Genomic DNA, 108067 nt, shown 5'->3' on the forward strand with positions numbered 1-108067 from the left:
GCAATAGTACTTATTTCAGTGGTATTGCATAAAAACGTTTGTTAAGTACAAAAATAAATTGCTTGTAACAAAATCATGGTTTCATGGCATTTGTATATAAAGCCCGTCAGACTTCATTTGGTAAAAATCTTTACAAGATTTTCTGAAAGCAACACAAAAGTTCAAACATGACCCAGCAAAGGGAGAACATGGAGAAACCTTTTTTTTTTTTTTTTTTTCCTTTTTTTGTTCAAACAAAAGGCCACAATGTTTTAAAGTAAACAAAGAAAATGACAGAGGAAGAAAAGCAACTTTGGGTTGAAGAATACTGCATTGAGAAAATAAGTATCAAAAATGAGAACGCTTTCCTCGAACTGTAAATCTACAGACGTATCAACGACAGAATATAAGTTGTGTTTGAAATCCTGAAATCAGCTCTCGGCTCAATACCATGTAAGTCCATCTCTAGATTGTACAATGCTCTCCTGCTTGAAATTAAAACACCTTGTACATTAAAGAAAAGTTGGAAAGAGGAGCTGAGGTGGTGCTTTTTAAGGAGGCCTGGGGAACAAATGGCAGCTTTCAGTGGTCCGAACAACTCTCTAGAATGGAAAAATAATATAAGCCATTTGAATCCCCAGATCTGGAAAAATACAAGAACACAAGTTTGGCTCATTGCAGACAGGCAATGTGGATCAATGGATCAAAACCTTAACTAAGTCAGTTCCACCAATGTGTGAAGATTAGTTTGAAACTAATTTTGAAGTATCTGAATTGGAAAAACTTGACTTGCGGGTTCAGGTTCCAGAAATATATAATCAGATTTTAATCCTAATGCAAGCAGACACTATGTGATTCAACTAATATTTTATATTCTATTTTTTTCTCCTGGTGATAGGAATAGCATAATGGCAAGGTCTCATGGTTGTAATATATAAATGCATTTCTAACAGGAGGGAGGAGCTTGTTCAGGAAGGTTAAGTGGAAAAAGTATTTATCTGATGCGTATTTGTGGGTACATGTGTGGGTGCAGATATGCAAGTAGATATTAACTCCTATATAAGGACAAGTGTATATAGAGGTAGATATACTCTTTTTGGAGGTGAATGGAAATGTGCCTGAAATCTGAGTTATGGCCCATTCTTCTACTCCATCTTCATAGATATGCATACGTATAAAATGAATGTAAAAATAAATACCTCAGTTGTTTCTTTATTCTTTGATGTGGTCTTTTCCAAAAAAGGAGGTTTATGTTGAGCTCAATTTGGGTTTGACTTATTCAAATACTTATTTTAACTTATTATATTGTAAAAGCCCACAGCTTCAGCATTAAGGCTTTTATCAGTCATGTGTTTTCTAATCAGGTCTTACAAATATTTCCTTTTTTAAATGAATGGGAGAGCACTGCCCCAGAAAAAAACCCATCACTACAGTTAGCATTTATTTAATCAATGGTCTGACACTATGAAAATACATTAATTCACTTTCTTGCTGAGACCAACACCACTCTAATGTGTAGGAAACAGGGAAACAGCTGCCTGGTTCTGTTTACACCAAAGACACCAAAAATCTGCCTTTTCTTAATATTTAAATTATAATAATATTTTAAAATGACAGTCACTGCTCATGATTATTTTAGTAAATTAGCGCCCAAACCTGCAGCTTTCCATCACTTAATGGAGCTGTATTAGCTTTATCTGGCTATAGTTTGTTTAGCTGTTTGTTGAGGTGCAGAAAGCTAATTTCAGCAATAAAGTTTTAAGACCCAACATCAGACTGACTAGTTAGTAGATAGCTGGTGGTGCATTCAGCTGCTAAAGAGCCAGATGTTTACCTCCTTAACTGCAGAATACTGTAAATGAGTGACAAGGGTCACTTGTTGCTAATTTTATTTTCAAATAAAATATAAGTGTTGCTATAACTTATTTTTGCTGCCCCCAAGTGGTCCAAAAATAAATGAATAAATACAATGAAATTTAAGAAATACACAAAATAAAATTAGTTATTGCATGTTTTAGATGGTGCCTTTTAGCTGTTTCCCCCGTTTGCATGTTTATGTATTTTAACACACTAACATAAGAGTGGTTGGGATCCCTTCATTTAATTGACTTTCAGTGTAAAAATTGTTGCGCTGTTCTTTTAACTGTGTTTTTGTTGCTGTTTTTTTTGGGACTGTTCACCATAATTGACATATTCCTCAAGTTTGCTTCATTTATTTACTGTACGATCATCATCACCTCGTATCTATTGTGGCAGGAAAGGACAAAAACTAGTTAGCCCTGATACTTCTACGTTTAAACATTAGGTTAAGTGCATCAAAAATGGTTAAAATGTCAAAGGTGTTACAATCATCCCTAAAATGAGCAGTACCATCTGATAGCTTTGTGTGTGTGTGTATATGTGTGAACTGACAATCATCTGAAAAAGAAGGGGAGGGGCTTACGGCATGGTAAAATTCCTCGTGACATATCATTTGGTGAGAAAGAAGATGCAGTATAAAACACGGCTCAGCCTCTTTTTGGGACAATGAATCACAGAAAGTTTTCACATGATTTTTCCACATCTTCATTGTACATTAAATCACAATACTCTTGCAAACAGATAGAAAAAAGGAAATGAGAGTTTGTTTTTTCTCTGTCTGTACAGGTATCCGTTTTAGAGTTGGGTCATGAGGAGTGTTTGCAGATTTTAAGGCAGAGACACCAGCTGTCGAGTTATCCGTGCTTTGACGCGTTATGTGCGCAGCGAGGGGGAACATAGAGGATACAGTGGAGAGAGGGAGGGAGAGAGAGCCAGTGCTTGCAGGTGTTGGTCCCTGCTCGGCTTGGAGCTGGAGGCGGACGCTGGGTCAAGGCACTGGATGAGAACGGCCCCCCCGTCCCTGGGGTCCTGAAGTGGCCCTGAGGGACTCGTTGTGCTGCCTGACTGTCTCTACGGCCGAAACGCTTTCACCTGCTGCTCTGGCTCCGACTTTTCTGAAAAAGCAAGGCACCACAGCATAACGGATAATCAGCATTTTTTACAATAAAATGTGACATATGATCCAGAGATGAACAAGGCCGACCTATCATATCTTCCTGGTCATAAATGTAGAGCATGCTGTATGATGGACTGATGAAAGGGACACTCTCTGTTGAAATCAATGACATGATTACATGTCTTGGTCACTGATTTTGCCCCATTGTCCGTCATGCCGTCTTTGTGAAGCCGCTGAAAAAGCCACACTGAATCAGAGCATATTGTGGGGATGCTGGTGAAGAAAAAAATAAGACAAAAATAAAATAAAAAAAGGCCCTAACAGGAAAAAAAAGGCCTTTCACTGATATGAAAAGGAACCGACTTCTTGTTGGTTGATAAAACAGCCTTATCCTCCTGTGCCGTGTGTGGTTCCATTTGGCTGCGTTACATCTAATGGAGCTTTTCAGTTCCTTAGTCCCTTTCTAGCAGATGCATTCACTTTTACATCCATTCAGCGGCCGATCTCTTCTTTCAGGACAAAGCGCAGAATGTGTGACGTTCGCTAAAGGTGAAAAACAGTGTGTCCCCTCGTCTCTGTCTCACTGTCCATCTCCAGCAGTATCTCTTTCATTCACACACACTCACACACATGCAAGGAAAGGTACAAGGCTGTTAAACAGTGTTTGTGTTCGGGGAGTATGGACCGATAGTGTACAACTTCACTTTACTTTTGCTTAACCTGATGACTGGAGAGTGTGAAGGAGGAGGTGGGTAGAGTTTCACAGCAGTATACTACGCACCCTCCACATCTGGGATCATTACAATAAAAAGTTGTTTTTTTCATTTAAATAATAATAATAATTGAAAATGTGAAGTGTTTATGTTTTTGGTCATGGCTGAAAATAAATATGGGGGCACAATCCCCTCCTCAGTCCTCTTATTTAACTGTAATACTCAATGAAAGACATATAATGGACATGTAATAAACTATTATTATTTCATAAAAACTGAATTACAGACTCACAACAGCTCATTGCAAAGCATATTTAGATTACTACATTTCATTATTTTCTGTTCACACATATTTTTCTGTTTGTGTTTATTTAATTTATTTCTCTGAAGGGAGCCTGTTACCTTTCATTGGAGGCGCTGGAAGCTTTCTCCGTTGGTGCCGTGATGAATCCAGAGTCTCAGGCTGTAAACAGAAATTTTTGTGTTATTTACTTCACTTTTTAGACACTAAAAATTCAAAAATCATTATTACATATGCTGCTTCATGCTCTTATTTCCTTGAGTGTGAAGGGTCTTTTGTGTGAAAAAGAAACTTGAAGGGCGGTGGGATACCTTGACCTTTGGCTTGCACTTGGAGAAACGATTGCAGACAACCACGTTCAACCCAGCTGTTTTCAGAGCTGATATTCTGGCTTCAATGTTTGATATCTTAAGTGAAGAAAAAGTGTAAATTGAACAAAAATGACCCAATACAGATCTAATCTTGGCTTCCATATCATGTGTGTGTGCTCCTTCTGTAGTACCTGTAGTTCAGACTGCTGGACCTGAGCCGCTGCTGTGGCCACCTGGTCTTCCAGGAAAGACAGCTCTGTGTCAGTGGTACCACTGCTGATGCTGCGGGCACACTGCTCTAGGTCGCCCAGCGCCCCCTCTAGGCCGTACACTGCACCAGCAGCCAGGTACACCTGCAGGAAGAAGAGACACCTAGACTTTTAGTTCCCATTAAGATTGATTCGCCACATCCTTTCACTGCCCAGTGGGAATCCATGGATTAAAATGTTGAACTCACATTCTCCTCCATCTTGGTCAGCCTCTGGTCCAGCCTGCGGGTCTCTGAGCTGCTGGAGATGGGAGAAGCGCTCATGGACTCGGTCGGGGTGTAGCTCTCACCTCCGGCTTCGCCTATCAGCTCCTCTGTCGCATTCAAAACCTTCAGCACCTCTGTAGTGATGCTGCAGAGGGAGGCTGCCGAGTACTTCTGCTTCATTTACAGAACACACACACACGCACACACACAGAGTAGAAATGTCAGTTCTCTATGCGGTAACTCCTGAAGAGACCCCTGTACTGTAGGCTACATAACATCTGTAAACACCACATTAATGACAAAACAAGGGTTTGATGTAGATATAAAACCATAATGAGGAAGGGGGATGCAACAAAATGCAATTATGCCATCATAATGTTGGGGCATTATTAAATCATTAGGGTAGGATTAGGAAGAAACATCTCAAACTGAGGAGCAGCAAACAAACTTAAAGTACCTCTACCACTCAAAACTCAACCCTGTGTACTCAAGCTGCAAAGTGTAAAATAACACTGTGCGGGTGACACACACATATCATTGTCACACCTTCTCTGTTGTTTATTCAGTTGTTTTGTGAACACACACATCTGCACATGCTTGACCTGGAAGACAAATCAGAAGGTGCTGGAAGTGAAGAAAAGAGAGGGAAGCAAAGGAGATTCAAGGTGGAGGAATTATGGACATTTTGTTTTTTGGGCTTTGAACAGTTATAAGCTGCAGTGGACAGAATATGTGTCTGTACTTTTCTGCCCATTTGAAAGGGAGATTGATCTCAAACAATAGAAATAGGAATTATGGTGTTCAATCAATTCAATTCTGAGATGAAAACCTAATGTATGTTCATTACAGGCAACGGCCAAAAACATTAGAACATAGCCTACTGATAAAAATAATCTGTTTTGACCTTTTGTTTAAAAAACAGAGTCAGTCCAAAAGTTGTTAAATGTCACAGTCTCAATTAATTAATTTGGGAAAATGCCTTTGACAGACAAATTTAAAAAAAAAAACATGTTAGTCATTGTGTTTAATGTTGGTCAGTGTTATGATCAGCTGGATCGTCTTGCTAATCTAAATCCAAGATAGTTTCCACATTCAGGGCTGTTTGTACCAAAGTATAACTCAGTGGTTGACATGTCTTGTAAAGAAAGTTGCTGTTTTTTTCTTAATAGATGAAAACTATGATCAAGAGAAGGAAAATGCAGTAAAGAGACACAGATCGAATTAAATAATGAATGTCTCAGTGGCTGAAGCTTTAATCAGTGAGAATCAGAGGTGTATTGATCCCTCTCAGACACGGTCTGTTTAAGATGGTGACTGGAGAGACACGTAGAGATGAGTAACAGATGAGGGGCATTGCTTTGGTGAGGACACAAGACACAGAATTAGGTGAGAGATGAGAGGCTGCGGACAAACCCTCTGATGTTTCCATCAGTCAGTGATCATGTGATGTATCGGGTTGGTTGATGGATAAATGGATGTTTGGTTGCTACCGATGTTAAAAGACAACTAGACAATTCTAGTATTACTCTAAAGCAGAAATATCTTTCAAGTATAAAAACATGAGGAAATAAGTATGACAACCGACAGTAGGGACAAACTTAGAAACTTTAAATGGGGAGCACAGACAGAGACAGAGATGTAAGGAAGGAGGGCACACATGGAAAATAACAAGTTTTAAAAAAGTGTTCAGTGAAAACTGACAACACAGCCTACACTAAATGAATGTTTGTATTAGGATTTTGCATCTTTGTCATTATTTACAACCACATTGCTTTGCTTTTCCCTCTGAAAGTCAGTGGAGCAGTTTCTTCACATCATTGGTATTAATCAGAATTCTGTATTTGAGCTATGAGACAGTGATGCCACACCTCTGTGGAGTTGTAGGCAGAAAGTAGCCTAGTGAACATCCAAAGGACTCACAATTATGACATTAAAATAAATGGATAAATGTAGTGCAATATACGGAGTGGTTTTAGACACTGCTATTGAATAAACATATCGGTTGTTTTAACAGGGATTAGTTTCCAACAGTTCTGCTTTTATTTAAACTGATTAGTGTTGTGTGTAACAAAAGGAGCTTTTATTCTGAAATGTTTTAACAACCTTTTTCAGGCTCATTTAGACTGAGTAGCAATTTAAAGAGTCCAGTTCAGTTGGACTTTATTATTTAATTTGTGTGGCTACAATGCAAACCAGTGAGATGCCTGCTGTCCTGTGATGTACAGCTGCTAATAGCTAAGCTGCTGAGATGTAGGAGCTTTAGTCGGCCTCCAGGTCTGCTGCCTCTGGAGCCCGGTGGTAAGATAGTCTTGTTTCGACAGAGATTTGTTCTGTTTCGTCTCCCTCTCTAGCCCGGGAGAACTCGCTGACCTTCTCTTCCTGACAGGCAATATGCTGCTCAGCATCCTGTGGTCCGTCCAACACCTCATTTACACGTTCACAGTCCTTCACAGCCTGATAGATTTAGACTAAAGGTCATTGTTGTCTTTTGTCTGTTCATTTCTCTTTGCTGTACAGCACAAGAAGTGTTAGCATGGCTGCAGACTCACACCCATATCTACGCAAATGATGAGCAAATCTCAGCTCGCCTAAATGTATGAATCAGAATCAGTGTATATGATGAAAAAAAAGCTTCATTCTCATCAATCAGCCGTCCTGGCAAATTTCAAAAAACAGCAGAAATAGCTCCCACTCAATGTGTCATACACATTGTAAAAGAAAACCATTATGCACAGGAGCTCTTAATGACTCTGACTAATGACCAGTGTCGACCCACACACACAAATATAATAACACAGGTGGTGAGCTCACATATGTGTGTGTGTGTATTTTTTATGTCTCTTAGCTTTAGTCTGTGTGGGTGGAGGCTTAAAGTCATGAATGGAGAGGATTTACTATATCAACACTGCAACACTGCTTGTAAACCAGGGGATCAGAGATTTTACACCATGTACCTGATGAAGTGAGGGCATTGTCTGAGATTTTATTTTGGATCTGCATCACAGCTACGCTCCAATTCCACAATACACTCTAGCAACATGTCCTACTGTAGCCTACATGCCACTTGAAAAAGGAAATAGCGCAATGTGTGTGCACAAACAGACACAGATCGAGCTGCAACTGTTGAACACCACAGCAAATTCACACTCACACAGAAACAAAAGCAGAAGCCTCATTATTTCCTTATTTCATTTGTCCATACATCAGCAGCACACAGGTTAGTATGAATAGTAACATATTTTTCTACACATCTGTGACGCTTATGTGATATTACTAGATGCTATTTGTGACAGCGCACTAGAATTTGTGCATTCTGACATCTTGAAGGTTTTATTAATAGGGAAATTAGATTTGCAGTTCTTCTCTGTACCTTCCTGTGTGATTCATGCAAAGCTGTGACTCTAGAAAATAGACCCTGCCATTTCACTTTAAGGAGCTGAACTTTACGTTTCGTGGTGTGATGTCACACCATCTACACTATTTGCATAAAGAAACACAAAAATGTAACACCACCACACAACGTGACACATACACAACCACTGCACAACCACTGAAGTGAAGTGAGAAGTTAATACAATACAGTGCATGATGGGATGAGGGATGTCTTATCTGAGGATGTGGGAGATACTGTGCATGCATACATGCTGAATGTGTGTGTGTGTGTGTGTGTGTGTGTGTGTGTGTGTGTGTGTGTGTGTGTGTGTGTGTGTGTGTGTGTGTGTGTGTGTGTGTGTGTGTGTGTGTGTGTACACTATGTGTGTACAGAGGTGTGGTGGGAATTTCATTTAAGTTTAAGTTACTCTCAGATAGTGTAGCCAGGGGAAAACCCACAGTAATCCAATGTGGGCCCCACACAGGAACCACATGTCCTTCGCCCATTGGGGCCCCCATGTTGACCCCATGTTGACCCCACATGGGCCCCAAATGGGTATGTTTGCTTGGTTGTACTTAAGCATCCTGCACATTACAGCGCAGGATGCTTTTGCTCTCTAGTCGATATCTCACCTGCTGTAAGAGAGAGGAGAGCAACTGAAGCCTCTGCTGTTGCTCCGAGTCGCTCTGTCCCTCCTGACCCACACACACACACACACGCATATATCCACACAGAGACACGCAGGCCAGCAAAAAAAAGAAGAGAAGCACAGAGAGGGAAACACAGATGAGGACAGCAGTGATTGTCACACAAATATATGGAGAAAGTGAGAAGACCAAGAGAGTGAAATAAGACAGAAAGAGACGATCAGAAGGCACACGGACAGATAGACAGTACAGATCTAGCAGAGCAGACACAAGACAAGCACAGGACACCGATCAAATGTGTATTATACTTTCTTTAAATCTCTTTACCTGGTTATCTGACAGCACCCCCTCCTGGGATGAAGGTGTAACAGCAGGTGAGCTTGTGCTTGAGCCAGTCCTCCTTCCTCCTGCTCCTTTCTGCGCTGCTTCCTTCTCCACATCTCTTTTATGCTGCCTCTTACTTTGTCTGTTTGGCTCTCTTTTGTCTCCTCTCGTTTGTTCCTGCTCATTGATTTTCTCTTCCAAACTTTCCACGGCTTTCTCTAACCTCCTCTCCCGCGCTCTTCCTTCCTCTCTCACGGAGGCGCTCTTCATTAGTCTCTCACTTCTTTTCATCTCTTGTCCGTTCACTTGCTCCACCGTTTCACTTGCTTTCTCTCTCAATCTGTCACTTGCTCTCTGCCTTTCTCTTTCCGTGTCTTTCAGCCTCGTCTTCTCTCTCTGTCTGTCACTTTCTTTATCTGTCTGTTTGTCCACGGGCCACATAGTGCACTCCTCTTCAGATGAGCTGCAGTCTTTGCTGTTGGCACGGTTGACCAGCTGGCTCAGTCTGGATCGTAGCTCCTCTTCCAGAGGGTCCGCGGGCCCTGAGCTGCTGGCCGTGTGCTGGGACTCTGGAGCTAGAAGGTGGGACTGGGGGGGGCTAAGGAACGCCGAATTCAGGGCCGCCGTGTCCAAGTCTTCTGGCTCTGGTGTCATGGCATCTAATTTGAAAGCGTCTGGTGCAGCTGTGGCCACGGTCATAGACTCTGGTACTGGCTGTTCCTCGCTTAAACCTCTCTTCAGCAGGGCGTTGAGCAGAAAACCACTGTTCTCCTTGAATTGAAAGAGATACAGAAGAATACAGATAAAGAAAACAAAACAACAGTAAAATATCTACAAGAGAATACACTTAAAAAGGCTAACAAAAAACCCCAAAACTAAAGACTTGAGATTTGTTGAAGAGATTATGACTGATTAAGCCTGCAAACGTAATTTGCTGCCTCCCACTGGTAAAACAATATTTAACCATCACTAATTTTTTCTTCTCTGGCAAAGTTTAAAGTCAAACATTCTTTATAATGATCTATACTTGTGATCGTTTACCTGCACTATGGGGTAGATTGTAGACTGTGTGTGGCTCTGGGCTGCAGGCCGGCTCTGCTCTGTTGACGACTCTCTCTTGCTTTTCCTGCGTCGCCGTGACCTCCTGACGGGGTCGCTCTGCCTCTCCTCGGCCTCGCTGCTGTCTCCCATCACCTAGGGAACAGCGGTGGAAAGAAGTGAGAACATTTTCTCAACTATTGTACTTAAGCAAACATATGAACTTGTCATAGTGATGTTACAATACTTATCGCTCCGCAACATTTCATATAGAAATATTTTACCCTTTGTTGACGTTTACTAATGATGTTGTATTTGCATTTGAATAACCGTCATGGACTCAAAGATGATCTCAGTTATTTCATAAAAAGAGCAAAGATTAGAAAAAACCATATGTATCATGAACGCAAAGTTGCACAGCTTTGCTTTTTCTTCTCTCTTGCTTCATTAATCATCTCACGGTCACTCAGGTTTATCTTGTGCACCAAACTCCATATAAAGTAGCTAAAACCATCTTTTCACGGCTAACTAAATCTGTTACTTATGCATTAAGATCTAATAATGTCACACACAATAATCCACTGCATCACCTACAGGGGCAATTTTTAAGCAGTATGCGTATAGTATTTACTATTCACAAAAAGAGGTTGTGCTTCAACAAAAGGGTAATTTAAATCAGAGTGCTGAAACAAAGACTTAATATGAATCAAAAAGTTTGCAAAAAACTTGCAATGACAGCACATCTTAATTAATAAATGTGAGGACAAAATACCCACATTTCACATGATTTATTCTGCCTCACATCATGCAAAAACACTCTCTGATGAAGGCTGCATAGCCAAAACGTATCAGCGTGTTTTTGCATGATGTGAACCAGAATAAATCATGTGAAATGTGAGTATTTCGTCCTCACATTTATTAATTAAGATGTGCAACCAGTGCAAGTTTTTTGCAAACTTTTTGAGTGATTTACTATTATTTGTCTAGACTGAAGAAAAAATAGGATGTGGATTCTTCTTGCACTGTTGACTGTTAAAGCCTTCGTTCACATTAGACTTTGTCAGATAGAAAGAAATCACCTTGGGGTTAAAGTTTACATCCAGTGCCTCTGAATGGAGCGGGTACGGGGAGCAGTTCTGGTGTAGGTGTTGGTGGTACAGGGGCTGGTGCTGGGGAGGATGCAGGTGCGTTTCCAGAGGTCCTTTCTTCCTCAACAGGTTATGGGGTGTTTTGCGAGGACATGCGGACAACACCGACGAAGCCTCTGAGTCCGAGTTAAGAGTCTCTGTGTTGGTGTACTGGCCAGAGGATGGCGAGGTAATGGGCAGGTGCTGGGTGTACGTCCACTCCGGGTCGTGCTGCGAGTCCGTGTAGTAAGTCTCATCGGACAGTTTGCGCCGGAACTGTCTCAACGCCGCGCCCCAGCCGCCGTCGTTGTCCTCGTCCGAGTCGGATCCCATCTCGTCGTAGGCCGAGACGACGCCCGACTCCTTTTCCAACACGCTGAACACCAGGCTCTTCCTCTTGGTTAGCAGACTGGGCCGAGACAGCTGAGAACTGTGCAGGGCGATCCAGTTACCGTCTGGACTCTGGAGCACTGAAGACGCACCTGGATGCACATGAGCAGACAGGAGTGTTACAGCGCGTTTCCACCCGGATCTCTAACAAGAGCCTTTAGGGATGCAAACGTTTGAGGAACAGGCTGAGTTGGTTATATTTTCAAGGGCTAATGACAGTTCAATACATTACAGAGAGATGGTAGATATGATCCAACCACAAAGGGATAAATGAATCAAAATGTTGCATCAATCTTTATTCCAGGTCTGAACATACAGTATCTCACATGACATAAATAATGAATGCATCTGTTTCTGCACATCTGTAATGGTTTATCTTATATGTGATGTCTTATAGATATTGAAAGTGAATACAGAATATTATTCTCCCATGTCTGAGTCTATTATGAGGCATTATAAGTGACTTTTTGAGGAATGAGTTCACCTAGAAGGGGAAATCAAAAGAAAATCTGTTTGGCCTTGGTGATATTTACTGGAGTTGTCCAGGCGATCGACGCTCTTCCAGCTGGGTAGCGACGCGGCCTTGGCCTCCCTCTTCAGAGAAGCGTACTCCTGCAAACTGCCACCTGCTCCGGCGCCCTCCTCTTCTGGACCTTTGTCTGGGGAGTCGTCACTGGTGAGGGAGAATGCCGATCGAGAGCGCTGCAACACACAAATCAGATCAAACTGTTGGAGTGAAAGGTACATTTACATTTATTCATTTGGCAGGAGATTGTATTCAGTATGTCAAAGTATAGATGTATCACAGTTGTTGTAGATAATTGGTATGCACTGCAAAAACTCAAAATCTTTCCAAGAATATTTGTCTTATTTCTTGTCAAAATGTCTTGTTTCTAGTCAAAACTATTCTCTTTTCATTTAAAATGAGACTCGTCACTTAAAAAATAACTTGTTTCAAACAAATTTTTACTTGAAATAAGTAGAAAAATCTGCCAGTGAAAGCAGGTTTTTTGTGCTTGTAATAAGAAAGAAAAACTTGCCCCACTATCAGATTTTTCTACTTATTTCAAGTGAAAATATGCTTGAAAGAAGTAAAAAGTGTCTAAAAACAAACTGCTTTTTATGTGATGAGTCTTATTTTAAGTATAATGAGATTGTTTTGATTAGAAATAAGACAAATATTCTTGGTAAGATTTTGAGTTTTTGCAGTGTGGATGTAAAGGAAAACACTTGAACTGTGACTGTGAGTTGATATTTTCATCAGCAGGTGGCGCTAGTAAACAACTAAACAACAAGCAAGACAGGGGACGCTCAACAACTCTCTCCTTGTGCGTGTGTGTGTGTGTAACTGTGTATGTGAGACAGAGCCTGTGGCATTATCATCAGGATGCTGCACTGAAAATGAGAATTGAAATATGGAGGATTAAGACATCATGAAGATGCATAGACTCATACAAACACTGAAGGTGAGCAGTCAGTGTATATGAAGAAAGGATGATAAAAAACCAACATTACAGTATGCTTCATTATGATTAAAATAAGGTACAGTGCAGATTTGAGCGTGCATGCTTTGCGTCTCATCAAGTGTGTTTGTAGAGCGCTGATAAACAGAGCCCGTCCCATGGCGGGCCGAGCGGTGGAAGAGAGGATCCCTCCGAATTTCACAGGACTTTGATCTTCGCTGAATGAAACAGCAGGAAACAGAACGGAGAGGCCCGGGGAGCGCAGCTTTGATGCCTCTCTCACACGGGACGATGACAAATCTCTACGAGTCCCTGCTGACTAGTAGTGTGAACCACTGTCAGGTGTGTGTGTGTGTGTGTGTGTACTGCTAATTCAAGTATACACTGTACTATGTATCTCTCATCATGAACTGTCTCTATCATGAACTGTATCTTGTGACGTATCATCGTATGAGAACTGTCTTCTTTGCTTTTTTGAGGTATGAAATTCTAGGTCCAAATCACATTTGTAACACTTTTCATGCTTTGCTTTGCCAAATTAAAAGGAAAATAAACTGTAACATTCTTCAAAACAGTGGAAAATGCTCTATTAGCCATACACCTTTGGGTCTACTCTGCTGCCTCGCAGTGTGTTATTACTCCTCACAGAGACACAATTTCTCTGCCAAGTGCAAACAATGGTCCACATTCGTTTAAATGCTTTTTAATGTGCATCTGGCTCTAATAGAAACTCACTCACTTTAGAGAATATCCTAATCCAGGAACTATTATATCTTTTCACAAAGGAATAATTAGAAGTGAAATGGACTCATGACCACAGGTTTTTCACTGTGGTGAAAATCCGACTAAATACGCTGCTCAGTGGGACCACATCAACGCAGCGGCTGGTGCTACCGAGGAGTGAAAGTCATTTTCTGCCAACCCCCGGCATTCCTGTGTTTTTTTTAAACCTGGCAAACACACTAAGACAATGACTGGTCCACCCAGAGGAAGACATACCAAAAACACAGACAGAGAACATTATACTGAAGTATATGTACTGTGAAATGAAGTGAGGAATGTACAGCAGCTGCTTGTACACTAGGAAAAACAAACCACCCTTCTTTTAAACACATGCCGCGCAATCGAAGCGCAAATCCTTCTGGTCAACACCCACTAACGGCAGTTTTTGGTTCGACCTCACATCGCATTGGTTTCCATTTGTTTTGTGTCAGCTGAGTTTGTACAGTTTGAGTGACAGTATGGACTGACCCAGAGGGAGTTGGGGGTCTTGGGGAGGTCCTGTGGTCCTTGTGAAGAAGTGTGAGGTTGAGATGGAGAGGGCAGTTCACTGGGCTGAATCAGGGACTGAGGCTGAGGCCAGACAAAGTCATACTCTGTCTGCATCTCTGAACGCTTCCTCCTCTGGATGATCTGAGGAGAAAAGACAGGAAGGAGAAGGTGGAATAAGATGAAGAAGTGAGAGAGATGTGCTGTATGAGAGCATATAGTATAGTGAGCTTTATTTAAATAATAAATTCTAACTGTAAAATAAAAATACAATTCCCTAACAGTATTTTAAATTTATTCATGAATAATTTGTTATAATGAAACTCTAAAACCATTAATTCAGTTTTCATTTGAATTTTCATGTGATATTATGCGGCAACAACGCTCAAGATAAAAATACAGTTTTCATTTCAAAGACTTAATGTCCAGCAAAAGTTAATTAAAATGCAAACGCAATCAAACAACGGCAAACTGCAACTTTGTCTCCACTTATGCAGGGGATGCAAATGAGGCGATATGATTAAAATTAAAACAGTTGAATTTGAATGTACTTGTATGCAGATTCCCACAGACTAAAATATCATTTTCAAAGACTGTCTGCCCTCCTCTCAAATAACGTGCTGTAATCTCAATTTCAAAAGCACTTTCAAAAGAGCTTAAGCTGTCTGTGTTCGTGAGCCACGTCTCCTCTAAAAAGGTAACATCAATGCAAATGCTTTTGTTAAACATCACAGCGGTCCACTGATCTGTCAGTCAGACAGTCAACGTGAAAGGATTGGACCTAGCTCCACTTTCCTGTGAGCGTTTACGTCTGAATAATGAGGTTAATGAGACTCTGTGCTTTCATACAAAAGTGGGAAAGTAAACATTCAGAAATAAAACTCTTCTTACTCAACCTACTTTTTGTACAATGGTTGTTGCAAGTTCCTCTATGAGCTCTTCTTTGTGGTCCCGTAGATACCGAGCCTCATTCTGCTTCTCCTACACACACACACACACACACACACACACACACACACACACACACACACACACACACACGCACACACAAATATATTCAGTTCAAAGCGACTGTGAATTACCAAGAGAGGGTCTGTGCAGACGTCTTAGCCAAAAACCATGACTGCATCCCGCTGATACTGACACCGACAGAGAGCAGAAGTAAGAGGCTATGGCAGAGGCAGTGGGGATAGAAAAAAAGAGGAATGAAACGCTAAGAGGAAATAAAGCAAAGAAAGAAAAGAAAAGAGAGAGAAATGGAGAGAGAGAGAGAAGAGAGAGAGAGAGAGAAGATGAACAGAGGGATTCTCACCAAGCTGTCACCGAACTCCTCAGCTTTAGCGATGGCCTCTTCTATAGCCTCTTCAGCGACACGCAGGGCGACTGTGAGAGTCTCTGCCATACTGTGACCTAATATCACACACACACACACATAAATATCTGTGTAACATAGACCTCCTTTAATTACATAACACACACAAGCTGTGTCTTTTACCCACATTGAACCATGGAGAAGAAAGATGGGTTCCTACACACTGTCAATGAATAGTAGATGAATTCAACATTAAACTTTGCACAGACATTCAGAGCTCCCTGAGGGCGAATCCTAATGACTTAACAAATTCATAATGATCTGACTCTAATGCCATCATGAATTTGACTTTTTTTTTTTTTTTTTAAAGGAAATGACTCATGGGCTGCTGTGTATGTATTGCCATGAGCCTTGGTACAGATATACATGTTTCCATCAGGATGAATGGTGAATGATTTGTTTTTGGCCTGCTAATTCAGCCCACTCTCCAACATGGTCGCCAATTGTTGCAGCAGCAGCAGCAGCAGCAGAGAAAAACAACTCTTGAAGGCAATTAAGGTACTTGAGGCAGCAAAACGAAGCAATTAATGATGCTAAGAACATCACAGCCCAAAACAACACAAGAAAAACTTTGAAAATATACCTAGAGCCGAGCTGTTTACGTGGAGCGGCTCAAATGACTCATTACAGCCTCAAAGAAGTGCTCACTAATGACAGGAAGTAACCTGAGTCCAGGTTAGAGGAGAGTGGTGGAGGAGGGAGCCAACAGCAGCGGTGTGGTGAGTATGATGCCTGATGAAAGTCTATAAGCGTTTCCAATAAAACTGAAGGCCGATGTGCAGGTACATGAACCTTTTTCATTTTCTTTATGCATCTGTTCAGCAGCTGTGCATTACAGCGCTTCATTTGACCTGCACTTAAATCAAAATGCAAATTTCACAGAAGTTTTACACCATCGGCTGAAAATATGGCCCATTTAGACAAAGCACACAAAGCACTCGCACATAGTGTTTGTTTGTGGGCTTCTCAAGAGCTGCCATTATCTAAATGGCAGATCTTGATCACTGCATAAACAGGTAATTACTACCTAATAAATGAAAGTAGCTTTATCACGAGATTGTGGCTGTTTAAATATTTAGTTGCATACTGAGGTGTGAGTGTGTAAATGTGTTTGTGTAAATAGCACAAGCATGTGTGTCCAGAAGTGTTGTGTGTGGTGTGTGTAGGAGGCTACAATTTTGCATATGTGTGCATTTGTGAGAAATCCTGTCGGTGGTTTTATGTACTCTGTGGATTTATGCTTGTGCATTTAGGTGTGAATTTTAATGTGTGTGCAGTTTAACGCTGAAAATACGACTATGTTGGCGTGTTAGCAATTAATGTCAGTGTTGTGTTGCACCGATTAGATTCTCCCCCACACTCATGCCCCCCAGAATAGTCTCTATTTGTTAAGGCAACAATTAATGAACAATAAAGATAAGAGCTCTGGCTTTTACGAAAATGGCGAAGAAAAAAAAATCAGTATAGCAAAACAAAGGGCAAGACAGAGCTGTAAAGTGGAAAAGATGATATCCGCTATACTATAATTGCATTATTTGTATATTGTAGCTGAAATAACCAATCTAATGCTGCACCATCATCACTGGATGTCTCACCTTCACTCTGTTTGTAGAAGGCGGAGTCACTGCCGCAGACGCTGCCATCGTTGTCGTTACCAGTGCTTCCTTCGTGAACACTGCTTTCTGAAAGATGAAGAGAAACGACACACTCAAACTGACGCCTGTCACAGAGTTGCAAATATTCTCCTCATATCACACCATATAATAACAAAGCTGCAAACATTTCTCTGCTGCACTGTTGCCACATTAAAAGTAGGTTACACCGCACACAATGCCACTAAACCCTCTTTTTGTACTGGTGTCGACTGTATTCCCAGCTCCATTTTGTCATCTTGTCAAGTGTATTATTTTGTTTCTTGTATCTGGTGCTGTTCCCTTTTGTACATACAAAGAAAATAAAAATAAAAAACACAAAGTGACACTTGAAAGGAAAATCTTTCGCTATTCATCATCATCTGAACATCTGATAATTCCCTTTTCAAACAAATCTCATGCAGGCACTTTAAACAGGGATATTCTCAGCAAGTAGAAGCATCACCATGTTGTGTATTTTTTTGTGTGTTTTATCCATAGCTCATTTAGGCCAAGTCTCTTGTGAGTTCCTGCTATATTTGTGCGAGTATCTCTTTCAAACAAAACCCCACAATCTAAACTCTACAGTAACAGCAAAGGGACATTCATGGGAACCAAAATAGGAAGTTAGTGATTATAATTTTTTAGACATGTCTACTTTAAGAGAAGTGGGCGGAGAGAGTAAACAGTGAAAGCCCAGAGAAGGTGTAGTGGTTACAACATCCCTGCCTTCAAAACCACAGATTCCCTTGGTGGCCCATTAACTCCTGTTAGATATCTCTCCTGCGGTTCTCTGTGAATCGCGGCCTTCTCATCACTCCGCCTGTAGAAATGAGGGGAGTGTATTTGGACAGACAGCTCAGGAGAGGAGACCGTTGGACCACAAAGGTAGAGAAAGGAAGTAAGTCCACAGGGTGACCATGCTCAAGAGACACTTACACTTACATCCCCTCCTCTAGTCACAGCCCAATACTCATTGTTAAAACACAGATCCTCCACACACACACACACACACAACACAAGAGCACCTTGGCTTTAGTTCCACCTCTGCTCCTCAGTTTAGCTCATTTCCATCCACTAACCAGAGCCAAAGCAAAAACCAAACCCAGACCCAGGACTCGTTCCAGCGCTTCAGCCTCCGCTGCTGACAAAACACAAACACAACCAAACCGTGTGACTTGACTTCCATCCCTTGGCCCGCCTCTTTGCCTCCACCATTAATCTACTCTTGCAAAGCGTCCCTGTTTCCTCCAGGACAGGCTGCAGTATAGTCACCGTCTGAAATGAGGAAGAGAAGCTTGAAAGCTCCCGGTGGTTTTGGTTTGGTTGTGTGAGTCAGACTTCAAGCTGCCGCAGTCACTCACTGATCTCCGCCATAGGTAACTGTGACACAGCCAAGAACACGGCCACCGCTATTACGCAGCCATCGCTCTTCCACACACACCGCACTGTTTCTGCTGGATGGAGACTTGGTATTTCTCCTGAGTGTAAACACATATTTTCTTTGTGCAAATAAAAGCAATACTTTTAAAGCTTTTTTTTTTTCAGAGAAGGTTTAATAGGTTCAACCCATAAAAATACAAAGCCAAGAAAACAAATACATCAAAACCGAAGACGCTGACAGCTTCTTCTGTTTTCCCATGACAGCGGCAGGGATACAGTCAGCTGTCAGATACTGTGTTACAGCCTCGCTGAAAGATGAGCTGCTGTTTGTCAGAGCTCTGTGACATTTCCTTGTGGAACCTGTGCACCAGCAATCACAGACTCTTACATTACTCTGCCTTGACATGCAGCGACATGCTGTAACTCAACCAGAAAAAACAACGACGATCTTCGCCACAACTAACTGCAACAGGGCCACAGCTGCCTTTACAGTAGCAGCACCTCGCTTCGCACAGCATGAAGGTGTGTGTGTGGAGTGTGTGTGTCTCCATTTAGAGGCCCAGTCCTCCCAGTCGCAGCATGGTGTAACAAGTCCCCAAACCATTACACGCTCCACCTGTGCTTCACTCCCAGGATTGTCTCATTCTGAGTGAAGCAGCGTTCAACAGAGCTGTACTGTTCTCGCTTGGTTAGAGGTGAATAATAGTTTCTGGCAGTGTGGAAGGGGACAATAGGTGGGGAAATTACCTGCAGCAGCTCAGGACAATGTCGACAGAGAAAAGGACCGCTGTCAGAGAAAGTGAGCCGCCTCGCAACAATCACACACAGATGCAGGTATGGCAATGCCCACACACTGCACACTGGGACCGTGATATACAAATATAGTAGTATATAGAGTATAAAACTCTCCTTACATACCGATGTCAACATGTGTCACAATAGAGACTGTATATATAACAGGACCATCTGTGAGAGATATAAAAGAACAAGCCATCAGTGTCCCCTGTCAGTCATATGGATACTGCCTGCAGCATGTGTATGTTTATCCTTGACAAGCAAGGAAATTTATCACTCCATCCATCCATCCATTCATCCATCCATCCATCCATCCATCGGATAGGGCGAAGCTGGTCACACCCTAGTTTGTTAGTCCCCTTGTCAGTTTTACACTTTCTTTTCACTGAACCTCAACAGCAGGGCTGACTGACTGACTGACTGACTGACTGACTGACTGACTGAGTGATGGTATTTCCACCTCTACGCAAATACGGCAAATACGATACTGTCATTAAATGAATCACTATTAACAACATATGCAGTGGAAAAAACTAAATATAAGAAACAGAGAGAGAGAAGTCATCTGTAAGGCTTTCAACTAACCGCTATATCAAAAAAGAGCGAGTCAGACATGAAGACCTGCCCCGATAAAATGTCTGTTACAACTTAGAGTGGAAACAAATAACTATTGTGAGCTGTGTGAGAGACATGTGGGTTTTTCTCAAGTAGCTCACATCAACCAGTGTTTGTCATTAATACCAGTGGCTGGGTTTTGGGTCTGGCCGGTGGCCCTTCATTGCTTGGCGTTATGTGTGTCTTTCTCTCTCTCTTGAATTTTCCAGTCTCCCTCTCTCACCTCGACTGTAATAATGCAAAAGCTTGAAAAATTAAAAGGTGAGTGATTGTCAGTCTCATTGTTTTGGTTTGTTGTTCTTTCCATCCATTCCTGCTGTTCATCCATGAGTCACATATGACAAGGCAGCTACGATTCAATGACTAGTGAGACAGACAGAATGATGCATTTGTCGTTAGCTGGTCCCGAATGGCTCCGCTGTCATTACAGAGGTGATGGGAAGTGTGTGTGTGAGTGTGTGTGTGTGAGTGTGAGTGTGTGTGTGTGTCTGTTAGAGTACATTCGTCCTCTCATACAACTTCCACATTTTCTAACCGTGACCATCGTCTCACCTTTGTTCCACACCACTTGCCGTTCTGCCACTCAGGGGAATGAAGGATGATATCGCTCGATATCACCATAGTAACCCAGAGAGAACGACAGAGATGGCCTGCATCTATGAGGTTGCCTGAGTGAAAGTGTGTGTGTGTGTGTCTGGGGGAGTGGGAGAACTACATAACCTTTTTGTTAAAATGTTTGTAGTGGGACGACTCTTCCTTGTCATTATCACAACAACAACGTCACTTTCCAGATGTTTTGATCGTGACTGATGTTTCACTGAGACATTTTTTTCAAACTTAGTATAAAGTAACACTAATCAATGTCCTCCTGAATCGCTGCATATGTGTTAAGGTCATTTTGTGCTGTATAGTGAAGTATAGTGTGAGTTCCTTTGCTCACGCATGACCTAAATTCTGCAGTATATGGGTTTCCCCGGGTGGCGGTACTCTCTTACTATGTTGTTTGATAGACAGATGGTCCATCCAATCATCTCCCAAGTATTTTTTGGAAAGCATAACAGTTTCCAACAAAGCCTTCCCAGATGGTTCTCTACAACAAACCATCTGGAGTGTAAGGTTATCTTTGTCCTCTCGAAGCTCTAACATCTCACACCACTCCAAAGCTCCACTAGATAAATGAAAGCATAGCTGAACTGAATAGTTTGAAGGGACCATTTAATGTAATAGAAAGTTCAAAAAGAAACTTTTTCTTTTTCTTTGCAATAAGGGGAATGAAGCTGAGTGTAATAAAGAAGATGTCATAGAGAGAGAGAGAGAGAGAGAGAGAGAGAGAGAGAGAGAGAGAGAGAATGTTTGGAGAGGCAGAGGAAACAAAAGAAAGAGTGAAAGCGTATAAATAAATGAGTCAGTAAAGCTCTGGCTCCTGAAGTGCCAGCAGCAGCAGCAGCAGCAGCAGCAGCAGCAGCAGCAGCAGCAGCAGCAGCAGCAGCAGCAGCAGCAGCAGCAGCAGGAGGAGGAGGAGGAGGATGGAGGATGGAGAGTCCAGACGGCTTCCTTTCAATTACAATGAAGCATCTGGCAGCACATGCAGCCTCATAAACAACATCCTCAGAACAACGGCTGAACCGACAGGATGTCTGTTTACATCTCAACCTGCTAGGAAATAGTGGAAAGTAAAAACAAACGTGCACCTGATTCATTTGTCTCTGATGTTCTGATTAATTTTTTTCTCGCCTTTTGTGGAGACGATGCCAATTTAATTTAACATGCCATAAAAATAAACCAAGGACGATGTAAATAGACAAAACAGCAATCCTTCAAAATTATGAATATATGACCCAAATTACTGACCATGCACAAGGTGTGTGTAGGATTCAGAAATGTAAGTTTGTGAGTGTGTGTGTAGAAATTAATTAGTCCCACAGCAAACATTGGCCTTTAAAGTTCAAACAATGGAGGTGGAATGTGAAATGAAGCAGCACAATCTCTCCAATAATTAGCAATAGGTTTTAGTGTTTCATTTTACATTTCCAGGCCACTGTACCTGACTTAAAAAGGAGCCTTTTGCTTGGGTTGATCCTTCTCGTGCATGATGAACATGGGCAAGAACAATGCTGCAAGAAACCGACCAAGAAAATGTCCTGTAGCAGTAGAAAAATGCTCACAATGCAGTCAGACTGGATGAAAATGCCGACCACATACAAACCACTGCATGAAAACCACGTTGGCTGGTGGAAACTACACCATTTATTTTGTTTCCACCAGTAAGAAATGAGTGCAGGATGTAACTTTACAGTGCAAATAAATGAATTAATGTCCAGTAGAGCAAAGATCACATTATTTACTGTTAAATTAATCCCTATGTGTCGTTTGTATAGAATCTCCTAATGCTCTGAATGCCCAAAATGCCTATTTTGCTTACATCTCCTTGTACTAGTGTGCATTGGTGCCATGCACACAAATGGAGTTAGTTGCATTCTTGACACCAATGTGGTCTGAACCCTGTGGTTGTTTGCTTTTTGACAGCGGCGGCTCCGGGCCTCTGTTTAACATTCTGCCCTCCGATCCCTCCAGACAGAGCACTGTACTCTGAGTCACCAAGCCTTCAGCTTAAAGGACTCAGACGACAGAAATGATCACAAAAGTGACAATACAGCCAGAGAGTGTCTGAAATACTTGTGCCACAGTACAGTAGGTTTATCTTTCAATGTGCTATCGAAAAAGCTCTAAGTGAGAACAAATCTCTTTGAGACCAAGTGCAATGGGTTTTCATGTTTCTGTTGCGTCCGCTTTGCTTTTTTGGCAGAAGAGAGCAGCAGCAGAACCAAGGTCACTGTTTGCATTGTCCTGACACCAACTCACTACATTAGTCACATCTAACCTTCTGCACCGTAGTTTAGCGTTGAAGGCTGAGACAGCTTTTGGCTAAGCAGCCACATATTGGACAGAAATGGATCACACCAGAACAACAGACAATACTCACTTCACTAGGCAAATGCAATTCCACTTTTTCTTGTTATAGTCATCGGTTTGCTTTGCCCAGCGGCTCTTAAAAAAAAAAAAAAAAAAAAAGTCCCTACAGCTAGAAAAATGTAAATGAATTGGAGATTCATTATCTGACCTTGGCTGCTCTGCGTGTGCAGCATAGTAGAGAAGCCGGATTTTGGGAACACACCTACGGTAGGCAGTCAGTGGAGGGCTAACCTTAAATAATGAATAATGAGCCCACTCATACAGAGGCAGCTTCTCAGTTTGTTTGTTTGTTTCCTTTGTCTCCTGTGTTTCATCCTGTATCCCAATTATCACCAAGATCCACTCAAGTGATAAATGAGCCGCCAACAATCTCACAACTAACTTTTGAGCCAAAATTACTTGTTCATTCTGGGGTATAATTATCAATTCCCAATACTGTGAAGGATTGAATGTATTTCTATCCATCCATCAGCTATAATGCTTATCCATGCAGTGTTGCAGGACGGCTGACATTGGGCGAAGGCAGGTTACACCCTGGACTGATCACCAAATTCACAACCTATCACATCTATCACAACCTTACACATACACTTACATTCAACATTCACACCTATGCAGATTATCCACATGTACTGTGGGAGAACATGCAAGCTCCACACAGAAAGGCCCTAGGGGTTCCAGTCCAGGGCCAAGTTCTTTCTTGATGTGCAGCATCAGTGCTAAACACTGCACCACTGTGCCACCCCCACATGTGTTTATTTCTAGCAATTTGCCTTACCGACTAATTTTCTACCATCCTCTAATTTAGTGCAGCTCTACATGTGTGGTTGTACAGACACAGAAACACAAGCATCAACACAAGATAAACCCACAGAGCACAAACACAAACACACACGGAGCACATACCATTAAAAAGAGAGAATTTAAGTCTTTTTGTTGCATCGGAGACACAGACAAAAAATACTGTTTCTTACCAGGTTATAAAGTGCACCTTTGCAATGCAGTCTTTCAGTATAGGGGTATTAATTCCAGTCTTTCAGTATAGTGCGGACACACACATTCACAAAGACGTGGACCCTCCCTTCATCACTTTACTGAAAAGGCTGCAGCAGCCAAAGAAAGCTTCAAAACACACTTCAGTTGTGTGCCGTGCTGCTTCTGCTCTCTCAATTTTCTTGCCAGAGAGTGGAATATTTGAAGGTCATGATATGTTTGAACATTTCCAGAGTCACCGTTATCTCGCTGTGTTAGGTAGGAATTCGCCTCCCACAGACATTTGGAGGGATGTGACAGCAATCACAAAGGCCAGGAAAAAAGTGGGACAACAGTAATCCCCCGTTTGAAATGAATAAGATTTAAGTGTCAAAAAAATCCATAATTCCTGCGTTTGATACTTAATAACAAACTCATCACATTGCATTTCATGGCAAATTCTATGATGCAATGTCATTAAACCAGAGTAGATAGGCAGCTCTAAAGTGATGTCTAAAAAATGATACCTTGATAGAAATTCTGAATGAATATAAGTCTCTATAAATATATAAGTATTAGCTCCTGCACCAATACCCAGTTATCAAGGGGAAATAAACATAATACCCTTAAGGTAGATTTTCTAGAGAGAGACACACAGCCACAGCAAAGCACACGAGTGTAGTGCAGCAGATTAAAAAAAAAAGAACAGTGCATCAGTCATATTTGCATTTTTGGCTCATTGACGCAGGTTCTCAAATAAACTATATACACATTTGACAGTTTTGGAAGGAGACATATTTCTGAGAGTTAAACGAGACGATTGACTCTACTCCTGTGTCTCTATTGTAAATATTAAGCTATAGCAGCATGGCTGGTTGGCTTAGTTTACTGTAGCAAAACAGCTAGCAACTAGCATATCAAAAGATCACTTATGAACTAATTTGCTATGAGTGAACATTTCTAAAGTCTTGATGTCACCATGTAACTCACAATTAGACGTGTTTTTTGTTTACATTTTGGTTTTTGTTGGGATTAAACAAACAGCGTGTAGCGTTTAGCCGTTTGAATCTTTGTGCTAAGCTTAGGGGTGGCCTGTGGCATAGCTGGTGACACAGGTGGTTGCCTAGGGGAGCACTGCAAGAGAGGTTTATTTTCCTGTCTTTTTTTCAGCTGAAGTTCAGAAGCATCTGGGAAGTTATTTTCTGGTGCAGCTGAATATGCTAGTAACATAGGCCTATATTATTAATTATTGACAATATCATCAACAAAAACAGAATTTGAATCAATCCGGTACAAAAATAGACACACTGCAACCCCTAAACTGTCAGTCATGAGTTGACAACATGAGGACCACTGCCTGCTATTATGCTGCAATGCCTGTAACCAATGCATAGTCCCTACAGTACATGATATTATGCACCACCCAAGACTTAAATCTTTGAGCTGCACAATGAATGAAAAAAGGATGAAATCATCAGATGCACAAGGCAGGAAATACTACAACTAGAGGTAGGGCTAAACTAACTGAACAATACGCTCATTAGAGGGAGTCAAAAGTTTCTGATGAGCAAATGGTCGTGAAGGTGACAATCCGACAGCTTTGACAAAACATGCACATATGGATGAAAGAGAGCAGACAGGAGACATATAAATGAGGCCTAGGAGGCAAAAATGCAAATAATTCTCAACAAATGTCAAACTCACTCTTTAACTGTCATGTATTTTGTCATAACAACCTTACATGATTGAACCTGTTTAGAAAGTGGAACTGATAATATTTGATATTTCGTAAATGAACTTACTTTGATTTAAAGATGTGACGCACTCCATTAGCTCGTTTTACTTGAAAGAACATTTTTCCCCCCTCTGATCTTTTATCAAGACTCTGCATGGTGGCTCGTGTTTTCTGTCACATCTAATAACTTATGTTTCTTGACACGTAGCCTCTTGTGCACCACAGGCTAAGAGCGTTTAATGCCACAGTGTTTAGGAGAGACTAATGCATGAGTAAGTACAACTGCAGCACATATTTCGCTTGTTTCATTTCACGCCTTCAAAGGCATTAAATGCTGATTTAACACCCTCGGATCAGTCCAGTATCTGCAGATCATCTTGATGAGGCAGTTGGATCATTCCTTGAAAAAATGTGAGATTTAGCAATTAAAGGAAAAAAGAAAAAAACGATTTTCTTAAAGGCTTCATTTTGTCTTCTCTGATATGTTAACTGTTTCACTTCATGCATGTTGAATGTGAAAAACATAACTCTCCAGGGGCCACATCCATCACTCTCACTCTTTCCTGCACACACACACGCACACATACACACAGACGATGGTATGGTATTTGTTGCGGGTCACATGAAGGCATTACTCCTCTCTCCACTGGACACGTTGGACATGATGGAAGTACAAATTGCTCGCTCCATGTTCTCTTCCTGTTGGTTTGAAGGTCACACATTCTCTCTGGGGACATGATAGATGTAAAACAGTCACATCTCTCTCACCGACCGTCATGTCAGCTGCCATTTCACACTCGTACAGAGTTGATTTCACAAGCATTGGCTCCTTGGTGATAAAAAAACATTCTTAGCACATATATAAAGGCAGCCAATATTCCACATAGAGATACGAGCTGATTTATGAGGATGTTTTATGTGACTGTGGCTGTTTCTCTATATGCACGACGACAGGGGACCCATATTAAAGCAGATATCAGTGGAATGTTTTTGTTAATATAAGTCCTAAATAGTCCTATTTTCCGTCAGCAATCACTTACATGAAGTATTTCAGCCTAAACACGAGTCTCTCCGTCACTCTGCTCTGCTGTAACCCGGGGAGAAAATTTTCCTTGTGGGATACAAGTGTTATCCAATGAGGAGAGAGAACGGCATGAAGGGCTGTGTGTGCAGCCAAGGGATGCGCGTGAATGTGGTGACGTAGCACGAGGACCAATTGATGCCTGACAAGGGCGGGGGCTGCTAACTCATGGTGCGTTCAAAGAAACTCGTACTTTGTGTTTTTCCTTCCTGTGAAGTCATACCAGTTCGATCTGGTACGAGTTCACGGGTCGGAAGTTACGAGTGGCCGTTATAGGGAACTTTCACAGACAACAGGATGGTAAAAACACGAGCTACGGGTTACCTGGAACGCTACCAAGTCGTAGTTGTGACTTGAAGCTGTAACTTACGGTTTCAAAAGCCTGCCTTGAACGCAGCATTAGCCGAAACGGCCGTGAAGCTGATATCTGCTTTAACACTCAGGGAGTTTCCTGGCTACAAGCTCTTTTCTTGGTGCAAACTAGACCAGGCCAGTTGGTGTAACACCAGTTTGTTAATGTGCAACATCTTATCTAATTGAATTTCTTTTCCAATCTAATGCTGATTTACTTGCTGAACAGAAATCTCATTATTTTCTGTTCAAATGAAAGCACAGAAGTCTTGATATACATCATGGTAATCTGTTGCCATTATATACTTGTCAAGACACTTGACATATCCCATTATTTGCTACAAAAGAGGTTTTAGATGGCATTTTCTCTCAGATGAATTATAACCCAGTCATATTTTGACAGCTGTAGATTTGGTTTCTTTTTGACATTTTTATAATCCCTCTTAATTCCATCTCATATATGACATGACAAGGCTGGATAACGGATGTAAAAGACAAGATATTTTCATGTAAACAAAACTGCTTTGCCAATAAATCTGAGGTTTTCACTGACAAATCAACAATACCTGATGCTTTAAAGGAGACATATTATGCCCCTTTTCCACTACTGGTACCAGGTAGGGGTGGGGTTATGCAAATTCAAAAGCTAGTTACATCACTGGAAGACAACTGAGGGAACAGCTCATAAAACCACATGGATTTCAATCTCAGGAGCCTGCAAATTACAGATTTTTTTTTGTCAATTCTTGCATTTTGGGGGTCCGGAAGGCAAGATAAACACCCAAATATAAGCTTCATAAAGTGCTATTTCCATAATATGTCCCCTTTAATATCCAGATACACACAAGCAACAGACAGAGCTCCCATGCACCACAGTGTATCCATAATCATATGGAAAGTCAGCTATAGCCAGTCAGTAGGAGCAGTGATGTGAGTATTTGAGAATTGGAACCGGTCTAATCTGTTGGACTCATGTGAGCCGGGAGACCAGAAGCCGAGTCATATAATCCTTTGTCCTCCTCCCCGGATGATGTAAGAGAGGAGAGAGGAGAGAGGGGAGAGGAGAGGAGAGGAGAGGAGAGGAGAGGAGAGGAGAGGAGAGGAGAGGAGAGGAGAGGAGAGGAGAGGAGAGGAGAGGAGAGGAGAGGAGATATAATAAATAGTAGAGCTAGTAGAAGTGGAGAGGGAAGTGGGAAGGAGAGGGGGAGTACGATAGGATGAGGGGGGAGGAGACTGGAGAGGAGATCAGAAAAGTGAAGGTTTAGGAGGAGAATCATTTTGTCCACTTGTGCACCACGGCAGGCACTACAGCCACAAGACAAATCATGATTGTCCTGGGAAAGCCTTGTACCTACAGGGGGAATTCCATCATGAAAACAAAGAAGATGAGCTGTAAAATGTCAACAATTCCTGTCCATGTGAAATTCATCCACTACTTTGGGCCTAGTTTAGCTCTTACTGTACACTGCAGACTGCTCTTAGTCCTTACACTTCAGCTCACAAAACCATCATTTTCAAGCACTTTGTCTTGAACTGTTTTGTGTGTTTTATCTTGTCTTACTGCAACATAATTTCCTCTTGTGGGACAATAAAGATCTGATGTGAACTGACATTATTTGGCGACATGTTTTTGTTTTTTCTGTAAACTAATGTTTTAAGAGCCCATTAGCTATTTTTAGCTCTCCGTGATCGCCCTGTCAACTTTTACGATGGCAACATGTCCACAAGAAGGAAAATGTAATAATATGGCAGTAAAAACAGACAGGCTAGTTTTATAGTTGTATTCCTTTACCTGCATTATAATGATTAAAACGTTTTAACTTTGTCCAAAACAACCTTCACTGCAGTTTTGGTCACAGTGTGTTTCTGAATGCTCGGTCATCTTGATCCTATCCAGTTCCTGACCTGATTTATCCCCTCTGTGCTCTCTTCACTCATTTAATCCCATGTACCAGGGTTTGAAATAATGCTTTGTAGTCAGCCACAGTGGCAGACCGATCTGTTTCAGCCGGGTCACAACAATGTTATCTGGAGGCGGGATGAAAGCTGCACTGCTGCCGTCCTGCACAGGAACAATTCACTGAGGACGCAAAGTGGCCTGAGCCACTGCAGGGATTAACTGGCAGAATGAAACCACAGGCCAGCTGCCCCTTAGCCTGTCAGCATCACCACTGCACTGACACACACACTCACACACATGCACCAACACACACAATTTCAACCACGCCCACATCTGCACCAGCAACACAAAATTTAACTGCAGCCGTTGAATAAAGTTAAATAAATCCAATTGCCATTAAATAAATGAAATCTAAATGTCAGGAAAATACAAAAACACAGATTTTAAGTTCAATCACTCACCATAAATGTTACCCTAGAGATGTGTGTTGTGTGTGTGTCAGTGGGAAATTCTTTGTCTCCACATGCCAGTGAGAAAGTAATTAACTGAATCAATCATTGAGGGAGAAACAAGGTGTAAAACAAAGTGACCGTTCATTTAACAAAGCAAACTAATGAGCAATCAAGAGAGCTTGTCTTTGGTTTTGTTCGACAAAAACCCTCCATCTCAAAAAAAGGGGCATTTTGTTGTTGTTGTTTTTTTCAACTCTAGGAAGAGTAACACAACATCTCCTGCCAAATCAGCCAAATAGCTTTAATCACAACATGACAAAACATTACACAGAGACAGAAGGCTGCTCTGCAATCAAAGACGATGCTGAGGAGAATAATTAAAAGATAAAAATAAACAGCTAAAGAATGGCATGCAACACAGAGGCCATAAACAAACAAATAAATAAATAAATAAATAAATAATCAGGACGATAAAGTTACCTGGGAGATCAGAGAGCGCTCCTCTCTCGATAATGTGCTTCCTGTACAGAGTCTTCAAAACCTTGGCACTGCCGAACCTCTTGAAGCGACTTTTCACATTGTTATAATACCATTCAAGGGACTGCGTCCTCAAAATCCTGCAGGCAAACGACAAGAAAGGGAGACAGGAGAGAGGGAAGAAAGAAAAAATGACGGTAAGTCAAAGAGAAGCAGATGGGAAAGGAACAGGAATCAGATTTTTATTAAAATTACAGCAGGATTATAACGTAGACTCCAAGCCAAGAGTTTAATTAAAATCTGCTTTAATTTGCTGTTTAAAAAAAAAAAGAAATCAATTATCAAATGTAAATAATCAGACTTTATGTTCTGTACAATCCAAGCTGTGTAATTTGTTTATTACTGCAGCGAGTGCGTCAGTTCTTTAATATGGCGTCACATCATTTTCCAGGCTTTTCCTCACTCCTTGGTTTACAGTTTACAGGCCCGTCGGTGCTCGAATGCCAACCAGTCAGACCTCAGCATGGATGGACCAGATGATTACATAAACAGAAATTCATAACAGAGAGGGTTATGAAAAGCCCTGAGAGAAGTGCTCCCTTTGCACCAGCGCTGTGCCGGATTGCATGAAACTCTGCCAACTTGGTGTTTAATCTTGCGGTCAATCCCGCCGCTTTTTCGATACCACCGCAACAGACAACAGTGCGCAGAAACACACACAACCGCACAAAGACAGATTTACTGTTTAAGGGAATCACACAAAAACAGACTGTATTTATTTAAACACTATTTATGATTGTTTTCCATTTTATCTGCACATCTTTGCTTTCCCCCTTTTTTTCTTGTTTGGAAAGATGCTTTTCGGATCACCTACCCTCGCCTTTTCACTACTCAGACAGGGACATTTCTATAACTGCAGAGAATTTATCGTTTTGATATTTATATACTGTACTGTACTGTGGTGCAGAAGCAGTTTTGTGTTTTCTTTGTATCAACATTTTGTGGCTAAGAATAGCTTTGATGTATCTGAAAGCCGGTAGCCAGTAGCACCCACTGTGCATTAATCATTTATTAATTAGCCTCTGACAACAAGTTTATTTCTGTATTAATTAATGGAATCAGTGCATGGACTTTGTTACTGTAAGTGAATTTCTTGGTGAATCACTAACTAACATCTGCACAGTTGTTACTTCTCAGGTTTTTGATTATAACTCCTGATGAAGATGCTGAAACATGGACGAACATAATAAAGGTGAATATGTTGCCATTGGCCACATTTTTCATTATCTTTGACTGAAGCATTGACAGTAACCTCTGTATTTAAAGGATATATTTAACTGATCATATTGAGAAGAATTTGGCTCATATTCATTTGTTCATCAACACATCAACATGGACAGGTCTGTTTATTTTGAGTTCTCATCCTAAAGTTCAAAACAAATATATAATTTTTTATCTACTCTTCATATGAAAAAATGTGTCATCAACTCCATGCCTCTGATTGTGTAGCAGCAGGGAGGAACTGAGTGAGTGTGTACATGTTGATGCCTCTGCTCAGTGAAGAGACAGGCCATTGAAGGAGAGGGTGAAAATAGCCATGCTAATAAAGGGATCCTAAGTGTCCCTGAGGCGGCATGGGCTGCCACATCCCTCCTTCCACACCCGCCTCCCCCTTTCTCTGTGGATTTATTATCCTCTGCCTCTATCTGCTGGGCCGCTCAATGGGCTTCACCTCCTTAATTTCATGCCACGGGTGAATCTAGTCACTCTAATGGTGGATGCTGAGCCCCAGTGAAGAGGCCTGGCTCTTTTCATCTCCCTCTGGGCCCAAGAAAGAAGGCATGGAAATGAATCTGGAAGAGCAATGCAGCTTTGAGGAGGCATCATACAAGCAGGAAATACAAATAGGATTCATTTGAGCTCTGAAATGAGCCCGAGCAACCTTTGGACTAAAAGAAGAAATTGTGACTGCAGCAAAAGAAATGTTATTGTCTGTGTGGAATCATAATTGACTTTCAAATTAAACTGAGGCTGGGACCATGCATGCTGCTCCAGCAGTGGGGTGAAATTAGATTTAATGATGCTGTAAAAAAAATAACAACATTTAACATGCTGTGTATGTATGCAAACCCACTACTACATGTTTTAGGATCTGCAGGGGAGATGAAAGTAGAGAAACTACCTGCTGTCCAACTGGACTCCTGCTTTGTGATTGGACGGTGAAAATTTCTTCTCACAGTGTGGGAACTTTGAATGCTTTGAGTTTTGAACTTTGACTTTTACAAGAATTTTTCTCTTTTGTATCTGTGTACATGCATTTGCAAAAGTATTTCTATCACAGAGTCTTTGTGAAAACTAACTCCTGATATCATTTATTCGCAGATTTTATTCACACCATCTCTTTTTTTCTCAACAACAAAAATCTTTTTATAAATACACTTTTCACACAAATTCAAATTTCTCATGCTTATTTATTAAACAGGCTTACCAAGGCTGTTTACCAATTACAAACTAAGGAATCATTCTTTAACATAATTTTATGAGCTCAAAATCTTATTCACCCTAATTTGACCCCATGCAAACATGATGAGAAACCCAAGGCTTTGGTTTCTCCGCCTAGTTGCAACTGCTCAGCCACAGTCATTGGAAAATAGAAAAGTCTCGCAGTGGACGATGACCGTTTGGGGGTTTTGCAAAAGGTCAATTGTGGTAAATTAACAAATAAGTTCAGAGTATCTACACTGTTCATCACATATACATTGTAATGCAGTTTTGATGAGTGTGCACTGTGCATACATGTTTGGCTTCATCAGAAGCTCATCAAAGGTGCAGCACTCTCATTCCACTCTGCCCATCAATCAAAATTAGCACAGAAACAGATGATGAATACAGATTCAAGCGTAGGCATCTGTTTCCTTTTATGCCAACCACACAAACTTGTTGAAATTAGCCGAGCTTTCCCTTTCAGAAATAAAGAGAGAGAGTCTGAGAGAGAGAGATTTAGGACAGTGGGAGAGGCATCTCGATGAATGAAGCATGACATTGCTTCCCCAGAGTGATCTGATCTAAAAAAGAGAGGAAGAGGGGAGGAGAGTGGAGTGGATAAGCAGAGGCTTTCAAGCAAGAGCTGCACTGCTGCGTGAGCTTCTGCAAATACGCATTTCATAATGAGGTTGGGAGATTCCCTGATGCTTGGCTGCTGCATGAATAAGTAAAAGGGATTCCTGCGGATGGTCTCCTGACACTAGTTCTACTCTTCCTCCTTCATCTCCTCCCTTACCTTAGGTCAGCTCTGCGTGCAGGCCGAGGGAACAGCCTTTCCCTTCTTACCCTCTCCTCTCCTCTCCTCTTCTCTACAGACCTTTTGCCCTCTATACTTCAGAAAACCAATTTGCACATCTAAATGAGGCCTAAATAAAATATATAGAAGCACATGTTGAAGGAGTGCAATAAAAAGAAAAAAATCTGACTTTGCTGAGTTTCCACCTCCCCTGGCAAAGGGAACTATTACCATAATTGACTTTCTGAGCCTTCTAATGAATTGGTGCAGCTTCTGTTGAAGCTGCTGTAGAGACGGGACAGAAGAGCAAAGGGAGAAGAATGAAGGGTGGGGGCTGACTATAACAGAACATCAAATAGGCCCTATTCTCTTCTGAAGACTTGCGGAGTGACTGGTCTTGTTATTAGAAGAAAATAAGAAAAGAAAATTAGATTGTTCTCAACTCCGGGGTTAGATCAAAGCGCCTGATGTCTGGGAAGTTAAAACCCTCGAGTTGTGAGGTCTTAATGAGTGAAAATCTGGAGGACTGAGATCTAGCACTTGCTTTCTTTAAATGAACTCCAGCATGGTGTACGACAGATGAAACTTTTCTGCACACACCATAGAAATAAAGTTTTATGAAGGAAACGGAAAGCTAAGAAAACATTAGGTGATACCAGCTGAAACCTGCAGAAGTTTCAATGATTATTTCTGTATCTTTTTAATTATATAAGAAGAGTACAAGTATAAAAAGAAACTAGCAAAAAAATGATCTAGCTTTGTGGCATTTAAAAACCAGAAATTTATGCATGAGTTCGGTGAATAACTTATTGATCACAGCCAGCGAGGGTTTACAAACAGCAGACAGATCAAAACAAGCCTATATGCAGATGATGTGTTATTGTTCCTTCAAGACCATTAATAATACCTAATTTTCCTCGATCAAACTACTGACTTAACCTGTCAGTATCTACTATACCCTCAGTTATACCCTCTGCAAAGTTGATATAGCTACTATTGCAGCGCTAATTATTGTGTCCATAAGCAAAACAAATACACAATAATCATATTTTTCTCTTAAAATTTACAATACCTCATTAATTACTAGCAAACACAAACAGGGTGCAAAGGAATGGTGTTGAATCACACTTGGTGTTACTCACTAAAAGAAACTTTCCTCTATCACTATTCCACACCCCCGATCTGTTTCACAAATATGCTTTCAGCTAAAAAACAGGCCGGTTGAAAAGTGGGGAGATATTAATATTGATTAATTGCCGTTAAGACGGTTCTGAGAAAATCTAACTCCAAACAAGAATTAACGGCCTTTCATCCACATATCTTGCCGCTTCTGTGGTTATTTATTTGTACATGTCAGAACAGATTTGTGCAAGGGGGAGAAGTGGGACAACAATGATTTATTATCTACACATGCTCTCTTTTGAGAAAATAAAACATAGACTTAGAAAATGTACACTTTTACAGAAACAGATGTGTGTATAAGTACAGCATATCTTTACCAGCATGACAATTTGATGTTTACTTCGTAATGTGAGTTTTTTGCACAAACAACATTTGTATTTATTTAACTTTAAAGTATTGTTGTGTAGGTTGTCATGTGAAAGTATCTGCATGGTTTATACATTTTATATCAGATATTCTCTTGATGCCATCTGTGAGGCTACACCACCGCAGCACTAAATAAATAAAGTGTATTCGATGAAAGCAGAATGGGCCAAATGACAAAAAAACAAGGTCATGGTTCAACTGTTGAAAATCCTGAGATGTTTAGAAAACCAGGGCACTGCACCTGACCTTTCACCATGTTTTTTTAAACAGTGTCCAGTTTTAAGAGGCAGAAATACATTTCTCTAACAGCAGTGGTCTTGTATATAACCTTTTCAGAAAGCAGATGGAATATTGATCACCTGCCTGAGCCTCTGTGATGGACATTTAGGGAGGCAGAGGAACAGGAATATAAAAGAACTGTATAATGAGGTGGGGATACCTTCTTCTCTGTCTCTTCTATTATTTTATCACAGCCTTTCTTGAATTGTCTGTGAACTGTCCTATTTTGTATATGTCCTATTATATATAAATATATATGCTTGCATTCCTCATGCACTCACCTGCCCTCAGTATAAATAAATACACACCTCAGCTGAATGTAAATTACAGGTAAAATGGCCAGGCTGCAAAATGACGCATTGCATGCTGTTCATTTAGAGGATCAATTAATTTTAAATGAGACCTCTGCGAGAGTATTACCACCCAAGCTGGATCTATAGAAACCAGTGTTGGCAGGCTCTCCCATGCACAGAAGCCGGGGTCATTAAATGAACGGAGCTCTATGGCTCGACAGACATTTGCATGCAGCACGTGCTCCACAGCAGTTGAAATCAGCACAGTTTTTGATTGTGTTTCTGGCATACTGCAAACATTTAACCCCAGAGAGCGACTGCAGGTTCACCATAAGGTATTCTGCTACATCCACTTCCCTAACCTACGTCTCAAAAAAAAAGTCTAAATTTAGGAGCAGCACAGCTCTAGGCAGCGGTCAGGCAATTTACGCTACCTTCTCTCCCTCATACTCTCCCTTTCTCTCTAGACCTAAAGCTGTCATCTTTAGACCATCCCTCTCTCTCTCTCCCTATCTCTTTCTCTGTTTCTCTCTTCCTCTTTATCACCCTGCTCTCTCTTCAAACCTTCATTCTTTCAGGGCGTTACAGATGAATGTGTCGGCAGCCAGGAGAGCCTGTGGCACAGTATGGAAGACTGGAAATGAGTTATATCGGGACAAAGTGCTCTCAGACAGAGCATGGATGGAGGAACCAAAGTGAATTAGAAACTGCTCACATGGTGTCTGGTTTCCTAAAGTAGTGGCTGTGCGAGTTTGACTGTCAAACCTACAGTATAGCACCTGCACACAAACAATACACATTCTATGATGTATGAGATAATCAATGAAAAACAGTATCAGACCATGATCCATAGTTTTTAAAGCAAACATAAGTAAATAATCAATTTCTTCCCATTACAAACATATTATATTCTCTCAGTGAACGAGGCAGAAAGTTTAGTGAACAGGTTCTGATTACAATCATGTTAGATAAAACTTTCACAATGGTCTTTTTCCTTTTTTTTTTAAAGGTTATTATGACACTTGATATGCTGGTATCCTGGCACAGCAATAGATCTATGTATCATGAGTATAAAGACTGCACCTTTATCATTATATTCTATTATCGTCTTACTCCGGAGCAGCTCCTGAGGATTCTCACCTCTGTTCGTTTTGTGAAGCATTTTATCCCATCATTGTGAGGAGCAAACTCTTCAAAAGCGAGATAAGTAGTATACGAGAAAGCGACTCAGCGCAAAGAGTGAACATCCTGTACAGAAAGCTTCCCACCAGTCTGTGATGACTCACCATACTGGATTTTAAATATTCAAGGCCCCCTTTTCCACTGTGTGATTGTGGGACTTTCAAGACCAAATTTGACAATCAAGAGAGATATGGTAAAATCCAGCTGCCCCTCTGTATATCTCAAGCAAACCAGTGTTACTGTATTTCTTCTGCATAATACACAACTGTTCACTAAGGTCCATGTGATGTAACATTCATCATTGGCGGGTGTACGCGAGCCTCTGGTGTGGATGTCAGCATTATGTCCGTGTGGACAGTCCATTTGAGACAATTAGGTTAGTTCTCCTGTAACAGCTGGCCAGATGTCACATTGCTTCTTGTTGTTCAGCTGTGCATGTGGGTCATTTTAGGATACAGGTCTGTTGAAAATCATGTGAGATGTAGGTCACATTGAGATACTCCATGGAGACCAAACATTCTGCTAATGAAATCATGACGCCACACAGGCAGGTTTTTCATAGACTGTAGTGCATCATATTTACATAGATATAGATATAGATATAGTATTTTCAGCACGGATGTATGGAACATATGGAAAAGTGAGATAATCTGCGCTAAGCCTCCTGCTTCTGCACAGCCAGAGCACCACATGGGATTTTAAGGGGAGCATGTGGAGAGGCAGAGCTCTGCAGCAGCCCAGCAATGTGGGAAATCTAGTGGCAGAATAGACTGCGGCTATGCTTTCCACCACTCAACTCATTCTCCATGTGGCTATTCTGTGTGGATATTGGATAATGAAAAAACTGCAAGCACCCTGCAGCCTTTATCTGAGCAATTATGTGGAACCAAAATCACGAAGAGACAATATGATGCGAGGCCAAAAGAGGCAGAAGATTGTAAATATAATTAATTTGTCAGAAGCCTTATGAAAGAAGCTTGTGATGGTAATTCAATCTCAATAAGGGAGCGTCATTGGCTTTTTTTTTTTTCTTTTTAAGGTCACAGTTGCGGTGGGAACCCTTGTTCTATCCTCTTAATGTCATCAAGCACCTCCACCGGGAAATGAAAACCCAGTGAAATAACAGGATTTTAGATATTACAAAACGAGTGCAGGAAAAACTCTCTTTTTTTTTGTGATTATTACATTTTTTCTATTGCACCTCATACAGGGTAGAAGTACTCTTTATGTGGTTTTTGATAGTGCTTTGTGATCAGGGAGACAAAATGCGCACCAGAATCACATGTCCTTCAGAAATCTTCTAACCTCAGCTGAATGGTAATGTTGGCTGAATGTTTGCAAGATACTATATACAATCTAAAAGCATTCAGATATAGAAGGAGCCACTTTGTAAAGGTCACTGCCCTGACTGAAACCTTGGACATCATACAAAGGTCACTGAGAAAAAGGACAAACAGGACAAGGAGGCAAGAAGCAAGTGACACTGCTGGAGCACAATGCACCGAAGTGTCAGTCTTAACAGCCAGTTAGGGAGCAGAGGGAACACCAGACCACATCTACTGCTGTCACCTGGTAGAGACTGAGGAGAAGAGCAATGGAGGGGAAAGAGAGGACAGAGGAGGACAGGGGGAAGCAACAAGAGGGGTGGGGGTGGGGGGGCACAATGAGCACTTTCATGTGGGGCATTTGTTCCTTGAGATCTATTTTTAGAAGTTTCTTTTCAAAGCACATCCCCAGTCTACAGTATATAATCCATGGGAATCTATCTTCTGTGGAAAAGTGGGGGAAGCAGTGAGACCACGTTTGGCCGCAGTTGCTCTTTTCAGATCTCTCTCAGTCTGTGTGTGTGTGTTGGTAAGCCAGAAAGCTGTGTAAGAGTGTTTTTTTTTTTTCAAAAGAAGGACATGGATAGTGTTTCACAGAGTAGCTCATGGCGAGTGTCTGTCTGAAGCTATGACCTATACTGTGACCTCAGGAAGGTTGAGTAGGAATTGAAATGTAAAAGTTCGACTCACTTTCTCTTTGTGTGATGGGAGAGTGTCTGTGAAGTACTTTCTGCCCGGGGTGAAGTAAAAACACACTCCAGATTAAAAAGGCTCCGGGTTGCATTTGTCCTGCGGAGAGAGCTCACGTCCTTGACTTTTAATACGTCTCTCATTAATGCACCACAGTGTCATTTATAACACGAGCAGAGCTTTAGTGTCGCGCCCACAAAAAAGGGCCACGTCCCGGTGATGATAAATCTTTAACACCGAGTATTTGTAATGTTTAAAGTGCAGATTGTTTCCTGTCAAAGACTAAAACACTGCAATGTGTTGCGTCTGAACGGCAAACATACATCTACAAATCTGACGACACGTCTGTCTTGATTTATGAGGGAGACCTCTGTTTTCTCTGATAAAGATAAAGACATTTTAATGGCCTGCGACAAACCAGTGCCAATTACATTTAAGTGAGTGCTTTCCCTGTGACCACGCAAGTAGCATTCTGCGTTCTCTTGAGTGCGTTTCATTGGAGGAAAGGCAGCCAAAAACCAGCCCAATAAAGTTAGCCATTTCATTGCACTCCCACCAATTTAGGAAACCATTGAATGGCCTGCTTCCTAAAAGAGCCTCTGGCTGCCCTCCCATCAAGTTAGTCACACAACACCAACCAAGACACAAAGATCACCGCTGGAACAGCAGGCTATACTCTTACAACTCCTGTGTGTCCGTGCTGTTTGCCAACATATCAGTCTCACTGCCTGTCTGCTGTCAAACTAAATCCCTCTCTCCTCTTTCGACCTTCCTCTAAATTGGTGCCTATAAATACACATGCATAGAAACACGTTCAATGTATAGATTTTTAAATAACAGGCAACACCATTTTCTCCCACTCTCATGCAAATTCAAATTATAAATATTAAGATTGGACAGAGAGGAAGTGAAGCGTGGAATTTGTGGGGATTGAAAGACTGCTCTTATGTTGGCAGCAGCAGCAGCAGCAGCAGCAAAAAAAAAACAAGCTCTCAGGATCAGGGCTGAAGTTTGTGCAGCGATTTTTTTTGGCAAAGTGGCCTTGGACGGAAATGCAGATTGTGTTACACCGTCTGGCCCACAGAGGCTTTTTACATAACATATTCATTACAAGAGAAGCCACAAAAACATACACATGGGTAAAAGGCACAGAGAGTCTTATCAGAGTCTGATAATTGTATAAAACTTCTGTGTAATACAAGCTTCTAGAGAAGATAACTAATAGACAAAAGCCAAGAATGTTGAAACCTCAACTGTTACATGTTGACTTAACAGATCCATGCAACAGGCTATAATCACTCACATCAAATGAGCCTCGGCACACAAAAAGGAACAGAGGGAAAGGACCGAGGCTTTGTGGCAAGATCTAGAGTTATCAATGATAAAGGGGAGTGATGACTGATTAGATGGCTGGCAGATGTTTTAATTAGTTTAGTCACACCGCTATCAGTTGTTTTCAGTCTATTTGCTAATCACACGATGTGGCAAAATCCAATTGTAATCGTAGCAGCTTCCCTCGACTCTATGACCTAATGCAGCACATAACAGTGTGCACACATTAATCAACCGTTTACAGCACCAGAATGGGCTACGGTTTGTGCATTTCCTCAAAAATGCACAACATTAACAGCAACACGCAACAGCAGGCATGCTGGCAACAAGAGACTCGGGCTGCTCAGCAACGTGGCCTCACACAATGACAGAGCTGGTGGTTCAATGGTTTGAGTTCAGATCTGATTGGCTGGTTGGACACCTCTCTGGCAGGTCTTTTTGGTTCAGGTCTATCATTGAAAAGCAGGACCCCCAGTGTTAGTTGTTTGACCTGAGGAACATAATTGGATGTGTTCTCAGGTGAATAGAATAGAATACCTTTATTGTCACTATACAATGAGATTAAGAGCAGCTCCTTCAGTGCAAACGTTTAGGTATGGAATAAAAAACAAAATACGAAAGGTAGATTCCTATAATAGATAAATAAATCTATGTATCATAAGATAAAATAAGTTATATATACGCTAAGGTGCTGGTTTCCCTGGCATGGAGTGAAAAGACATCCATCTTTCATTAAAGCTTATGCAACTGAGTAATTATCAAATTTGCTTCCTGTTTCTCTGCTAGATCCAGATGATGAGCAGCTTAAAGCTCACCGTATTATTCAATTTACTCATGTGCACGATTGGCTAAAAGAAAACAGTGTTGTGTCGATGCATATGAGGGGTAATTATTCTTGTGTTGTGCTATTGCTCTGTTCTGTAAATTGCTCTGCAGGAAGCACAAACTGCAGCATCACTCTCATGCACTGTTTACAATTTCTGATCATTCTGCTCAATATTTACCTCCATCCGACACCTGATATCGCACCAGTTTCATGTGATTTCATTGGACTGACAGGACATGTGACCACACCTTGAGCTCTATTCTCTCTCTCTCACACACACACACACACACACGCACACACACACACACTCCAGGACAGAGCAAACGACACTCTGCCTGGCTCAGTCTGGCAGACAGGGCGTGGGAGACGGATGACGATGAATCATTGATGCTCAGTGCACAGATCACAAACAATAACACAAATGCATACACACACACACATATACACACCAGATGCATGCACACACATACACACACACACATTTATCTCCTCTCTCTTACTCATCCCTCTTTTCCCATTTACAGCGTGGTGTTTTTCTCTGCGCCACCACTGATTTTGTGGTGACAGAGACAGATGGAGGGATTGAGGGGGCTCACCAAGAGAAGAGGAGAAATCTCCTTCTGCCTTTTTACTCCGAGTTGAAAATACCATTAATAGCTGCTGCTGGCCTTTGTGTTTCTGGATTGGACTTTCCATCCCTCTTTGTACTTTCCCCACCTCCACATCCTCCCTTTTCACTCAAGTCTCTCTGTCTTTGTTTACCCTCATAGCTCATAAAATTTTGAAGACAGCTTTTCAGTTTGCAGCAAATCCTGACAAAATAAATCAAATAGTGCTAATGAATGTGTCTTATTACAGCTTTATTAGTGTATAAATGTACGGCAGGGTGTTGGTATTTGATGTAAATGATGCCGGTGTGGTCCTGCAGTTGTGTTACATGTAATCAGACTGGAGATCACATGAGAGAGACTGCATTGGAGAGAGAGAGAGGTGATGGTGTGAAGTAGGTGTGAGGATAACAGATTGCATGTGGAGATGGATGCCATATAAACCAAATGCGGCACCATCCATCAACCCGTGTCTCCTGTGACAGTCCGCTTTACCATACCCGACTCAGACTCCTCCCCGGGTGCTGCTGCTGTGATCCCTACACTAGTCAACGTGGACAAAAGTTGGCCATGAACCTATTTCACCATGAGGTCTGGGCTGTAATTTTTATGTGCAGTAAATTTTATCTATGCTTTTAATTACCCATGCAAGTCTCATTAGGATAAAACATCCCTCAAACTGTATCAGAGGAGCCCGAAGCAAAAACATCTCAGAGCAGAAACTCTCAGCTATAAACACTCTATATAAATATAGAAACTCTGGATGATAACAGCTGAGAACAAAGACCACATAGGGAAAAGCACAGTACTGTATGTGTTCACTGATTAAGCTCATTTGGATGACCAGTGAATAACACTCTGCTGTTTCAGCTCTGCATTGCTGCTGTTCTTACTCCAGCTCGGCTTTGATCATTCATAAGAACCTTTGCCCTCTCTCTTTCATGTCAGTGTGTGCATACACAGGCGTGCATGGTACTCCCGGCTAGGGCAGGGGGACCTCTGCATTATTCATAGCAATGCCGTCACACTGAGTAATTGAAGCCATGACAGGGGAGGAGGCAGGGGTGCATAGACACTTCTCTTTCCCTTTCCCTCTCTCTCTCTCTCCCTCTCCCTCTCGGTAGAAATTGTTTTGATCATTATCAATGACCTCTGAGAGAGATCAGTGCAGACATCAAGGTGATACTCTCCATCTGAGGGGCCAAGTCAATACTGAGAGAGATTGGGGAAGTGAGTGTACAGAGAGACATGTACAGTAACTGCACTTGCAGGCTGGTGGTGATGCTTGTTACTGGAAAATGAAGAGCCTTTACAGACGTGGAGAACATAACATCGCTTCACTTCTACACTAACGTTTTGGCTTTTTGTCATTAAGACACATAAGTTTTGTTAGTTTAAGACCAAAGAGACTCAACACCGTTGCACATTTTGTCAGTGTGTATCCAAGAAGCAGCGTTTCAACAGCTGAGCAGTAATGATGGGTTATCCTGTTGCTGAGTGGCTGGGACACATATCATTTAGCTGGAGCAGCCCCACTTTGGCTCCTGCTGGGGACCTCCGTTGCGTGTCATCCCACTCTGTCTTCCCTCATTTCCCCTTGGTATCGTTACTACCTCTGCCTCTTCCTACACTGTAATATGTATCAGTTATTCATATCAATAACATCTGGTTTGCCTGTCCACCTGCTGGCTTAAATCAACATCCCTTGCCTTTTCTTTTAGTTTTTTAGTATGTTTTATTTGAACTTGTATTATAAGTATTTTAAACTATTTATTGCACTCTCTGCACTTTCTTTCTTTCTTTCTCTTTTCCTGGATATGTTTGCCTTCGTGACTGTTATAGTGTATGTATTGTGTATGTATGTATTGCATGTACAAGCAAGCAGCTGTTATGACGCCACTTGCCCACGACAAATTCCCCTTGTGGGACAAATAAAGTTCATTTGATTTGATTTGATCACATGATCACATCATTGAAAAATTTTAAAACTTGTTTTGCTGTCAAAACCTTAATCAAAAGACAAATAATAAATACAAGAGCTGCCTGCTGCTGTTTCTCACCAAACTTCTTACAAATCTATTTATTTTCCTTATTTTGGTGCGGAAGCATTGAAGATGTGAAATTTGGGATTCTCATTTAATCCTATTTACATTCTACTTAAACTGATCATTTTTGTAGGCTGCTGGTCAGATGAGGTTTTCCTTTTACCCCACACTGCTCACATGAGGAGAAATTTTTATTAATCTGCCAGGGATAAATTTCCTTAAAAACTCGAACTGGACTCACTCCCATTGTGTCGCGGTTTCAGTTTTCTTTGAGCCTCAGTGATGACATTTAAGTCACGTGCTGTCACTAAAGGGGTTATTGCATTTAACCTCTCCCTGTGCACATTTAACCATGTAATTCTGACTTTGCTCGATTCAGATTTGAGCCAAGTTAAATGAGTCACTGAGATCTCGTAAGATTGCCACTGTGACTTTTAAGTAAAGGAGAATTATCTGCTTATTCAGACGTGACATTGACATAATAAAACTTACATCACATTAAAAAAATGCAGTCTATACCTGAAGATACAGAGCTGTGCGCATCTTAAAGTCATATTTAGCTCTAAGCACTGTACAGAAGATTTATATGGAAGTATTTTCTGTGCATTTTTATAAAGTATTGCATTGCATGTGTCAACTTAAAGATGTGGCAACATAAAATCATTCAACTACAGACTGGAAAATTGAAGTTTCCAGCTTGATTTATGTTTATTTATGCATCACAGCTCTGGTTTCTTGCCTGGGTGCTGTGGTTGTGACTTCTGCACCTCTTACTAGATAAAGAAAACATCAGCTAAACGCATAAAGTGAGAATATAAATGTTGGAAAGCTGGCAGTCAGGATGCACGTAAAGTAGTGACACCGCACAGGGAGAAATGTAAATAACACCGAGCGCCACGGAGTGAATGTTTAAAGGAGGAAACTGCTGTTCTCTTTGTGATAGAGAGCAACTTAACAGATGTGAACGTGGTCAGTGGTGAGACAAAGTAATGAACACATCTTAGAAACCAGTGTCTTTCATGCCATCACATAAGGGATGCAGCAGGGCTAGGATGGAGGGGGGTGTTTTGATGTGTGTGTGTGTGTAAAGTGTGTGTTTTGCAGCATGTGGAGGTGGTGAGGAAAAGGATTAGCAAGCATGACAAGCTTACCCAAAGACGTGTTTAGCCTACACTCTGCCTCATTCCTTCTATCCCTTTCTTGTTTGTCCCCTTGCGTCTTTGTCTGTCTTTGTGCTTGTTTGATTCCATCTTTTTACTCAGATCCCTGCGTCCGCTTGTGTTTGAATATGCTTTTTTTTTACAGCTGCGAGTTTGTCCTACATTTTGTGTTACATCTCTGTGTGTCTGAGTGTGTTTGCAGACAGCAGAGATCTGTGTTTATCCGCCCGCAGGTATTCGAGGTGCTGACACCAGGTGGAAGCCATTACGTCGGTGCATGTCCACTGCAGGTAGCCACGGCAATCTGATATTTACCGGGAGTGCATCAACACAACACTGAGAAGGAGGAGGCAGGCAAGTCCAGAGGATGTCAAACTTACTCACTCACTCACTCTGGCTGGGAATAGCATTTGCAGAAACCAATTTAGCCGAGATGTGTATGTTTCAGAAAGTGTTGAAGTAAACAGAAACAGAGTGTGTGGAGATGTGCGTCCTGCGGCTGTTTGGTGGCGTGAAAAATGAACCCCCGCTGAAGACAAGGGGAGAAGATTCAACGCCTCAGAAAGAGGGAGGCAGAGATACAGAACGAGAGAGCGAGGCGGGCAGAGTGAGGGAGAAAGAGGGGCAGAGAAAATATAGAGGGACCTTTATTCAAAATGCATGAATCCACAAGTCAGCCAGTCGCAACAGAAGCTGCAGGGCTTCCACAGCTCACCTCTGGGTGAATGGCATTTACACATATTGATTAAGTGCAGCACTAACCTAAGGTTAAAACTGAAGGCCACATTTCGTTATCAGTAAATGATTCATTCGGGACCAGCATGCATTTTTAATCATTTAATTTATAAAATGTCAAAATTAGGGCGAAATACCACTTGCAAGACTGAAAGGTGAAGCACTATGCCATTTTTCCCCTTGCACAATACACACAATAAAGATATTCACTTAATAATATATTACATACCATGTAACTGACAAACAGATTTAGTACCATATAAATGTCATGTTTAGGAGACAGGCTTGGTTTATGTCATCAGAGCATCAGAAGAGACACCACTGAATAAGACCAGACAGCTACACACATCTGTACATGTCCATGCACACACTCTCCTGCCTTTGGATCCTAATATTCTGTTTTATGCTTATCTTTACTGTAAATACTAACCACAAGACCAGAAACACTTACAGTGGTGCATATGTTTGTGTATCTGTGCATTTGTACACACACAGTGCCTTAGTTGGTGTTTGCATGTGTGTGTGCCAACTGGATGTGCATACATGTGTGTCTATTTGCTGCTTTGATATCTCTCCTATTGGCAGCCCTGATGTGAACGGCTGCTTTGATCCTGTTTGAATCAGACAGCATCACCCAAGTTCCTCTGTTGCCGCTCTGAACAAATAGCCCAAAAGACAGAGACAGAGACAGAGAGAGAGCGAGAGAGAGAGGGAGAGAGGGAGAGAGAGGGAGAGAGAGGGAGAGAGGGAGGGACAGACTCCAGGATTGCTATTGTTACCCTGTCATTTTGGTTGCTCTGGGCCACTGGGGGTTTCAGTTGAATAGCAGCTTCCTGCAGGAAGATGTCCTATCAAATTTAAGCTTCCAACAGCTTAATACTGATCTGTACATATTTGTTAAATGATAGCGACGATAGTTTTTGGACAACAAGTTAATAAATGACGTCCATACTTTTCTGCACATTGTTCTCCTCTGCAGCAGAGACAGATGGTGGAAAGCTTGATTTCAGTGCCATGACAGCAACATGCTGTGAAATACATCCTGCTCTACCTATTTAGACATTCTGATCAATACCAACCTAATTATGAGTGCCTTGAATCGTGCCAAATGTTTACTCCAGTGAACAGATGAATGGGAAAATAACAAAACCGATGAATGTATGGATTAATTAAAATCTCACTTTCATAGCTGTAGCGCCACAGCAAATACCGCTAACACGATTCACAAAATGCAGCAGGACTGAGGCAGGGAAACTATGCGGACTACACTCTCATTGTGGCCCACAGGGGCAGGAATACAAGCATAAAGGGAACTAGCCAGCAACAGTCTGCCGGTCCCACAAGCTCCGAAGGTGCAGACTTAATAACATCAGATGATTTTAAACAAATGAGATCAAACAGCACTCCTCATTCAGGTGGGAAATCATGACTAAACAAGGTGAGTGGAGTGCAGTCATCTCTGCAGCGAAGCACCGGCTAAGCCTCATTTAAAGCGCTGAAAAATGGGAGAGGAGGTGCAATGAGACAGAGGCCTGGAGCGATGAACAACCATTGATATGCAGCAGAGTGAGAGAGAAAGAGAGGGGGGAGCAATAATACACACACACCATCTGAAGTCCCTCTGAACTCCAGCAGTAACAGGGAAAGCGGGATACTGTCTGATTAGCATATTTTGTTAATTGTTATTCATTTACACCAGCTCCATTTCCCAGAGCATTAAGTCTAAGAGTACGAAGTGTGTATTATATTTCTCACCATGGATACGCTTCAAAGACAATTTGTGAATACCCACCATCCCTCTTAGGACTTTTCAAAGAACTTGTGCGCTATGATACACAGTCATACCGTATAATCTGAAACAAAACGTTGAAATAAAAAAAACAAAATAAGAATAAAAACCTCCCACAACCATGTTTGTGGTAGAATTTGAGTGTCCCATTGTGTAACAATCTGACTTTTAGTAGGTTAGTTTTCAATTACTTAATTAACAAACTTAGAAATAAACAGACCACATGCGGTGCAACATTTCATTAAACTAATCCACACGAATGAATGAATGTGACTGCTGTGACAGCCACAGGCCCCATTACCAATCTCCACCTGCCGGAGAGTTGTGAATCATTGTGATTAAATATGCTCCAAATAAAAGTTTTGATCCATGACTTCAGGGGTTTTTTCTGAAATTACACATGGTTGTCGTGATACGTAGAGTATTCAATTAGTCATATCTGGCTAGGTCCGTATTTAGCATGAACTGACCTCAGTGAACTGAATCACAGTCCTCTTAGTGCCTTTAAATGATGCTTGATAATAAAAAAAAATCCAATGTTAACAGCATATGTGGAAATACTGGCATCGTGGAAAGAAAACCTATGTCTCTTAGTTATTGAATTGGGTTCTGGGATTGGCAGCAAGGAATGCGCACTGTGTATGAAAATCCTGCGGTGCCAATATCTTATTTCTTTCATGCTACACAGAGTTCACTGTGGCAGCAGATCAGACAGTGTGATCTGCCCGAGGGAGGCATGAGGGCGCAAGAGAGTGAGAGAATAAGTGAAGGGTGAAGTAAGAGGAGGGGAAGAAAGATTACTATTCATGCAGCACCTTAGAGAGGTCTCTATCTGGGAGACAAGGATTATAATTTAGTGATATAAAAGTTTTGTGAAAGACACCAAACTTAATTCTTAATCAGAGAGCAGACACCCGCTTCATTGATCTGCCAATCATGCGGTTCACATCCTCTCCTGCCAGCTATCACCAGGATATGAGACTCAACAGCTCCCACACTGGAGATGTTGTTGATAAATCACATCTGCACAAACAGCCGCCATAGCCCTGAGCCAATAGCGTGGGGGAGGGAGGGGAGTCAATATGGACATTAAAATTTCTGTTTGACTAAATCAGTATGCAGTGGTGGCTGAGATGGAAGGCATTCCCTTTGTATATATGTTGGATTAAAAGTCGTGACCTCTGATGCCATGATTGCAGCATAACTGACTTATGTTCTTTAGCAGCGATAAAAATGAATCCAGATCAAACAGTGGCCTGACTGCAAATAAATCAGTTTTAGACCTGCATGTAAGACCTGTTTGAACCATCTTGGAGGGTCAATTTGGCTTAATTAATCATATCAAAGTCAGATCTAAATCAAAATTATTTTCACTTTTGTGTAAAGACATAAACTTTAATGATTCTGCAGCTATTATTTAGGACAAATACATTATTTGAACATCGGGGGACACGGTGTTATCATGTATCTTACAATTACTGTAATGGAATATATCTATCCATTTAAAGCATTTAAATTATTCAGAGGACCTTTTGTTAACAGATGAATTTAAGGATTACACAGGGAAGTAGAAAGAGCAGTCGACCCTTCTGGAGCTGCCGTAGTGCGTGGAGATTGGAACCAGAGACTGGTGTCGAGTTGAGGTAGAAGGGACGACTACTAGTGGAGATGTAGCAGGGGCCTGTTTTCAACAAAATAATCATCAAGAAGGAGGGTTTGCCGAGGAAAAGGAGAAGGTCAGACGAACAAAAATGGAAAAAGGGGTGCTGTGATGGTTGAAGAGTTCAAAGTGAGGAGACTGAATTGGAGAAGAAATTCAGCTCTGGATTTGTCCAGAGGGACCAGCCTTCACCCTGAATAACAGGTACAAGGTGACATTGATGGGGTTGTTAAAAGTTTATGGATGGTCCTCCTCCATCCCATGGCACCGCCCCCCTCTGAAGGAATTAGGCTCAAAGCACGATGAGATTTTGACCCCTGAATGCAACACACAGGGCAGACAGCTGGAAAGCAGCATTACTGGGTGTTAGGCCACTACAAGCTGCAGAGTGTTTTTGGGTGTTACCTGCATATTGCTCCACTCTGTGGGAAACAGTTTCTGTCTCCAATCCCACTAACCCACAATAAAAACAACAAGAGCTTTAGCTTCTGTTCTGATCCACTAGCCAACTTACTGCATAAACCGATTTAGGAATCATGAGATTTCCAATCACCTCAGGCCTGCTGCGTGAGCAATGTGAGCCACAAATGACCCCATTCACGTGGAGTGCTCTGGCATGGCAGCGCGTTTCTTCAATCACGAAATGCCAGAAATTACCTGCAGGTACACATCACAGAAACTGCAGACTGTGCTGCTTTATTGTAGCCGAGTTCACCGCTGACCTGGAGTGGTACTTAGATCAGAGGGGTAACTGATTCAGTCTAACCACCACACACACTATGGAGGAGGAGGAGGAGGAGGAGGAGGATGAAGAGGAGGCCTGGGAGCTGGAGGCCGACCAGTGAAGTCAGAGAGACGTTAATGACTCAGAGCAATAACTGCAAAATAACACACATTGGCTTTCCCACGATTGATAGGAATTAACACACCCACCACACAAGAGGGAACATTCAAGGTTCTTTCAGTGTAAGTGCAGTCAATGTTGCATGTTGTGTACTCACATGTTTACCTGAAGAGCAGTGATTTATCACCTGCTACAGAACCTTATCCCCTACAGAAAACACACGGGGTTACACAATGGGGAGCAGCCACAATGCAGGCATCCACACACACAGATACAGACACACAAAGACAGCTACTGCATATGCTTCAAGGCTGAAAAACATAGGAGTATTTTAAAAGGAAACTTTGCATTAGCAAAATTCAAGCAGAGTGTTTAAACAGCTAACTCAGGACCACCGGGGGGATGTCTGAACCTACATCACCACTGGGGTCTTATATGTATGTGTGTGCATTTTATGAGAGTCTCAGTTTGTGTGTCTGCTGTTGTGCCTGACTACGCATAAAGTGCAAAACACCATCAAGAGTTATGATCGACCGACGACCGGCAGCTCAGGTGTCAGCTGGCCTGGACACGAGACAAGGCCGCAGAGAAGCGGAGGAGATGGAAGGAGAGAGGATGATTAGTGGCTCTCTTTCCTGTGCCTGCATCTCGGTTCAGCTGCGCTCCACGTTCTTCAAGCTGCTTCAGATTATGAAAAGCTTCCTGCAAGTACGGAAATGTTCGCACACCCCATGTAGTCGGTTTTGTGTGCTCATTAAATAGTTCTTTAAAAAAAAACCTGTGCACGTTTAGCCGCAGGTAGCTGTGACTACGGGATGAAATACTGCGACGTGCGGTACATCAACTGTTGTTTCCACTCACGTTGTCTTTTGTGATTTAAAAGTTTCACGCTGCAAAGTGATAGCGTTGCTGTGTGACGGATGAGAGGAGGAGACTTCCATCCTTCATGCACGGAGTCTTGCAGCTAGCCATTTTGGCTCTTTATTGGGAAATAAAAAACCCCCACAAGAATTAGCCCGGCAATCCATTGTCTCTCCAGCTGCTATAAGCAAACGACGCAGACATGTAAATGCCTTATTAAAGCGGAGAATTCAGCAACGGTGTGTACACACCTTTCATCTGCAGCATGGTGCCATAGGGCACACCCTTCCTGTCTAAGACTAGTCTTGCTCACCCGCACTGATATAAAAATACCCCCGCAAGGAGGACAGAAAAAGATAAGACCGTGGTTCTCTGCCTCTCCTAGCCGCAGGTGCTTGTCTGGCAGCAGCAAGCGGGTTCATGGAGTTTATAGCACTGGTGCCTTCATAAACACACACACAGCCTGCTGTTGTTGTTGTGGGATTATTTTGAGGTAGCACAATTTATATTTGTGTAACACACATAAGAAAAGAACAAGAGAAACACACGCCAAAGCCCCTCAGACTCTTGCATGGAGGTCTTAATGTGGCAGCAGGAGAACGGGATAGAAGGATAGAAGCAGACAGAAAGGTGAGAGGTCGTAAACACTGGGCAGTCCAAGGGAAATATCATAAGGTTGGCTTCCTGCTTTACAACCTGTTTTAGTATGACTAAGAGACGGTTTCTTCAGCTTGTCAACAGCAAACCACAACAATATTAAACTTTGTGGAGAACAACAAAACAGCAGCATGCAGCCACGAGGAGATTCATTCAAGTGATAAAACATCTACAATATTAATAAGTGAAATCAATGAAAGAGTAAGACTAGAAGGGCGCTCACAGACCACAGACCTCAACCAAGGCTGGTGTCAAACAACATACACCAGGCATACCAGAAAGAAAATTCTAATTCATAATAAATAATCTGTATCTTCCTAAAAGTTTTATGGGTTCTTCCCTGGCCAGCGCTCCATCTCTTTACCGGTGTGTTTTTGTGTAATCCTGCTGACAAACAAACAGACGTGGGAGGCTGCATATATGCCAAGTGGGAAGCAACAACCTCAGGATGTCAAATGTCACTTCTATGCTGTCCATGTATATATAAAATACCATAAGAACAAATGTTCCATAGCTGCTGGTGCACACTCTGTTAAATTGAAAAGATGCATTTTCATACCATAAAAAGGGAGGATTTATACGACCAGACCAGAACTGGTGCATCATGATGTTCATCTCTACCTGGATTATCCTTTATTGATTATTTTTCTGTATGACCAACAGCTTACACACAGTACAAACCAGCAGCATACTTAAGGCTGTGACTCCTGAGATAGTGACAGGAGCTTGTAGCATTAAATGGACTCGACGTCCATATGCTATCTGTGAATGTGTGTTCTTGTGCGGTAGCATCAGCCCAACCACCACTTAGCCGCTATTACTGCTAGCGAGGTTCCAGAGTGCTTTTACATGCTTGTTAGCTCGTGTCCTGATGCCCCTGAGCCAATCACCTTCTGTTTGGCCTTTAGAAGAGGGCAGCGTCATCGCAAAGAACCGAATGATTAAATGTGAGCTGTTGCTGTGCGGCCGGCTGTCAGCGACGGTGGTTACACCACCATGTCAGCACCACAGATCGCTTAGGCTCCCATTTAAAATACGGCAGACAGTTGATGTCTGTGTGTAGCTGCAGCAGTGTGCATTTACTGTATGAGGATAAAGGGGTGTGCCCTGCTCTGTGTTTGTGTTGTGCATGTGCACTCACATGCTGGTGTGCTTCCATGCATGGAGAATTAAGTTGTTCTGATTAAAAAATGTAAACATTTATTTAATGGCAAAAAAAATAATTTAATTAAAATGTATGGGTGTGTGCTTGTGTGCGTAAGTCTCCTGTTTATTTGCATATACGCACTGTACAGTATAGGTCTGCAGCAGATGCTGTAATCTCCTCGTAGCCACGCTTTAGGTTGAGATTATGAAAGCCATAAAGTGGTTAAGAACAGTCTGTCACTTTGGTGTATTGCTATTTCCATACACACATACACACACAGTACATCACTCTATGGCCTGAGGACTGTATAGGGAGGAACCCAGCAGTCCATTTCTGCAGATTAAGCACAGAGAGGTGCAGTAGCTCAAATGTAAATGTGGAAAATGGAGATTTCATTAGGTAGAGAGAAGGGGGGGACGTGACGGAGAGAGGGTGAGTTAGAATATAAAAGAGGATGGACAAAAAAAACTAAAGAAAAAAGAAGCCAAAGAAAAAGAAAGGGGATAACAGGCAAGAGGAACAATGCAATTAGAGAGTGAAAATAAAAAGGAAAATTGAATGGCATTTTCTTTCACAGATAATTGGGACAGGTACTTTCCTCCTCTGTCATTCCCTTTTCTTAATGTCTTTTTCCTCCTCCTTCCCTCCGCCTCCCTCCTTCCTCTCTTGACCTTCATCTTTCTTCGTCTATTGCTCTTCCCCTCTCTCCCAACCTCTTTGGGTGTGAAGCCAAAAATAAGGAAAAAAAATACACTTTTCAGTTTCCATAACAAATGTTTAGACTTATCTGACAAAACCATTGATGTGTGATCAGTTTGTGTGTGTGTGTTTGTGTGTGTGCGCTTAGGTGAGTGTTTGTTTACAGCGTGTGGACAATGGCCTGTGGATGTTATTAATCCCACCAGACTGCAAATAGTCATGCTTGTCCCACTCGCTCCGGTGGAAAAGCTGAGTTAAGTGTGTGTGTGTGTGTGTCTGTGGGTGTGTGTGTGTGTTTTAAAGGACTAGAGATGTATGATGATGACAAAGCTGCTGAATCACTGACTCTTCACTCTTCATAGACCATCTGTTATCAACACACCTCAAACCAGTAGGCGCCTTTATTAACAAAACATTCAACTAATCAATAGCAAAGTCCGTCTGAAGCACAGCTGTAATTACCCAGCATGTAATCAATGTATGTGCTCACATGTCTGTCTGTTTGCAGGCATGTGTTGCCCTGCATGTAGGCCTACACACACACATACACACACACACACTTGTGTCTGTCCATCTGGGAGTGGGTGACTTTATTCTCTTAGTGCGTCCATGTGTGTGATGGTTACAAATCTGCTTTCCCCGGACGCAGCACGGCAGCGAGCAGCATGGCCGTGCCACTGTGAATGTTGATGGACAGCCGGTGCATGTGAGTGAGACCATTTGGCAGGCGGGTCCCACATGGATCGACTTAGCATTTAGATTCAGCAGAATTCCCCTCAAATATTGCCCAGAAAATGAACAAACACGAAGAGAAACACACTGAGGAAATGATTTGTCATGAATGAATTTTTACTTAACTTGTGTTATTTTAATTGGTGCAGGCGGATGCTGTGTATTTCATTTCATGGACTCTCTGCTAAACAGAGCATAAATAAGAAAAGAAAATTAATTAGCAGTGTATGCACTGCACAATGACTCCTCTTTAAACAAGAGAGCTTGTTGTAGTTATTTCCCCACCACCCAATCTCCCGGCTATTTAAGCATCAAATCAATGTCTTTTCTTTGCAATCATGCACTTCAACAGAAGACTAATAGCCATTTCCAAAAAATGTTTTGGGGCTTCTCTTGTGCAAATCACCGTTCCAAATGACACAACTCCACCCAGTAATTCATGCTAAAACCAGATTTAAGCCTGTTTAATGCGCTAATGAAAAGTGCGGTATTTATATGTAGCTGGTAGTCGGCGATGTTGTGACATCAGGCCCATCTGTGACTCAGTCTAAACCCCTAATGAGAACATTACCGAGCCCCAGGCAGGCAGACACACACACACAACGGAGAAAAGGGGAGAGGGTGAATGTGTGAGGAGAGATGATCGATGCAATCCCTGCCACCTCTTTTGACTGCCATCATCCCTTTCCCTCCTCCTCTCCCGCTCCCACTCCTCCCTCCTCCCTCCCTCTTGTCTCACACACCCGGACTCAGGTTAGCGGGTCTAACTCAATACAACATGCAGCGAAAATCAATGGAAGGCAAAAAGAGATGGAGCAAGGGGGGAACCGAGGGGAAGAAATAAGGCCAAGTGGAGGGGCAACACATTTTTGGACAGCTCTGTCGCGCTCCGTAATCCTGTCCACCTCCATCTTAAGGCGCTCAAACAGGCAGAAACTCCAACATCCACCAAACGCACCTGTATTTCTGTCGTTTCGCTGCATTTCTTGTTATATCACAGCAAAGGTAAAGATCACACCTGTGGATGTGCGCTGTGTCATAACATTTAGACACCTTTAAAGCTATATAACATCTCCACATATCTAATATTCCAATCTCTCAATTGATTTTACCACAAATCCACGACAGCCTGACTCACACACTCCAGAGTAATAGTATTTCCAACACCCCACCCTTGCTGCCTAGACAGACAGAGCTTAATATTCATCCAATGGTGAGTCGGGGCACTAGAACAACTCCCAAGGCTTTGGAGAGACATGCATGCATAAACAGCACCCGAACAGACACATGCACACTCACACACGGAGCTCATTTGCAAATACAACAAGCTGTATCGCACTCCCTTGCCTTTTGCCGCTCCTCAGATTGTTTTCTCTTGTTCTATAAATCATAAATGTTACTTCTCATTTTCTTTTCTCTCAAACTGTGATATTTGCACTTTGTAAGCAGACATGTGACCGGGAGACTCGAAACAAGCAGAATAAAATATGAAAAAATGATCAAGTCAAGAAATATTTCTGATAAGCAATGGGAGCTGTGTGCCAAAAATCAAAATGCTTGAAAAAAAAAAAACCCTGACATGTCTGATCATTCATCTCCCCTGCCCTGCTGTGTCTACATCTTTCTGTCTCTTTACAGCTGCATATACTCCCTTCTGACACATTTCACTCATTTTTCCTCCCCTCTTCTGCCCCTATTTTTATGACAGTCTCCCTAAATGGCCCCGTGTCCTCTCCCTGCTTTTCTGTACATCTAGAAATGATGTGAAATAGACAGGAGAACTGAGTTGGAAACAGTTATTTTCCATCATAAATGAGGACAGAGACGGATGTTTAAGACACTAGTAAAACAAAATCCGAAAAACACCCATTCTTATAACACAATTTATCAAAGTCCGCTGCTCTTCTCATTCATTCACTTTTTCCCCCTCACATCTGTCTTACACTGTTCCCAATAGATATTCCCCTCCTCTGCTCCCAATCTCTTCTTTTCCCCCCATAAATGTCCTATTTATTTTTCTCCACCCCACTTTTAGCCTCACTTCAGTGTCCTCCAGTCAACCAATTCGCAGCCTCTCCCGTATCTCTCATCCCCATTCATTCCTTTGCTATTACTCTTATCTCCGCCGCCAGTGTGTATGTGTGTGTGTGTGGACACACTAACCTGCCCTTCTGGCATGCAGAGCAGAGCCAGGCTTTGTCCTTCTTGTTGTAGGTGCAGCAGGTCTTGCAGACGTTGTACTGACAGTCCAGGCACTGGCGCTTGGGGTTGAGCAGGAAGGTGAAGGGCGCGCAGCAGCGGATGCAGCAGTGCTCGTTGAAGCGGTGCTGCTTGGAGAGGATGGAGCATCTGCTGCCTTCCTCCGCCAGCTCCTGCTTCATCTCACTGAAACCGAGAGAGAGAGAGAGAGGGAGAGACGAGGGGCGAGAGAGAGAGAGAACAGGAGGGGGAGGGGGAGGGAGAGAGAGAGAGAGAGAGAGAGAGAGAGAGAGAGAGGGTGGTGAGCGCCTGGTGGAGAGGTGGAAACGTGAAAACGGCGGAGGACGGTGATGTGGAATAATTGAAGAAGCTGTGGCAAATGAAAAATTAAAAGGAGGGGTAGAAGCGGAGTGGGAGTGGTAGTAAAACAAAAGTGGGGGAGGGCAGAGGGGGTCGTGGGTTCAGTGAAAACACTTCCCCACTCCCCGTTTTCCTCCTTTTGCCTCTCTCCCTCTCCCTCTCCCTCTCTCTCTTTTACACTGATTCTGTGGAATTAACGTGATGGCTGACATTTCAATTTGGGAGGACCTGTCATTCCTTGTTTGCCCACATCAGTCAAAACACAGCCGAGGAGAGAACGGAGCGCACGTCTCCCACGTCCCCCCAGTGAAAAGGCGTATCTTTGTTGATTAGGGCATTATGAGGATGGGAATAATGACAAGAAACTGGCATAAATGGTGCCAAGTTGAAGGTCACTTGCTAAAGACTGAACCTGCCTGAATGAGAAACAGCATTAATAAAAAAATCAAATAAAAAAAGCCTCCACAGTCATATTGAAGAGCTGTTTTGGCCGTGGTCCAAATATTACAGTTAAAAGTGAAGTGGGACTAAAGAGCAGCACAGTCTCACTAATCTTCTCGCCTCGGAGAATCGTTAACACTAATAAACTATTAGGATTATAGACTAAAATACTTGACCAAAGCTTGTTTAAAAATCTAATAAAACCCACAGTCACAGCTTACACTGGGGTCCCGGCAGCTGCATACAGCTAACAGTGCATCATGTTATGTGAATTCACCCATATGTTGCTCATTACTTTAAATGCAGGTTTTGTTATTCGAGGTCTGATAAAAAGAAAAAGAGACAACATAATTGGCCTATTAAGTTCTGTTTTAACCAGTAAAGTAGCTTTGCTATCTGTGGCCTGTACTCAACTGTTCATATAAATTATGTAGCAACGCGTTTTCTCTTTCCCCCCCCTGCACTGTAGGATTTGTGCTGACTGGGCAATGCACCACAGGCAGAGGCTACAATAAATTATGTAATGTTTTGCATTTATATCATAAACCTATCATCATCAGCGCACATTACACCCGTGCCAATTATATTTAGAATAATATGCGCTGAGGAGGAGCGCTAAAGTAACACATTTATCCATGTTTACACTGCCAGCCATCAGTTGTCATTAGTTGTGAACGGAGGCTGAGACGCAGAGATCGAACTGTTGCTGGTGGGAAAAGTGTGAAAGTGAGTTTCAGCTTGAATGCACTGTGAGTAAATTATTTAAGCTGCTCCTCTATACACTACACACACCCAGGTTATGGCCTGCAGTGCTCTCACTGATCTTGCAGACACACACAACAGATGCTATGTATAGTATAGGCCGACCAGCAGATATGTACCTTTATAATGAGAAAACAAGCCAACCCAATGGGGGTAGCCAGCCAGGTGTCCGAAATTCAACAAAACCCATCAAGTTGCACAAGGAAAATTAAATACACAGCAAAAAAAGAGTATACTGAATGCAGCATATTGTGAATTTCCTGTGTGTAATACGTGTATGTGTGTTTGGAGCTGGCGGGGGCAATGCAATCTACCGCTTCCCTAAGTTATTAACGCTGCTCCTCAAGCAGATCCGCTGCTGCCTCACTGATTGCTTTTCATCTGCATCATTAGACACAGCATATTACCAAGATGAACAAACCATTTCATATACAGTGTCATATGAGAGTTGAGGCTGGGGGCTGGGGTTGAGGGGCAGTGGTTCACATATGAATAGATGGTACAGTATACGCAATGCATGGTGGTATACGCACACTTCAAATGTGGTTTCATTTTCTGCCAACAACACATGTGCTGGGAAATGGTGGCCGCAACTAAATTAAAGGAATTTAAAAGAAGCAGTTAATATAAATGAAAGAGAATGCTTCTTATCTGAGCTGCAGCATCTGGTTCATAAAAGATCTAAAGTACATAGTACATCTAGAGTACATACACCACCAAACAGAGCGAGACAAACACAGTACATGCGCACATACATCTCCGTGCTAATAACTGGACCAAGCCATTGCCCGGAAATCATCTCCTTCTTTCCTGATTAGGATCAGGATCCGTTTTCTCTCTCTGTGTCTGTGATACTGGTTTAATGAATAGGCCTTTGAGATGACGGCTAGCTCCGGCCGTTTAATTAAATGAGTGGGTGAATGTACAGTTATATCCAAGGACAACAGTGGTTCTTCATGCCTGACGTCCCCCTGAATTAACTCACATCTTTGTTATTGGGACGTGGAGACCGGTGCTCATCTACAGTAGCAGCCAGTCTGTAGATACACATGGGTCATCCAGGTGCCAAGGAGGGACAATTATGTGGCTTGCAATGTGGTTCTTTATGTCACGTGTCACGTTAACAAGCATTTACAGTTATTCTTAACATTTACACTCCATCAAACAGAGCCATGAAGATCCATCTCTGAGGAAAAGGGGAGATGTATGCATTAACAGTAAATGTTACAAAATCCTCAGCAAAGATACTAAAAGGAGCTTGAGGGGAGGATGATTTTCTAAACCAGTGACTCCAATGTCAATACTCAACATTTTACCTCGGCTTTCATCCAACACGGCTGAGAAATGTACACATACAGTACTATTCTAAAACTCCATCTACTCAAAACATCAATGAACGTGTAACAAATGGATGGAGTGCACCTGTGGTCATTGTGGGGTGTACAGGGTTAGTTGTTATTTATCATAGACAAATGTAATGTAAAGTAGCAGTATACAGTACACTGCATCACAGACTCACTTCTACTTAGGAAAGCAGCGAACTCTCAGTCAGTCACTGATACACCCAGGCTAAGCCCCGTGTTGGCTTATTGCCACCTTGGTTGTCAAGTGAGTCATATATAGTTTAATAGCGACATTAAGCTCATTAACATTCACACTTTCATCTTCAAGTCAAGGCAAAACTACAAAATGTTAGTCAAGGTCAGTTGTTCAATTAAAAGCTTGTTCAAGACGTGCATTTGATTTGTGCTGCAAATGTTTGGTAACATCATAACACCAGCTACTGATTACTTACATCATGAAAGAATCAATTAATTGATTTGTCAATGAAATGTCAGAAAATTGTGAAAAATGCTCTTTATGAATTTCCAGAACCCAAGGTGACAGATTAATTTTATTCGACCAAAGGCCGGGAAAGGATATTGAATTTGCAATGATGTAAACAGGAAACTAGCAGATCTCCAGATTGGAAAAATGAAGGATGTTTGCAATTTTTGCCTAAATGACTGAAACAAATAATCATATATCATCTCCTCAGCTATAGGCACCGTCTCCCCAGCTACAGTACATTTGACCAGTTCAACACCAAATCAATATCTGTGCTCCTGCAACACTGCTCTAATGGAACATAAACAAGCACACGGGAGAAACTAAAAAGCGCAAGTACACAGGGAAAATAAAACTTTTATTTTCAGTCCTGTTATCTTCACCTACCGAGACTCCATTATTGTTTGGACAAAGAGAAAGAGAGAGAGGATGATGAGAAATTAGAACTTAATTTTCTTCTAACCTCACATCAAAGCCAGTTTGCTCTGCTGTGTGTTTGTTGAATGATTTAAGAGTACAGCGCAAGTTTGACTCAAAAACAAAGGCATTTCAACAAAAAAACATCTGTCATCAGACAAGCTATGCAGATGATATCCTTGTAGAGTATGTTTATTTGGTAAAAAGCCCCACAATGCCAACATGTTGATTTAACCAGTAATTACTCTAGTCCTGCATGAGTGTCAGTGTGATCTATTGCTGTAGCTCTGGATAAATTAGGAGCCACAAAAGTTTTCTGAAAGTTTACAAGAAACAAAACTCTTGAATTAAAAACTATTGATTATGCTAATACGTTGCTGCAGCATATGTGTTGAGGGTACAGTGGTTTGAGAGGGGAGCAGAGCTCACACAGCTGAATACCAATTAATTTTGTAATTTAAAATCAGGGCAGCAGCATGATATCTGGATTTAATGATATGCAGTGTGTTTCTGACAGCCTGTCTCTCCTGGCAAATATTGTTTGTGCTGAAGATCTATTAACTGGGTTCGCTCTCATCTCTCATTTGCCATCAATTCTTTCACGCTTCTCCTCTCTCCGTCTGCTAGACATCTATTAACACAGTTATTTTTCAGAGTCTCCTCATTTCTCCTTCCACTCACTGTCCATTTCTCTCTTCCAGCTGACAGACAAGGCCGGCTTAGGGCTTACGTTTACGAGTGAGCTTGAATTATGTTAACGGGCAGATTTGTAATCAAGATAATGGTAGTTTGAGGTCCAGCTGCCGCCTGGCTGGAAAACAAAAACAATAATGCAGTTTTTTAAAATGATGTATCGCCCTCTCAGTCGCTGTTCTCCTGTTGGGTGCCGGCGCGCTTGAGAATTACAGCTCTCAGAAGTGATACACTTGCAGCCATGATATAGGTGAAATGCGATGAAGGTGATGAATCGGGTTTTGTGCAAAGTAACACCAATGTGTTTATAATTAACAATTTAATGGGACCTAGGTATTTATAGAAGCCATTCCAAAAGTCACAACATTAATGAAGTGAATAGGATTTATCCTCTGGGTAATATGAATGTCTGTACAAAATTTGATGACCATCCAGCAATTATTCAGATCATGATCCTTATATGTGTCGTGCATACCTTTAGGTTTTATGAAATGACCTGAGAGGGCAATGCCATTCGATTCCATGCGTAAGTCATGGGAATTAATAACTGAGCAAATACTGAGAGACAATTAAGATTTGAAGTGGCATGAATCAAACCACGTTTGAATACAACATGGGGTGTTATTAACATGGATTTGCACTGCAAATTGATTTTTTTCTAACTGTATATGGATTTTTCCAGCAAGTAGGAGATGTTTATGTACACAAGAGGATGGTGCATTTACTGTACAACACCCTGTCTGATGTGCAAGGAATTAACATCACTGATAATGAAAATAGCTAAAGTGAATTAACGACACAGAGAATAAGATAAGAGTACAACAGTAAAGACGGAGGGGCCATGTTGTCGTGCTGTTAACCCAGCCCCAGTATAGCTGAGGAGAGGATCCTGGAGAGAATGAGTATACAATATACCCAAGAGTCTTTGAGCGGCGCTTTGATCCGCCTGCTGCAGAGGAAACCCACAACACCACCAGCATCTAGTGTTCACCACCACACCAGTAAATCACACAGCCGCGGGGCAGAGGGATGTGAGAGCACACCTGGCTGACAGGAGTGTGATTGTGTGTGTGTGTGTGTAGGGAGGAGCGGGAGTGTGTTCATGTGTATGGATTTATTCATCTGGCTCGATGTGTGTTTTCAAGTGTACAGTAGCTAAATGCACTTGGTAATTGTGAATTGATCGAGGGGCTTTGCGAGCGCTTAAGGTGCTTTTAATTGAAAGTAGGCAATTTCAAGTCTAAAGATGAGGATTTCCTGTTTCTGCATAGTTGTGTGTGTAAATTCTGTACGTAGGAATCCTTTCCTGCTGTTATTTGACCTGAAGTGACACATTAACACACACTCTGCTGATGTGTGTGTATGCGTGTGTGTGCATGCATGTCTTTCTACCTTTATGCATTAGAGCTGGAGGAGTTTTTGAAAAAAGTTACAGTACGAGAACAGAGCACATTTTGGCTCAGTCGAAATCCAAAATTTGCATTTGGACCCCGACTGGGTGAAGCCGAGTTACACAGTTTATCCATCTTGAATAACAGATCTAAGAGTGAACAGAGAGAGAAATCCCCTGTAGACAATCTCAACTCTCTTTCTCCTCCGCAATGCAGTGGAAGAGACCGACACGTGGGTCATAACTTTCAAGGTAGAAGGGCCTCTGACACTCTGCTACTGGGACTGTTGATTGAGGTGCAGGTGTAGAGAGGCTGCTGAGCTGAAATGAATCCATACAGCCTGTGGCAAAGATGTCATCTGGCAAGGATATCTCACTTTTCTACTCGGTGGTTTTAAGTGGTAAATGAATAGTCCACTTATCAGAGGCTCAGGAGGATGAGTAACCAACCAATCTTAACAAGATAATCTGTGCTAAAGTCCCTTTTGAACTTCACAACACCAACTTTTCTTTTTTTTTTGCCTTTAATAGTACATCATCACTCCCGTCTCGAGGACTGATAAATAGCAGCTTTGGCCATCTCCAGAAAATCTATGAAAGTATATCTCTGACAATACAGGAGAGGTTTCAGCAGAGACTCAGCCAATAAGGTAATTTTCTCTGACCAGTAGCATCTGGAAAATCGAGTGGCTGAGAGACTTGAAATGATGGAGAGTGATACAACACAGCAGCAGCATCTCCCTCTAAACAATTATACTTGGCACCAGGAGGACTACACTACTCCATTATGTGCTGTAGGTTACTCTCACAAAACAGTGGGCTCTGCTTTTTTTTTATAGTATTGTTTACTTTTATTTAATGAAAATGCATTCCTGGGAGATGAAAAGTGACCCGACCAAAGAGGCAGTGGCATAACAATTTAAATATCAAAGGCAAACATGCCTTTGATATTTAGAGTATCCAAAAATATATTCAACCGCAGCAAACACAGAGAATCATGTCTGCAAAGACAAAATTGACTCAATGAAACCTCAAAGCTCATAGCTTTAAAGAATGGGGATTTCCCTTTTGCAATCAATCAATATATCAATAACAACTGGTGGTGTGTACAAAGTGACATGACAGTGTCAATACCATTCACCATTCATCCAATTGTTGTTGAGACAGGACTGTCAACCTGCTGGTAGAGGGGATCACTGAAGTCAGTATAAAGTCATAAAGTCATTTTATGAAAATCTGTAAAACATTTCATGGCGATCCATCCGCCAGCTGTTGAGATATTTTAGTCTGGACTGAAGTGTTCAACAGAGAGACAGACCAATATTACCATCACCATATCTGCTCTGCTGTAGTGGAATTGCTGTAACAGCTTTCTGGTTCCACAATCTTAACTCTTTTGATTTTACTTTGGGGTCATGGAGCATTTTTAGTTACACATATCACAGGAATATAAAAAAAGTTTTAAACACAGAGCTGAAACTTCTTTGTATTTTCTGGAGGAATGTGTCTAATTTATACAGCATACATTATTAATCGTGTTCATTTTTCTGTGGTGGCCTTGGTGTGGTTTTTTCATCCACTGCATGAATAAGGAGAAAACACAGTCTGGCTCTGCTGCTTCTCCCTCCCTTTCATCTTCAATGTACTCTTAATAACAGACACAGCGGTTTGCTTTTGATGCACAATATGTCTTCTCTTCATTTTAGACCACCTCCCCATCCTTCTGCAGGTATACAGGAAGCTCAAGGTGACCACAGCAGAGGGTGGTGTGATGCTGCTGCTGCTGCTGCTGGTGTTGCTCTCCCTTCCCCTCCCTTCTTCTCCCACTTTAAATGAACTTAGAAAGCTCTTAAACCCACACACACATACATACACACACACACACACACACACACACACACACACACACGGAGAAGCACACACTCAGATCTTACATACTGTCACGGCAGGAATAAAAATCCCAGAAGTATGCTATTACTCTAAATGTCAGAACAGCTCCCTCCTTGAGTGTGACAGCCTACTGCTGATGCTAGTCCTACAGAGTGTGTGCGTCTCTGTGTGTGACATGATTATATGCAATTTATTCCTTTCCTTTCTCCTCTATACATCTTGAATCCAAAGCAACTGTATGTGCAACTGCATGTGTGTAGTGAAGCAGATCATCCATGCATAGACTTAAACTAAATGTGTGGAGGTGTATAGAGGAGATCTCTAATGCCTGACATGTTGAGTTGAGCCTCCACCCTCTCATTGCACCTCTTGGTGGGTTTTTCCCACTGGGACTCATTCTTGCAGCATCACCAAGCACACATAAAGACCTGCTCCATCTCTTCACATACATCACATCAACCCTGAAGGTTTTCCAGCCCGCTGAGCTAAGAGGCATGTTAGTAAACATGATAAGAAAAAAAAAAGATCCTTACATACAGGCATGTAAGGATGAATGGATGAACGCAGACATGCACACGTTAAAGACACATGCGTGCATAGACGCCCGTGATTGATGGTGCTCCCCTTGTACAGACACGGAGGCATAGACCATCTCAGTGCTGTAATGGAGGGGTATTCACAATGATATATACTGTATATTATATATCCTCACATTTTCTCATCAGCTCAGTTTACTTAATTCACTCAATATATGGTAACTGCAGTCATCTGTGTCGCTGTATCAAATTAATTAAGTCCTATGGGAAAAATCTTTGACAATCTTCTCACATAGGTGAGGCAGGCGAGGATTGTCACAGCACTAAATCAGCAGCATGAACATAATGCTACTGTCATTATCAAATGTTGCCAAACTCTTCTAAACCCTTTTGGGACGTGCGTACATAAAATAATAATGTTGTTAATGCAGATGCACATACTGGGAGTATTGGTATAAGCATGGTCCAATGCATTTTTAATGCTGAGTTTACCCACGGCTTTAAAGCAACGTCAGAGCAATTATTATAAGATAAATGCATGAAAAGAATCAATTACACAGAGCTTCCAGGCAGATTTTCAGGCGAGTGGTGATTTACGATAATGTCACGCTCACTCTTTTCTAATTTCTTTCCTGTCATTTGCCCCTCTCTACTTTTAAACCTGTGATACCATCAGTACAAGCTTAAGTTTATGCCTTATACTCTCCAACTATGGTCTATACAGTACATACAGAGCTCACTAGTTTGAGTCTCTCCCTCCTCCCTCCTCCCTCCTCCCTCCTCTTCTCCGGTCTGTGAACCCTGAGCTAAAACGTAGCCTTGGCGCGATGGGAGAGACTTCTCTCTGAACCAACTTTGGCTAGCGACGATTATCCAACAGGCCAATAATGAGCCCTCACTTTGGGAAACAATCCAAGTCAAATGTGTGTTGCGCTGATAACGTTTCCAATCAGAACGGCCCTGCCTGCACGGCAACTGTGGGAGAGAATGAGGGGGAGATAAAGAGCGGGAGGAAATAGCGCGCATACTGTAGACGGTTTACTGCAAACTCAGCAAGGTGCTGAGATAATTCAGAAGTGAGGGAATTCCAGTTTGCTATTCTGCTATTATTGTTTTGACCCTTCAATGACTCATTATTGACAGATTTAACTGAAAGAAAGCTTTAGCGCTCTAATTTAACCACTCTTTTGTCTGCAATGGAGCAATCATTCTCCTGAAATTTGAAACAATTTGTGCAATGCACAAGACTTCCTCTGTGTAAAGGGAGAAAACAGATTAAACCCAACTGCAATTACTGAATTTATGTTAAGAGACCTGAAGGGAAGCCAGGTGCATAAACACATACAAACTAAGGTCCATAAACAAATACAGGCTCATTTTGGATCCTTTATTCAATGCAGGTATATTATTTCATTCAGCAAATCAGAATTTTTATACACTCTGTCACCCCCTTTCATCCATACCTCTCACTCCCCTCATCAAACAATCCATTGAAGCTCCGTCGTGCCACTTCTCCTCCTGTTCATCCCTTCATCCCATGTCTCCAGCTGTATCTCAGATTAGCAGCTGTAGCCTGTACAAGCCACAGTAACAGGAGCAGGCTGTTCTTTTCCTCAGCTGAATAATCTTTATTCACACAGGAAAATTGAAGCCAATGTGCCAAGAATGCAGCTTAACTGTCAACCACACCAAGAGATGCCAAGTGAGGAGGGAAAAAAGGGGAGGGTGTGTGTGTGTGTGTCTATGTTTGTGGCAGCGGCCACTGAGCACACATCCAACACCAGTGCTTCCATCAGAGGGGAATGAACTGTTTGTGGTGAATGGGAGAGTCAATCTGTTGTTATGCTGCCACGCGGGAACAATGACAGCCTTCAATATGCTGCGAATGTGCGACAGTATGTTTCATATAGAGTGAGGCAGCAGTTGCAGTAATACCTGCCACTCTGCAGATCCCATTCCCATGTTCTTTTATGCGCTCTTTAAAATGTAACCACTTCAAATGTGACTTCAAAGAGTCAACTTCTAGGAAATTGACATCACGGCTTCATCTTTATATTTACAGCCATGTGCTTTTGAAAATGAAATGACGTTTCATAAAAGAAATTTAATATCCCATCCACATCAATGGCTTGTGATGGTGTATCTGAGCATACAGTGAGAATATTACTGCACAGTATTCTGTGTGGCGCTGTCTTAGCCCTGCTCTCTGAATGCCGGGTGTAAGAGGATGTCCTGCTGTATATTAAGAGGAGGCCTGGGATAGCCGCCAGGGAACAAGTGGCTATTTCTGTGGTAACAAAGACGCAGAGCTACAGAAAGGCAATGTTCATTGAATTCCCCTGTGATGAGAGCGGAGCTGCATGCAGGGAAAATAAAGAGGAATGAACAAGGAAAAGACGGACAGTGAGGAATAATTAGGGCCGAACTAAGTAGAGGAGAGCAGGGAGTTATTTTTGGGAGATGCCAATTCAATTACAGGGGAAGTGGGGGTTTGGCTGTGACTCTGACATAATGGGGGCCCCGGGCTCTCGTAGTGACCAGGAGTCCATATCCTTATTAGACTCCGAGGGAGCCGGAGTGGCAGCCGCAGCCCACCTGCTGTACCTTAGAGTGTGTGTGCAAGTCTATGTATGCATCTGTGACAGATTTGACACTTGTTACATTATACCACCCACCCACACTTATGCACACACACACACACGAACACACACAGTAACAGTCCAACTTTCAGTGCCTTCAAATCAATCTGCTACACATGGCCTCACTCTCTGGCAACAGCAGGAGGATGGCACGTCCGCGACACAGATACAGTGACACACACACACAGCTCGAGTGTGACTGATTGGTTGTGTGACACCCACCCCTTGTGGTTCATTTTCAGGTCCAAGGAGAGCGGCTTTTGTCAGAGGTGATTTGGGGAGAGAGGAGGCAGAGTACAGTATTGAATGTAGAAGACAGGCTATTGATTGCACCCTGAGAATGGAGGGTGTTTGTAACTGCACAGCACTTTTGATTTGAGCACCAGAAGGGCCGATAATGACAAAGAGCAGGGAGGCAGCGCAGTTTATCAGTGCATTTTGCATGAGTGCTTCGATACAAGAGCAAATCCTGCAGTGGTATACTTGTAAATGAGTGCTTTGTAAAGAAAGCACCATGAAAGAACTGATGTTAAGATATCAGAGAGATGAAAAAAAAGAAAAACCCAACAAAGCAAAAACAACATGTCTATAAAGCCCCTGTTTGCTGACCAATCAGCATTAGACAACAAGCCTAATGCACTTCCCCACAGCTAACAGACATGCATATTGGCTTTATGATAATACAGTGCGGGTGGCAGATCGATAGAGTCAACACCACGGACTTCGACTCATCCTGTGCATGTCGCGCATTATGAACTTGAAGCAGGCACATTCACACCTGCAGTACACAAGCAAGGCAAAAGCAATATGAGAAGATCTTTCTTGTCTTTTTCTTTCCATCCACCTGGGAAGAAAAAAACACACCACAAAGCTGTCTGTATCTATTTCAGTGGCTCAGTCAAACCTGCCCCCAGAGCCCACCCTGCATACACACTCAGATAAGGAAGCTCATATTGCAAAAGAAATATCAGCTTCTTAAAGGCTATAATATACATCTGACAAAAATAAGACAGGCAAATAAACCAGATTGTTACACAGAGTTTTGCGAGAGTCTGAACTAGTGTACAAGCATTATTTGATAGATTTTCAAACACTTGTATTTTTCTCATCACAGTCTTTTGAATTCTAGTGAACTGGCGTTAACCTTGTAACAAAGTGCTCTTATAATGGCTGCTGTGAGCTGCAGTGAACTCTAATGTTCAAGCGTCCTTAGATAACCCAAAAGAACCACTCATAAATACAATGACCTCAGCCTCAACACACACAAACACACAAATACAGACGCACAAACACACACATAATACTCTATTTATGATATCTGGACAGCTTACACTACAGGGAGTCCAGACCACACTGTGGTCTTGTCCTTTCAAGCCACACACATTCATTCCCAGAGTTATTATTTCCTGAGGCACTCTCACTGATAAAAGGGCTTTTTTTTCATCTTAGATGGAAGTGTGCAGACAGGAACCTGTGTGTAATCTTGCAGTTACACAACAATTTACACGGAGGCACTAGTGTTCAACCAAACCAAAGCATGTGCTTACATGTTTGCAAAAATACTCTGCAGGAAAACAATGACAGGAGGAAGGCCTCTAGGGAGTTAGAGAGAGAGAGTCACAAGAAGTGTGAATTGGGAAAGCTCTTAAGAGAAAAATTCACACACCACGTCCTTGCTTTGGTCACCTTGGGTTTCTTGTAGCAGTTGAGTTAGAGGGCAAAAGCGAGAGGAAAACACTGAGTGGGAAAGAGATTTATCACAGCTGGACAGGTGTGGCTGAGGTTGAATGGCCGGTACTACCCGGGACATTACTGCTACATGAAAGGAGACTTACAAGGGTTTTGCTCCAGCAGTTACTGCATTTTAACTCACTGGACTAGCAGCCAAGGCATGCAGACTGATTCTCTGATACAGAATCACCCCCACACACACACACACACACATACATACGTTCACACATCCCAGCATGCGCGTCACATAGCTTGGACACTTTCCACACTCTCACCACATAGAATAACAATGATATTGCATTCAGCTGCAGGCAAGAATATGCTCATCCATTACAGCATGGTCAGGGCAGTCAGACAGCCATTTCTCATGGCGTTCAGCTACAGAGGAAAACTGCCTCATTGCATAAAAGCATAAACGCCTGTCAGCTTATAGCACGAGTCATCAGTGATGTGCAGTCAGGGTAGGCAGAGAAGGCAGCTCTTGTAATCAAGCTGAAATGAGATGCACTGCGCTGTGTGTTACTATCTGTCTTGTGCATTTAAATAGTATTTTAAGTGGTGGTGCTGGTAGAAGCTGCAGTGCAGTATAAATCAAATAAAACTTTCATGTGTTATATTCATGCATAAAAAGGTTTTTTGGATATTAAGTCTATTTCCAATCAGCCTTCAAGGGGTCAGTCTTAGACTTGACTGAGGTGATCTTGACTGAAGCCCTGGAGCTACCATGTCCCTGGCCAGTGATATCATTCAATAACTCAATTTAATGAAGTAACAAACCCGGGTGACAGCAATGACAAAGACTGACACAGCCCTGACACTCCATCCATACCCCTTCATCTGTAACCTGACATTGACTCATAGGTCACACTGTAGCTTATGGCCTCAAGCAGCAGACAGACAGCTCCTCGCCTACAGGTGCCACAGTGGTGGATGGAAACATTTAGCAGTGCGGGTGATGTTAGCGGCTGCAATTACCACTGATATTACAAAAAAAAAAAAAAGGAATGGAAATGGGCCACAAAGCCAGACAAATAATGTACAGCAAGTTGTCAAAATGCTATAAAATGTTTTCAACAATCAGACGAGATTACAATAAGATGTAGATGCAATTAGCTGCTGTCTACTCCCAAGATTTTTCTGTGTATTTAATTGGTGCAATTATATTCCTTTAAAAGCATTTTTATAATGACGTTGAAAGATGAATGTCAGGTACATTTCTTTATTAAGAAACAGGTCCTGGTTTATAGAGTAACAGCGTGTCATTACTTTGTCCAACTGGGTTGTATAATTCTTTTTACAATTACAGCAACATATTTAAGCAGTAATTACAATATGCAGTGGCAATTTTCTCAGTTGCAGCCCAACTATACATCCCACCTCTTCACCGAATAATAATGATGTCATTTCTCTCTCATGGTGCAAGCTCTCACACTCCGTTCATGCCGATATGGCACATCCCTTGAACACTCAGCCAGTTGAGATCCAACACTGGCAGATCAGAGACTTGGCAGGCAGTCCACTCTAGTCTGTATGCAAGGGCACGCTGTGTGTTTACTTCACCATCAGCGAGTGACAACCTTCACAACCCCGACTCTCAAATGAACAGACAGGCTTGATGGCAAGCCATTTATCTCCCCATCTGATCGCCGTTAGCCGTCTCCCACTGCCAAGGAATGGGGCTGCCTTCGAAAAGGCCCAAACACCACCAACTAATTACAAACTGTAACGTAAACAGCTTTGGTAAATGGTTGTATAAGTCAAATCTTAAGAGCATGGGACATGTCAGTGAAGGGTGAAACATTAGACTGCAAGGTGCAGTATGTTGGTTTTTAATTTTAAGGGGGCAGAAATGGCATAATAAATGTTATGTGAGACAGCTATGTAACCCTACAATGGCTAATTCATATTTTTTAAGGTAGTAAGGTAAGTTAAGGTGAAAAGTCCAGTCAAGAAATCTGAAGTGAATGACTGGACATTTAAGAAATAGAAGCATTTAACAAGCTAAAATACATTGTTCTAATACCTAAGTGGAACAAAGAGCTATGATGAGTAATATAAAAATATAATTAAACTCAATAATGGCTCCATAATATTTGAGAAACTACACAAGATTTTACCAAAAAATAAAACCACAATAAACTATAGTATAGACCATGTTGACACCTGTCAACCTGTAGTTCAGCTTCTCTAGTACGCAGCACATTTGTCATCACTATTTTGGACCACACCCGTCTTCAAACTCTGCCTTCAGCTTTGTGTTTTTATCTTTCACTCTTGTGATGCCGTCCCACTGACAAAAATGTCTACAGACACATAAATACCTGCCAAAGTGCTCAGAACTGGCTCTGTGGTAGTTCCCACTACAGCAGGTGTCTCCAGGACCACATCTTGCCATGATGGCACAAAGACACACACACATACACACACTCAGTAAACACAATACACAATACCTGTCACATGCTGTCATGGCTGGCAACAACAAGCAATGACAGAAACAAATAACACCTATGAAGAAAGTGTTTGCAATATTGATCCTCCTTCTAATAATTCAGTTGTGTCTGAGGATGACATGCAGTGTGACAAGATGCTTTTTCCTTCCATTATGGCTTAGAGAAGAAAACTGCTTGTAAACAGACAGTAACTATTTGTTCAACGAGTCTAATTTCAATAAAAATTGTACCTTCAGTAAAAAAACAAAACAAACAAAAAACAGTTGGGTGTTGCACCTTTGTTATTCCCTGGAGGAAGAGAAACACAGTTACATGGAAATGGAAAGTTCTGACACTTTTCGTTCACAGCAGAAATTATAGCTGTAAAAGCTGCAGAGCTAATGTAATTTTACAAATAGCAGTTTTAGACACAAAATTACCCGGCTCATTGTACATTTAAAAATTTATGAGACTTAGGCTACAATTAAAAAAAAGCAAAACAGCAGGTAGCCTACTGCAGCAACATTTCCGTCTACCCTGTATCCGCAATCTCCCCTAAAGGATGAATATTATATCTAACCATCTTCAGTCACTCAGTGAAGCTGTAGCTGCTGTTTTATCTCACTACATGGATGGGTCTGCCACGTGACCTGTATCTGAACTTATCAGTGGCGCCTAATTCGTGGCGATAAATAAATCTTCATTAAAAATCCACGCAACCCTGCAGTAGATTGAAAGTGTGTGTAAGAGTGTGGTTCTCTCACACTCACCACACATGTACATGACAAATTGTTCCCTCGAGTGTCTTGTAGATGTTAATGAGGATTAACCTGGCTGGCATAGACACAGGCCCAGAGAATTATGGGCTTCCACCGAGGGAAAGTTCAAAATGGTTTGTGACTCTGTATAGATCAGATTCTGATTTATCTCACCAGGAATGGGCTCAAAAATGGACATGTCTCTTGAAGCATGACTGCAGATAATTCAAGCTCTTATCAGCCATTTAAAATGTTGTCAATTACTTAGCAAGAAAAATCAATACACTTTCTTTCCTACATGCTACCTCTCTTTAAAACGTGAAATCCTGTTAATTCATGTTCAAAGGAAGAGAGATAGGCCGACATTTTAGGGGGAAAAGATAGCTTTCTCTACCACTGTGATATCAGCTTATGTAATTTGTTTATTCATAGGGACGATGTACATAGTTGAATGATTAGCTTAGCATAGCATAGCATAAAGACAGTGAGAAGTATCTGTGGCCTATATGTTAAAAAAAACATATTAAAGAAAAGGAAATTAAAAAAAAAAAGATATAATAAACATTTTAAAAGTTTATTATATTTTAAATGTGCTGATGATGGGTATTTCTTCCAACTTTCCACAACTGCCACTCTTTATGCTAAGATCAGCTAATCACCCTTTGCAGTAGTTTTGAGACAAAAAAAATGATACTAGCAATGAAAAGATTAACATTTAAGGAAATATAATCACAATTTAAAAAAAATGGAAAGTCTAAATAGGGAGAAAGGTCATGAGAGACAGTTAGCTTGGATTTGTCCAAAGATAAAACATATAAGAATTGTTTCCCCTTACTCCCAGCTTTATTTTTCTTCACAGTCACATCTGCCAGCTAACTATCTGCAAGAAAGGAAATAAACATGTTTCTGTCAGTGTAATGCAGCCTGCCCATCTGATCAACTACAATGTTAACTGGTCTGAACAGACTGTATCGGGTTGACTCTCTAGTGTCCTTAAAGTATCAGTGTGATGACAGGTGATGAGAGGACAAGGCTGCTGCTTCAAGCCACAGACACACTGCAACAGACAGAGGATGACAGACATGGATGACAGGGGACAATCATCAGGAGACAGTGAGAGACAGCAGGACCGGGCGAGATAAAAGAAAGCAGGCAGAGAGAGAAAACAGGGGGAGGGGAAAGAGTGAGTGATGGAGAGGTGAACAGTGAGAGAAAGAACAGTGGATTGGAGCAAACAAACAGGGATTTCCAGATGAAAGTGGGCAGAGAGCAGAGAAGAAAACGGATTATCGTTTGGAAAAGACTGCATTTGTCTGTGTTTGCGTGTGTTCGTGCGCGTAGCTACAGGAGGTGCACAGACACACATGGATGAGTCATAGCTGGACACATGCTGCTTGCTACCAGTCAGTGCTGAGAGATAGCCCAACAATTTTTCATCCAAAACTGTAGGCTACTGTATCACTTATAGCCCACATTTGAGGATATCCCAACTGGATTTTTCTACAAACGGGAGTCCTAGTTTTAATGCTTTTACTGTTAACCCTCCCCCCACATGCAGCCTTTGTCATAAATAAAACCTCATATGTGCATCTGTGTACATCTGTTTGTGTATCAGCGGACATGTGCACACATAGTTAGGATAACATGGAGAGATGAGCATCCATGCACTGCGGCTTAATGCTGAACAAATCCTTATCTAGACATTAATCCCTATATTAAGACAGGCTTAGCTGCTGTGTAATGATACCTTGCTGGGGTGTACGAGCATGTCAAAGTATCATTTCAGGCTCACAAAAAGAAAGAAAAATCAACAAGTAATTTACATCTGACTTGTGCAAAAAAAATTTCCCTCAAGTATCATGGAGGACAGTAGCCTACGTCCGTTGCTTGAGATAAATGTGGCGACTGTGACGCAGGACGGGGAGTCTTCATTTGGACCAGTAATGCAATAAAGGGAAAAATGCATTATGCCTTCATTCATACGTGTCGGCAATGCTGATGAATCTTAATCCTGAATCTCCTGACACATGGAAATTAAACCAATGTCATGATGAGCAGGTGCCATTGTTGTTATGGCAACAGGAAATGACTGACAAGGTGACAGAAGGTAAGAGTTGGGGATGAGGTGAGGGTAATTAAGGAGTGCTGCTCTTAAAACTTACACACACACAAACACACACATCTGCCCTCTGCATATTCAGTATCGTTTTCATTCTGTCATGGATTTTTCCAGCCATGCACTCCCTCCCCCGCCCGCCCCACACACACACACACACACACAGTCCTACACACAAACGCTCCGTAGGCCTGATACGGTACTCCTCATAGTGGTGGGTTGTTATTACTCCATGAATCACTGCTGCATCCTGCTGCTACTGAAGCTACACTCGTGTCCCACACAGTTCGATACGCACAGAGCTGCAGTAGCCCCCTCTAACCCTCTCTACCGTCATCTCTGACTGAGCCTCACGCCCCTTACAACTCTACACCAAACTGGTGTCCAAATTTATGCTGCCTTCTTACCAAACCAACAAGGACCACCGTAAAGTGCAAACAATAGTCTTTACTAGACTGATAACGAAACATTAAAGCGATTGTGTGACATCCTTTTATGCCAAATATGAAGCCACCACGGCAGCCAATTAGCTTAGTTTAGCATCAAAGCAGCAGAGGCTGAGATATCCTGATTTAGACTCTTTAGGTCAAGCTCCAAAAGCACACAGTCCCACAAAAGCCAAAGTCCAATATAATAATGTTTTTCACTAGACTCTCTCTGCGTCATTCAAACAGCATGCGTGTATGATTCAAACCATTATTGAGAAAATTTACTAAAGCTGACAAAGCCTCTCAAGAGCTATAAAAGGCATTATGAAACTGCTTTCACCAGAAATAGCAATTTAGTTTTATTATCACACTAGCATACTGTAGCACTTTTTTTTTCCATAACCAGTTTTTCTGCTAAGCTAAGATAGCCAGCTGCCAGCATGTCAAACTTTAAAACTGCTGTCTCTATGTTGTCAATCAGTGTCTGGTGCAGGGGCCTTAAAACTATGGCTCGTTTCCATGGTGACCCACATCCTGCCAGCACCAAAATGCATTCATTCGGTTTATGATACAGAATATATCACTTTACTTAAATTCTCACACTCCTCTTATTAATCTCTCCTTGTTGAAACAAAGCTTTACATGCACATTTAAAAAGAGCATAATGTAAAGTTTTGCTGCACATACTGTATCACACCTCCTTGACACTGTGACAAAGTATCAATAAAGCCATAACATTATATTGTTCTGCAGCTTACAATATCCCCAGGCTGCAATAAAGGATCTAACATCACAGCTATCACAATGTTAGCAGCTATGGATGTATGGCAGAATATGTGAGGCCCAGAGGATTTTGTGGTAAACACATTTTGTGCCACTGCAGCTACCAGCAAGTACAAAACAATAAAGTATCAGCAGTTAGCCCAAAGAGAGGTCATAAAATATGAATGCAATTTAGGGAGGATGACTTGGACTCCGACAGGTGGAAAGAGAGAGATAAGGCAGCAGAGAGGTGAAGAGGAAGGGCAGAGACAGTGGGCAAATGCTGGCGTGTCAGGAGTCCATTAAAGTGGATGGACAACTTTATTATGCATTTAATCTGTACACATTACATTATGTCCTCTGGTGTTTTTGCACTAGCAGGAGGCAAACCATCATCTCTTTATATATAAATATCAAACAGTCAATACAGCAGCATCATATCTTCAACTGCTCCAAGTTTGTTTTCTCATTTTTGAGAGTGTTACGCCCTTGACCGCTCAGTAAATCACTTGAATGTTCTGTACACCACATCTCTTATTAAAACGACTTCATAAATACATCCACCTTGAACTGGGGGGGTGGGGGGTGGGATAATTATCACTGCTACAACATCAGGTGGAGTTACTAATACAAAGTGGGGGCTATAAATTACAGTGCAGCCCAGCTCCCTGAGCCTCCACAGGAGGATTTCCTTCAGGTGGAGAATATAACTTTGCTTGGTGTTACCTAGGGAACTGGCACAATGAAATTACAACTTCAGTCTTCATGTCATGTAGAGACTAACCAGAAACAAGACCATGATTCATAATTTATTAAATAACATCCAGGCCTCTGCTGTGGAGCCCCCCGGGCTTTGACAGAGGTAAAATGAAAAACATTTTCACAGATTTTACATCATTTCTCTTTCACAGATTTGAGCCTATTCATCATGTTATAGTGTTTGTTAAAGATTCATGTCTTAGATTCATAGGTTTCACTTTAGCTATGGGTTTGCTCCACAAAGAAGAAGATGTACTATTCTTTCTGCATTCGTTTTTTTTTAAGAGCAAACGAGGTAAAAGATCATTGACGTGGTTAATAACTGTCACTGCTGTAAGCACTATTTCAATGACAAACTGCACAAAACAACCTGCAAGACACAATCAATATCTAAAACCCGCTGAGTGAAGACAAAAAAAATGCAGCGTTTAAAGAAACATACAACCTTTCCTTCTACCTGGGCTTATCTCGTATGAGAATCTCCAGGAGAAACAGGCATTTTCAGACGCCTTAAGCCCCTCCACGGCTCTGTCTGTACAACACATTAAATCCTGTGCTTCAATGAATCTGCTACTGTTGTGACTCCTCCACACTAAAACTCCCAAGCCCTATTGATTTCAATCTTTGATATCCTAAAAAAAATTATCCAGAAGTCAGGTTAAAGAGGAATTTAAGAGAGGATTTTTTTTAAAAGAAATGAAATATAGATTGTAAAGGCCCAACACAGCAGTATAAAATCAGCTCAAAATACCACTGATATAAACTTTTAAAAGTCTGAAACACATCAATCAAAGAACATATTTGTCATCTTGTCACACAATAACTCTCTCTCTAAACTGTCTAAAGTTATTCTTGTCAAACAGAATTTCCACAGCTAGGAGACAGGTAACAACATGAGCATTCATTTGTGGCCACTCAGTTACCATTTCAGCTAAAAACAGTTGAAACTACAGCTAAAAATGCAGTTGAAAGGCGTCAAAACTGAAATTAACAGTGAGGCTGTCGACTACGAAACCAAAACAATAAACTGAAAGACACTAAATTACTACGTTGAGAAGTCAACCAAGGTGACAATTACAGTATCTGTGGATTTGACTCATTCCACAACATTAAACATAATACACTGAACTTTTGTTGACATTAAAAATGTGGATTAGTGTTTAAACACCTCTGACTGGTAATTAAATTCTACCAGAAATCACAACACCCCCTGGTCTTTAAGTCAGAACACACACATCCCTCCCACTAACATCTGCTATTTAATTTTGTAGATATCCTTTTTTGTTGTTTTCTTTGGCATTAATCATAAATGATGTCTCACGAGGCTTGCCGAGTGCACTGGGTATCTCATTAAATAGCTAAATCTGCCATTAGTGATGCTGTTCCACCTACAACAAAAGGCCTACCACACTAACAGACAGAGACGAGATGTATCTGTCCTTAAGGGGAAGAATCCACGGCTCCTGAATGCACCAGGATGACAGGACAATGTTTGCATCATCTAAACTAAACACTATGTCATCTGGTGATAGCAATGCATACATTGAAAAAAAGTGAAGAATATCCACACAATTGGTACAAAATTAAACATCCCCAAAAGAGAAAATTAAAGAGAATGGTTGATTTATTGCACCTCTCTCTGCAATATTCATCAACATGGCTGTTCTCGAAAAGGGTCTTGTTTCAAAGTTGTACATTTCTTCAAGGATACAACGACACAAAGTTAAATGCCAGTCGTTATTAATGTGAACATTATATGAAAAGCAGGCTGACAATTTTTTCAATATCAGAAAAAGCTGCTGGGTTTGTGTAAAGAAGGGAAATATTACTAATGACCATAATGACACATAGGCACATTACTTACTGGAGCGTTTAGCCTACAGGTATAAACCCATACACATACAGTATTAAAGTAGAGCAGCAAATTCATCTTTCATCTTCAAGATTACTCGGGACAACAACAACAACAAAGTGCTTCAGGAACATTAATGAAACTTGTTTATCATCATGAAGAAATTGAGGCGCTGAATTGCTCTTCGTAGAAACAATGGAGAAAAAAAACCCAGCAGCGCCTGAGGGATCGGTGTTCAGAGGAAAACTCTTCTTGTGTGTTCACGTTACTTCTGGCGCATAAATAAACAAGTGTAAGACCTACATGGAGGGAGTCGTGCTGCATTGCAGTGCAGTGACCCAGGCCTGACATGTCACATCGCCGCTAACAGCGGTACAGCCAATTTAACTCCACGCACCCACTGAGCACGCTGCTAAATCAGTGTTTAATCACTAGAATGACAAGCTCAGCTAATTATTGCTCTCTTTCTCCTCCACCACTCCTCACCCACATCCTCCCCGCTCTCTGCCTCTGTCAACCCTTTCTGCGGTGCGCTGCCTGCTCAAGTACTCAGGCAACGACCGGCTATTTCGAGCAACGCTGTCGTCTGGAGCCATGTTATATGGGTGTCTTCTTTTTGGGCCCGGCTAATTATTACGATCATCCTGTGGAGCTCAAAAGATACGATTCACTGCCTCTTTGCGTTTGAGCAGACCAAACAGTCTGTCTGCGCCGTGATAGCTGGCTCCAACTAAAAACATGGTCAACTTGGACTGGATGTCAGCGAGAGTTTGTCTTTGCACATAAATGGGATTGAAATGCTTTAATGTGTTAGTGTTGGCTTTGTAAGAGCATTTCTAATTCAACCTTTCCGGCACAAAACTGCGAGTCTACATATATTTACCAGTCAGTCTGTTTTCAGTAGGAAAAAAGACTCACATGATCAAAAAACTGCATGCAAAAGAAACCCTCAGCCTGTGTGTGTGTGTGTGTGTGTGTGTGTGTGTGTGTGTGTGTGTGTGTGTGTGTGTGTGCATTTATGTGTGTGCATCTGTCTAACCTCAGCAAAGATAGGAAATGAAAGTCGAGAAGCATTATTAGCTTTCACATGGACAATATCCACCACAAGCCTCAGTGTGGAAAGAATGACACACACTCTCTCTCTCTCACACATACACACATAAACACTTGAGTATTGCATATTACGAAGACTATAAACAGATATATAATTCTACTGAGTGACACCTCGGTTGAAATTCCCCAAAATAGTGCATTTGAATGCCCCACTGACGCCTAATGACGAGGTACAGACACATTTTTCACACAACACTAACAGCATAAACTATTAACCAGCCTTCAGGTGTAACAGCACAATCACAAAATAATCCAAGACATGAATAAGCATGAAGCTAATTAGGCCGAGTTGAGAAAAACAGAGCACAGGAGGACACTCAAATGTGCAGTGACACCTGACTCCAGAGGAGGGCATTAAACACAGTGGAGAACTGTAACTGATGTACTATCAATTGAAGTTAACATTTAAATGTTGATGTTACCCATTTAAACGCTTCTCTTTAGAGACATACAGTAATAGGATCCTAAAAATGACACAGAGGCAGACTTTTTATCTCAGGGTGACAAAATCTGAAGAGAAAATGTGGAATTAAATCATTTTCCCTCATATAATTAGAGATTTGAATTGTTTTGACAGCATTTTCATTTTAGGGCAGACTTGGACTTGCATTAGGCCCTGAATATAGTTTTAAAAAAAATCTGATTTGAGACTGTGGTTTAGAAAGAGACTGGCAGAAGTGTGGTGTGTCACTCAGTCTGGTCTGAGGGCTGTGGTCAGCCGGTCCGACCAACACGGTGCAGCCATGTGTAGACAGTCCAGCCCAGGCCTGACAACATGGACAACAGTGCTCCCTATGGGCCCAGCAGAGAAGGTCATTTTCCAACACTGCACACAGATGAGAGGCTCTGAGGGGAGAATTTTAAATAGTTGAGAGGAGTTTACTTTCCCACTCGCTGTTCCCTAATCAAGGAAACTATAAAAAAAATGAGGGGAACAATGTTTTGTTGGACACAAATAGGCCACTTTTCTCTGAGTACCGTGCTGCCAGCAGCGCAGTCTATAAGAATTAGGACGGTGATATGTTTTTCATTGTTTTGGCTCCACTCCAGCTCACTGGATATGAAAAGAAACAATGGCTTTAAAGTGCTGACTCTCTGCTTTAAGGGTGTTTGGGGGTGTTCATGTCTATATTAGGTGAACCGTGGGAGCAGTGCTCTATATACCCTTAGGAGGTATGCATAAAAAGCCATTTCTTTATAGTTCATCGGATGCGGATGTAAACAGCTTCAAAATAAAGCTGAAAGTCAGCACTTTACACTTTTCAGTGTTTCCTCTCAGATATGCTGGAGCCAGAGACCAAACAAAATAGTCTGAATACTTACACACTGAACTGTGTGCTATTATCACATGTTTCATTTCAGATCATAAACCCACTTACGCGACGTATTCTTTTGCTATTTTTCACTTTCACAATCCAGCTTGCGGTCGTGCCTGGCAACCTCTCGGTGAGCAGCGGCAGAGCTCCATTAACATATTTGGGTTAGCTTCTCCCAACCTGGCAACCGAGCGGTGCAGCTGTGCAAAGCCTTCAATGCAGAGAGAGGACACAGTCGTAAAACACAATCAGTCTCCAATAAAACAGAGGGAATCGACAGAGTCAATTTGACTGCTGCTCACCCTGCACAGTCTCACATGATAATAATAAAATCAGGCTTTAGATTCAATTGGAACAACAGACTTTGGGTTTCCCTAAATGAAAAAGAGAAGTCTGCATATGTCGTCCTCATGTCTCCAGATGTCCTCGACTACACCACTGCTTTCCTTCACCTGGCCACAACTGTAATTGCAGATGTAGTGTGTTTGGGATCCAGCACTGGAGTCATGAGTGCCAGGAGATGAGCAGTGCACCCGGGGCTTAATCCACATACCCCGTGATATACTGCACAGCCCCTGGTGTTTACGATGGCTGAACACTACAAGGGGAGTGATGGACTACAGAGGTGAAAGCGAGAGATATTGGACCGGCTTCAACACGGGGTACTCAGCCTGTAAAAATGGAATATATATGTCAGGGGAAGGTATTAGCAGCGCTGCCAAAACCACCATCATCAACGGGGCGAGATGGAAAGAGTGAAAACAGAAAGAGAAAGTTGCTTATGGAGAAGCAGCAGGAGCGATCAGGTGACAAAACCAGAAGCGTGCGACGAGTCTACGGCGTGTTTTTCATCCCATACAGAAGCTACAGCTACAGTCTCAGCTCCTTTCTGTGGTATCTTGCCACATCCTGCTGTATGCTTGCCCCCCCTCCCAAAAAAAAAAATTGAGCTGTCATTTGAGAGAAGAGGAAGAAGACACGTTCGGATGGATTGTGACAGCAGAGGAAGACAGCACATACTTTGTCTTTCAACTGGGTTCCTGCCATCCAGCCCACTGGAGCTGCATCCCTAAAATACAATCTCAATAAATTACAAAGCAGGGGGCGACTTCTAATCAGTCCTCCATAATCAATCACCACAAGTATGTCAAGACATATGATGAAACAGTAGCAGCTATATCTAATGCAATATGCTTCCAGGGAAGGCCTTCACTCTCTGCACTTAATCATAGTTAGAGATAAATGCTGCTCCATACGTCTTCATTTTTATATCAGGTAGAAGATGAAAACCACACATATATCTCCCTGAGCCCTTCGATGATGCGTTATACAAATACACATGTGCCTATTCAAACACACACACACACATACACACACATATTTAAAGCGTAAATTTGATCAACAACTCTTCTACTCTCACACACAAACACAGCTGCTGCTGGAACAAACCAGCGGCAGCCTCAGCTAATGGGGCAGAGCTCACAGCATCTGCATCTCCTGTGTCTCATCAAGGGCGGATGAAAAACATCCACCAACAGTTTGTCTTTCCTCCTCTCTCCTGTCCGTCCTCTCCCACTCGCTCTCTCCAACTCTTAACCATCTATCCCTCTCACTCTCTCTCACTCGCTCCCTCCCTCTCTCCCTCTCTCCCTCCCGTCCTTGGTTGTCGACGTTCTCCTCAACAAACGGCACATCAGAGACAGACTTCACATTTCAGCTAAAGCTTATCTCCTGTCCTCTGGAGACAGTTTCAGACAGACGGCAGAGAGTGGAAAAGCTCCGTATAGGAAGTCTATATTTTGCGGCTGACTGCTACAAGCGTATACATGACACTGGATCCGCAGGTGAACGAGAGAATGGGTTCAAAAACTGAGAAGCAGAATCCATCACACATAAGTCAAACTACACATTTCAGTGTGGCAGATTAATAGTTGCTGGATTTGTGTTTAGCCATAAAAGACCACTAGTGAGCACATTTTGCTGACACAATGTTTGGGGCTCAAATCAATTGAGATATATTTACGTACTGTTATTTTTCCATAACATTTACAATATATTTGCTCATTTGCAGACACTTTTCTCCAAAGGGACTTCAATAAAGCCTCAGTGCAGTGGGAGACCTTGGTCAGGGCTAAGTACTATATCTATAGGAGATCCTATATCCTGAATCACACACCTGCCATACTGCAAAGCATATGAGACCTAAAGCAAAATAATCTGTCAGATATTATCAGCTTCAGGTATTTAAATGGAGCTGAATGAGGGAAGCACAAATTTGCTTTCAAAGGTGTTTTGATTACAAGGCTACTTCACAGCTACTGTATGGAGTAAAGGTTAAAAGGTTCTGTGGTAAACTGAATTCCAACGATCCGCCATCGGTAAACACATGAAAAAGGAGGATCTGTGTTTAGCCTGCTGGTTTATTACCAAACCAACAGTTTTATCAGAAGACACGACTCCTGCAGTCATTAAACAGAGGAGGGCGAGTCAACCACAGCCCCGGCTGTGACTCATAATTTCCAGAAACCAGCCACTCGACCAGCAATGGTTCCCCTGGGAAACACACGCTTTACTTGAAAAAACGGCCACCGGTGGCACAGCGGCACCCGCAAGACGACAAAACAATAGAGAGTGAGTGAGCAGTGTTTGAGTTGGATAATGGAGCATGTTCAGAAAAATTATAGGTATTCAAGCAAACAGGAGGTAATTGCAATGAAGGGTTAAAGCATGAATTTGAAGAGATTGCAGAAGGTTTAGATCACTGCCTTCAATCAAAAAGAAATTTGGAAACTTCATTCCTCTTCTAAATGAAGCGGAAAATACTCAACTTCTCCTTTGAAGTCCAAACCAGCACATTTATCTGATCAATGCTTTAAATACATCTTCATTAATAGGACGATATTGGCCATCATATTGTACCATAAAGGTTGGCGTCGCCTCCTCCTCACCTCAGACCGCCGTAATGCTTAATGGTGGTGATGTAGATCCTTTGGACGACTTTATACTGTCATTATTGGCTTGTTTTGATTACAAGTCATGGATAAAGTCTTCATGTCTGTCTGGCCAACTCAAGTCAAACTGCATGTTGTTTACGACATGGTAGTGGGTTTCTGGTTTCAGCTAATGTCACTGAATGCCTCAGATATGATTGTTTGTTGAACAAATAGATCTTTAAGTCCAGATTTCTGTCGATTTCAGATCAATTTTCCTGGAATTTAAAGGATTTTCACTTTGATTAGAGGGTGAGACAGTGGTTAGTCAAGTTTCTAACAATAACACTTTGCTTTAGACATCTTTAATTTGGATAAACTGGAGGTAGCAATGATCTGGTATGTGTCCCTCTCTGTATTTATTCTGATTGTGGTTGAAAGGTCATGAGAAGTGTAGGGAGAGTTGTTTAGTTTTCACAGGGAGCGTTTCAGTCGGGCTCCGAGAAAACTGGAGCTACAGTACTGTGCACGCACACACACATGCACACACATACACGCGCACACACGTTTGAAGAGTTAACAAATACCCAGAGACTCATTAGGTTTTCAGAGTCCTTTCAAAAGGAATTATGGGCAAGAACAGAGAAGAGAGACAGCGAAGCTCTTCAGAGGGTGATGCAACTAAATGCTCTCTATTACACTTACCCTTTAAAATGTGCACTGACCATTTTCTGTAGTCATCCATTGTATATAAACAGTTTCAGTAGAATGAAAACAAAGAAAACGAACAATTCTCATCATCACCAACATATAGCTGCATCACCACAAGACCTCATTTAAATACAGCACTTTTATACTAAAATAACTTTTCTATAAAGTGCTTTACATGGCTTAAAAACTAGAACTGCGAAACACTCAAGTAGTTCAAAAAGCAAAAGCAAAGGAAAAGAATGATAATAAAAAAGCAATAACAAGATGCATAACATTAAAACTGTATTAAAGAAAACATAAAAACAAGTAACAACACCAGGACCAAACCTCAGAACTGTGCATTAAAGCAAGACTAAATCATAAAAGTGTTTTAAGAGGCAATTTAAGTATAGTTCATAATCCTTATGAGAGTGAGAAAATAAAGTGGCTTTGTTTTAATTAGATGTGTTTTCTTGTGGTTTTAATGCACCATATGAGCACGTTAGCTACATTACATCACAGTGCTGTCATGACAATATTGATGGTGACACACTTCTCTACTGTATGACAAGTAAAATGAGTGGAAGGTGAACAGAGGCAGAGATCAAGAGAGACAAGTGGAGAGTGGAAAAAAGAAAAAAGAAATTAAACTGAGTGTCAAAGTGTGTGTTATACACCGTGTTGTGTTGACTGGTGAAGTACAGGAGCCGTCCAGAGGGAGATTTGAATTCTGCACATTTTCTCAAAGAGAGACAGAGGAGCCAACCCACAACACACACACACGCACATGCACATAAACACAGGCACTAGATTCATTGGAAGAGTAAATGAGGATCGATGGCTGTCCAAAATAAACCAGAGAGGTCTTTAACATGAGGCAACACATCCCCCTACTCCACCCTCAGCACTTCTCTACTAACCACTACTACAAATGAGCCTCTACGTCTTTCATGCTCCATTCTGGGGGCATCTCTTGAAGTTTGGGTTTAAAGAGGCTGGAGCAATTCAGTGGATGTGATGTTCAACGAGACAGGAAATTTTACTGACACCAGCATTTTGCAGATTTTCTCCAGTTGCTCCATCACTGATGATGTGATGTGATATAAAACAAAGTGCTGGCTACAGGCCTCGGCTGATGCATTGCTTAGTTCAAGAGCCTACGCTGGGAAAGAAGCATTTTCTACTTAATTGGTCCACAGACTGAGGCATGCTAATAAGCCCGGTTATTAAGGACAACTCTGCTTAATCTTTTTTAATCTGCAGCACACTTATAGCCTACACGACGCATTTCACAAACGTGAAGCAAATCTAACCGGGAAGGTCAAATTCTTTCCTTGCTTTGAAATTAATTTTCACAAGGTGCACTGGGATATAATGTATAAAGTCTGGAAAATGTCAAAAAAGGGGGAAAAAGAGACTGATTTTAAAAATTGCAAAAGATATTACATCTGAAAGTAACAAATCCTCACATCTGAAAAGTTGGAATCAACAAATGTGTGGCATTTTCTCTTCTACTGACTGACATTCAGCTCTAAAATCCTTGACAAAGTGTCCTTTTTTTCATACTATACATTTTTATTCTCTGCAGTTGTTGATTCTTTACTCCATCTCTGAGGGAAAATGAAAACAGAAGGACACTCAGAGAGCACAGACCTCCACCGGTGCCAATGTCAAACAACATAACAAAAACTCACAGGAAAAATTTGACCTCATGTTCAGTGCAAATCAGTGCAGTACCATTTGCTGGCAAATAAACTGACACAAATGGAAACATAAAGGTAGTGGAGGTAATGAAAAGGCAAGAGTAATATAAGAAAATTTAATTTTTTTAGGCCCACAGGCTATATGACAATAATAAAAAACATATATCTGAAAACTCTTGATGCAGTTTTATATGCAATGACTTTCCATTTTCTCCTTCCCCACAGGAGACGCCTCCCTCAGTATTGCCAGACTGAAATGTTTGTGTGCGACGGCAGAAAACACACCTGAGTGGAAGGAGAAGACAACTGGAACAGAGGCAGTATATTACCTGAATACAGAGAGGTTTAAAGAACTCCACACTTGCAGCGGTGGCACAAAAGGAAGGAGGAGGCTTCATTTTCTGTAATGAGCCTGACTGCACCTGTACAGAGTGTACTGCCTGGCGGCTGGCCCGCTCTCAAACTCTAATCCCGCTGAGGATCCTTCACGTTCTCTCATACAGAACTCCCATAAAGACAGTCCCTCTCTGAGACAGTGGGTAACTCACTGACTGTGTCTGTCTGAGCACTTGAACCGTGCCTTACTGCCAAACCCCTGCAAACAGCGCAAAAAAAAAAAAAACTCTTCAAATTAACACGGCCGGTGCAGTTCATTCACTTCAATATCACTACAGCAGATAAGGCCAATGGGATGAATGAGCCTTGTGTCTCTTGGTCTGGGCAGTAATGACAAGCCAGACTGGGCGAGAAAAGAGTAGCAATTATTCAAACAAAGGGAAGTCTTCTTGCCGTCCTGCCAAGCATCACTCACTCCCTCACTCCCCCTGGACGGAGAGCAGCTCCTCCAATACTGACCTCAATCTCAGCACAACCTGCATGGGCACTGCTAATGAGGATCTACTGTATTGAGGCAGGACCTGACAACTACAATGGAAAATAGAGAACAGCAGCAGATGTTGACATAGAATTATAGACCGATGAGAAAAATTGGGCAGGTAGAAAACAAGACAGATTCAGGAGGCAGCGGGGTGAGATAACACCATCTCCCTGTCGCGACCAACTATTTTCCTCTAACTCAAAACAGCACTTGACATTTGGCCAGCAGCAGAAGTAATCACAGCAGACCCGGACAAATGTAAAAGTAACAGCTCAGATTATTTCTCCTCGAGGAACTGTCGTCGTCTTCCTGCCGATAACTCCTGACTTTATCTAGGTGGAAATGTATACAGGTTCATCTGGTGGAAGACAAGGCTGAGCGGTGATCCGTTCTCCTCCACATGACCCTGAGTGAGCAAAGTCTAAAACGCCCCTTGCACATTCACGCAGAGGCAAGGTTATTGAGGAGAAACCTATCAATTCAGTCAGCTGGAAATGCTAAAGCGGCGTATGAGCTATGAAAGCGAGTGTGCCACAAGTAGCCGGGGTGGATTATTTTTCACTATCTCATCAGCCGATCCCGTGGGCTCAGCAGCTCCAGAGGACGGCGGCGCTGTGCAGCTGCTGATTTGTCACACTCGGGGGAAATCAGAATCTCCCTCCATCAGACACCGCAAACGCATCGTACGTTTTGGACACTATACTGTAGGCTTGGGGAGAGTCAAAGGCACGGAGAGAACGTATGTCTTCGCTCAGTGCACGTGGAATATGTGAGCAGCGAGGTTCTTTTCATGCTCAACTAACAGTGGCTTGTGTGACAAATTATTCACATGTCTCTCCGGCTTGGTAGAGTTGAACAGACTCCCCACCAAATGACTTCCCATGAGTTAGATTTAATATGACACATTTACATACATTATGCAGCTTAAATGATCTCAAAATGTATCTTGGATTTCATTATGCAGGCTATAAAGTGGGAAGTCAATTTGCAACTGCTTCCATAAACCATTCTCCACCAGTAAAATGAGTATTTAATCAGACAAACAAACAACAAACACTCCAGACGCCTGGTTTACACATACTTTACTGCACTTCTTAGCTGTTTTATAATATATTATATATACAGTATCCTACAGTACATGGATGATAAAAATAGTTTGACCTTTAGAGTTTTGATGTTCCTGTAGAAAATGCATTTTTACAAAGAGCTGCTGCATCTCGGATAAATGTGTGAGTGAGTGAATGCGACTGAGACTGAGACACTGAACACATGTATGCGTAAGCATGCACATGTATAATTACTATGGTCAGGGGGGCTGTATTTCTGTCTACTAATTAAGTTTAATTATATTAAATATCATCTACTAAGGGCCATATTAAAAACTAATTAGAAATCACGGAGTCTGTGGCAGCTGTACAGATCACCTCAACAGCCCTGAACACATGAAGGAAAATTGAAGCATCACCACGCTGATCAGAAGTCAGCAAGGAAGCTCACTGTTTCCATATGGCTTCAAATCCTCACTGCAAAACAGCAAAGGGAATACGGGGAGCGTTGGTGCTTATTTTGTCACTTGAAATGTAATTTATTAAGAACATGCAAACACATGCTTAACATTTCCTATTGCAGTGTATTACATGTTGACCTTTATAAATCTGCTCACATTCAAGTTCACAAGAAAACCAGCTCCTGCCTCAAAGGAGAGCGTGATATACGTTCTGCTTGAGCACAACAGTCATCCTCTTTCTCTCTGCCATCACTCACTTTCACTGTCTGTGTTTATTAAGAGGCAAAGAACACCCAAAAAGTGTCTACCAAAAAAGAAAAAAGAAAAAAACTCATCTGTACCCATATCCATTTACGCACTGCGAGGGTAAATGGATATTGCTGGTACTGTATCTATTATGTATAATGTTACCCCTGGCAGACCGTGAAAGTGTGATGACTCACAATACTGCTACTACACCTGCCAATGTGGCTTCAGAAAAAAAGGTCAGAGAGATTTGTCCTTCCTGCTCACCGTGCACAAACACACGTACACACTCGGTGCTGATGAGATCAGTGTGTACGCACACAGCACTTCCACATCAAAAACAATCCACATCAACATGACTCAGACAAATAACCCACATCGAACACACACACACACACACACACACATAACACGGCTAATCCGCACCAAGACAGAACCAAAGCCAAGAGAACACAACTGCCACAACAACAGGCCGACTGCAAAATTAACTCCATCAAGACCTGCTCCCTTGGCCGTGACATAAAAATACATTCACGCTAAAGATGTAGGGAGGTGAGCTGATTATCCACACAAAGCTGTTTCATTGTAAAGAGTCTTCTGTGGAAGTGAAGTTGCACTTTACATCCCAGCAGCTTTGGGGCTGTTTCATGTGAGAGAACATCACATGTTAACATAGGACCCCAACACTGGATTATTGCACAGAATAAACACCTTTGACAACAACAAGAAAGGAATAATTCACGCCTGTTTCACACAATGGAGCTATGCAACACCCATAAAGCTGCAATCGACTAGTTACACGGTTTCTGGAGAGAAGCTGGGGTCATGAGTTCACTAGTCTGGGACACAGAGCCCGCTCAAGAAATACATAATCAAACTGTTACACAATGGATTATTCAATATCCTGCAGATGTCTACTGACTGCATTTGTTTAATAAATTAAGCCTTGAACTGAAATCTGAGCAGACGTGACCTTCGGCCTGCATAACCTCAGCCCTGACGGTGGGGGGTTGATCTGTCCCCATTTAGTGCTGCTTTAATGGAAAGGATGGCAGCGAAGCCCAAAGGGAGTGTCCTGCAACAAAGGGCAATATCCTCCGACTGCTCCTGCTCCGAAATCAAATTACACCAATTTATCGATCACGGAAAATAAAGAGGCATTTAGGCCGAGCACAACCTGGCAGACTTGTACCTCAGCACAGAAATCATACTTTTTTATCTTTTTTCCCCCGTTTAAGTCATCCTCTTTCTTGCTCTGTGTGCGTGTCTCCAGACAGAGAAGCGAGAGGATAAATACAGGAGGAAATAGAGGTCAGCTCCGCTCCTGACAGAGTGACATATTCCACCACCTTCTTTCAGAAAAGATCCTGGCCTCCTGGTGTGACTCCTGATCCCTGTACCATGCCTGCCTGTCACATCCACCGGCTAAAATAAACAACACATGACATAAAGAAGAGGAAAGAAAAAGCAAAAAAAAAGCAAAGTCAGTCTTACAATAAAATTGCTGGTTTGACTAAAGCTTTAACATCTCTGATAAGACAAAAAAAAAAGATCTGCAGTTATAGTGCTTAGCCTCGTTTATCTGTACACGACGTTGACTTATTTGCAAAACATTCACAGTTTAACTGATAAATGAAAACTACTGATGCAAAATATCACCCTCTGATAATCAGGTGCAATTATTATGAGGCAGGGGCTGCCTTCTTGAGCATACAGAAAGGTTACAGTGGAGAAGGAATGACTGCAGTGGGTACCGGCCCCAAAGCTACACAGATAATTAAGACTTATCCAAGGAACATTGTTCAGTGTCCAAATTATTTTTGGGCCTTATTCAACACTCACAGGCGAAGCGGAGTCTTTATATCCTTAGGAGGGATCAACTTGTCACAGCAGCAGAAACTGACTTGAGTTCTGGAGTGAGCGTTATACAGGTACAGTAATTGGCTTATCCATACAAGCACTTGCCAGACACATGTGTGTAAAAGAGTGTCCTACCTACCTCACACTGAATAGCAAATTACCCATAAGAGTCACCAGTAGCTGCCTGGAGCTCCAGCTATCTTGTCAGCGACTCACAAAGTGGCGATGGTGGGGAAGCTATTTCTATCTATAAGCATTTCCCAGTCTGTTTCCCTTGGGAGTGCTTGTGCTGTTTGTTAAGTAGACCCACGCCTGTGCTCCCCTGAGCTTCCTGCTGCTTCATAATGAGCCTCTCCAGCTGGATGGCCACTGAGACAGTGGAGGCCAGAGGTTGAGCTGTTCACCCTCTCTAATTGGCTGAATCATACTCTCACCCATCAGCATGCAGAGCAAGCAGGGTGCAAACACAAGTTACTAAGGAGTGATTTTTATATTCCAAAATGGGCTTCACACTTAAAGACATTAGAAAACTTTAAACATGTAAGATAATAACAAGGACAAAGAACAGAACAAAGGAGAAATGACCAAGAGAATCATGAAGAACAGAGCCGACACCTCAGTCTATAGATCCTAATGAAATACAGGAGAAAAAAGCCTCTATTGCAAGTTTATGAGAAAAGACGGCGCATCGACAACTTTCTTCTAGACATCCTTTGATATGTTTCTCTTTCCTCCTTTTTTGGAAACAAAGTCATGCTCACTGTCAGTGCTCAGCAGAATTTATTCTAAAGGGCTAATAAATATGTTAAATGCTTCATAAAACATTTGTAGCGCAGATATATTTTACTGTGTAATAATTCAATTTTTATTTTTTACAAAACGTACACGTTTGCTTGTTAGCAGCCCTCAAAGGTGAAGGTAAAAGACAACAGAGAAATGTAAGTCAAGCTCACTGTGTAATGTGCATGCACCAACAGGGGAGTTAATGAGGCAAATAGCTCTGTCAGCGCATTAACAACATACAAGACAAGGAGACAAGTATCAAATATGTCTGATTGAGGATATACTGTATGCTACAGTGTCTCTTGTATGCTTTTATGGCCAATAGTAAAGTAGGCTACATGTTTTTCATCATTTAATTCAAACAAATGAATAACTACTAAGAGAGGCTTCATTTAGTTGTGCCAGGATACATAGTAGAGTATAGTAATGTGGCATCAGCATAAGAGTGAACATCTAATTAAAAGACCGAGTGGAAACATGAAAGTAGCAAATAAGTTAAGGCAAAGAAACAACATTTAATTACTCCACGCGTCAGCGCAGCAACATCACCACTCGTGGCCAATCAGGACCGTCTCATCCACTGGATCAATGCAATTGGATGCAGATCCAGACAGGCCATAAAAACAAGAAAATACTACACTGCACCAATCTAATCAGGCAAAAAACTAAACCCTAAAGGAAAGTTCAGTGAAGACACCACATTAAATCCCTTCAATCTGCCCTGCCCTCTCAATATAGTCATTTCTTATGGAGGAATATTGATCTTTCAAAATGTCATTTTTCATTTTCATTTGTTGCAGAGTTTTAAAATGTAGTAGTAATATACAATACAGTAATAAAAATTCCCTCACGCGGTGATATAGGCATTAAAGTGCAGAGACAACATAAACAAGCTGCAGTTGCTCATTAAAACTTTAGGTGAACTTGAAAAAAAAACAGATTGTCTTTAACAAGGCTTATAGCTATGTGCATCATTTTATTTAAATAGTTGTTACATTATTTATGAGACAGAAGGTAATATCAGTTAAGTGTTTCAATATTTATTATTATTCAGCATGGGGGAAAATTAAAATGGAGCATTTAAAGTGCCAGCTGAGGCTTATAAATTATCCCATGAATCCTTCAACAGGGTAATTTACAACTCTGCAGGGCTGACTTCATTCAGGGAAGAAAAACAAATGTCAGTCATGCATAGAGGAGAAAACCTCAGAGGGGGAGAGCTACCTGCACCATCTGCTGTAAACAAGCTTTTATATTCCTACTCATATACTGTAAACTGTGACGTACTTTATATTTCATGTGAAGAGCAAATGGGTTTCTGCTTTCTTCTCTGTTAACGTGACCAATTGTGTTGAAGCAGCGTCGACTGAGAGGTGAGCAATTTCATTCTATTCTGAGACGTCTTAACAAGCTGCATTGCATAATGTCACACAATCACTCTTCCTTTGATCAGCTACAGTAGACAAACGTGATTGAAAAAAACAAAACAAAGAATATTATGTTCTTATTCTTATGATGAAATAAAAATAAGAATATTAACTCAGCATGTACTTCAAATCTTAAAGTGAATCTTGTACACTTGAGCTTATTAGTCAGTTGATCAATTTGAATGCAGAGAAATGAAATGGGGTGATATCATTAGAGATGGAGCAGGCGTACACTGCTCCTCAGTTTGGACAGATTCATTAGTGAAAACACAGACTATTGATTGTGGTTGCAGAGCGGCTGTATAGGGATACTTACAAAAATTCAGTTTCAGTTAGTGACACTGAAAGAAGTTCAGTTCAACTTCAACACTTATTTATGTGCCATTCACTTCACTTAGTCTGTGAAATATTAGAAAATAGGGAAACATGCTAACCAGAGGTGATGTCTTTAAAAAAAAAAAAAAGTTTTTTTTTTTTTTTTTTTTACATTCGGACAACTAAGATATTCAACAAATATTCACATTTGAAAAGCTGGGATCACCAAGTGCCATTGAAACAATGCATTCAACATTTTTTATACCTCTTCTATATGTGTGAATAAAGGATTTAATTTAATTGAATTGAAGATGGTGGCAATTCATTTACTCATAGTATTTAGAAGTAGTACTGTAATTTATGGTATTTTTTGAATTTTACTCAAAAAGTGCATCTTTAACTGCTCATATTTCTGTGGTATATTTTGAGACTTGTACTTGAGGATATTTATAGTATGTTACATACTAAGTAAAGGATTAAATAGCTTGTTACATCACTGAATAAATTGCAAAAGCAGAATGGAGAGGTGAGACACACACTGATGATGAGGAAACAAAATAGTCTAACACATTTTGATGGATGAAGAAGGAAAACATGTAACTGTAGCTTATATAAATCAGCAGTCTAATAGATAAAAGTTTGCATGAATCCAATATCTGCTTAAGAAACTTTGCTTTTAGAATATTTAACAAGAAATAAAAACTCAATAAGGCTGCAAATAAATCGCATGATTGGCTTTATGAAGAAATGTTGTGATTACATCAACATTAATCTGCTCATCTTTCTGGGGTAAACAGCACTAACAACAGCCTGAGAGGCATGCATTTATTTTTGATCGCTCATGACAGCTTGGTGGGAGAACATTTTACAGCCCAGTAATTTGGGAATACACCGTCTTTGTCTCCAAAAAAACTGATTCTGGGAAAATCAGCCTAGTTTTAAGCATCACAGACCAATGTCTGCTTTCCGCTTGCTGAAGCAACTTTGTTGTGCTCCTCAGAGTACAGCTAAGATGTTTTGCGTTCAACGTGAAGCGGCCTAATCACTCATGGCATCCACTCAAGAACACAAAACCACCGAGGATCACCGTTCAAGTCTGAAGAAAGACATCAACCTTCACAACAAAATAACTAATCCTGGGGCCTGGTAAGTAGTCAAGGGAACATACTTGTGTCTACAAAATTATAGGCTAGAGCTTCATTTAAAATACAGCAAAAAAAAAAAAAATAGTTTGGATTTTGTTGTGACATTAGATATTCAGGGGCTTTCATGTTAAAAATCCCCTCATTTGTCCACAACTCAAATCAGAGACACTGATCTAACCACTTATAGGACGGTCAAACCCCTGTAGAGGGTTGTCACAGAACCGAAACCGAATCCCTTCTGACTCCAGGCTGTCACAGGGGCAGGCAGGGGAAGGAGGGAGTGAAGGAGAAGAGGTGAGGAGGAGGAACAGGCCAGCACTTGTCGCATGTTAAGTACGAATCTGTGACATGGTAGCAGAGCCCTGAGGCCTGGCCCCGCTGAACCCTGCAGACCTGACAGCCCAGAAGCTGAAAACACCAGACAAGCATCTTCCTCCTTCCAGCCTCAGACCCTGTGGTGGTAACAAACCATGAACTCACTGTCTGCAGCTCAGACCTCCATAGTAGCTTAGCTCAGACGCTCCCGTCTTTCAGTCAGATGTCACAACAACAAGAATTCATGTACACGCTCCGATAAATAAATGGAATAATGGAATGAATTATAAATGGCAACTATAGAGCCTGTAGTATAAATAAACAATTTACAGACAGGAGTGTTTTGGCTTACTGAAAATCTTGACTGCAAATCCATAGTAATCAGTCACAATAACCATCGCTGGATTTGCTGCTCGAGTGACTGGCGAGATAATTCGAACACTAAAAATTCAGTGAGTTGGTTTTAAATCTCCGTCTCCAGCTGACTTTTTAATGCCTGCAGATGTTTTGCTATGCCTCAGTGTCAACGCCAGCCAGGGCCAGATGTATTATATATAAATTTGGCACAAATGTCAAATTGGACACCTCCAGGATGACTGATTACAATTTGGCGCTCTGAGGTCAAAGGTCAACGTCAGCAGCACCTTGCAGAACACGTTTTTGGCCATAACTCAGGAATTCATACACTTATTATGACAATAATTTAACACACATGTCTACTAGGATAAATGGATGATGATGAAGACATACTAAGGGGATGGGGTGCACTGTTTGGCTCACTTACAGTACTAGAGTGTTTCCCTTACAGCTCATACACATTGTTGTGGCATGTGGAGAAGTCCAAAGCTTGACAGGTCTGTTAAGGTCTGTCTATTTATATTCCCTAAACTGTAATTGGATTATAGCTGTTTGAGTGGCAGGTTGGTGAACTGTCAATTAGCATGGTATGGTATTTTTTACAGGCTTTTTTTTCTACTTAGATAATTTCCAGTGATTTGAACCCTAAACAACACTGGCAATGCATGGTGAGTGCCTCTGACAGCTGAGGCAGCTGTTCACCACTATATCTGGTCATTTCTGCTCACAGGCGAATGTCATCATCTCCTGTCAAATCACCCTGAGTGTCAAATGTGTGAAAACACAGGAGAAAAGAAGAAGAAAAAGAAATCGCTTGCAGGGTAATCCCATCTCACCTCAGCCTCTCCTCCTCCTTCTTTCGTAGCTTCATGTCCCGCTGGACCACTTTCAAGACGTGCTCCGCCTCGACTTCCGTCAGGCCCGACAGGTCCAGTTTCCGACCCATTGTTCCTGGTCTCACCACACCGAGCTGCTGCAAGACGGGAGGAGCAGGAGAGGCTCAGGCTCTGCTGCTCTGGGGGTCGAGGCTGGGACAACCCTGGAGAAAGAGACACAGACAGAGAAATGTACAGTGTCAGTCGAGCTCATTTGTGGAATCAATTCACCTCTTCTGAACTGAACATTAGCAGCCACTTCGGAGAGGGCTCTCATACACCTGACAGTAATTTATGACTTTCATCAACCTCTATAGGAAGAGAAATTACAACATCAATAGGTCTCTGGCACAGCTTATAATATAATGAACATTCCCATTTTCACAACAGCAAACCCATTAGAACAGAGACCCAGCATAAAAAGGTACACTGAAGAGTCATTATTTCACCATGCAAATAATGCTGCAATGTTTGCTTTAATGACTCGTGAACAAAATATATTGTGGCGCCGTGCAGTTGCCTGCCTGCAGCATGAACCTCCATATCCGAGAGGCTGAAAATTGGATCCGGCATGTTTCCAAACCAAAAGTGTAGTGCCTGGAAAGATTTGTTCTCTTACTGTTTCAGGTCATTGCTAATTTGATACTTGAACAAACGCCGGAAGGAAGAAATAAACTGAACTTGTAAAAGAAATTGTTACTTGTGCTGTCCTGTCGAAGGAAATATATTCAAATTGTTGTGATATTTGTGTGGTGCCTTAAGGCCATTTGTTTTTGCTACACAGAGAAGTCAGGGTCCTTAAAATGTGATTTTCAATTAACTATGTGAACAAAGTTTAATACAACAGCCATGCAATTAATTCAAGCTTAATTAAGATTAAACTGATCAGGGTCCTCAGAGGTGCCTTTTTCTGGTGACATAAAAACAAAATGAGTAAGCAGTCATTGCCTGTGTGAGGCTCTGTTAGGCAATGTTTTCAGCTAATGCTACGTCACAATGACAATATGCCCCTTTGATAACACAGACTTAAATAAAAGGGTGTTGAATAAGTGCTACATGATGCCATCTTTGACTGAGAGGCTTGTAGTGACACTTTGTGCAGACATAATTTTAGCTCATGTTTCACTGCTTATTTTTTTATTAATCAAACATAAGGAAGTACATAAGTAGCCAACAGGTCCAGTTTTTAGTGCGATAAGATCTTATTTCAGCATATAACATGCAAATCATGCAGACAGCTGCGAAAGGCGCACGTCAGTCTCGTGCCAACAAACACAAATGTGATATTTACATGATAACAAAATGTCATGGTTCTGTGCAGCAGCCTGTCACTTACTGGTATTTATATTTTCTTTGAAATCAGGCATCTTCTCTAGAGCATGGCATCATAGGTGTTCTACTGTAAACATATCATTTATACTCGGCCATGATCCGGTGCACACTACAGTTTACAGTTTTAGGAGTAGGTTCGTTACCTTTATTTGTCGGTGCAAGCTACTTTTAGAACGGCGGGGCCGAGTGGTGAGCTTCTCAGAGCTACACTGCGGAGAGCGTTTTGGAGTTGTTGGATTGTGTATTTGATGAGTTTGATGAAGGAAACCAAGAAATCCCATTAGCCTCCGTAGCGTAGCTCTGAGCAGCTCGCGGTTGTGCTCCACCGTTCTAAAAATAGCTTGCACCAGAAATTAAAGGTAACAAACCTACTCCTAAAACTTTAGGGATTATGGCAATGGGCCAATTTGCCAAAATGCTGAACTATCCCTTTAACTTTAAAAAAAAATCCAAACAAGACATTCAAATACCCAGCATGTGAAAGCAATCTGATGGACAACACTGGAGACAAAAGTTTTACAGCAAATGGGTTCAGTTTTAAAGGATACAGCAGATTTAGTTTGTGACTGGATCAGCTTAAAAACAAACCTGATACCTGCTATTCGTGGGATGCAAACAGACAGACAGAAGTCAGGTCAGACAGAGGTGGGAGTAAAGAAAGGATATGGAGAACGAAAGGTGGACGACAGAGAGGCAAGATCAAAGGGCGGCCTATAAAATTAAAAAAAACAGAGGGATGACAGGGGGAGGAGAGAAGCAGAGAAAGATGTGGAGATGGACAGAAGGAGAAGGTCCATTAACTGCAGAGTCTAAACAAGATGGGAGAGCGCTGGCAGTGTAGTGAGCTATGATGACTCAGAGTGCCAGACAATTATGTCCGTTCTATTATTGGGCCAATAGCTTCATCGACAGAGCACCTCTCCTCTCACTCAGCTTATCACTCACTCCCCGACTGCAGCTACGGGCCTGTACCAGGACAGACTGCTGTTCAACTTTTGTCACATTATACATTTCAATAGCAGTATTATATATTATATATTATATATCATGTATTATGTTTCAAACTTTAGGAAGCAATATATCCTCTATATTTGTGTCTGTGGGATTCAGCTCCATTTAATCCAAAGACATCTTTTAAAATTATAGAGCCTCTACACAGTAAAATAAACTTCAGTTCATTGCTCTGAAATTGAAGAGTGGTTGTCATTTTGATGAAAAGCTCCTGGGGGAAACCAGAGGAATATTGTTTTTTAAATCATCATTTGATTTCATCCTCACAGAAATCTCCATCAGATGCTGGCACAGTCATTTGTATCAGTGGGACGCAAACACAAGCTCTCACAAACGCGCACATACTCAATTACACACACAAGTGAAAGTGTGAGGAAGAGCTTTTGTCACATTCTCAGCGACAGTGGAAAAAAAGCTGTAAAATCTCCCCATCGCAGACATCTGGTATCACACAGTGCAAATACAGGCTGTCACAATACTATTCACAAATGCTCCTCATTCAGACGACCTTGCTGTCATGTCTGACAGGAATCGCATTTTACATGCAAAATATTAAAATACACACTTTATGGACGGCATATGTATGTGTGCCAGCATATGTGTCAGCATGGGCCTACAGTATGAGGGCTGAACATTGAAATAGCAAAGAGCAATATCCAAATTCTTGGTGATTTGTGAGAACATATATTAAATGAAGCACAGAACTACAGAGACGTCACAGCCAACAAATCATATATCACCACTATGGGATACACCTGTTCAACTGTGTGTTAATGTAAATATCTATAGGGCAATCACATGGTAGCAACTTAAAGGGATAGTTCAACATTTTGGTAAATTGGCCCATTACCATAATCCCTATAGTCATAGCTTTAATTGTCGCCGGTGCAAGCTATTTTTAGAACGGTGGAGCAGAGCCGTGAGCTGCTCAGAGCTACTCTACGGGATTTCTTGGTTTCCCTCATCAAACTCATCAAATACACAATCCAACAACTCCAAAACACTCTGGTGGACAAGTTGTGACCTGCACATTCACCACGCTATGAGATAATAACAGAACATTACCAGACAGAGCTGTTTTAGAGGTAAATTCATGCAAAACTGCTCGACGGGAACGTGCATCAGCAGTTTTGCATGAATTTACCTCAAAAACAGCTCTGTCTCGTAACGTTCCGTTATTATCTCATAGCGTGGTGAATGTGCAGGTCACAACTTGTCCACCAGAGCATTTTGGAGTTGTTGGATATTTTGTATTTAATGAGTTTGATGAGGCAAACCAAGAAATCCCATGAGCCTCTGTAGCGTAGCTCTGAGCAGCAATTAAAGGTAACAAACCTACTGCTATGACTATAGGGATTATGGCAATGGGCCAATTTGCCAAAATGTTGAACTATCCCTTTAAGTGACTTTAATTGTAGCTTGGTTGATGTCTGGTCTGGAGAATATAAAGAACACAATTTAGACAACATCTCATTTGTTTGATTAATACAAAAATTTAAGTGTAAAAACAACATTGCATTTCTATGAGTATTTATGAACCTGAGTATTTCTTGGTCAGAAGCAACCACTTGCTTTCGCTTTGTGTTTCTGATCTTTATTTACCAGACAGATATGAGAGTGGCATCATTATCATCCAACATCTCAACATTAAACTGTTTCTTTAAGGATTTAATTTTAGAATAATGCCAATCCATCAGTGAATGTCAGCCCATAACATATCCACTCCACAACATGAACCACAAATGGCTGCTCTAACACAGCATTTGTCTTTGGTCCTTCTCACTCTCCTAATGTATAGAGGAGATTAATGCACCATTACTGTGGCCATTATTGTATAGCCACAAGGGAAGGCAATTATTCAGGACTTCTTTTTATAGTGAGTGGTGTCAAGGTCTCAGTGTCTGTCTCTGAAGCTTCAGTGACACAGACTTGGGGGCAGAAACAAACACTGTACTCACAACAAAACAACGCACACTTGTGACAATTTGCAAGACAAATACGCCTGGATGTATAGCTACAGTACACAAACAAACAGATAGATGCACACTGTCTCAAATCCATACTCCCTTTGTGAACAGTGTCACCACCTTGCAACATCACTAACACTCCCTCAACAATGGCACAGATAAGCTATCAGTGTATACACAGCAGAGTGTGGACTATTCCAACAGAAAAATCCACTTAAACCGATGCTGATTTGACGTCGCCTCAGTGGTTCAGTGCTTCACTGATTTGCTCAGTCTTCTCAGTGCAGACAGGTCGTAAGATTTCTACCTCAGAGAGATTTAAACTGTCTTCTACTACACTAAAAATAAGGGCGACTGCAAACAGACACCACACATTGAACATTCCCATATTTGCACATTATCTGCAAATGTAGTGTCATGAAAAGTCATTTGAAAGTACCACACTAACCTAACCTGATATGTTTCAACATGAATCCCTGACACACATCATTTGGTGTCTTTTCTCTGAGTACGGATTAATTTTCTTTGTCTCACTATGATTCATTCATAATATTTTTAACCAAACTCTGCTCTTGAAACTGTCACACTCACTCAACCACATTCATTCTATTCTACGTGTTATTTTCACTTTTATTTTCTGTCAACGTGTGGTGCTTTCAGCCGCTGCAACTCGTTTTCTCCACAAGAATCTGGCGTTTCAGTCTGAGGGTTCAGAGCTGCATGTCGGGAACTATGGTGATTTCGATTTGCGCTGTAAATTTGCAGTCGACTATACAGGTACCAATGAGCCAGGTAATTAGAAATGAGAGTTGTAAAATGCTTCTGCAGCTCTTCATTTTAGCACTCTGAACAATCTGTAAATAAATTCATTTTAAAGACAAGTGAGTTAGAGGACACACAACAACTCTAACAAAATAATAAAAACACAACCTCAGTCACTGCCGTCACACTTTGACTGGCACTACAATGAAGCCCACCAAGAAGCCCACCAATGTAATACTGTCAGATTACAAGAGCAACATGTTCAGACTGACACTCTAAGTGCCAAGAAAGAGAGAGTGGCTTCAGAGGGAAAATAGGTCACACTGATGCATCTCTGTGGAGAATGAACAGAAACCTGTCTTTTCCATGAAAGGACATGTGCATCAATCAAACACGACTTTGATGAAAGCATGTACACACTCGTATTAAATCATCCAAAGTACCACCACGTCCTACATGGTGCTGCTGAGGACTTGACTCTGCCGCTGTCTATCACCTCAGATAGGTAGCAGAGGATGTGCAAACCGAGGACAAGGCCCTGTTGGAGCACTAAAAGGGCAGGTGCAGCCAAGCGCTAAATGAACTGCTTGTTTTAGACACTCTCCATTGGATCAGCGTTTCGTCACAGCCGGAGGGAAGGAGATTGAGAACGGCTTCACTGAAATGACTATTTGGACTAAAGGTGAATACAGTCAACTGACTTTGCAAATCTGCATTTACGGCTATTCTGGATTGGAGTGTGTGTGAGTGATTTTCCTGAATTATGTGGGTCGGGAGTAGGTCACCACAAGTTCTTAAAAAGCCACACGCAGACAGCCTTTCTTTGACTCTTTGGTCACTTGTCTTCCGACAACCACATTACAGCAGAAACGTAGGTGCTCAAGTTGTTTTCACAATCCGGGATATGACCACTTTCTGTCAACCAGGGGGATTCATCAGAGAGAGAGATAAGAAGCAACAAGAGAGTGCACTATGTAGTTCAGCGTTCAGTTAAGGGCACATATACTGCGCTCAAGATTTTCATTCCTCCAACTGTTCCACCATCTGACTGCCTGTAAAGTAAGAAGTGTGAACAGGCCTGTCATTAGCAATGAATTTATGAGAATATCAATCAGCCAAGGAATCTTATTCACACTTAACATCCTTGAGGGAAGAGCAGTTTTAACATAATGATGTCTGATATCGCTTTTATAAAGCCATAATGGTACAAGGCCAACAGCCTGTAGCTATGCACCGTCCGACATCACTATTTTACGTCTTTGTCACCACTGAAACAAAGCTGCAGTGGTTTCAAAGGATATGATGAGACAAAGAAAGAAGGCTGATGTTATTAAAAAAAAAAGTTAAAGGAGCTGTTTGCAAGTGCTACACCAGAAATGTTAGCATTAGCACAGCTGTTTACCATCTTGCTGGGAGCCACAGCCCTCATTGCCTTAGCAAGACAAGGGGTTACAATACATCCTCTGAGCAATGCCACTTGTTCAGGAGCAGAACAAGACACTGCAGCGACTGGGAATTGAAAAACAAGGAGACAGGTCAACCAGGCCGGGGCTAGGTGATTAGCATATAGAAGAGAAGGAGGTAAAACAAAAGGTTGTTTCCCACTGCTGAAGACAACTGTTGACAAGGGAATTTGATGCTGAACTCACAACATTTACTCTAAGTAAAGGGCTGTTAATGCCAAAATTGGCCATGTAGCAATAGCAAAAGTTATAAATAGCTCCTTTAAGCTAGTTAATAGTGAGCTTTATGAACCATAGTCAGTGGTCCAAAAGTCTACAGCTTATGGGAAGTAACTTAAACCATCTTTACTGTAACAGAGATACGACTGTGATGATTCTATGATGCATTTTATTTATTTATTTATTTTTAAATGCTAAAATTTGGTAGCAGCTGTCACATGTTAATGGTCCTGTAGAGAGTAAATGCGTGTGACTGGCAATTTCCACAAACGGTGGTGTCTGCTAATATTTGAACACTAGGCCTGTGGCACCCTGTCAGCGCCTACTGGGTCATTGGAGCAGAGCAGAGCCGCCATTAGTGGTATTAGGTACGCCTGTGCTTTTCCCACTGTGACACGTCCCAAAGTGCCAAAAATTTGCAGATAAACCAAAAAAACCAATGTAGACTAGAAAATAATGGATACAGGTGTGGTTAACAAGCAGGTGTAGGTTATCAGATGGCCTTTTAACTCGCTCCGTGTGAAGAAACACCAAATTTAGATTTCACTTCCACCCCAATATTAGACAGTGGGAACACTGAAATCCTCACCGGAGGCTCAGTATGAGGAAGAGCCCTTGATCATTTGTCACTGTTTGACATCTACCTGCTGTGTCACATCCATCACTACCTGCCCAATTACCACTCTATGCAGAGAAAGAGTGGAGGATGGCAAGGTGAGAGTGCTGCAGCTGAACTGTGAACACACACACACACACACTCTGTATATTGTATACGCAAACACATTTTGATCTTAAGTGTTAAAATCAAAACAGATGCTAATTGCATCTGCCTCTGAGTCACCGTGCATGTGACAAAGTGTTGAGAACTGCTGTAACACAAACACTAAGAATGGGTTGTAATTCTGGCTGAGTGATCTCTATTTTTCCTTGAATGAATTACTCAAGAATAGCAGACTGATTCATCCAGTATGTGGGTAAATGTATTTCTGGTGTCTCCCTATAAAGCCTCCCAAGATTAGCCTTGCCTAGTATTGTTGTCAACAGGTGACAGCCACCGCCACAGAACAAAACAACTGAAATAAAACTGCTCAGAGACCAGTTCACCTGCCTTGCACACCCACACACAGAGGGGGCTGCCAAATAAGGATTTTCAGCTTGCATTCCTTTGGGTTCAAGATTTTTTGCAACCATGGGTCTGAGACAAAACACGACCTAATTTCCAACAGCTCCAATCTAACTGAATCTAGAAGGTGTTTGAGTCACATCCTGCGCATCCTCGACCCTGTTTCTTTTTTAGTTTTTTTCTGGACTGTGAGGCACACATCCACCTGATCACATCCACCTCATCCCGCAAACATGCCGCATTTGCCTCATTTGAAACCAGCACCCACTCATCTCATTCAGACTGCCACGCTTGCAGTGACTGAACGGTAACATCTGTGCAGAAATCCTGCTGGTGACAAATGTCAGCTCGCCGTGGGCAGTGAATCCGAGTGATTTTTTTTTTTTTTTTTGCAGCAAAACGCCAATGAAGAGATGATGAGAGAAATTTCACAGAAAACACGCATTTTCGTTATGAAGGTGTGCAAGCACGCGCCGAGCATGTGGATCATACATGTATTTTTTTTTTTTTTTTAAAGCAGGCACCTTACAAGTGCGGCTCATGTTTCAGTCTCCATCAGTTCCTGCTATTTGTTAAGAGGCTAACATTCACCCGGTGAGTTGATGTGGAGAATCACTTACACAGGATCAGCGGGTGCAGGTTGACCGCCAGTTACAGTCTCTTTCACGTTATCCCAGATAATGGCAAAAACAAAAGAGAGAAAAGACGCGCATGGATGCGGCTTGCGGATGCAAGTGTAAACTTCCGCGACACCTGTCTGTCTCCCGGACACTTTTGCTTTGCCTGCCCCTCCGCGAGCCGGCTTATTATTTTTTTCCCCCCCAAAGCAGCAGACGCAGGCACTGCTGAATGGGTGATCACGAGGTTTGTATTACACGTAAGGGAGGAAGGAGGGAGGGAGGGCACACGGCGAGCGAGGTGAGGGATTGGCACCCACCCCTGGTTCTTCCTGTATTCACGGTGACACACAGATGGAGGCATGGGTGGGGGGAATTTGTGGACTGGAAAAGAAAGGTAGTTGTTGAATCCGTTTCTGTTCTGTTTCTGATCTGATTTCGAAACCTTTTTGTTTCTGTCATTTTTTTTTTTCGCTGGTGGCACCTGGGCATCCTGCGCTCCAGTTTTGGGAGGAGGGAGAGGAGGAGGAGGAAGGGGAGGAGGAGGAGGCACTGGGTTGGTTGGCTCCTTCATTCACAAAGACAGTCACAGTCCAATTTGTCTCAGTGGGAGATGAGAACATCCAAGTTAATCCAGCATCTCTCTCTCTCAGATTAACCTGTCTCTGGCTGTTTGATCACTGCTCTATTACTCCACTATTTGAAAGATCTTATTTATTCAGATTTTATATTTCAGTTTAATAAGAAATCTAATTCTGTTCCATAGACGCTATGACGCATCACAGACAAACTGAAGTTTACATATATCTATTTCTATCCATCGCTGACGCATCTTAAATCCTGACTTATTAATGATTTTTTTTTATCCATTCATTTAACTGAGCAAGCCGAACATATTACACCATCACATTATCCAAATTGCATTTGAATACCCACTGTCTTCTTGAGCTGTGGTCTGGCAGAGCATCAGAGATGATGCAGATCAGAGCAGTGAGCTGAGGAGGAAAACTTGGCTGTTTGTTCTCTTTATTAGTGCTCAGCCTTCAGGGGAAAATGCTGACGGCGGTGCGCTGCAAAAACACTTTCTAGGCTGTTACTTGCTCAGCAAGGCAAATTTTGGCAAGATAAAGAGCTCTCCTAACGTTGCAATTATGGGCTACTTTGTCGAGATAATAAATCAGGATGAACTGATGCTTTCTTTATCCAAAGTGTACTTACGGCTGCATTTTACAATAGATACTGCCAGGGAAACCGTTCAGAGTCATATATTCTTTATATTACATCATATTTTCTCTTATAAAAAATATCTCCATGAGTGGATTTTGTGCTGGGAGCCTGTGTGCCCCACTCAAGGCACACCCTTGATCCACATGCAGTATGTGCAGAGTCAGTCACAATGCTGCTGCAGTGGCAAGTCTCTGTAATCTGAGGTATTTGATTCCTATCAGAGTTTCACACACAGATAAAAATGAAAAAAAAAATTAATGTGCTGCAAATATTTATGCCAAGGGAGCACAGAGTCATTAAGTGAACAAGTATATTCACACAGATGGAGACCAACCGCATCACTTCTCATGTTCCCTCTGCTTCCTGTGTGCTGCCTCCCCCGTCCATCTCCTCTTCTCCATCATCCTAAACCTGTGTGGACCTAAAACCTGTCACCCTGGGTCTCCATTAACATCGGGATTCTTGTCCAACTCCATCTTTACAGCATAAGTGAGACAAACTTTCAGACAAGAATGAATTCTATCAAAACAAACATCTATTTCTGTTGCACACACTATATCAGTCAGAATTAGTCTAGTGTAGAAATATGTGGCAGCGGCAATTATTGCTAGAAGGTCACAGGCCAGGTTTATTCAAATCTTCAACTTAAGCAAATCCGACTGCATAGCGAGTGCTCAGTGGTGCACTTTAAAATGAGTGTGCTTATTATGGTTCAGCGCTTATTGCTAGAAGGTTTAAATAACACACGTCTGGCCTGTTAAACTGCAGTTTTTACTCGCTTTTTTCTGCACGCTTTAGTTTGGGAAATAAACTGCAGTTTTTAAATACAGCCACATCACTTGGGCTGCTGGTGGATGACAGAGGGAAGTTCTCAAACAGACTTTAATCAGGTGAGCTACAGCCAGGAGAGGGATGAGAGGAGGACAGAGCAGCTGTGGCTATCACAGGATGAGAGGGGAAACAAATTGTAGAGCCCCGGTACAATCCCACGCCTCCATAGTGGGTCAGTGAATAGCTCCAGTGTGGAGCTTGGGGTCAGTTGAGGGGTTTCACGTCAACATTCCTCTGGTCACAAGCACATTTCTACAACATTAAAGCAGCTGTTGGTCATATATGTTGGGGGTAAAGCTTATTAAAAGCTTCATGCTCTGCTAATTCTAGTGTTTATGCTTCGGTCTCTGCTGCTGAGTCACTTTGCATCAGCGACTCTGTGGTGAAAGAAAATATTATGTCTTCATTTTGTGGCTTTATTTGTGGACCTTTTCCTGTTTCCACAAAAGCTGCATATTGATAATATCCCCACTATTGAGAGTACGTGCATAATCCCATCAAACTCTTATGTGGGAACAGAGGGAATATTCATGTATGCAGTAGCAACCATGTGAAAATGAAATCAGCAAGCCATCATGGCGTGTCTTGATATAACAATGTGTGGCTCCTCAAAGCCAGTCCCTCCCTCTATCTGTATGACATGACGTTACAGTGGTCTGTGCGTAGGTATATCGTTTCCCGTGACATTCAGTAATCTCGTGTGTTTGGAGACAGATCGCAGCTTCCCCCCACCCCGAATGTTGGCATTTGAGGTTCTTTTCCCTCGTGGGCCTCGCCGCAACAATATATGATCTCGTCCTTCAACAAAATGTCAGCCTTCAAAAACCAGAGAAATGGTCAGTGAATCATAACCGTCGTATACGATAGCAGGCGGTGAGAGCTGATTCATGGATGTTTTGTCAGAGAAATTTGTAACAATGATTATTTTGGAAAGGCAACAATTTGTACTGTTACTGTAACTTCTTCCAGACGGAAAACCCCCAACCAGTCAAGAGTGAAACCACTGAACAGACATGACAAAATACAAGCAAACCTCAGCTGCCACCAGGGGGCCTCCAAAACATAACCTGCCTTTGGGGTGTTCTTGTTTTCTTCTGCTACAATCCTTGATTTTGTTCTGCCCCACATTTGGTTTCCAGACACTAACATACAGTATGCTCCAAGGACAAATTATCAGCTTTCTCAGTGTTATTAAAATTGCTGTGGTTTGTACTGTAAAAATAACACTTTAGACTTTAAGAACTTTGCATCCAAAATGTGCTGATTTAGTAGCACTAGTGATTACTTCACTCTAGTGCAATACAGTTATGTTAAAGCTGCCAATATCTGCACTTTCTCCAGTCTTGACTTGTGTGTTGCAAGAAGTAGATAATTTATGACAGAAAACAAAAAATGTGTATAGATTTACATATTAAAGATGTAGATTATTATTATATTTCATAATTGTAGTCTTTTTATTCTAAGTGCAGACTTTTCCTACTACTATTTGTAGCCTACCTGTTATTATTACTGGGGATCATTGATCATTTTGAAGGCATAGAGTGACTACTGTTTAATCCCGCCATCGGGGGGAAATAATTGATTAAATGTATTGATGTTTCAGTGAGTATATTGATGCCATAGAGACACAGTGACGTGTGTTCAGAGAGGTAGCAGGTGTGTCAGATGCATTGAAGAAAAACAGCTTTTGCACCTGTGACACTCAACTTCTTGATCTACACTGATTTAAGCCTGCCTCTGTGCCCACCAGTGATAACTGTTGATTTATTCCCAATTTGCTCTGGGAGAATTTTTTCTTTGCTGCACCACTTCCTCCCTGATGGTAAACAACAAGGTATATACTGTAATTACTTTTGACACAAAATTTGCCAAAGATTGTCACTTCAGCCATCTTTTCCAGGGAAAAGAGTTTATAATGAGTAGCAATATATCTTCAGGGTTAACATGTTAACTTCAGTGGAAGAAAATATAGTAGAAAACATAGTGATAGATATCGAAGCAAAACATACCATTCAACACTTTGCTTTTCCACCACTGGAGCTCGAGGCAACTCAAGGAAGTTTGATTCTGAACTTGCTGTTATGTAAACAGCTGTTAATGCTAAAGTTGGCTATGCATGAAGAAAAGTTTTAGATTTAATCTTCACCTGAAGGCACCACACTGCTCATCAAAATGGTAATTTGGATATTCTGCCCTCGTAGCTTATATACATATAATTTATTTTGCCTTTCATAGTTCTCTGGGGCAACAA

General features: G+C 41.7%; 1 protein-coding gene across 1 annotated transcript; it reads right to left on the reverse strand.

The window, feature by feature from the left end:
- Positions 1-2910: 2910 nt before the first annotated feature.
- myripb (myosin VIIA and Rab interacting protein b) lies at positions 2911-95335 on the reverse strand (the record flags this gene model as incomplete). Its single annotated transcript, XM_083995336.1, has 17 exons — positions 2911-2954; positions 4072-4132; positions 4282-4377; positions 4473-4634; positions 4739-4927; positions 8762-8824; positions 9104-9871; positions 10142-10294; positions 11218-11747; positions 12189-12357; positions 14370-14531; positions 15288-15368; positions 15700-15797; positions 17355-17441; positions 30128-30264; positions 55980-56201; positions 95226-95335. The coding sequence occupies 17 exons, from the start codon at positions 95333-95335 to the stop codon at positions 2911-2913; spliced, it is 3132 nt and encodes a 1043-aa protein (XP_083851462.1).
- Positions 95336-108067: the final 12732 nt, after the last annotated feature.

Source organism: Trachurus trachurus, assembly GCF_905171665.1.
Source record: "Trachurus trachurus genome assembly, chromosome: 20".
NCBI classification, from domain to species: domain Eukaryota; kingdom Metazoa; phylum Chordata; class Actinopteri; order Carangiformes; family Carangidae; genus Trachurus; species Trachurus trachurus.